The sequence below is a fragment of the Mustela putorius genome, unplaced genomic scaffold (genome assembly GCF_011764305.1).
Source record: "Mustela putorius furo isolate JIRA1106 unplaced genomic scaffold, ASM1176430v1.1 tig00000242_pilon_pilon_pilon, whole genome shotgun sequence".
NCBI classification, from domain to species: domain Eukaryota; kingdom Metazoa; phylum Chordata; class Mammalia; order Carnivora; family Mustelidae; genus Mustela; species Mustela putorius.
In genome coordinates this window covers 12,855,917-13,000,095 of record NW_025421325.1, presented here as the reverse complement: position 1 = coordinate 13,000,095, position 144,179 = coordinate 12,855,917, and the positions used below count along the sequence as shown (strand labels likewise).

Sequence of the window (144,179 nt, the reverse complement as noted above, 5' to 3'; positions counted from 1 at the left end):
GGATACAACGATGAATAAAACACACTTGAATTCTGCCCTCATAGAACTGAGGGTTTAATATAGAAGGCAGTGGGAAGAAGGGGGTAGCTGATACTCCTCTAGACTTGATACAAGCTTCTCCAGCTCCTCACAGCTCACATTGAGCCTGCTTCACTCATTTACCTGCCTGGCTCCTGTCCCATGTATGGTTTTCAGTCCCCACACCAGAGTAAGTGAACGAATAGTGTGGAGTACAGGAGTAGAGGAGAGTAAGTGGCAAAACATAGTTGAAGACTTAGCTGCGGGACAAATGCAGAAATAATAAGTAATTTATTAGATTAATATTTCAAGAGCCCAGCAATAAGTCCAACTCTGAGCAGAGTTGTATCTGCAGATGTTAGTACAGTATTTGCTTGCTTTTCACTCAAATGTTTTGCTCCTTGATTTGTATTCAAGAAAGAACCCATGGAGAAGAAGGGCAACAGCTCTGGGTTCAAACCATGGCTTTATTTAATAGCTGTATTTTTTTGGAAGAGCTACTTTTCTATCCATTGATTAAAGAAATGTTTTTTTAATTTTCCCAAGTCTTTTCCTGTCATACTCCAATTAAGACCCATTTGTTTCTTGCTCTCCCACCCATACTGACTGCCCAGGTCTTGGACTCAACTTGCCTATCGAGGCCCATGGATGGTTGTAGTAATTAAACTTCCCTAAGTCTCATCTTGTAAGTCTTTACAGATATTCTGGATTCTGCCTACTAACCTAAATCTGTGGCATTTACTTTTCCATACAATTTAAGCCAAAGTCTGAATGTTTGGTTTTGATATTTTTCTTCTTATACCTTCAGATCTCCTACTTTTTCTTTTTTCTTTTTTTTTTCTTTTTTTTTTTTTTTATTTTTTCCTCTTCTCTTTCCCCTCCACTACCAGCCATGATTATCTCTCTTTTGACTTCCAGGAACCTCTCTCTCTTGTCCTCAATATTTTTTGTATAGCTCACTCTTTGTGTTTCTATTTCCCTTGGCTCTTATGATAAAGTTCACACTTCCTTACTTGCCCTTTATGGCACTGAAAATGCATGCATTTCACCTATAGAAGTGGTACACATTAGATGTTCCAAAACATTACAATTGTTTCTTAAAAATTTTAAACACTTGAAAAGGATTGGTTTTTAAAGTGTATTTCCTTTCATTATTGCACAAGAAATGTAAAAATATTAGAAATACAAGTAGGTAAAAATAAAAATCATATTAAATTGGAACCAAGCAAAAATCCACAACACCATGAGGAAAAATCACTATTAACTTTTTGGTACATAACCTTTCAGACTTCTACCCAGGCAAACATGTATGTTTGTAAAAATTAAGTTAAATATCACATATTTCCTTATAATATCTGTATTGTTCAATATGCTATGAAAACTCATGAGCATCAATAAGAATAGAGGTATAATATTTTGAATGGCCATATGATACTTCATTGTATGGGTATACCATAATTAACTAATTCTCTACTATTGGACATTTGGATTGCTTTCATATGTTGTTATGGTTAATTTGATGCCTCAACTTGATTGAGCCATGGGGTACCTGGATTAAACCTTATTTCTGGGTGTGTCTATGAGAGTGTATCCAGATGAGATTAGCATTTGAATCAATGGACTCAGTAAAGCAGATTGCTCTCCCTGGCATGGAAGGATGTTGTTCAATTTGTTGGGGGCTGGAATAGAACAAAAGGCAGAAGGAGGAATTTGTCCTTTTTTCCTGTCTGCCTTCCTACTTGGGCTGGGATATCTCATCTTCTGTTTTTCTGCCTTTGCACTAGGATTTACACCATCAGCTCTTGTCCTTAGGCCATTGTATTCTAACTGAATTACATGACCAGCTTTCGTAGACTGCCAAGTCACAGAGGGCTGATTGTGGAACTTCTCAGCCTCTAAAATCACATGAGCCAATTCCTTACAATATATATACATTATATTGCATATATCATATTTATATAATATTTATTTATCTATCCATCTATCTAACATCTCTCCTGTGTCCTATAGTTCTATTTGTTCTGTTTCTCTAGAGCAAACCTAACTAATAGGGTTGATACTGATGTTGATATTACTGTTTTAAAAAGATCAATGGTCTAGTACATATATTTCTTCCTAACTAATCTGCTTGTCTTCTTTGATAATGAATTCCTCAGTCGTAGAATTTCTTGGTTAAGGGATATGAATGTTTTCCAGTCTTCCACATATTTCCTAATTGAACACCAAGACAGTTAAAAAAAAAAAAAAAAAAGAAAAAGAAAGAAACCCCTGGTAAGTGGAGATATAGAGCAGTGACATCTAAACTTCTGGCCAATGATTCTGAAACTGAGCGTCTTATCCAACTATTTAGTTTTCTCCAAAATGTGGTTTCTCAAGATTGACATCTTGCCTGGTCAGGTGGAAACCTGAGAGGTTAATTGGGGAAAAGTTCTCCTCCTGCCATTCTTCCAGCTTTCTGACCAGAGAGCAGTTCTACTTAAAATGTGCCCAGAATCTCATGAATATCTCCAGGATACTCTCTTAATATTCCCGGTTCTGTTTTGATTAGTCAGTGATTTCCTTGAAATGGTATGAAGTCAAAGGAGGGCATTTGGGCTGCCAGCACGGTGACATTAAGAAGTGAAATCGCCAATGCTTAGACCCTAGAGCTGAGAGAGAATCCAAGAAACCATTTGGCCCAATTCTGGCTTCTGGCAGATAAGCGATTCCATTAGCAGAAAAGTTTTAGAAGATCTAGACTGCTTTTGGCAAGGAACGGTGTCCCTCTAGTCATTGTGTCAAGATAAAACAGAAATCACTATGCGAGGAAAACAAATTACAACTGAAATGGAAGTGTTATGCCTGTGAAGGACTGGCCCCTAGATTAGTAACCACAGGCGTACCGGACTTTCCCTATTCAGTGCCTGTTTATAATGTGCCTCCAGTGCCACATTCTTTCCCCATAAACTGGGATATGAATTGCCATCGATTCACTTGGCACAGAGTGTCCTATTACCAAGGTGTTAAAAGCAGTTCTTAAAAAGTCTATTTTCTGTGCAAAGAATGTTTAAAAAAAACAAGGGAAAGCCACAATGAACTCCATCTTCACACATGTATTACCATTTTAAAACAACCACTTTGAGCATATTGGTGCATTATTGTCTTGTGGGGGTACAATTCAAAACATTTGGTTTCAATCATAGTATACTTACATAGTAGTATAGATTAATACACTAATCTTTTTTAACGACTGCAGAATATCATAATTTACCCAACCATAACATAACTTATCCAACCTTTCCTAATTTTTCATTTTAAGTAATGTGGTGGTAAAAAATTTCATACATGGAGCATTCTCTCTATTTTGGGTTATCTTAAAAAAGTAGGTGTTTAGAAATGAACTGTCTTATTCGGTGCATGTGAATAGTTAAATAGTATACAGTAAGGATATCTGTTTCACCCCAAAGGGGCGATTCTTTGCAAATGAATTCATTTTAGGATATTAATGGGTAAAAATGAACTGGGACTATGAAATTATAAAAATAGAGGAATGGGTAAACTTTTTGGTTATTTTAGATTAACTTTCTGAGTAATATTTCTTATTTGTAAGTTGGTCTAGGCACAGATTTTTTTTTTTTAATTGTTATAGCTTTGGGAGCTCACATAGAATCTTTCCAACACAGAACACCTGGGTGGCTCAGTGTGTTAAAGCCTCTGCTTTCGGCTCAGGTCATGATCCCAGAGTCCTGGGATTGGGCCCCAGTCGGCTCTCTGCTTGGCAGGGAGCCTGCTTCTCCCTACCCCTCTGCCTGCCTCTCTGCCTACTTGTGATCTTTCTATTTCAAATAAATAAATAGAATCTTTAAAAAAAGAAAATCTTTCCATCACTGCCTCTTGGTGGGAAGTAGACTTGGGCAGGTACCACCTCCATGCCTTCTTAATCTTTTTTCAGGTTCTGTATCACAGATTATATAACACAACAAAACACACACACGCGCACACACACACACACACACACACTGCTTGGTATTTTGGGAGCGATTAGTAAGGCTCTGTAAAATGGGTGAGTGACGCAATGTGAGTGGGCATTGAACCTGAGCAGACAGGGGTTCAAACCCCATTTTTGCCACTCACTAACTGTAATACTTCTTAAACATATAAATTGATATGAAACACAATAAAAGTTGTGTTCTGGATGAATTCCAGAAGTCAGTGCCAAGTCCTTTTGTAGATTTCTTATGTGAAACTTTATATTAAATTCTTCAGTAGAAAAAGCAATGCCCAAAACATATCTCAACATGAAATCTAAAGGCTACGGTGTGATATAATAAGAGATCTTTTATGGTAGGAAACCACTGTTTGCTCAGATGATTTTTGAGAATCAGCTTTTATTTCCTTTAATTGTTGCCAACGCTTATAACTGCTGAGCTCTTAAATGCCAAATCACTTAATGACCTCATCTACTGAGGGAAGCAGAAGGAATTGTGGAATGGACACCATATTTGGGTTTTGATAAGATGAATTACTTGGGCTGGACAAGTAACTGCTGACCCGTGGCACTTCTTCATTTCTAATGTTTCTATCGTGTTGGCAGTTTTCAGGTGCTCCAAACAAGGGCAACATATTTGCTCCAACTCCATTTCAGTCAGGTGGGCTTTTAGGTGGGGAACAGGTCGGTGTAGGAAAGCACAAAGGACAAGTTAGTTCTGAATTCTGAGGTTATTGTTAATGGGCTGGTGAGATAGAGCTCTGAAAATTCATTCACCTGTTACAGAGGTTTTTTTTTTTTTTTTTTAAAGATTTTATTTATTTATTTGACGGACAGAGATCACAAATAGGCAGAGAGGCAGGCAGAGAGAGAGAGAGGGAAAAGCAGGCTCCCTTCCGAGCAGAGAGCCCGATGTGGGGCTTGATGCGGGGCTTGATCCCAGGACCCTGAGAGGCTTAACCCACTGAACCATTCAGGCGCCCCTGTTATAAAGGTTTTTTTTTTTTTTTTTTTTTTAAGATTTTATTTATTTGACAGAGAGAGATCACAAGTAGGCAGAGAGGCAGGCAGAGAGAGGAGGAAGCAGGCTCCCCGCTAAGCAGAGAGCCCGATGTGGGACTCGATCCCAGGACCCTGAGATCATGACCTGAGCCGAAGGCAGCGGCTTAACCCACTGAGCCACCCAGGCGCCCCAATATAAAGGTTTTTAAAGGGAAGAAACTTTATAGATGTTTTTTGACCTTCAACCAGGAAAACTTCAATTTTGTTTTTGTTTTGTTTAAAAAAGTTGATTTAGTAACAAATAGGAGAGTGGGGTCAGAGTGGAGGAGAGAGCAGAGAGACCAACCACCTCAGGTCCAAACAGTGAAGTCTAGCCTAACGGTCCTTTGGGGGCTGCTCCCCTCATCCTTCCTCCCACTGTTCTGCAGAGGAAGGTGGGTTTAGAAGCTTGGGCAGAACATGGGAAGGGCACTGAAATCAGGGCCGGATGGCATCTCTGGGAGGCCTGTCAGAAATAAAAATGGTCTATTTGCCCTTCAACCCAAGAACCCTTGTCATTGCACGAGGGCAGGGAACTCACTGTGTCTTCATTCCTGCCCTACTTCCCAAAGGCAGGAACATGGGGCTATGCATGTGCCATTCTGCTCCCTCATGAGCAACACCTCCACCCACTAACTCTTTCTAACTCTTGTTTGTTAAGACAGGAAGAGAGGAGTTTGTAAGATGCTGTATGCCTCAGGGTTCTCCAGAGAAAAAAACACATTAGGAAATGTATGTAATGGTACATATCGCACTTAATATAAAGGAATATTATATACACATATAGTATTCTTTTTTGTAGAGTTATTTTATATAATATAAAATGTGTATATATATATATATATATATAATATTCCTTATTCTAAGGAGTTGGGTTTTTAAAAATATTTTATTTATTTTTCAGACAGAGAAGAAGAGAGGCAGGCAGAGGCAGAAGCAGGCTCCCCACTGAGCAGGGAGCCTGATATGGGGCTCGATCCCAGGACTCCAGGATCATGATCTGAGCCAAAGGCGGATTCTAAACCAACTGAGGCACTCAGGTGTCCTGGAGTCTGGGGTTCTTCAAAGCATCTTCATTCTCTTGTATATATTGAATATATTCACTGAGCTCCTTGAACTCAAATCAGTTTCTTCAGGCTACTCCTTAGTGAACTTTTTCTCAGATTTCAGTATGCCAGAAGAATGACCTTGAAAGATATTACTACAGGATCCATTCCTAGACACTTTGGATCAACAAATTTGGGAATCTTTATTTTTAAGAAAAATCCACCTTGGGCAACTCATTGTTTGAGAAACACTGTTCTAGAGAAAGATGAAGATATTCCTTTGAGATCTAGCTAAAGAAAGCAATCTCAGGTCCCAGCTCTACTGAGAATCTCCCTAAGGAACCATGATGAGATAAAAGTAACAACTCACTCTTCCCTCCAGCAGTGTCTGGGACTCTGGGAAGGGTGAGAAGAGTAGGCTTGAAGTTGAACTATAAAGGTAAAAGCCAGATAGATTGTCTAATTAATTTCTTCCAACAGCAATGTTTGCTTTGCTTAGCAGTAGGTCATAGCCTAGATAATGGAGGTCACTTGTTTCATTCACTTTTAGGCAATGTGATGGCAAAAGAAACTGAAGAACTACTATAGTTTCTGTATTTTTTACCCACAAATGGCCAGAGATTATTAGGCCTTTGTAAGATGCCTGTGTTTCCTTTCTATATCCTGTCCCTACACTATTGTTGATTCCAGCCATCCCCACAGGTTACATTGTGGCACTTGTTTATGCAAAGAACTGACTTAGTAGACACGTGACCTCTATTTTTGGGGTGAGTGGGAGGGCGTATAGAAAGCTTTTTGAGAGTATGAACTGTATCTTATTTACTCTTCTGATCCCAGTGCCCAACACAGTGCCAGGCAAAGAATATAAGCTCAAAAAATACCAATGTCTTTATATTCAGACAAGCAAGACAATGAAGGAGCATCTACTTTCTGCCAGTGTAACATCTGGGAAGACATCTGATAAAACAGCACATATTGATGGCAAATAATCATTATATCACACATCATTGTGTAAGTCAGAAAGAAATTGGCTGGTTACCTTTTTGTTTTTTCCAAGAGCTACAGGAATTTGGGATTAATTATTCCTGGTTAATCCTACTATGTTGAACAGTTGTATTTATTCCAACTTTAAAATGTGAAGAGATTTGCCTTGGAAAAAAGGTATAAATGTGCATTATTTTCAATTATATTCATGAAGAATATATCACCATTTACTTTAAATGATGCCAGTGTTTCATATTTAAATCACAAATATGGAATTTCCAGACAGGGGACTCTAGGAATAAAGACATGTATTTTGGCAACATTTGAGAGAAGAGAATCAACCCTACAGTTGTAAGGAATGGGGTGCTTTTATATTTAGTGAAAGAATTGCCTGAGCAAGTTAGACAATTTCCGTTTTTGGCTAGGAAAGAAAAATCTGATAGAGTATTTCTGAGTTCTTTGATGAAAAGCTGATAGGACACATTTAGAGCATGCCCTCAGTAACAAAAGGGCTCCCAGGACACACAGCTGCTCAAGATAGCATGTGTTCAGGGAACAATGAAAATATTACTATTCTTAATAATAAAAAGTTTTGTTGTTTCTCAGATGCCAAGAAATAGTCAAATGTTTTGGGTGAATTCCAAGTACTTTTGGTAAGCTCTATCTCTCACTTTGTGGATGTCCTTTAGTGGAAAAAATGCAGCAACAACAAAACAAACCCAAAAACCATGTGGACTAGGAGATACCCCTCCCCCCCCCCCCCCCCCCCCCCCGCCACCACCGAAAGAAGAGAGAAAAGGGAGTGAACATACCAACAGTTCCTTGGTTAGGTGTGGAAGCAGCTGTTGAGCCTCAAATACATAAATAAAGGCAAATTCAAAGATCAAGAACACAGATAGCACTGTATCATATTTCCCCCAGCTGCATTTGATATCTCCTACCTTCTTTAACATTATTTCATAGCTTTTTTCTCAGAATGAGTGCAAAATTGTCTTGAGCTTCACATGACTGTTACAGAGCAGGTCCTACTTTCTGTCTTTCAGATTCATGGAGGAAACCATTTCATTCTTTTCCCCCGTCTTCAAGCGTAAAGCTTGAGTCCCTTTTCAGGATTTCCATGATCGAAAGTGCTGGGCTTCAAACACTAAAACAAAGTTAGACAAAGTTTACCTTCAGTGGTCTATCATACGCACAGATATTTTCTACATATCGACAATGTAGTACTGGAAAAAATGTCTTAATAAGCTCCCAACTATAATAAAATATATTTTGAAACAGGGAACAGAAGGATGAATTTTCACAAATAGTGCAAGGTCTTCTGGAAACATTGACAGGAGAGAGTTATTTTATAAAAATGGGAGCTTTTGTAATAGAGAGATCCAAACCAATTTTTCAGGGATATCACAGGAGTGAAATTTCATGCTTGGCCATGTTATTGAGGGCCTCAGGATGCCTGCAGGATATAGGATCAAACCATACAGTGAGGGAATTGGTGGCCCCTCACCTGATGTGATGATTTGAAGAATGTTGTAAACCTGTCTCATCATAAGCTGTCAAAATACCTGGAGTTCCACCTCCGGAGCCATGCTATAGCCTCCAGGAAGACCACATTCAAATGTAAGTATTTCACCCGAGAGGTGTTACCTTATAATATTAATTCTACCTTGACAAAGATAAGATGGGCAAGTTTGTATTGTACCCTAGAGAAATGGTTCAATGCGGAAGGAGATTTGGAAGAGGAGAAAGAAGCTAATCGTGGTTCTGAGTATGGGACCTGCTTGAGTTGTGAGAGGGGTGGAGACTTGGTGAGACAAGGGAGAGGACCCTCAAGCAGGGAAGGTAGAAGTCAGAGAAGGGCGAATTCTCAGGGTCCTGGTTACTCTCTGGACTTTTTTAAAAAAGATTTTTATTTATTTATTTGAGAGACCGAGATTGAGAGAACGAGTGGGAAGAGAGGCAGAGTGAGAAGCAGACTCCCCGTGGAGCAGGGAGCCAAATGTGGGGCTCCATCCCAGAACCCTGAGATCTTGAACTGAGCGGAAGGCAGGCACTTAACAACTGAGCCACCCACGAACCCTGGATATTTTTATTTTAATAATTATATAATTATATATGTTTAATATCTATTAGAAAGACATAAGTACCTTATCAAACCTGTGACTTCATAAGTATTACAATTTAAGAAGAAGCTAAAGACAAAAGAAAGGGAGTTAATTTAATGGGAAACAATACATAGATTTTTTTTTAAGATTTTATTTATTTATCAGAGAGAGAGAGGGGGAGAGAGCGAGCACAGGCAGACAGAATGGCAGGCAGAGGCAGAGGGAGAAGTAGGCTCCCTGCCAAGCAAGGAGCCCGATGTGGGACTCGATCCCAGGATGCTGGGATCATGACCTGAGCCGAAGGCAGCTGCTTAACCAACTGAGCCACCCAGGCATCCCACAATACATAGATTTTTTAAAAAATCATGAAAACATATGAATGAATGAAGTGTGGAAAACATGGTATCAGAAATTACCTAAGAGTTAGGGTATATTTCTGAGCTATTAATGGTGCCATCTATCCTAAATGCAAATGGCTGTGTGTGGTGGTGTCGGGGGGAAATGAGGCTGGATCTTCAAACAATAGCATTCTGATTTTCATAACATTTTTAAAAAAGTAATCAGTACGCAGCACTTCAAAGTCAGTATGGCAGGGTGGTTAAACACAGAGAGGTCTTTGAAGTCAGGGTTTGAATTTGGACTTTACCAATTACTAGGTGTGTGACCTTGGATAAGACACTGCATTTCCCTGAGTGTTAGTTTACAGTCACCTGTGAAATGGAAAGAATCTCTCTCTGTAACGATTATTATCAGGGTTAAAATAGATGGTGACTATAAAGTACTTTGCATACCTGGAAGAGAGTAAGATCTCAAAAATCTCAAAAATGGTTGTTTTAATATCCTTCTTATCCCTTTCTCACTTGGGCTTTTTTTCAACTTTTTAAAAAATACCTCTAACTGACCTTCATCACATCTCTATAGACATGATACTTACTACTGCATACTTTGGTTTCCTATGTTATATTAGTGGAAAAGCTCAAGGAAAAGTAGAGGTTACTTCCAAAGGAACTCCTGATTGCCACCCTGGGTAATCCAACCACGACTGTTCTGTTTTTTATGCATTTTTTAGCTGTTCTGGTTCTATTCGTGGAGGATCCCACATAATCCATCCCCTACTGCCAAAATTCCGGGAAGGCTTCGTGATGATCCTTTATCCACTTGATACTTTCATAACAGCGAATCAACCTTGTAACTATGTGACACATTCTTTCATTTGTGGGTCATCCACCTCTTTTGGAAAGACATTTGAAATGGAGTCTTCTGTTTTTTTAATCTAGATATAGTGTGCCGATTGCTGAGGCCACCTAATACCAGGAGAGGATCAAAAGGAGACATTCCTGAAACAGTTCTTTCTAGTGCCAAATTGACTGGCCTTAGCTTTCTAGAGCTGAATCCTAACTCTCGTTTGTCCAATGTACTAGGCTAACCTAATAGTAGCCTAAACTGTCAGGTAACTGAAGCAAAGCTATTCTGTGTTGTTTTGATACAGCCCTTTAAACTCCCTTCAATGTTTTTATAATATACTTTCAATATCAAAGACCTATATCATCACCGGTTGCTCATCACCATTGTCAACGGGTTTGAGCAGCAGAATACTGTCTTTGTTGCAAGTATGGATTTTGCTATGAATCCCTGCTCTATTCCTCACTGTCTGAACTTTAGCCATTTTCTGTTTCTCAGTTTCTCCAGCTGTAAAATGGGAAGCACATGTATGATGCTTAGAAGAGTGACTGTGTGGGGCCACCCCCCAGGAGTGGTATGAACTCCCATGCAAAAATCTGCTAGAAATGTCAAGACTGATGATACCACACACATACCAAAGGGATGTGAAAGGGTTTATTATGAGGAAGGCTTTTGGAGGAAGGTACAGCAGGCCTCCCAAGCTGGTCCAAAAAAGGTCTTGAGAAAGCAGGGAAAGGAGACTGGCTTGGGGTTTTTATTGTGGGTAGGAGATGGGGTGGCTGAGGGCCAGACCTTTTGTGGTTTGAATCTCCTACTGATGCCAGAGAAGGGATCACTAGCTTTCTTATCATCTTGCCCAGATGTGGGGGATACAGAGGGTTGAGACTTAAAAGTTGTCAGCAGTAAAACATCAAAAAATGGAGATTCTTTAATACAGTATGTGTCAGAACACATGGTCCATAAGTGATGTCCATGACTGTATTTACCTTGCACCCAACCCTAAAGCTCGCTAAAGCATGATACGCTAGGAGTTTTGACTCAGTAATGAGACAAATCATGTAGACTTACTGTATAGACTTGCCATATAGACCTGCTCAATACTAAAAAGTTCTTTCCCCTAAACCTCACCTACACCAGATTTTCAGGTCTTTGGGTGCCATCTTTTTCCAGATAGAGCATCACTATGAATGTATTCATGTTACACCCCAAAGATCTAATCAATGTACCTCTTTGAGCATTTAACAATAGCATAGGCTTAAGAGTAGTCTCTCTGTCTCCCTATCTTTCCATATTTTTGAGTGTGTATGTGTATATATGTTTGATAGCGTGTCTGTGCGCACATGATAATAAATACAGAATTATTGATTGTACCATTAGTATCAGTACTTTGTAATAATTTCATATATTATTATCAGTGTCTTTAAGATGGCCAAGAATGTACCCAACCTCAGGAATATAGGAATATGAAGTGATAAGTATGCTAATATTAGCTTTCAGTTTTAAGAATTTCGCATCAAAATAGCCATGACGAGTCAAAAGGCAAGGAGAACTTTAATGTTATTTTTTTGTGCATCAGTTTTGTTCAAGCATGATTTACATAAAACAAAATGCAATACTTTAAAGTATACAAAATAAATTTTGGTAAATATACACAGTCGTTTAACCACTATAGCAATCATATTTCCATCACCCCAAAAAGTTCTCTTGTGACACTTGGCAGTCAGTCCCTTACCCGGACTGTCTATGATCAACCACTGATCTGATTTCTATTATAGTTTTACCTCTTCTAGAATTTCATATGAATGGAATCCTACAGTACAGGGTCATTTGTGTCCTGTTCCTTATATTTGTTTTCTCTTGCTGCTGTAACAACATATCATAAACAGTGGCTTAAAGCAACATAACACGTAATAGCTCATAGCTCTGGGGGTCTCAAGTATAGGTATGGCACAACTCAACTGGGTAGATTTTTGATTTTTGAAAATTAAATCATAAGGCCTCACTGTGCTCCTAACCAGAGGCTCTGGAGAACAATCCAGTTCCAAGCTCATTCAGGTTGTTGGCAGAATTGTCTTCCTTGCCGCTGAAGCACTGAGGTTCTGTCTCCTTGCTGACTGTCAGTGGGGGGCAATCCTTAGCTCCTGGAGGTCTTTCTCCAGTCATTCCATGTAGACCCTATCTCTTAGGATCAGCACATCAAATCCTTCTTACACTGGGAATCTTAGGGACTCCCCTTTCTTCTGTATCTCTATGACTCCAGTTGGAGAAAATTCTGTGCTTTTTGAGAATTGTGACCATTATTTTTTTCAAATAATTTTTCTGTTCTACTGATCTACTTTCTTTTTTTTGGTATTGAAATTACAACTGTAGGCTGTTTCACCTTGTTCTGCAGCTTACCGATGCCCTGCTAACTTTTTTTCAGGTCTTCAAGGTCACTATGTTTTTTTCTATAGTATATAATCTGCTATTAACTTCATCCACTGTGTTTTGTGGTGTTGTTTTTTTTTTTAAATCAGGCATTGTATATATATTTTTAAAGATTTTATTTATTTATTTATTTGACAGAGAGAAATCACAAGTAGATGGAGAGGCAGGCAGAGAGAGAGAGAGGGAAGCAGGCTCCCTGCTGAGCAGAGAGCCCGATGCGGGACTCGATCTCAGGACCCCGAGATCATGACCTGAGCCAAAGGCAGCGGCTTAAACCACTGAGCCACCCAGGTGCCCCCAGGCATTGTATATTTTATCTCTAAAAGTTGTATTTGGGTTTTTAAAATGTCTTCTGTTTTTGTCCTCATTATGCTTCTGTTTTCCTCTATCTTCTTGAATATATGTAGTATTTTAATAAATGGCTTAATGTCCTTTTCTACTAATTCTATCATTGGTATAATTATTTTGTGTAATTACATTTAGTCCAGCTTTATATTCATTTAAATTGGGGAAGTAAAGCTGATTATTTTTTCTATTTTGTTTAGAAGCAGAAGTCCTTAATATTGATGGGACAAATGTTGAAGAGAGTTATTTGCTTTATGTCCTCAGGGTACGGACAAAAATCAGCCAACTAAGAAGATGTTAAAACTTATCAATGAGTTAATTCCAACTTGGTGAAAGCTGATGTTTGATCTAATTGGGTGAAAGTTATGATTATATAATTAGAAAGCAGAAATTGGCTATGTCTTGAGAGTTCCAAATTTTTCTCTTGAATACTGTAAAACTTTTAAAAAACATTTATTTACTTGATAGAAAAAGTGCATGAGAGAGAGCAAGCATGAGAAGGGGAGGAACAGAGGGAAAGGGAGCAGACTCTCCTCTGAGCAGGGAGCCCTATGTCCATTGGGGGGTCCAGGATCATGACCTGAGCTGAAGGCAGGTGCTTAACTGACTGAGCCATCCCGGCGCCCCCAGTAAAACATTTTTATATCACCATTTCCCTCTCATTCTCCACATCACCATAACCCACTAAATTTCCACAAGGTTGATAGTATTTCCTGTATTTGTACTTGTGCATGTCTCAGAAATATGCTTATACTATTGGGAGAAGTTTTAATGTTAGCTGGTAGGTGTTCAGATCTTCATTTGCAAATGCCTAGCATAGTTTCCCTAGTGAAATCCCACAGATACAGTTTCCTGACTGGCTAGTATCTAGTAAATGCTTAACACCTCTGGGCATACCCTCAAATTAGTAAATGAAAAGAGCTGTAAAAATTTTCCCCTTTTGCACAAAGCCCCATTATTTGATATGAGAGTACTTCCTTATTTGCTATATGATAACTTTTTTGGGAAAAGGAGGATGTCTTCTACGTAACTATAAATACAGAGACCATTCTGGGCACATAATAAAAGGCACATGAATGATTGTAGAAATAAGAGAATTGACTGCTGTTTATATTTAGAGATGACAAGAAGTACCCTGGTTTATTTGCCAATATCTCTGAGAGTACACACACCTGTTAATTCCTGCATTTGTAGGTGAATATCAAAAAACTGAAAGGCGATAAAAAATGACAAAGTACAAACTGAGGTGTTGAAGATTATAGCCAAAATGTGTTGGTCAGGAGCTCATCTGCAGTGGCCTATTAAAGTCTAGAGACAAAATCTAAAAAGCATCAGATTGAATTCTCAGAGGTGAATTCATACCTTAGAGATAAACTTGATTACGGCAGCGTGGATTTTCACTGCATCACTAATAGATACCCCACCTTAATTAGTGTTATATTCCATAATTAAGAGTCTTTCTTATGTACTTTCTGAATGTGTATTTCACAGTTAAATTTTAAAGAGGAAGAGGCAGTAAACATTTTGGCAAGATCTTAAAATGTTTGGTGAACTTGGCTTGTTAGCAGCTGGTTGTTACTGTGTACTTTGTGTCCTTTTAACCAAGCCCATATTTGAAAGAAAATAACAGATGTTCAGTTAATTATTTTTCCGTGTGAATGTGTGTGTGTGTGGCTGTCTTTCAAAGACATCAAACATAACTTTTGCTTTCTGATGGTGGTCTTATTTGGTTCCGGTCTAATCAGCTGGATTAGAAAATAGGATACATTTAGAAAATAATTTACAGCAAAGAATTTCAATACAATGTTTATCAGGAGTTGGCCCATACCTTGCATTGTGGTCTTTGGGAATAAGCAATGAAGCTATGTAGCTATGTGAAGTAAATAATTAGCACTATTGTGCTGGAAGACTTGGGAAGTTGGCCGATTGGTCTTTCACTTTTGAAAGCTTGGTTCTACTAGGTACTCTAGTTCATAGGTGTACATGAACAGAATGATTTCTGCAGAATGATTTATCACAAATTGTCTATAATATATATGACTCAGTTTTATACAGGAAACCTTATAGTTAATAAAGTTGTGTATTTACTTAAAGTATATAGCATCTTTATCCCAGCAGGATAAATATCTTTATAAATGTCAAGGCTATCTGTGCAAATTATTTAATCACACCTTTTTTGATGGCATTCACTTGATTAATGCCAAGGTAACATTTATATATATATATTCCTTATTTCCTTATTTCAAATACTGGCCCTTGCCATCAAGATATTGAATTACTTTCTTATAGTTTCAGTGAAAATTGAGCTTAAAACGAAAAAAAAAAGCAGTTTAAACTAGCAGTCTATCATCCAACACTGAGGTGTTACCATTAACAAGTTATGGAATATATCACTTAATTTTTTAAAATGAGAGGAAAGATAGATCAAAGGGAATGACTCTTTGTCCAATGTCACACAGTAGCTCCAACTGGAAATAAAACTGGCATCTTGACACCCAGCCTCTTTCTTGTCAATTGCAATAAATCTGTGAATTATAATTAACTTATAATTAACTTATTATAATTATATAATTATAATAGAATTATAATTAACTTATAATTAACTTATTTTATAAATCCAGATTCTCTGCTTTAATCAGTTGGAATAACAATGTAACAAAGAGTTATTTCTCCTTTTCCAGTGTTAGGGAGTTGCATTAGTGAAAAATCTGCAACATCCAAACATAAGTAGTACCTATATAACAGATTTTCAAATTAGTATTCAAAGGTAACTACCAGCTAATAACTCAATGATACACTTCATTATGATATTTACATAGGCAAATCTAGCTGACAAGAAGCTTAAATGATTCACCCTTGAGTCTCTCCCTCAGAGGCAGGATCAAGGCCAAATGAGATACCATGGTGATCGGTTTGATTTTAGTGAGTTAGTGCTTGTCACTTTAAAGTGGGCACCATAAAAAGCTACATACTTAGCTTAATTGATACTGCCATTATCTGATAAACATTTGGCACTCCTGCTTTGAAGCTCTTTCAAAACTACAAAAACAAACAAACAAACCAACAAACAAAAAGCAGAATGAGTATAACCTAATTACCCAGATTAACCATTCACATGGGTGTATTTAATGTGTTCAGTTATTTTCCGACAGTATGAGTAACCATCTTCTATAGGGAATATCCCTCCACACACCACTTTGGATATTTATGTTATAATACCTTTTAAAGTCATATCTTTAATACCAATCAATCAGCAAATGTTTATTAACTATGCTACAAAAGTTATATGGCATGGTGAAAAGAATTTGGCCTTTTGAGTCAGATTAAACTACTCTACCACCTATTCTGTTCTCTTGATAAATTATTTGACTTCTGGGGCACCTTGATGGTTCAGTCAGTTAAGCGTCCTAGTCCTGATTTCAGCTCAGGTCATGATCTCAGGAATGTGAGACTGAGGCCCATGTCAGGCTCCACACTCAGTGGGGAATTTGCTGGAAGGTTCTCCCCCTCTCCCTTCCTCTCTGCCCCTACCCACCCTACCCCCTCTCAAATAAATAAACCTTTTTTTTTATTTTAAGATTTTATGTATTTATTTGACAGAGAGAGATCACAAGTAGGCAGAGAGACAGGCAGAGAGAGAGGAGGAAACAGGCTCCCTACTGAGCAGAGCCTGATGTGGGACTTGATCCCAGGACCTTGAGATCATGACCTGAGCCGAAGGCAGCAGCTTAACCTACTGAGCCACCCAGGCTCCCTAAATAAATCTTTAAAAAACATTAACTTTTGAGTTTCAGTTTCTTAAATTATAAGATGAGGGTGGTGACGTCCATTTTGCAAGGTGTCATGAAGATTAATGAAGCTTAATTACTTGAAAACATCTAGAGCTCAAATGTATTATAGGATAGTAGATTTAAAAAGGCATCTCATTTAGTCTCAAAACAACCATTCCTATGCAAGTACTATTATCTCCATTTTACAGATAATGAAACTGGGTGCCGGAGAGATTAAGTAACTTGTTCCAGTTTCACAGCCATCAATCAAACAAATGGATTGTGTTTTATCACTAACCCCTCCTCACCTGCTACAGGCTAAGTTTGTGGGCATCACAGAAGTAGAAGACACTGGTCTTCCTTATAATGCTCAGAATCTTTCAAACACGATTCCTGATACAGAAGCAGCATTTATGGCACAAAACCAGATTGGAAATCCCCTAATTATTCAAAGCCATATTATCCAATTGTCCCTTGATTTTTCCCTTTCCATCTGGACTATTTTTTCCTTTTGTTTTTGATGCCGTTTAGCGCCTCTATGTGCTATAGCAGAGATGAAGTTTAGTTTTGTTTCTTGTGCGAGAAGCTGGGTATAAGAGGAGGAAGTTTGGGATGAAATGGACTTAGCTTTTTAAGCAAAAAGATTAAGTCATTGTTGTCATGCTGGAATAGGTACCTGGATAGGACTTCACATTCAAGCAGTCCCTCTGGAAGACCTTGCCACTGGCCAGGTTAATGATACCGACTTGGAGTGAGTTCTTCTTGTTCCAACACTGCGTAATGTAGCCCCTTGAATAGTATACAGGATAGACATGATTTTTTTTTTTTGGTTTTTCATTTTTTCTTTTTGAAAACAGCTTTTCGAGATATAATTGATATATACAAAACTGCATCCATTTAAAGTGTAACGTTTATAAGTTTTGACAAATGTATATAAACCTATAGAGCCATTTTCACAGTCAAGATTAATGAACATATATCCATCCACATCAATATTTTTAATTGTTTTTAATTTTAATTCCAGTAGAGTTCACATACAGTGTTCTATTAGTTTCAGATGTATAAGGTAGTGATTAACAATTCTACACATTACTCCATGCTCATCACAGTTAAGTGTACTCTTAGTCCCCAACACCATCAACAGTTTCTTCTTATGCCTTTTCCTCCCTGCCCTTCCCCTTGCCACAAGCAAACACTGATTTCCCTTCTGTCACTATACATTAATTTGCATCTTTTGGAATTGTCTGCATATGGAATATGTATGTTGTATATATTCCTTTTGGAGGAGGATACAGATGTATTCACATTGTTGCATGTATTAATCATGTATTCTTCTTTGTTGCAGAGTAGTGTTCCAATGCTGGACTCTACCTTGATTTGTTCACCCATTTCCCTTTTGATGGACATCGTGATCTCTTCAATTTTGGGTTATTACATGTAAAGCTTCGATGAACATTTCCCTACAAGTGGTCAGAATGCTTTCACTTCAGAATGTTGACTCATTTTAGAATGGGATTAGATAAACACTCAGGAGTAGAAGAAGGGACTCATATCACAGGTACATGTTTCATTTTTAAACTCCCTAAAATAGTTGTACAATTTTACATCCCCACCAAAAGGGTGTGAAAGTTCCAGTTATTCCATATTCCCACCAATAGTTGACATGATCAAACTTCTTAGTTTTAGCCATTCTAATAGCTGTAAGACGAATAATGAACAGCATTGTTCCATGTAATTGTTATTGTTTGGATATCTTTTTTGGTTAAGAGTATCTGGTTTAAGTCTGTTCAAATCTTTTGCCCAATTTTTGATTGTTTTATTATTGAGTCTTGATAGTCCTTTACATTTTCTGGATACAAGTCATTTATTAGATATGCTAGGCTGAATAACGGCCCCATGTAGATGTCTTTGTCCTACCTTGGATGGCAAAAGACACTTTGCAGATCTGATTAAAGGTGAGGACCTTGAGATGGGGAGCTTACCTGGATTCTCTGGGGGGATCTTACAGTAATCACAGGAGTTCTTATCAGGGGGAGGCAAGAGGGTCAGTAGGAGAGAAGGCAGGGCTGTGACCACAGCAGCAGAGGTTGGTACGATGTGGTCAGGAGAAAGATGCTGACAGTCTTTAAAAGCTAGAGGAGGCACGGGAACAATTTCTCCCTTGCACCCTCCAGAAATGTAAAAGAATAATTTGTGTTGGGATGTGAGAGGCTCAGTTGGTTAAGCATCTGCCTTTGGCTCAGGTCATAATCTCAGGGTCCTGGGATTGAGCCCTGCATCAGGCTCCCTGCTCAGTGCAGAGTCAGCTTCTCCCCCTGTCTCTCTGCCTGCCATACCCCCTGCTTGTGCTCTCTCTTTCTCTCTGTCCCTCTCTCTCAAATAAATAAATAAAATCTTTAGAAAAGAAGAATAATTTGTGTTGTTTTAAACTACTAAGTTTTTGGTAATTTGCTATAGCAGAAACAGGAGCTAATAAAACAAGTATCTGCTTTTCAAATATTTTCTCCAGTTTGTAACTTGTCTTTTCATTCTTAATGGTATCTTTTAAAACAGGAATGTTTAATTTTTTCCCAGTTTTATTGAGAAATAATCAACAAATATCACCATATAAGTTACAGGTGTACAACATGATGGTTTGATTTGCATATATTATGAAATGATTACCATGATGGGTGTAGTTAATATCTACCATCTCATAGATACAATAAAAAGAAGAGGGAAAAAATTTCTCCGTGTGTTGAGAATTCTTGGGATCTACTCTCTTAACAACTTTCTCACACACCATATGCAGCAATGTTAGCTACAGCCATGCTGTTGTACATTACATCCCCAGTATTTACCTTGTAACTGGAAGTTTATGCCTTTTGACCACCGTCCTCCAGTTCCCCCACCCTACACCCCCCCACCTCTGATAACCACAAATATGATCTCTTTTTCTCTGAGTTTGGTGTTTTATTATTGTTATTGTTATTTCTGTAGGTTCCACATATAAGTGAGATCTTACAGTGCTTGTCTTTCTCTGTCTGACTTATTTCACTTAGCATAATGCTTATGTTTATCCATGTTGTCACAAGTGGTAGGATTTCCTTTTTTTTTATGGCTGAATAATATTTCATTGTATATATGTACCACATCTTCTTTGTTCATTCATCCATTGATAGACCAAGGATGTTTCCATGTCTTGGCTGTTGTAAATAATGCTGCTATGAACATGAGATGCAGACATCTTTCCAAGTTTCATTTCCTTTGGATGAATTCCTATGGAAGTTCTATTTTTTACTTTTTTGAGGAAGCTCCATACTGTTTTCTACTGTGACCAAACCAATTCACAGTCTCACCAGCAGTGAGCAAAAGATCCATTTCCTCCACATCCACACCAACATTTGTTGTGTCCTGTCTTTGTCATGATGGCCGTTCTAACAGGCATGAGGGAACACCTTACCACAGTTTGGATTCGCATTTCCCTAATGACTAGTGATGTTGAACATCTGGTCATGTACCTATTGGACATTCATATGTCTTCTTCAGAAAAACATCTACTGAGGTCCTTTGCCCATTTCTAATTGGATTATTTTGGTTTTTGCTATCAAGTTGTATGAGTTCTTTATATGTTTTGGATATTAAACCATTATCAGATATATAGTTTATAAATATTTTTTTCCCATCTCATGGGTGTCTTTTCACTTGTTGATGCTTTCTTTTGCTGTGCAGAACCTTTTCAGTTAGATGTAGTCCCCCTTCTTTATGTTTAATTTTGTTGCTGTGCTTTGGGTATGATTTCCAAAAATTCATTACCAAGATCCTTGTCAAGGAGATTTTTCCCTGCTTTTCTTTTAGAAGTTTGATGGTTTCAGGTCTTATGTTTAATTCTTTAATCCATTTTGAGTTAGTCTTTGTGAATGGTGTAAGTTAGGGATCTCGTTTCATTCTTTTATATGTGAATATCCAATCTTTCCAGCACCATTTAGCAGACTCTCTTTTCTCCAGTGAGTATTCTTGGCTCCCTTGTCAAATATTAGTTGAGTGTATGTGGCTGAGTTTATTTCTGGGCTCCCAATACTGTTCCGTTGGTCTTTTCATCAGTTTTAATGCCAGCACCATACTTTTAAAGTTACTATAGCTTTCTAGTGTGTCTTAAAATTAGGAAGTCATTTTGATTTTAATTTTAATTAATTTGTTCCTTCTCAGCATTTCTTTGGCCATTCAGGATCTCTTGTGGTTCCATATAAATTTTAGGAGTATTTTTTTTTCTACTTCTGTAAAAAACACCACTGGAATCTTGATAGAGGTTGCATTGAATCTCTTGGTTTTTTAAATGAAGCCCAATTTATCAAATTTTAAAGTAGTGTTTTGATATCTAAGAAATATTTATCTAACCAAGGTCACAGAATTTTTTTCTATATGTTTCTCTGAAGTTTTATAGCTTTATGTTTTACATTTGTCTATTACACTTAATTTTTTTCTTAATTTGAGTGTAGTTAACACACAATGTTACACTAGTTTCAGGTGCACAACATAGTGATTCAGCAAGTTTCTGCATTACGCTATGCTTACTGCCAGCATAGTTACCATCTGCCACCATACAACGCTATTATGATATCATTGATTGTATTCCTTGCGCTGTATGTTATCCCTATCATGTTTTCCTTCCATAACTGGCAGCCTGTATCTCCCACTCCCCTTTGCCCAGCTTGCCCATACTTCCAACACTCCCCCTCCCCAACAGCCATCAATTTGTTCTAATATTTATAGGCCTGAGTCTGCTTTTTTGTTTGTTTATTCATTTGTGGTTTTTAAATTCTCCATATGAGTGAAATTATATGGCATTTGTCTTTCTCAGTCTTACTTCACTTAGTATAACCCCCTCCAGGTCCATGCATTAATGTTGCAAATGGCATGATGCCATTTTTTAGGGCTGCATAGTATATATACCACATCTTCCTTATCCATTCATCTATGGATGGACATTTAGGTGGCTTTCAAATCTTGGCTATTGTAAATAATGAACATAGGGTTACATGTAAATTCTCAATACTTGAATTATTGGATCATATGATATTTCTATTTTTAATTTTTTGAGGAACCCTCCATATTGTTTTCCACTGTGGTTGAACCACTTTATATTCCCACCAACAGTGTACAAGGGTTCCTTTTTCTTCACATCCTTGCCAACGGGTGTTATTTCTTGTCAGTCTATTATACTTTTGAACTTCTATTTGTATATGGTATAAGGTATGGAAAAAGTACATTTTTTGGCACGTGGGTATCTAATTTTATCAGTACCTTTTGTTGAAAGACCATCTTTTCCACTGAATTCCCTCTGCATATTGACAAAAAATAGTTGTCTACATATATATGTAGGTCTATATCTGAAATCTATATTCTCTTGCACTAATCTATACATCTATCTTTATGGCAATAATACTTTGTCTTAATTACTCTAGCTTTTTGATAAGTTTTGAGGTCCAATGTTAGTCTTCCAACTTTGTTCTTTTTTTCAAATTGGTTTTGGCTTTTCTAAAACCTTTACATTTTCATAAGAATTTTAGAACCAACCTATCAATTTGTACAAAAAAAAACCTTCTGTGATTTTGATTGGAATTGCAATGAATTTATAGATAAATTTCAAGAGAACTGACATTTTAGTAATATTAATTCTTTTGATTCCTAAATATGGTATGTCTTCACATTTTTTAGGTTATATTTATTTTTTTCCAGCAATGTTTTGTAATTTATAGTGTATAAAACTTTTATATCTCTTGTCAAATTTAAACCTAAGTATTTCATAATTTTTATGCTATTATAAATAGTGTTTAAATATATTTCAATTGTTAATTGTTCATTGCTATAGATAGAAATAGAAGTGATTTATGATATTGATCTTCTATCTTGCAACCTTGGTAAACTCACTAGTTCTATATAAACAATGATGTCTTTTCCAAATGAGGACAGATTAACTTCTTCTCTTACAATCTGGATGTCTTTTTATGGCCATATTGCACTGGCTAGCACCTCCAATACCGTGTTGAATAGAAATGGTAAGAGCGAGTATCCTTGACTTGTTTCTGGCTAAGAAAAAAGCATTCAGTCTTTTACAATTAAGAATGATATTAGGGAAAAGCTTTTTATCTTGATGAAGTCCCAATAGTTCACTTTTGCCCTTGCTTCCCTTGCCTTTGGTGATGTTTCTAGGAAGATGTTACTGCAGCTGAGGTTGAAGAGGTTGCTGTCTGTGTTCTCCTCAAGGATTTTGATGGATTTCTATCTCACATTTAGGTCTTTCATCCATTTTAAGTCTATTTTTGTGTGTAGTGTAAGGAAATAGTTCAGTTTCATTCTTCTGTATGTGGTTGTCCAATTTTCCCAACACCATTTGTTGAAGAGACTGCTTTTGCACAGCAAAGGAAATAGTCAATAAAATCAAAAGACAACCAACAGAATGGGAGAAGATATTTGCAAATGACATATCAGATAAAGGGCTAGTATCCAAAATCTATAAAGAACTTATCAAACTCAACAACCAAAGAATGAATAATCCATTCAAGAAATGAGCAGAAGACATGAACAGACATTTCTGCAAAGAAGACATCCAAATGGCCAACAGACACAGGAAAAAGTGTTCAACATCACTCAGCATCAGGGAAATACAAATTAAAACCTCAATGAGATACCACCTCTCACCAGGCAGAATGGCTAAAATTAACAAGTCAGGAAATGACGGATGTTGACTAGTATGTGGAAAAAGGGGAACCCTCCTATGCTGTTGGTGGGAATGCAAGCTGGTGCAGCCACTCTGGAAAACAATATGGAAGTTCCTCAAAAGGTTGAAAATAGAGTTATCTTATGATCCAGCAATTGCACTACTGGGTATTTACCCCAAAGATATAAATGTAGTGATCTGAAGGGGAGCATGTATGCCAATGTTTATAGCAGCAATGTCCACAATAGCCAAACTATGGTAAGAGTCCAGATGTCCATCAGCAGATGCATGGATAGAGAAGATGTTTTATATACATATACATATACATATACATATACACACACAAACAAATACATACACACAATGGAATATTATGTAGCCATCAAAAAATGAAATCTTGCCATCTGCAATGATATGGATGGAACTAAATGGTATTATGCTAAATGAAATAAGTCAAGCAGAGAAAGACAATTATCATATGATCTCACTGATATGAGGAATTTCAGAAACAAGACAGAGGATCATAGGGTAAGGGAGGGAAAAAAGAAACAAAACCAAACCAGAGAGGGACAAACCATAAAAGACTCTTAATCTCAGGAAACAAACTGAGGGTTGCTGGAGTGGAGGGTGGGTGGAAGGGAAGGGATGGCTGACTGATAGACATTGGGGAGGTTATTGCTATAGTGAGCACTGTGAATTGTGTAAGACTGATGAATCACAGATCTGTATCCCTGAAACAATATATTACATGTTAATTTTTTTAAAAAGGAATTATATTAGGGAGCGCTTAGTGGCTCAGTCGGTTAAGCATCTAACACTTGATTTTGCTCAGGTCACAATCTCAGGGGTGTGGGATTGAGCCCTGTGTCAGGTTCTGCACTGTATGTGGAGCATGCTTAAGAGTCTCTCTCTCCCACTGCCCCTCCCCCCACACTTGCACACTCTCTCTCTAAAAAAAAATATATTAGTTGTAAGCTTTTCCTAAGTGTTCCTATCAGATTAAGAAAATTCATTTCCATTTCTAGTTTGCTAAGAGCTTTTATCAGAAATAGAGTTTGGATTTGTCAAATGTTTTTTTATGTGCTTATTGAGATGATCACATGTTTTTATCTTTAGTTTCTTTAATGTGGTAAATTAATTTGATTGATTAATATTAAACCAACTTGCATTTTTTTTTTAAGATTTTACTTATTTATTTGAGAGAGAGGTGAGAGATCACAAGCATGGGGAAGGGGTAGAGGGCAAAGCAAACTCTTCACCAAGCAGGGAACCTGAATGCAAGACTCAATCCCAGAACCCTGGGATTATGACCTGAGCAGAGGGCAGATGCTTAACCTACTGAGCCACCCTGGTGCCCAAACCAACTTACATTATTGAGACAACTTTATTTTGTCATGATGCATTATCCTTTTTATATACTGTTGGATTCAATTTAATAACATTTTGTTTAGAATTCTTGCATTTAGGTTCAGGAGGGGTATAGATCTATAATTTTCTTTTCTTGCTGGTCTTTGGTTTTGGTGTCAGGATAAAACTGGCTTCCTACAGTGAGTTGGAAAGTGTTCTCTTTTGTTCAATTTCCTGGAAAAGTATGTGTAGAATAAGTATTCTCAGTGAAGCTTGGAGTTTTCTTTAGCAGGGGAGGGAATTAAAAACAAATTCAATTTCTTCACTAGTTATAGGGCTGTTTGGATCGTCTATGCCTTTTTAAAAGAATCTGTGCCTTCTTAAATGTGCTTTGGTAGATTGTATCTTTTAAGGAATTTGTCTACTCCTTGGACTTGTCAATTTATTGGTTTAACTTTGCTCATAATATTCTCTTATTATCCTTTTAATATCTATAGAATCTGAAGGGATATTACTCTTGTTCCTGATATGGGTAATTTGTGCCTTCTCTCCATCTGATATGCCTTGGTGTTCTCTTCTTCATGTTTCTTGTGCTTGGGATTTTTTTTTTAAAGATTTTATTTATTTATTTGACAGAGAGAGATCACAAGTAGACAGAGAGGCAGGCAGAGAGAGAGAGAGAGAGGGAAGCTGGCTCCCTGCTGAGCAGAGAGCCCGATGCGGGCCTTGATCCCAGGACCCTGAGATCATGACCTGAGCCGAAGGCAGTGGCTTAACCCACTGAGCCACCCAGGTGCCCGGGATTTTTTTGTTGTTGTTGTTAGATCTGTGGCTTTATAGTTTTCAGTAAATTTGGAAAGTTTTCAGTTATTATTTCTTCAAATACTTTTTCTGCCCCTCCTTTTTCAGGAACTCTGGTTATCCCTGCATTAGGTCATTTGAAGTTGTCCCATAGGCACTGGTGCTGTTTATTTTCTTGTTATTCTTTGTGCTTTTTCATTTTAGATAGTTCCTATTGTTATATCTTCAAGTTGACTATTCTTTTCTTCTGTAATATCCAGTTGGTAATTAATCCTATTTTCATTTCAAACATTGTAGTTTTCATCTCTGGAAGTTCAACTTAAAAAAAAAATCTTGTCTCTCGTCCAATTTTTTAAATTATGGGATACAGTTAGAATAGCTATTTTAATGTGTTTGTTGATCCTAACATTTATGTCAGTCCTGGATTGGTTTTAATTGGTTAACTTTTCTCCTCATTGTGGGTCATATTTTGCACTTCTTTGCTAGTCTGGTAATTTTTGGTTGAATGCCAGGCAATGGAACTTTAACCTTGTTGGGTGCTGGATATTTTAAATTTTTCTATAGGTATACTTGATCTTTTTTCTGGCATGCAGTGACATTAGTTTGTTTTGCAGGGGAGAGGTTTTGCTTTTAAGATTTATCAGACATGTCCAAAGCAGTGTTCTGTCCAGGGGTAATTACTCCTCACCTTTCAGCTGAGCCCTTTTCAGCCCATGAATTTTGAAATTTTCCAGCCTGGCTGGTGAGAACAGGCACTTTCCCAGTCTCATGTGACCCCCAGGCCATGTTGCCTCTCAGCTTGTCAAGTGGTTCTTTTTCCAGCCTTATATGATTTCCTCATATGTATTCAGGCAGGTTTTTGGAGTTTTCTTTCTGTAGTGTTCTCTCTTCTCTGGTTCTCTAGAATGCTAACCATCTCGATCTGTCTGAATTCTCAACTTCCATCTCCTCAACTCTGAGTCTGGGGCTCCACATGGGTTTGCCCTCCCTGAACTTCAGCCCAGAATTTCTCTCAGATCAGTAAACTGTGGCAATTATAGAGCTTACCTTTTTGTGTCCCATGTCTTAAGGATCATCTCCGGTGTTTTGAAAATCATTATTTCATGTATCCTATTTATTGTTTGTTGTCGTTTCCAAAGGGAAGTTAAATTTGATCCCTGTTTCTTCATTGTGGCTGAGAAGAGAGACCCAGTTTCATTGTGTTTTGTTACTTTGGAATAATAAAGCCAATATATACACTTTAGGGAGCAACCTGCTATAACAAAGTACCTTTATTTTTTTTTTTAAGACTTATTATTTATTTTAGAGAGTGAGCATGCGAGGTGGGGGGAGGAGCAGAGGGAGATCATCCAAGGAGACTCTGGTTGAGCATGGAGCCCAGTGAGGGCTGCATCTCACGAGCCATGAGCTTAGGACCTGAGCTGAACCAAGAGCTGGATGCTCAACCGACTGAGCCACCCGGTGCTCCTAACGCTGTACCTTTAAAACACAATGGAACTGGTGTAGTGTTAGGGCAGGACTGCACAATGCCCCCCCAAAAGTGTATATATTTGCTTTATTATTCCAAAGTAGCAAAAGTGTACTGAAAATGGATATGTAAACAGTTGCAATTATGCCTACTCACCTTTGCATACTTAAGTATCCATCACACAGTACATAACTGCTTAACAAGCAGTGGATCCTGAGCAAAGTAAAATGCACAAGACATTGGAAGGACATATTTAGTTGTTGCCTGACTAACTTCTGGATTCTCTCTGTGTATGTATGCTTGATCTTTAGTCTTCTTTATATAGCCAGGCTTTCTCCATGTATCAGGGATGTTTCCAAGCAGCTACCTTTTCACATCTTTTCAGCTATGTGGCCCTAGAGATAAGATCCCCTTCTGCTCTAGTTCCAACTGGAAAATTTCTAAAGGTGCTAATCAGCCCAGACTGGGTCATATGCCCACCCATGTGCCCAGGGAGAGCTGGTTACCGTGTTATTTTTTTTTTTAACAAAGCATTTATTCCATTAAAATATGTCATTTATAAAAATCATGGAAATTTTAGACAGTGAATACAAGAATGTAAGTGTTTTGCTATCCAAGAGAGCCAGTATTAACCTTTTGCGAATAATTTCTCTTAGCAAATGGGGGGGAGGGGTCACAGAAATAGCACGTTGTTTAGCATGTTATTGTAGTTTCTGTTTGTGAATGCTTGGTTTCACTCTTTCTATGAAAGGTGGGATGGAATTGGAAACCAATTAGACCCTATAATTTGCCTGTAAATGTGATAAGTCTATGTTTTAGTTAAGCACTAGGAAAGAAAAAAAGGACTCTACTTCTTTGCCTTTAATGAGTACTGCCCCTTTAAGAAATTCAGAAACTATTTTGTTCCCATTGCCAGGCTTGACTCACCGGTGTTAAGAAACACCTGTATACCTTCAGGGTAGTCTCTTTTGAACACTTGTATAAATTAAAATATGCCTTTAGGGTTCCAAAGTTCTGTGTCAAAAGTTACATTAAAGGGGAACATCTTAGCAAATCAGCTCTGGTAGTTCTCAAATGGCATAGACCTAACAATACAGATTTTTAAAACAAACTCCCTATTTGTATGAACCATTCACCAAAGTTTACTGAATATCTACTTTGGGCATAACACTATACATGCCATTTGGGAGATCATAAAGGAAGTAGACACCTGATTCCCATCCTTAAAAAGCCAACTACCCGTCTAGTTGGGTAGGCAGGTAAAATGGATTTATCAGCTTTATTGTGAGGTAGATGCTCTTGGAGGTAGATGCCAGCATTTTAAAGCCACAAATCCCAGTTTGACAAACATTCCGTTCAACAGACTTGTATTTTATTGCCGATCACCATGTCATTCACTGCACCTGTCACTGAAGGTTAAAATATGAATGGCACAGTGTCCCTCCCCAAGGAGCTGTGGCTAGAACATAAAGTGCCTTTTAAAAACAGACGAGATGGAAATCTCATCCAAATCCCTCTGAGTGGGGCTCTACAAAAATGAGTCCCCTTTTGTCTGACCCATTAGAAAAAGGTGCTGCTTGGGTTAGACTAATTAGAAAAATGTGCCCTTTCTCTTACAGCCATGGGCTGAGCAGAAGGGAGGCTGAAATTGGATTCCATTGGTACCCCAGTGGCACAATCTACACAAGGAAGCTGTGGTTTATTCTCCTTCTTTGCCCCTTACATTTTCTAATAATAAGTTGTCCTACTTCTTTGAGATGGTAGGAAAGGGATACTCTTGTAGATGTGAAACCCTCCTGCCTCAAGTTGTTGCTCTGACTTCTTATGAACCTCTTGGATTTCCTTCAGATTCCCCAGGCCTGGTGCTATGCGTAGTATTTCAGTAGATAGAAGTATCTCTGGGTTTTTTCCATGTATTGTTAGATATGATGGCAGAAGATCTGAAAGGCTTGTCATAAGCAGCCCTGGGCAGCTGGAGTAGTTTTTGCCAATACACACATTTTAGTGCTATGACTTAGAGGCAAAGACAAGAGGGTTAGAGTACCTTTGAGCAAATGCACAATCCTCCAGTGACCCCTCTGGCAATACATCAGAGGTTCTGCAATATAGCTCAGGGCAACAAATTGAGACCAGCCAGAATTGATGGGGGAAGCCTCTGCTGTGCTCAGCTTTTAAAAATACTTGCACTGCAGTGGATGGCAACTGGCTTCTGCTAGAGTGCCCTTGATGACTCCAAACTGGGCCTGCTTGACAGTCAAGGTAGACTATCCTCAGAAGTGTTTCGGGGAGACCACTCTTGTTTACAAAACTTTCTTTTGAGTTGAGGTTATTTCAAGAATATAACCAGCGTGTTCCCATAATTCACTCCAAATAAATGGAAGCTTAATGCTAAGAACCTTCAGCCTTTTTACAAGCATTGTTATAAATCACCCAGGATTTGTTGGGACTACCGATTTTACTAAAGTCTGTATCCTGAAAAAAAAAATATTGTGTTGTAGTGTTACCATCCTTGGTTAAAAAATAATTGGATTTCTAGCCTTCCTTCAGGGCTAGAGTCCAACAGCTATTTGGAAAGCACGAGATTTCCCCCTCTTCCTTCTGTACTTGTTTATTCAACCTTCACTAAATAAATAATAAGCTCACCAAGTGAGTAAGATAATTTAGGATTCCAGGAAGAGAATTGGGTTGTCAGTTGTGGGGGTATTTGTAGCAGTGGGGATAGGGAGGTAACCCGAGATTTACTGCTGGGTGGAGAATTTACTCCAAGAAGTATTGGGCAGGGGTGAGAGACAGTAACTTAAATGTATACATAGCAACATTGATGGACCCACATCATATTTCATGGGAAAAAAACCATATCATAATGTAAGAATACATACAAACAAAGAGGTAAAACACCACAAATGTTAAAACAGAGGCAGGAGAGGAAGGGAAATGCGGTATGTGCATAAGGATAAATAGCAAGAGTGGGACCTTGCCTAGACCAGAGATTAGCTGAAACTTCTGTTCCCAAAGGTCAACCACAACATCATAACAAGATTCCTACTTTTCTCTTCTGGAGAGTTTCAGAAAATATGTTGGGGTTCCAAGGATCTGTATTTAACAAGCTTCCTCATTAAGTCTTCCGATCAGAAAAGTGTGAGAAACATTCCTTCAAAGTCTAGAGCAATTACTGGAATCCTTGATAACAGGCTCTCATGGGCTGTGGAGATTGGGGGCACGGAAAAAGTAAGATCTGGTTGTTGCCCTCAATGAGCTAAGACCAACACACTCAAGAAAAATATATAGAATGAGTAAGTAGAAAGAAGCTCATACTAACTGTGAAGGCAGTTTGGAGAAAGGAAGTAGATTCTGGTGTGCCCTAAAACATCGGGGGGAAGCCTCAATCAAGGGCTGGGAGGTCTCATGTTCTTTACAGGATAGATTGTATGAAAAGTTAGAAGAGGGAAATGTTGACATTCCAGGAAACAGAATGTTGAGCCAAGTTTCCGAAGTGGGAATTGGCACAGTGTGGGCAGTCTGGACCGAGACATTCAATGTGAAGGGTGCATTTGGGGTTGACATGAGAAATGCAGTGGAACAGAAAGGCAGAGGAAGATTTGGAAGGATTTTGAAACCCAGGGGAGGTTTAGTCTGAGCTCAGATGAACAATACATAGAGGTCATGCAGAAGAAAGAAATTCAAGGAAGGAATTTGAGAAAGCATGGCCTGAGATAGGAAGAAAGCCCAAAGGAAGAGATTTTAAGAAGGCAGGTCAACTCATTGAAATAGCTGAAATAAGAAGGAGGTGGACTCAAAGGTCTCTATCAGGGTGGAGAGCATGAAGGTCACTGGGGACCTTGGTAAGAGCATTTGCAGTGAGCTAGTCAAGACAATCCAGCCTGGAGTGGGCGGAAATTAATGAGGCTTTGTGCTTAGCAGAATTCTGGGGAAATTTCCAGTGCAGAACCACTGTCCTCCATGGCACATTTTCTCTGAAGCATCACTGGTTTCAGAGTTCACCCTCAAAAAGAGAGAAGTGAATTGAGGTAGAGCTTCAGGGACTGGGGCTGGAGAGAGGCTGGCTTGCATAGAGGACACGTGATGACGGCGGCATGGCTATGGTGATCCTGAGCCTAATGGCCACCAACAAGGTAGGAGGGTGGGCAGGGCCACTAGGGAGGAAATGTCTTTAGTTTAAACCCTGAGGCAGAGACTACTAGGTATGCTGTTAAAATCCATCCCATCCTTTCTTCCTGGACATACAACTAAACTACATCTCTCAGCATCTTTCAGTGAGTTGTGACTATGCGACAAAGCTCTTGTCCATGTGAATGGGTGCCCCCTGGGCAACTTTCACCCATTTACTTAGGAGAAAACCCCTGGTCCAGGGTACCCACTTTAATGCCTTTTGTACTGCCTGAACTGGCAATGACTAGATTGACTTAGGAAGCCAGATGTTAAAGACGACAGAGCCAGTGTCAGCCGAGGCCTCTAAATAATTGGGTAGAACAATGATGCCCACGAGCTCTAATGCTTCACCTTGAAATTGGTACAGAGAAGAGAAATAAACTTCTTTGTTCTTTAAGGCACGTTGTCAAATCTCTTGTCACAGCAGCTTAGCCTGTTCTTATAGAAAATTGGTACCCAGAGTATGGGGAGTGTTGTGCCACCAAAGACGAAAAACTAAAATTATGTTGCATTGGCTTCACAGGGAGGTTGTGAGGGGTCAGAACATAGATATTTCAGTCTGGAAAGCTGGTGACCTCTTTCATATCGTGACAAAACATTTTGTAGAATTTTGCCTGCTGTAACTTGGAAGGTGGTATACCCCCCTGAGCGAAACACTCTAGGTACAGAGTGGTGGTAAAGAGCCAGAAGAGGAATTTTCTATTGCCTGCTTCTCAGAGGTGGGTTGAGGCTATGAAGGTATTGAAACTTAAGTTTCAGGGTCCCTCACTGGTAGGTTCCCCTTACACGGACCCGGGAACAATGTATTCACATAGGCAAATGTTTTTGTAAATGTTTCAAAATGAAGATATTTTATCTGTAATCAGACCATTCTCTCTTTCTGTGCTAACTTCTCTATCACATGTCTCCTGTCTTTAGGTGATGATGGAGTAGCTGCCTTTTAGGATCTGGTAAGGGGAAGTTGAGTTGATGATACTTTCATTTTGGGTGGAATGAGACATATTTATATGGCTTGTTGTTACTTTCACGGATGGGCAGGTTATTACTATCCATCCCAGTGTAAGAATGGCTTTCAGGAATTTTATTACTGTTGGATGGGCCATTTCACTGAGAACCATGGCAGGAAGACTTGGCATTACTTTACACTCAGCATCATTTGTATTAGATACTGGAGAAGAAACAAGTATGAATTGTGTAAAACCAGGAGCTCGTCTGAAAAATTCTTCCAGTAGTCAAACATTTAAAGTTATAAATATAATCTAGCTATGTTTGGTATGGAAAATGTAGTATACTTAAAATATATGCATTCTTCTTTATATATATTTTATGTAATTTAAAAGTTTAAATATTTTAAGCAGGAGATTTATGTCTAATCAATGCCTAGTCAAAACCGAAGTTCCCTTCTGTTAGTGATGCACTTACCAATATAACTTACACAACTTAAAACAGTGGTAGCCTCATGTCACCCTGCATCAATGGAGGCTGTCATTCCTCTTACTAACCTCTCACTTCTGCGTTTGCCCCAGAAAGAAAGGTCTGGAGATAGTAAGCAATATTATAATGGTATATAATATAGTAAACAATTATTTCATTATGGTGATATAGTAAGCAATAATTGTATTCACTATTGATCAATGAGAAGGTTGTTCTGGTGTTTTGTTTTTTTTTTTTAAATCAAGATCCCCCCAGATTTACAGACAATCAAATAGAACACACAATGAACAAAAGGGGTGCTTTCTCAAGTGGTATTTGAAAAATTTTGGAAGTGGAAAAACTGTCTTGAGAAGCTGGCTTACTCTAAGGCTGGAAGTTACTTGTTTTGTTTGCAAACTTTTTTCAATGAAGTGGATGAACTTATAGCAGGTGTATTTTCTGACTGAATGTCATATTCAGAACCCCCTCAAAAGCCATTTGGGTCCCACAGAGCAAAAGCAACCGAGTTTATTTGAATTATACACAAATCTAATAAAGATGCACTGGACAGATGAGTAGACCAGGAGGATATCCAGTTTGTTTGTTTTGTTTTGTTTTTTAAGTAAAAAGAGTAGTCATGGTTATTTAATTTTAAATGAAAGAAATTTGTCTTTCAAAGATCACAATATAATATGGTGCACTTCAAACAATGGAAATTTCTTGGACAATATCAAACCAATTGCTGAATCTGACCTCTTTTTTTCCCTACAGGTACATGGATATATGTCAAAATAAGAAACTCAATGTGACTTATTTATCCAAAACAGTTCATGAAAAATTAATAAAAATAATAGGAAAATAATCACACTGTGAAACAGTATGTTTAACCAGACAGCAGATACTATTCTGTTCCTGTTGATGCTGCACCAGATGTAACGAGTACTAATCAGTTGGTAATTATTCTGTGACATAGGAAATCCCAAGAGCTATTTTAAAAAATTTTTTCCAACCCCAAATCATCTTTCATCTTTCTGTTACTTGATTCAGCAAAGTGAAGCTCTGGATGGTTATAAGCTGCCAGTGAATAACAGCTGTGGTCAGTCTTGGGACAACGGTTCTGTGTGATCGTGAGGAAAAAGGAGTGCATGCATGACTGAAAACAGGAATGAGTTTGCCCATGTGCTGTGTAAGGGCCACTCCTTCCACCTTATCTGAGTTTTACAAAGTTATGTGTCTTTCCAGTTTGCCCATGGATGGATTGTTTTAAGTATGTAGACTGTTGTGGGCTGCTCTGTGGGCCCCCAAAATTCATGTGCTAAAACCCTAACCCCCAGGACCTCAAAATGGGACTTTGAAGTCCCATTTAGAGATTGGGCCTGTAAGGAGGTGATGAAGTCAAAATGAGGCTGTTAGTTAGGATGGGCCTTAATCCAACTGCCTGGTGTCCTACAAGAAGAGATTAGCATGTGAAGAGAGATCAGAGGGTATGCACAGGTGGGAGATCATGCAAGGACACAGAGAGAAGGCAGCCATATGCAAGTCCAAGAGGCAGGGCTTGGAAGAAACCAACATGCCAACACCCTGCTGTTGGACTCTAGAATGGCGAGGAAACAAACGTCTGTTGCTTAAGCTACCTGGTCTGTGGTATTTTGTAATGGCAGCCCTAGCAAACTAACACATGGTCTAACTTGGTTTTTTCTTTGAAGAAAGTAAATGTAGCCACAGGTTCTGCCTTGTATTTTAAGGATAATCTGTGTTTTCAAAAATTTGAAAGAAGGACCCAAATCCAAATCCATTTTCATTTCTGAAAGATGTTTCTTCAAAAAACAGATACAACAAATTATGCCGTTTTGTTTTATTTATTTATTTTTTTAAATAGCGCTTTTTTTTTAAAAAAGCTTTTATTTATTTATTTGAGAGAGAGAGAGGGACAGCGAGAGAGGGAATACAAGCAGGGGGAGTGGGCAGAGGGAGAAGCAGGCTTCCTGCGGAGCAGGGAGCCCGACACAGGGCTCAATCCCAGACCCTTGGGATCATGACCTGAGTCGAAGGCAGCAGCTTAATGACTGAGCCACCCAGGCGCGCCAAATTACGCCATTTTAATTGCAATTTGTACAGATATTTGGAACATTAATGATGCCCATTCTGAACATACATAAAAGGGTATTTTCTTTTGTCATCTTTAACTTTATATATTCAACAGCAGAAGGAAAACTCAATTAAAATTACTAGAATGTGAATGTGATAACAATGATTGATGAAATCAATAGGAATTATTTTGATGTAAAGCAAATTATAACAAAAAGCCCCCCAAAACCCCCCTTTCAGGTCCTACCAAAAACCTTAAGTCATTAAGGAAAATAAATCCATTTCAAACAGAAATAATGAATAGTTTCTTTGCTTAGTAGTGCTTTTAATGGAGAGAGTGATGCATTCAAATACATAAGAAAAATATAAATCCTTGCTGATTAAACAAAATTTTGATGTCATCCAAGGTAACATAAATTTATAATGTTCTGCTAAACAAGTACATCAGTCTTCCGCTACAAACTATTGAGTGTTGTCAGTTCAAAGACCATTTAAAATTAGTCCTGCACTAGAAAATCTAAAATGTTCTGAAATCTTAGAACCCATACGCAAAAGAAACTGGACTGAGGTTTTTTCCAAGTTAGGCAACAATTCTAAAACTGTGAGACAGCATCAATAATGAAAAAAAATCCACATAAATTTAGAAATTAAAAATAGACTACTAACTCATGATTCAAAAAAAAAGTCACATACAAAAACACTGAGAAATTGGGGTACCTGGGTGGCTCAGTCAGGCGTCCGACTTTTGATTTCGGCTCAGGTCATGATCTCAGGGTCGTGAGATCTCTGGCTCTGTGCTGGGCATGGAGCCTGCTTAAGATCCTCTCTCTCCCTCCCTCTCTACTCCTCCCTACCCTCCATGTACATCCCTCCCATGAAATACAAAAATAAAAACAGCGAGGAATGAAACCTGAATATACCAAGACTTGTGGAATGAGGTGTAAATGGCACATTGAAAGAGTGTTGTAGAAAAGAATAGGGATTGGTTGGGTGATGGACATTGGGGAGGGTATGTGCTATGGTGAGTGCTGTGAAATGTGTAAGAATGACAAATCACAGACCTGTACCCCTGGGGCAAATAATACATTATATGTTAATAAAAATAATTAGAAAGAGAAGAATAGGGATTGAAAATTAATGTGTTAAGTATCCAACTAAGAAGTGTAATCCTGTAGGAAAGAGAATAAAGTTTGAAGCAAAACTTAATGAATTAGAAAGCCAATTACAAAAGAGAAAAGCAATAAAACCAAAGTAGGTTCTTGAAAATACTTATCGAAAAGTCAACCTCTTTCTTGTAAGATTGATCAAGGAAGAGAAAGGGAGTGCAAGGGATCAATCCTAGAACTGAAAAGGGAGGTAAAACCTCTATTGTTTCTGTAGTTTTAATATTGAAACTATTATGGACAACGTAAACTTGAAAATAAAGACAGAATGCACAAATTCTTAGGAAGATCTACCCCAAAATGGACTCAAAAGAAATATGTACCGATTGTATATATGTAATGGGCAAAGTTTACCAACCATTATGAAATGAGTAATTCCAGCCTCATATAAACTTTCATAAAAATGTAAAAAGAGGAAAAACTCAGGAATGCATTTTCTGAGGCATTTTAACTCTGATTCTAAAACTAGAAAAGAATGGTACAGAAAAGAAAATTTAGGCCAATCTGATTTAAGAGCGTAACGCAAAAATGTTCAATAAAATATTAGCAAACGGATCTAGCATGTACAGAAAAGCAAATCACACCATAACTAAATTGTGTTTATCCCAAGAATTTAAGGGTGGTTTAATATTAGAAAATCTGTATATATCAGTTATCACATATAGTAAAGGAGAAAAATCAGGGGATCATTGCAGCAGATGTAGAATTAAAATGATATAAATACAGCAACCGGTTTTAATAAAAAAAAAAAAAAACACCTGTCAAATTGAAAAAATCCCTACCAAATTAGAAACAGAAGAGAATTTTCTCATCCTGATGAAGAATAACTACCAACCAGTTATATAAACTATCATTTTTGATGGGGAACATCAAAAATTCTCCCTTTTAAATCAGGAACCATACCAAAAGATCTGCTGCTATTGAACATCGCATGAGAGGTCCTACGCCTGCGCAGTAAGTCTAGGGAACGAGATAAGAAATACAAGGCATGTGAAGGAGGCGGGAAAAACAGCCATTTCCCACAGATGAAACATACATAAAATATCCGAATGATACTACACGCAAGTTATCGCAGTTTGTTAGGGTGGTTGGCCAAAAGATCAATACACAAAAATCAGTTGCTTTTATATGGATAAGCCACAGAGAGCAAACAGACTCCACAATTTTCACTTGTAACAGCAACAATAGCAACAAAATACTTAGGAACAAATCTCACCAAAAAATGTGCAAGACCCTTATGGATAAGCAACAAAAACTATGTTGAAGGCATTAAAGTATGGAATAAATAAGAAAGATCTTCTATTCATGAATAAGAACAGTCGATACTCTAAATATATTAGTAGTCCCCAAGCTGATAGACAGTTCTAAAGCAGCACAATTGGAATCCCTACATTGCTTTTGGTGGAACATGCCAAAATGATTCTAAAATGTGTATGTGCTGGGAATCACTGGTACTCCTGACGAAGAGAAATAAGGTGGGTGTCCTTGCTTGTCAGAAATTAAAATAATTTGAAACTCTAAGAGTTAAGACAGTATTGTGTTGGTGCAAGGACAGACAAGTTGGCAAGTAGTTAGGGTAGAGGGTTCAGAAGGAAGAAGACTTATGTGTTGTATGGCAGAGGCTGGCCACAGTTCGGCGGGGAAAGGATGAGATCCCCAGTAGATGCGTCAGCAGAACAGGCCATCTTCTACTGGATTGGTCTGCCAGGCCAACCATAAAAAAATACCACAAACTAGGTGGCTTAAGCAAAAGAGTTCCCTTCCTTACGGTTCTGGAAGTTCAAGATCAAGGTGTTGGCAGAGTGGGTTTCTATTTTGTTTTAAAAGATTATTTATTTATTTATTTATTTATTTGAGAGAGCGTGAACAACAGGGAGGAGCAGAGGGAGAGCGAGAAGCAGACTCCCCACTGAGCAGGGAGCCTGATGTGGGACTCGATCCCAGGACCCTGAAATCCTGACCTGAGTCGAAGGCGGACACTTAACCAACTAAGCCATCCAGGGGCTCCAGCACAGTGGGTTTCTGATAAGAGCACCCTCCTTGGCTTGCAGATGGTGCCTCCTCCCTGGGTTCTCATATGGCCCTTCTGTGCGTGCATGCTTTCCTATGCACCTTTTTCTTACAAGGGCTTTAATTCTAATGGACTAGGGTTCCACCTTATGACTTCATTTAACCTTAATTACTTCCCTCAAGGCTCTATCTCCAAGTACAGTCACATTGAGGGGTTAGGACTTTAACCTATGAATTTGAAGGGGACTGAACTTAGTCCGGAACACTAAAAATATGCCATTATAAAAAAAAAATCTATTCCAGATTGATCAAGGACTTAAATGCGAAGGACAAAATTTTGAAACTTACTGAAAGTGAACATAAGACACAGAGCAATAGTTTTCAGACACTGGACACCAAGAAGCACAGGACAGCAATCCCTGAGAGAATGGAACTAAATACTAGAAAGATTGCTACAAAGAAAGCAAAGACCCATATAAAGAGAGGTCTAAAAATTTGCAGAGGTTTCCCTTGAATCTTCAGCTGATTATTGATTCACTCATGCTTATGCTGAGAGTCAGGGAAAGAATCACCAAAAAGGAGTAGTTGGAATAACCCCCAGAGATCACACAAGGGTAATGCAGCCAGAGTGGAAAAACCTCGGACTACACAGACCAACGGAATACTCGGAAAGGTATTGCTTCAGGAATGGAGCCGAATTAGCCCAAGACTAAAAGCTGCTCTGGTCCCACGTAAATAAGCCTAAAAGCATGCTTTGAAAAAAACCAAACTGTTTCCAAGTAGCTTAACTGCATCCCAGAACAAAGTTCAAGACTTCTTAAAGGAATAAAGACATCTAGCCTGCACAATATGAAATTCACAATATCTGGCATCCAGTTGAAATTTCCAGGCATTCAGAGAAGAAAAATAATATGTCAAAGAAGAAGGAAAATATGATCTATGATGAGGGGAAAAATCAATGAACCAAAAAAACAAACCCAATGAAATGACTTATAGAATTCTTGGATAAGGATGTTAAAATAACTATCATAAATATACTCCATACATTCCAGAAGGTAGAGGAAAACATGAGCGTGTTAAGAAGAGACATGAAAGAGATTTTTTTAAAAGACCAAATAAAACTACTAGAGATAAAAATACAGTGTCTGAGATGAAAAATTCACTAGCTGGGATTAACAGAGTAGACACTGTTTTAGGAAAAGACTGGCAAATTTGAAGATCTTTGAAGACAGAGCAATAGAAACTATTCAAAATGAAACAAAGAAAAGGAAGGGGGAAAAAAAAAAACAACAGAGAGAGGACAAAACATTATGGGTGTGTGACAATGTATAATTGAAGTCCCTACAAGAGAGGAGAGGCAGAAAAGGGAACATAAAAAGGAAGAAATAATGACTGCAGTTGTTCCAGATTTTATGAAATATATTGGAAATTTTTTCCAAATTTAATTAAAACTACCAGCCATTCAAGACACTCACTAAATATCCATCAGTGGATGAATGGATAAAGAAAATATAGCACACACACACATACACTATTTTATTCAGCCATAAAAAAGAAGGAAATCATGTCATTTGTGACAACATGAATGAAACTTAAGGGTATCATGCTAAGTGAATGAAATAAGTTAGACAAAGAAAGACAAGCACTGTATGATACCACTTATATACGGAATCTAAAAAAAAAGACAAATAAAACACAAGCTCATAGATACATAGAGCAGATCGGGGGTTGCCAGGGCCTGGCGGGCAGCAGAGGGCACAAAAAGGGTTTCAAGAAGTATAAACTTCCAGGGATACCTGGGGGGCTCCATGGGTTAAACGATTGCCTTCAGCTCAGGTCATGAGCCCAGGGTCCTGGGATCGAGCCCCTCGTTGGGCTCCCTGCTCAGTGTGGAGTCTGCTTCTCCCTCTCCCTCTGCTCCTCCTCCTGCTCATGCTCTCTCTCAAATAAATACAATTTAAAAAAAAAGTATAAACTTCCAGTTACAAAATAAACGAGTGCCGGGGATGGAATTTACAGCATGATGACTATAGTTAATAATGTACTGTGTATTCAAAAATTGCTAAGAGAGTACATCTTAAAAGTTCTCCTCACAGGAAAGAAAATCATAACTCTGTGTGGTGGTAGATGTTAACCAGACTTCTTGTGCGATTATTTGCAATATATACAAATATTAAATCATTATGTTATACCCTTGAAACTAATATAATGTCACATGTCAACTATATCTCAATTAAAAAAAAAATAAAGCTTCCAAGGGGTTCTTTCTTGAAAACTTTCCAGTCATTAGAAACCGCAAACACAGAGAACCAGATTTTTTAATGTACTCACAGTAAGACAACAACTTGTAGCTGAGAGCAAAAGAGGGAGAAGTACATGAGATATTGGAAGTGGTCGGTGTTTCCTACTTTCTCAGAATAGACTTAAGGTAACTTAATTCCAAATGACAGATGAGTCAAGAACTGGAACAATTCCCACAGTTCATCTTATCTATTTCTTGTCTATAAATGCAAGAACTGAGAACCACGAAGTTAGCAGAGTTAAAGGACTTGTCCAAGGTGACATAAAATATTAGTTACAGAATTGTCACTAGCACGTAAGTTCCTTGATTCTTAATCTGGAGTGCTTTCCAGTAAATCAGATGAAAGATCCCTTGAGATTTTTCTCACTAAATCCCTGTGCCCTGGGAACCATTCAATACTCCCAACAAACACATTGTTTAATCATATTTCAGAGAATAACCATGGAAATGGGACTGTGTTTAGGGGATAAAGAATAGTCTGGTTTAATGGGAACGTGAGTTTAGTTGAAGAGCAATGAGAGAGAGAAGCACGACGCAATGTTTCTCAGAGAACAATCTGGGGACCTGGGACCCTTTCAAAGGGTCTGTGAGGTCAAAGCTATTTCCCCATTCGTACTGAGATGTTATTTGCCTTTTCACTCTCCTAGGTATACAATGGAATTTTCCAGAGGCTACATGACCTGTGATATCACAACAGACTGACTGTAAAAGTAGAGAGAATACAGCTGTCTTCTATTAAGTCAGACATTTGAGAGATTTACCAAAATGTGAAACAATGTCACTCTCTAATTTTTGTCTTCTAAAAAACAGTTATTTTTCACAAAATGTAGTATTTATATTAACCTATTAAGAGCTTCTTGTTGCCATTTAAAAATTAGGAATATTTTAAAATTTCATTAGTCTTAATTTAAGTAAATAGTGATATAGCCCATATAATGACAGCTCTTTGGGGTCTTCAATAATTTTTAAGAATGGGAAGGAATCCTAAAACAAAAATGTTTGAAAATCATTGTTACGGAGGGTTTCTGAAACTTCATTGAAGAATTTGTCTTTCAGTCACATGTAGTGGCTTGTCCCTGAGGAATTCTGAGCCAAGAAGCACAGGATTCAAGTCAGACTTTGGGAAAGACTTCGCCTGGCAACTGGTGGGAAGAAAGAGAGCAAAGAGGTGGGGGTTGGGGGAGGCGTGGGGGTTGGGAGGGTCGGAAGGGATTGTTCTAAAACAATCAGAAGGCTGTGCAAGTGCAGTTGAGAAGCCATGAGATGGTAGGACCAGAAAGGGAGAAGCAAGTTTAAAGATTCAGCAGTAGGGGTGCCTGGGTGACTTTGTTGGTTGTGCCTGACTCTTGGTTTTGGCCAGGTGAGGATCTCAGGGGCATGACATCAAGCCCAGAGTGGGCTCTGCACTCCACACTGGGGGTTGGGGAAACTCTGCTTGAGATTTTTCCCTCTGCCTCTCCCCCTTCCCTAACCCCTCCCTCTCCCCGCCCCTACCCCATGTTTGCCCTTGTGCATGTGCATGTGCCTGCTCTCTCTCCTTCTCTTTCTAAAATAAATAAATGAATTTTTTTTATTTTTTATTTTTTTTAAGATTCAATAGTAGAATTTGTGGGAGAAGCAAATGAGGGGACTCCAAGGCAGGAAAGAGGAAAATGACCAAGATGTTCCCTAAGTGAGTGGTCATAGGTACCATTAAACAGAAATAAGTGAGGAAGAGGACTTTTTTTTAAGGTGGTATGACTTTACGCTCTTACATGTTAACCTTGAAGTCAAACTGCATAAGGCCACCAGAACTGGTAAGAAAAGGGGGGTTATTGGGGACCCCCAATTTTAGAAGGAAAAACCAAATGATGATGGAAAGGAGGCACTAAGGGTGGACCACACATCTGAAACCATTGTTGAGACAAAAAGCACTTTATAGCGAAGTGGTTAGGGACGTGTGCTCCGGTGCCGGAATGCTTAGGTGTGAGTCCTGCTCTCTTTCACGTTGTGTAGTCTTAGGCAAATCACTCAACCTTAAATGTTAGGGATAACTATCGTATTCGCCAGGTAAAGTTTCATGGGGATTAACAACCATGCCCCACATCAAGTATTTAACAGGAAGCCAGGTATATGGTTGGCACTCTATAAATAGTATTGTTATTATTATCCATCAAGATACATTTCTATCTATTATACTATAAAATATGAATGTAGTAACCTTGGGCCGCTGAGAATTCAATTACTATTCACAGTCTACTCCCAAATATGCATGCTAATAGTAACACAGCATGAATATACAAATTCATCACTAATAAATGTTCATTGAAAACACAATGCCTACACATGTGCCAGGGATAAGGAGATGAACGAGATAGGATCCTTTCCTTAAATGCTGATTTTGGCAAATAAAATATAAAAAAACTACACATCAAGACAGGTCAGCAGTCTCCATGTTCTAAATATGGGGTTCTGGAGTCTGAAGGTTAGGGGAGTCACTGGGGATAGAAACAGGAAGGAATGGACAAATTCTCTGGGCGTGAAGGTATTTGGAGAAAGAACAGAAATCCCAGATAAATGCCCTGTTAGAGTCAAAAAGAGGGACAGGAGTAGGTGGTGTCTAAAAAATGAGATTGGCTGGAGTGGGAAAAGAAGAATGGGTAACAAGGTCAAAGACAGAAGTCTAGTAACACCTGAACTGGGGGAGGTCAGGGTCACAGTGCAGTGTACCAGGAAACCATTCAAAAACAAAACCAAAACACAAAAAGCTTCTAGGCTTAGAAACCTTTCTGGAGGTGTTAAAATATTAAACTTTCAAGAGCAGTTTAGTCCGAAAAGGGGGACTTAGGGAGATTTTATTTTCTTATTTATTCTGCCGTATAATTGGAGAGTTTTCAGTTTTTAAGATCATGGGCCTGTATCTCTTTTATAATTAAAAATGCTCGTAATTTTTAAGAATCTGTGCCACAGTCACAATTTTAAACTATCTGTCCCTGGAGAATAGGGGAAAAAAAAAAAGCAAGTATCTCTCGCTGGTCACTCTATATATTTCTACTTTAGAATTTCTTAGTGTGCCTAAACTTTTAAAAAAAATAATTTAAAGAATTTAAGACTTTCCAAATACTGTCACAAGGAGGAAAGACAAATATTTGGTGTTGTGTCCTACGGTGTTCAAAGTTTAGTACAGAGCCCGAGGAGACAAAGTCCCTGTCCTTGGAGAGTAAAGAGATAGGCCATAACACGAAGTAACTTCTGAGTCCCAAGTCCCAACCTGTTCTGGGGATGAAGAAGAGTCCAGTTTAATGGGAATATGAGGTTTGGTTGAGGAGCAGTGAGAGAGAAGGGCTTAGCGGTGGGGCTCAATGTGCCATCTGGGGCCCTGGGACCCTCTCAGGAGCCATCATCCTAGAAGCAGACTTCTTTATGAAAAGTTAGTGTTGTAATGGGGTGCCCCTTCTGCTGTATGGCCAAGAACAGTACCCCGGAGGATATTGCTTCATGGTAACGAATGCTTCACAAGACCCTCCAAGTTATGGAAATTTAAGGCAAACAGGCAATCCTTGCCTGTGAGAGTTGGTGTATAAAATGCACGTGTTTTTGTTGTTTAACACACCTGTCTCTCTCTTTTGTGAGCAACGGGGAGAGCCCTTGCTGGGATGTGCTGCAAGGGTCCCATGGCAGGGAAGATGGCACAGAAGACTGAACAAGGCTTCTTGGGGAAGATTTTTTTCCAGTGTGACAGCAGGCTGAGGCTACCCAACCACAGCCCACATGGTACTGTGCTAAGTCAGCATTGGGGGAAATGGCTGAGTTTGTGTGATCTAAGAGACGTGGCCTCGGAGCTCAGGCAGGGGCACTGCTGGGTGATGGAAAGAGAGGAGCTGAATCAATAGGCATATCGTAGCAACCGTGAACAAGTTTCCTGACGTGGGAATGTGCAGGACTCACCTGTGACCTCCCGTGGCAGAGACCCAAGCCCTGGCATGAGTAGACGAGTCGCACTTTCCGGTTTTCTCCTTCCTGGCTTTTCACAGCGGGGGCCGTCTCCTTTGAACTGAGCAAGTCCTTCGTGTTCCTGCCTAAGTAAGGTGCTGGGGGGAGGCCTTGGGAAAGAAATGAACTTCCTGTCACAGAGGGCAGGTGGGTCCTCTGGCAATAAATTGAATAAATAAAAGTGAGGCAGTTGTGTTTGAACTCCCAGCTAATAAAAAGGATCATTCCAGATACACTACCTGACATGGGTTTCTGCAAAATGAGTCATTTCCCTCCGGGTCTTTCTTAAAATTTCTTAAATGTATTCCCACAACACCTGCAGTTAAGCCCAGTGTTTCTGGGAATATAAGAAGTAAAGCATGCAGCTTATCTATGAGAAAAATGGCCCCACAGGGTACTGATGAGAGCTTTGAGAACAGGAAATCCGCATGCGCTGGTCTGCTGGTCTGATACGTTATGCCTTTTCTTACGCACCAACATGCTGCCAACGTGAAGCCAACTCACAGGACATTTGCAGCATCTGTGAGGATGACCCCTCCATGACACCAAGAGTTCTGTATTGCTCATTGACCTGTGAGAGGGCCTGGTAGATTCTCAGGGAGTACTCATTGAACAAACATGAACGAGTAAGCTGAACGTGAAAATATCCAAGCACTACAACACAAGGTTAAAGATTGACGAGGATTCATTTTTGTCCATTGAAAACACTACTCGGAACGGAGACGTTTTCTAGGAGAGGACTGGAGAGAGGAAGGAAAACATTAATACAAGTACACAAGGGAGAAACCTGTGTGATGGAGGGCTTCAGTCTAGGTCCCTTTAAGGCAAACGGAGCCAAAGCACATTTGCTTACTGAACAGGGTCCCTACCTAGGGGAAACAGCTTCAGAGAAGTGGAAGTAAATCCTGCCTTTCTGGGCTTGATGCCAGATATTCTAACCCAGAAGAGATGACAAACAAAAGGGACAACACCTTAAGACCTATCCCAAACTGTGTATTTCCCTCCCTCTGAGGGTTAGCCAGCGTTGAATCATGTGTGTCCGGGAAGTAATAGAGGATATGGGGAAAGAAGTTTCTTTCTCTATAATTTGAGGAGCCACAGGGTCAAGGAGGCTTGAGGTCTAAGGCTGACTGCAGTGCCCAGACTCAGTGAGAAGAACTGAGAAGACGATAAGACATACCTTACCCAAGAATTCTTGTGGCCGAGCATATACTCATAATAGTTGATTTCCCCGAGGAGTCATGGAAAGGGTCAGGGTAGCCTCTACTTCCCGGGAAAGAAGAATGTTTTATCTTTGATGAAAATCTGGTTACACTGTCAGAAAACTCCATTGCTGCATTTTTTCTGGGACTTCGTACAATATTTTTTTCCTTTATGCTAATATTGAGAATGACCTAGAAAATCAACCGTATCTTGCTGCTTTTGGTCTGGGAAGAGTTTCGCAAGGTAGAATATTGCAAAGGCACAGGATCTCTCTGGCCTGAAAAGCTTATATCTCATTCAGATCTGCAGAATTGGGAATGGCAAAGCATAGGACTTGGAAAGACTGGAAGAACAACAGGCTTCAGAAAACTTGAGCAGGGAAAACAAACACATTTAGGGCTTATTCAGGCTGGATTCCCACTACTGTGAAAGTAGTGGTAAAACTCAGCAGCCAATAATCTTTTATCATTTATACACATTTCCTTGTTAGGAAAAGGACCACTTAAATGTGTGAAAGCAATTTGGTCAAAAGAATAAAATGGTAGCGAGATTGTTCCACACAATTAGCATTATTGACATTTTAAAAACCTATATGGAGTAAAGTCGAGTAAATTATAACATTTATTTGTCATACTTTTCAGATTTAATTCAGTGTACTCTCTATTAATAAATGTTTCACCATAAACAAAATAATGATCACTTAACAACAGAGACTGAAACAGAACCCACTCATTGAATCTTCTAACTGAATTGAAATGAACATCTGGGAAATTAACTTATTTACAAATATGTGTTAAGCACCTGTTTTGTGGCAGAGCCTATGCTAGGTGTTTTGAACACATCGCTGAATAACACCCAGGCACTTGCCCTCAAGCAGTTCATAATCTAGTGAGGAGATGCACGCACAAAGATAAATCATGGGGCCCCTGGGGTGGCTCAATCGGTTAAGCAACTGACTCTTGATTTTGCACAGGTCATGATCTCATCAGGGTCGTGGGATCGAGCCCCACATAGGGCTCCACACTCAGCACGAGTCTGCTTGGTAGTCTCTCTCCTTCTCCCTCTGCCCATCCCCCCACTCATCTATGCTGCCTCTCTGTCAAAATAAATAAATAAAATCTTTAAATCTTAAAAAAAAAAGAATTTAAAGGTAATTTATTAAAATAGGTAACACAGAGCTCTTACCAAGTGCCAGCCAGCACTATACACAATTCTCACAATCTTAAGATTTAGGGCCTATTAATCCATTTTGTAGATGGAGAAGTGAAGACCATGAGTTTCTTGCCCAAACTCACACTACTTATCTGGTTCCAGAGCCCTGGACACATTCTTCTGCTTATATGTGCTATATAAAATGATGACCAAAGATGCAGGATTATAAACACACACAAGTAAAGCTTTTGACTGGGTGGGAGATAACAACGAGGGAAATCTTAGAGGAAGTCAGGCCAGAATTATGCCCAAAGAGAAGACGGTGTGTTCGGTTGATGGTTGAGATGGGGCAGGCTGGAGCCAATCATGAAGAGCCCTGTGTATCTTTCCACGGAGTTTGGGCTCTTTCCTGCATTCAGCACAATTCTTTTGCAAGGTCTTAAATGGGAGACAGCATGGTCAGACTTGCATTCTAGACAAATCTCTCCGATGGTTTTGTAGGAAGAGTGGATTTCAAATGTTAGCATGTGTGTCAGGATCACCCTAAGGGCCTTTAAAACAGATTTCTGGGCCCCACTCCCTGAGTGTCTCACTCAGGAGGCCTGGTATGAGACCTGAGGATTTGCATTCCTAGCAAGTTCCAGGAGATCTTCTGTGGCTGCAGAAACCACATTTTGAGAACCACGATTGTGTAGGATGTTCCTGAAGGAGCCTAGGCTGGACACTACTTAGGAGGCTGTATCACTAATTTAGGAAAGAGAAAAGGAACATCTAAAGTCAAATCTAGAACTAAAATATAAACTCTGTGAGAGCAGAGATTTTGTCTGTTTTGTTTAATTTTATATTTCCAACACCTAGACTAGTGCCTGGCATGGGATAGGGCTCAATAAACCCTCACTGAATAAACAAATGAGTAATAGACTCAGGAAATATACAGGAGAGAAAATCAACAGTGCCTGATGATATGGGAGATGAGATAGAAAGCACAAGAACAGAAGCCCAGATTTCGAGTTTGGGTGACTCTGAGTGGTGCCATTGACAGCTGCAGATACTCTAGAGTCAAGGGCATATTTGGGGTGAGGATGGTGATCAGTTTGGGATTATGTAGCAAGTAAAAGATATGCGAGATTTCTGGGAGAGTATAAGCATTAGATGGATGGATGTGGGAATTGGAAGATCAGAGAGAGCTCTGGGCCAGAGACAGAGGGTCTGGAACCCCTCTCGTAACTTGATAGGTAGTAGTCAAAGCCATGAGATTCCTGAATGAAATCGCTCAAGGGGAGTAGATAGGGCTAGAAGAGCAACGAGCTGAAAATGAAACACCAAATTTTATGGGACGGGCAAAGAAGGAGCATGCAAAAAGAGGGAAAAGGAAATGGTCAGAGAGGTAGAAGAGAACTGGTGAGTTCAGTGCTTCAGGAGCCAAGGATTTTTATTCACTTGTTTTGCTTTTTATTATGTAAAACTTAAAACACAAGGAGTAGAAAGAATAGTATAATGATTTCCCATAGAGCCATCAGCAATGGTCAACTCATGACCAGTCTTATTTTACTTTTTTTTTTTCAATACTATTATACTTATATCTCTGCCCACTCCCTCCTGCCAACTAAACTGTATTATTTTGGAAACAAAGTAGGTCTCATACTGATTCATTAGCAAATATTTCAGTAGACATCTCCAGAAGATAAGAGCTCTTTTGAAAAAATATCATTAACAATATCATTATCTCAGCAAAAAAGGTAACAATTCCATAATATCATTAAAATTTTAGTATCCAAATTTTCCTAATTATCTCATAATTTTTTGGGTTTTACAATTTTTTTTTTTTTTTTTTTTGGTTGAAGAAGGAGCCAGAGAAGATCTGCACAATGCAGTTAGTTAATGTGTTTCTTAGATCTCTTTTAACCGACAGTCCCCCACCCCACCCCAGCCTTTTACTTTTGTTGGCTAGTTATTTATTGAAGAAACTGGGCCTTTAGAATTTCCCACATTCTGGACTTTGCCGAACATCTCCATGTGTCATTGAATATATTCTTGTATATCTACTGCACTTCCTGTATATTGGTAATTTAGATCTAGAGGCAGGGCTTGACCAATTTAGGTTCCATTTTTTGGCAAGAATACCTTCACAGGAGGTACTGTGCACTTCCGGTATCTTTGTTTGGGTGATAGAGCAGCCATTGATGATTCTCATCTAGCTCCATTATTTGATTGGAAATTACAATATAATAGTATTAGAATCCCATCATTCTTTTCATGCATCCCATTTTCATTTGTTAATGGGATTACTTTTATAAAGAGAAACTTTCCCATATCATCTATTTGGTTATCTGGAGGAATAGTCATATAAGAAAGGCAGGATAAATGCATCACTCTTTCTTTTTATTTAGCAGATTTCAATATAAGTTGGTTCCCTAGCATCTAATGTGATCAAATAAGGAATGTTTTCAAAGTATTGTCATAAAGTCATTAATTTAAGTATTTTTGTGTATTTCAATGTATTGCAAGTATTTTGTTGATATACAAATTATCCCATCTTTGGCCTATAGGAGCTTCTTTAAATTCATCCTTGAGCTTTCTGAAATAATTCCAGGAGCAATTGCTAGCTTCCTTGCTTTCTGGTATGACAAGATGACTCACAATCTATCTTACACATTTCTTACTCCAGATCTGGAATCAGTTATTTCTCAAAAATGTTTGAGTTTCTTTAATGGGACATGGTAACCAGAGACTGCAGTTTGGGAGCCAAAGGTGCTCATTGCTATTACAGTGCTAATTATTTCTAGAATTTTTTCCTCCAAAGAGCCAAGCAATATGTATTTTTAGACAAAATATTTCATAAGTTCATACCAATGTTCCCAATTCAAAAATAAGATCAGGGGCACCTGGGTGGCTCAGTGGGTTAAAGCCTCTGTCCTCAGCTCAAGTCATGATCTCGGGGTCCTGGGACGGAGCCCCGCATCGGGATCTCTGTTCAGCAGGGAGTCTGCTTCCCCCCACTCCCCGCCTGCCTCTCTGCCTACTTGTGATCTCTCTGTCAAATAAATAAATAAAAATCCTTTAAAAAAAAAAATCAAAGCACTTGTAGTTAAGTCATTTGAATATGTATTTGTATTGATTTTGCCTTATGCTGAAAGTCTTGGTTTGCAACAGTGTTAAAATAATTATTTTTATTATATATATTTATTATAATTTCAAAATAAAAATGCCAAATATCATCACTAACAATTATGACTTCTGAAAATAGTTCTGTTTTTTTTTCTTTAGTTCTTTTTGTCTTTAGATTATATCTCACTAAGTATTTATACCAGATTACTGTATTTGTTGTCATTTGAAATATTCCTTCTCTTTATGCCACTGGATTGATTCACAGTTAGGCTCATTTGTTCATTTTGAGTTTAGGTTTTTTTTTTTACTGTTTCTTTTTAAAAATTATCTTTGCTTTATAATTAGGCAAAACACTTCCATGGTTCCAAAGTCAAATCTAAAAACATGGTATATTCAGTGAAATCTAGTTTCTCCTCATTTTCTTCACTTTATTCTCTCTCCCCAATGTATAACTTTTTTTTGAAGTTTTGGTTTGTCTTTTCATTTTTGTTTTGTTATTAGCAAACATATAGAGATATACATTCATATCCCTCCATTTTCTTTTCTTTTTTTTTTTTTACTTTAAAAAAATTAACATATAATGTATTATTAGCCCAAAGGGTACAGGTCTGTGAATCATCAGGCTTACACACTTCACAGCACTCACCGTAGCACATACCTTCCCCAATGTCCATAACCCAATGTCCATTACTTCTCCATTTTCTTAAAGCAAATGATAACATACCACATAGATGAAAACGATATATACTTTACTCCCCCTTACTTTGGTCACTTAAAATATACCCTGCAGATACATTCATGGAGCATATAGAAAATAACCCTAATTCCTTATTACAGTTCCAAAGTACTCCAGAATGTTAATTCAACTAGTTTTCTAGGAATGGATATCAGCATGGTGGCCAGCTTTCACAAAGCCAGAGCTTTTGAGAGGGAACAAATGATGAATAGTGTCCAGTGAATCTGAAGCATCCAGCAGAAGACAGATGAACATTCATTGGATTTGGCAGTATGAAGGTCAAGGAACTCTTAACCAGGGCTAGGTTGTGTATACACAACTTACCAGCAGTATGCAGTGGCTTTAGCTTAGCAAGAATAGTTTCAATGCCCTGGTACAACCTGAAATCAGGTTATAGAGGGTCAAAGGGTGAACGGAATCTAAAAAAACAGAAATGGCAGGAAGTATACACCGCTCTCTCAGAAAGTTTGGATGAGAAGAGACACAGAATATATAGAGAAATAAATTTTAAAATATTTGGGGATAAGAGGGGTTTTATTTTAGTGGCTCTTTTTTGTATGTTTGTGAATGTTTGTATAGATATATAGCATTTCTAGGAGGGAAGATATGAGAGCACATTTATTGTTTGGAGGAAGGAGCCATAAAGAGGAAAAGTTAACACAAGAGGGGGATAAAAAGGAGTTGCTGGTGGAGAAATTCTATAATTCTTTATTTTTGACGAGAAGACGTGAGGTTGTTTAGAGTATGGTTGGAAAATAAAAATGTGTGACATGCAATAACCATATCTATCTATATCTATAATTTATATCTATGTATCTCTAGCTAGCAGCTAGCTAGCTATATATCCTGAAACTTACAGGAACTCAAGTCATCATGAAAGGATAACTCTCCTTGCCCCAATCTTTGGTCTCTTGAAGTTTATAGTAAAAGAAGTGTTTATCTTCACTTACAGCATTCTCCCCTCTTTGGTCCCTCACCATCATTAATCCCCAGTACAACCTACCACTTTCTCTTGTGACCACGGCAGTAGCTTCCTTCCTGGTCTACCTGATTTCACTTTTGATTTTTCTGTTGTTTGCACTTTTCTTCAAAGAAGTCAGGAAAATGTAACCCAAATCCTGTGTCTTTCCTGCTTAAAACTATTCAACAACTTCCCGTTGCACTTGGTATAAAACCCAGAGAGCCCCTTATGAGGGGCTCCGAAGAACCTATAACTTCTTCAGCTTCCTTCTTGTTGTCCACGCCTCAGCTCAAAGTTCTCCCCTCATGTAGGCCCTCTCTGGCCACCCCATCTAAAGTAGAACCCTGGGACGCCTGGGTGGCTCAGTCAGTTAAGCGTTTGCCTTCATCTCAGGTCATGATCCCAAAGTCCTGGAATCTTGTCCCAAAACAGGGTCCTTGCTCAGCGGGGAGCCTGTTTCTCCCTCTGCCTGCCGCTCCCCGTGCTTTTGTTCTCTCTCTCTTTCTCTGTCTCTCTCTGACAATAAATAAATAAAATCTCAAAATTAAAAAAAAAAAAAAAAAGGTAGAATCCTGCCCACTTCGCGAAGCCACTGTCATGTTGCCCTGTTTTAGGTCCTCACAGCTTAAATGACCACATCTTAATTTATCTAGTCTTCCCTGTTCATCATGTGTCTCCCCAATTAAAATATGTGCCAAACAAGAATAAAAGCTGCTGTTCTCCAGAGGAACTCTAATGTCTGAAACTGTACTGAATAAACATTGCCCAACTGAATTAGTAGCATTCTTTGGCTTTGGCCAGGACCCTCTAGAGTCCTCTTCCCATGTTTTACCTATTATTTTCTCTCCCTAGGTTGTGCACAAGGCATTTTAACTCAGCAGTTATAGCTTTGGAGGTCCATCCAACTGCGAAAACTTTAAAATGAATAAAATCTGAGTTCGAACTCCTTAAAAATAAAATGTACACTTTAGGGGACTTTGTTTCTGCAGAGTGGAGCGTTTCTGTTAACTGAAAAAAAAGAAAAAGAAAACAAAGAAATAGGGAAAAAAAATCCTGATCACCTTGTCTCAGGTGGAAAAGGGCAACATTTGGCTTTCTTTGAAGGATGAGCTATCTGGGTATAAAGAATCCTCTAAGAGTCTAGAAGAAGAGCATTCTGTGAGGGAATGACCTTTCTGATCCACAGCTGTGCAAGTAAATTGCAGCCCGTGGGCTGTTCCACTCTGCGAATGCCTGAGGCTTTCCAATTTGGAGGTAGAATATTAGCAAGCCAATTTGGCTACAGATCCCTGGCTAAATGTTGCAATACACTTTATAATTAATAAAGATCATATTTCGAGTTCCATCTGTCTGACTTCTGGGTTTGGTTCTGGTTTGTCTCCATACTCAGGACAGGAAGCAGGTGTTATTTATTGAGCGACCTCCAAAAAATCCTGGACGGAGCTCAAATGTGGTTGGTTCAGTTGGCTACCCGAGCCTTCTAGATTGATCATTATTGATCAGTGTTTCTTTTTTCCAATAAGGATCTTCCTCGCAACTGCGGCAGTTGGATAATGTTAGCTATAACAAATCCTACAAAGCAAGATTTTTGAGGAAAAACCTTTTAAACAACAACAACAACAAAAACCCCCTTACTACCTTCAATTATATAACAGACTTTAAAGGTGACGAAACAACGTTAAAAATTTTTGGCCTAAAATATAGTATCCAAAGAAATCAAAATTTAAGGGAAACTTCAATGCAAAATCTCAAAGGCTTCTTCTCGTCCATTTATCACAGTAATAGAAAAAGAAAAATCTAATGTACCTTTTGCAACTCTAATTCGTATGTGACTTTGTTACTGGTGCTTATTTCTAAATAACCTAAATTCTATTTTAGAGGCAAGACCCCTAGGGCAAGGTCATGTTCACAAGCCCTTGAGATTCTCCGCTCCTTTTTGGCTCCACTCCGGAAACCATTCTTCTTATTGCCTCCTTCAAACCGAAGGGAAGGCAGTCTTTGTCCCTATCAGTGCTGTGTTTTTAAGTGCCTGTGTGTGTTCAAAAGAAAAGCAAAAAAGACCTACCTGGGGAGTTTCCTCCTTAAGAGTGAGAAACTACAGATTCCTCCTCATAACCAGCAGGAGAAAATGTTCCACTTTACTCTTTCCTCAGGAACACATTGTAGAAGAAGAAATTATTTTAAAGGATTTTTTTATACCTCAGTGAAGTTATACCTTAGCTTAGCAAAGCTGCTCTGTCTTAGGCAGGCCCTAATAGAAAAATTGCTTCAAATACAGAGAGGCTGTTTTAGTTACCAGAACACGCTATTTTTTTTTTCAAGATTTTTATTTATTTATTTGATATATAGAGAGACAGCAAGAGAGGGAACACAGGCAGGGGAAGTGGGAGAAACAGGCTTTCCAGCAGAGCAGGGAGCCCGATGTGGGGCTCGATCCCAAGATGCTGGGATCATGACCTGAGCCAAAGGCAGATGCTTAACAACTGAGCCACCCAGGTGCCCCAAGAACAGACTATTTTTAACACAAAACCTTTTCAAGTTCCTGAATAGACATTTACAATATTTTCATGACATCCCTGACTGACTACCAAAGAATAACTTGTATGTTCTCTGAGGAAATACTAAGACACAATGTCAGTGCCTATGCCTAACATTTCTATGGAATAAAGAGTGGGCGATTATTAATATACCAAGAACTTCAAAAGATTGCCTGCCTTAGTGTACACGAGTCTTAGCCATTCTAGTCAGAAGTAAATGACAAATATAATAAGGCAAAATAAAAAACTTTCTGGGACTCCTAATCACCTATCCAATATTTAGTGGCATGCTGGTAAATGTTTGACAACTGGCTTTTTTTTTTTTTTTTTTGAAGGCCTTAATTTGTGGTGTTCACCAATTTTTGTGGTGTAAAGACTCCCACTGTGACCAATTTCAGGCTACTGAGGTGTTGTAAAAAAGGCTACTGGTTGTAAAAAAATCTGAAAATTTAACCACTGGCTCTCATAAGCCAGTATGAACCATGTGGAGCACATCACTGCATTCATCCTTCTCCTTCTTCATCACTAGCAGAAATACCATCTGTTGTGGCAGTTTTCTAGGATTAAACAAAAAATGACATTTCCCAGTCTTCTTTGCAAGTAGAGGAGGTCGTATGACAATATTTACTAATGAGAAGTAGGCAGATGTCACGGTAGTAGTGACAGCTTACCCCAGGTGGTGGTGGTAGCACGTGTTCCTTAAACAGGCTCCAGACTCAGTTTACCCCTTTTGTCCTTGTCCTTTTTTTTTTTTTTTCCCCAGCCTGGAATGCAGACATGATGACTAGAGCTACAGAGCCGCTTAATAATCAACAACGAGGGTGGGGACAAGGAAATCACAGCGATCTCAGCCCTGACATCTTTGTGTTCCTCACCACCCCCGGAATTCTTATTTCTGATCTCCTTTTTGGAAGAGATAACGTCAATGTCTTTATTGCTTAAGCTACTGTCATTTAGTTTTTGTGTTAAAGGCAGCCAAAACTCGTCTTTGAACTTGGGCAAACTTGCCAGCAGTTGTAGGTTTAGAGAAGAAAAATTGCTACCAGAGACAAAGTTATTTAGATTTTTTTTTTTTTTTTTTTTTACATCAGGTAGTCGTTAAAACCTAAAAAACTGACCAGTCTACTAAATATTTTGCTGGTACGAGGCTAACTAAAACACTTGACTTCAGAGGCAGAAATTGTGTCCAGCACACGGTAGGGGCTAAGAACATTCAGTGAAAAGAGAACTGACTACTTTAATTGAACAGGTATAATATATGAGATACCCATTAAATGCCCATTAAATGCTGTGTGACCTTAGGCAAGTCGCTTCACATCCCGGTGCTTCATTTTCTTCATCTGTAAAAAGGAGACGATGCTATAACTATATCATCAGGTTGTTTTGAAGGATAAGGGACTTAATAACATATATGTAAGGTGCTCGAAACAATTGTAGAAAATTGTAAACACAAAGCCAGTATTAGTTATTATCTTTATCACTAGTGTTCCCCACACACCGTCTTCAGTAGGCGCTGAGACTACCAGCGGATGAGGAGGGTGTTATCTATCTCATAGGGGGGTTCTCAGACTGTAAGATGATGCCTCTCAGGTGTTTACATTGTTCCAGGTAAATGCCCAGTAAACTCGAGCTATTACGAATTTGATATATAACAGCAATGGAATGTGACCCTTTCCATGAGATTTGTGTCAAAATATTGTGTCAGTGAAGGAAAAAAACCTAGCTCTTTGTGGGAGAAAAGGCTAGTCATTATTCATCCATCTCTACAATGTACCTGTGGGGCCTCATGATACGTAGTTAATGAGTCAAAGGATGAGTGATATATGACATGCGACACAGCGACAGAGAACCTGGGGCACAGCACGGGGAAGTGAGCAGAGGAGGCCTTAGGGATGAGGCTTTGGTAAGGAGAAGAGATTACTTTGGATTAAGAGGCTGAGAATTGGACCTGATTCTGCCATTTACTAGTTGTCTGACCTTGGGCAAATTATAGAACTTCATTAGACTTCATCTCCTTCATTGGTTAAAATGAGGATTTTGATTTTGATCTCAATAAACCCATCCATCCCAGGTTTAGGAAGTATTTTTGTTTGTTTGTTTAATGGCAGGAGATGATATTGGACCTTAAAGAACAGGTAGAATTTTGAAAACTGGAGACCCTGGGATCATATGGAAGTATGAACAAAAAATATCATATTTAAGTGCTTTGGAGTGCATTGTCAATTTGCCCATGTTTGTGTGGGAGGATGAAGGAGACTAGGCAGGGAAAAGTGGGTCCAGGTCATACTTCAAGGGACCTTGGGTACCTTGGGTACCAGGCCTCAGAGTTGGAAGTCTATTGGGAGGTACTGCTGACCCATTGAACTTTTGGGTCAGGGGAATGACTTGGACAAACAACTCCTTGTGGGGGATTATTCAGCAATTAGAATGATACAAGGGTCACTGGAAACAAGGAGGACAGCCCAAGGGCCACCACAGAGGTCTAGGCACGAGATCCAGGCACCCGGGGGCAATGGGAAAGGAAGGACGTGAGAGCGTTTGGAGAAAGACGTGAACATCTTAGGAAAGGAACCCATGGAAACTTCTCCCCATATGATTTAACTGGCAGGGAGTAGATGTGACAAGTCAGCAGTTTAGTGTGGGGGCACGTACGTAGGTCTGAACATTTGTTAGAAACAACAGTTTGAACAACAGGTAGTAAATTCATAAATTTGTTAATAATCAAATTAATAAAGGAACAGATAAGCAGCAATGCGGTTGCTGTATTATATTTTAGGAGTTCAGTAGCATTAACATTCACTGGGAGGCTTTGGGGAATAACAACATTCAAGTTGTGTGTGGCAGGAAGATGCAGGAAGAAATAGCCTTCCAAGGCCTGCGTCTAGATGCTGTAAACAATCTCCTGCCTGACCCCTGCCTGGAAATGAGGTCCCAGAGAACAATTTTGCTAAGCAAAGATTATAGAGTGCCCCACAAACTTCAGAAACTGGGGGAATTCCTATAAAATTCTGTCATGATGATAATTACTGTAAAATGTTCACACAGAACTTGTAGTGCTATAGACTGTTAAGAAATCCTTAGAAAGGGGGCTAACAACTTTTTGGGCAAATTCCTAGCATTTGTAATTAGAAATGTTAAATTAGGGGTTTAAATACATTTTAATAAATGATAAATTAGAAATTCAGACTTCAGAGTGAAAGCAATCATGAGAAAGAATTCTTCCTGTGAAGTATGCCCCAGTTTAAGAAAGACACCGATTGGAGTTTTCACTGCAGTTCAATTAGATATTTATTCCTTCAGCAAATATTTGAGGGTTTCCTGTGATGGGTCTGTGTAAACGTTGGGCATGCAGCAGGGAAACAACTAGACACAGCTCCCACCCTCATATTCCTTAGAAGGTCGGTAGGGTCTTCCCATGGAGATACAAAACAGCATGCCTAAACACATTCCTGATCACAAGCAGCCAAAGACTCTCTGGAGGAAAAGGTGCGATGAGAGAACAGAGGCATTTCAGCATCAAAAATTCATAATTTGCTCTTTTCCCCCAACTTTACTTATCACTGGAACATTCCTGTTTAATGGGTAGAATACCACACCAGTGATCCTTAGTGGGCTCATTCCAGGGTAATTGATTCATTTAAATTCACTTAAGAAGCTGCTACACAAATCCTACATTACATATATTTTTTCTGTTGAATAGAGCCATCTCTTAAAGAAATGTCTGCGTTCATATTTTGCATATTTAATATTTGCAGCCACTTTTAAGGGCTCACCTTATTATACATTAGTGGTTATGTTTTGTTTTTGAGCAAGCTAGCTCAATCACATAATTAGTTTGCCTTCCGTTCCTTGATACCTCCTCCTCTTTGAGGAGCTTGCCCTTCTCCCTGCCTTAGCCACCCACTTTCTCTAGTCACACCGCTAGATTTTGGCATCCCCCCCCCCCCAGCTCCACAATTCCAAGCATCCCATTCTCAGACTGTTCCCAGCATTTGGGAGTGGGTCCCAACTGCAGCAATTATTAGACTCCGCTAGGACCTTCAATCCATGGATCCTACACCTTTCCTTTGTCTTCTACTCCTTTACCTCCTCCCTCCCCTCTCCCACGGCCCGCCACAGTTACTCCGCTGCCCACACCCTCTGCTCTCTGACCCTCTTTCCCTCCACCACATCCACCTGCAAAACCCTAGCGCCATCCCCTTAGTCCCACAGGGCTGGAGAAAACTCCACAGCCCTGCTGACTGGTCTTGCTTTAAATTCATGACCACTAACCTCAAATGGGCACTTAGTAGCACTGCCCGGCAATCCAACCACATTTGCGTAGTTCCTTTGCTCTCAAACTCTCCCAGAAGATAACTCTTTCATATCTGCTTCTCTCCTTCCCAACCTCCATCGCCTCTCCCACCCTCACCACTCTCAAGAAGTAGGGTCTGTGGCTATTTCACTAAGAGAAGAGAAGCAGTGGACGAGAACTTCCCTATGTTCCTGCCCTGCAGCCACCAGCCAGGTGCATCTGGGCCCATGCACTGTCTTCCCTCCTGTGTCTAGCTTCTCTTTGCATCAATGCTCTGGCCTCCTAGCTCTTCCCTGAATGCGCCAAGTAGTTGCAGGTTGAGGGGCTTTGCACTTGCTCTTTACTCTGCTTGGGAGTTTGGAGACCTTCCCCCTAGATCAATGGCATGCCCCTCTCTTCCTCCAAGACTTCTTATTAGGAAGCTTTACCCTAACCCTATAGAAATAGCAACCTCCCCCATTCCCAGTCCCTTCTACCTGGCCTCTTCCATCCCATGTACCACCCACCACCTAGCATATTTGTGTATTTATTCTTCTTTGATGAGAGCAGGGATTTTTATTGGTGAAGTTTGCTGTTATATGCCTCCCAGTAATTAGAACAGTCCTTCCTTCCTTCCTTCCTTCTTTCCTTCCTTCCTTCAACAGGTGTTTAATAAGCTCCCACATAGTGCTGGATACTACCCTAGGCTCTGAGGGAATAGCAATGAACAGAACAGAACAGAACCAAAGTCCTGCTCTTCTGGCCAAGTAAGTAGTTAGGTAGTGATAGGCAAAGAGGATTACAAGATACGTTCGTTTGGGAGGGGTGGGAAGAATTTTAGGTAGAGTGGCCAGGGTTGGCCTCACTGAGAGGGGAACACTTGGATGAAGACCTGATCAGGGAGAGGGGGAGGACACAGCTAGTGTGAAGACCCTGAGGTGGGACTGTGCCCAGGTTGCCCCAGGACTTGTTGAAAGGCCAGGACGACTTGAGGAAGTAGGCTAGGAAGAGAGGAGGAGACCAGGCGAGAATGGGAAAGGAAGAGTCAGGAGGGCATGTGAGAGTTTTGTGCATTGTAAGAACTCTTATTTTGAATGAAATGGGGAGCCAAGGAAAGATTTTTTTTCATATAATGATATTAATACACATGCCACATTCAAGCTTTGACAATTATCCCAATACTGTCATTTTAAAAAAAGTAGCCATGATTTTTTTTTTTTTAAGATTTTGACAGAGAGAGAGAGTAAAAGAGGCCCAGAGAGGAAATACAAGCAGACGAAGTGGAGAGGGAAAAGCCGGCTTTCAGCCGAGCAGGAAGCCTGATGCGGGGCTTGATCCCAGGACCCTGAGATCATGACCTAAGCCAAAGGCAGACACTTAATGACTGAGCCACCCAGGCGCCCCAAAAAGTATCCAAGTTTTTATTACCATTTAAAGAAATAACTTGCACAAAGGGCAAAATAAAATTGCAAAGCATATGTAGTGTTCATAATTATCATTTGTGGCTACTAGGATTGCACTCAGAAAGGTCATGTGTAGGTTAAAATGTAATAATTTTGTAATTTTTATAACATAAAAAGTAAAGGCTATCATGTCATTTTATAGCTTCCCCTGCAATCCTGGATTCAATCAAGGATCACACACTGGGTTTAGTTGTCATGTCTTTTTAAACAGCTTTATTGAAACAAAATTCACAGACTATATAATTTACCATTTAAAGTATACGATTCAATGGCTTTTAGGATATCCACAGAGTTACGTAAATACCATCAGAGACTAACTTTAGAACACTATTTTTTTAACCCCCCAAAAGCAACTCTGTAACCCTTAGCTACCACTCCTCCCCAACTTTCCTACTCTCCCAAACATAGATAACCACCATTTTACTTTCTGGCTCTAAAGACAGGTCTATTCTGGAAATTTGTAGAAATGGAAGCATCCAATATGTGGTCTTTGTTCAAGGTTCATTCATGCAGCCTGTGCCAGTATTTCATTCTTTTTAATGACTGAATAATGTTCCATTGTGCATATAGCACATTCTAGTTACCAGGGAAGGGTTTTGAGCAGAGGAGTGACCTGATCTAAGTGGCATTTCACAATTCCATTGTGCATATAGCACATTCTAGTCACCAGGGAAGGGTTTTGAGCAGAGGAGTGACCTGATCTAAGTGGCATTTCACAAGGCTCACTCCAGCTGTTATTCCAAGGAGCAGAGAATGACGAATTGTGTCAAATGCTGCTTTTAGGGAAAATAAGATGAGGTCCAGGATTTGACCAGGAAGTGCTCAAATAGTTTAACAGAGAAACTGAAATACTCCAGTCTATAATTTACAAATGGTATTTTCTGTGTTTTATGGGACTTGTATTTCCTTTGAATCATTAAACATGGAATGCAGAAATATTAAGAAATAAGAATTGGGGCACCTGGGTGGCTCAGTGGGTTAAAGCCTCTACCTTCGGCTCAGGCCATGAACTCAGGGTCATGATCCCAGGCTCCTGGGATCCAGCCTCATATTTGGCTCTCTGCTCAATGGAGAGCCTGCTTCCTCCTCTCTCTCTCTGCCTACTTGTGATCTCTGTCAAATATATAAAGTCTTAAAAAAAAAAAAAAGGAAATAAAAATTTAAAATAGAATGTGGACATGTAAAGGTCCATGAACAATTGGAGAGTACTATTAACTTACCTCAGTGTTTGATATTTTCTTTATACGGATGGTAATGATTCTTTGAGAAATTTATTCCTCAGAGTAATTATTCCTCTCTAAACATAACTCACCATTATGGTAATTATCCAAGATTTCATGCCAGCTTCCAGATAGCTAGCCAAGGGAAAAATTAATTCTTACCAAAAGATATTTTCAATGTCTATGCAGATTAGCTTAGATGAGAGCCAGTTTGTTTTTATTTTCAGGGGTTGGTGTCATATAAAAGATTGTAGAAATGGGATCAAAAATTGAGTTCCGTTGTGGCATCTGTCATTATTTGGAACAACTAGGTTACCTACTTGAATCATTAGATACTGAACTGACACAAAACACATAATATTGATTCGGGTTTTGGTATAAGCACATGCAATAGTACTAAACTCCCCAATTCTGGGTCCGTGCAACTTCTGGGGCTCGCAAAACATCAGAAAGTTAGTGAAGAGCAACGGAGACTAGGTATAGAAAGGAGAACCTCGAAAAATAATTGTCAAAAAACGCACTCCGCGTTTAACGATCCGGAGGGCGCGGTAGACGGGTGATGAGCTGTTCGGAAAATAGATACTGCACCCCGAACTTCATTTGAGGATAATGCACCAAGCCCGCTCCAGCCGGACTAAAGGAAGCAGGGGAGGAAATCTGTTTTTTTCTCCCCGGAATAAACGGGGCGTGGGGCCGAGGGGGGGGGGGGGGGGGCCGGGGGAGGTGGCTGGCTCGGGCCCCGCGCTCGCTCGCGCTAGCCGGCCGGGAATTTGGAGAGGATCCCTGGTCGCGCGGCGGCGGCGGCGGCGGCGCGCGGGTGCGCGTGTGTGCGAGCGAGTGAGCGTGCGGGCGGGCGAGTGCGCCGGGTATTGGCAGCCGAGCAGTGGAGGCTGGGCGGCTCCGACTCCCTGACGCCAGCGCGACCAGATCAATCCAGGCTCCGGGAGCGAGCGGGCGGGCGGGAGGAGGAAGGAGAGGCCGAGCGGCTCAGCCCGGGCCGAGGCGCGGGGAGGCACTCTGCGAGCGCAGCGCCCCGCCGGCCGGACCGGGGCCGCGGGACCCCGCTCGTCCGGCCACTCGTGCGCCGGCGCGGACGGGCGCGCCGCCAACCCGGTAAAACGAAACAGACCCGAACCCAACTTTCTCCTTTGCCGCGTCCCCGCCCTCCCTCGGCGCCTAGGGCTTCCTAGCGCCGCCGCCGCCTCCTGTGGTGCAAGCGCGGGCCCGCGGGGCTGCCGCGGTGGTGCGGGGCCGGTGACGCGGGCCGCGGTGGGGAGGGAGCTCTTCCCCGCGTGGGGCGGACCGGGGGACCCCCCCCCCCCATGATGGCGCCTCCCTGCCGCTCCGAGGAGCGAACCTGCCACCTCCTCCTGCTGTGGCGCCCAGCCGGCCCGGCAGGTTTCGGCCGGGGTTCCCCTTGCGTCTTTGTTGGGTCTGCGGCGGGGAAGCCGCGCTCCTCGGCCCCGAGCCTCGCCCCCCGCCCTGGCTGCGGCGGGACCTCCCCTCCCTCTGTCCCTCCCCCTCCGCCCGTTCCCCGTTTCTCTTTCCCTTTCCGCAGCCGGGCCGAGGCCCGTCCGCGCTGCTCGCCGGCCCATTGTGTCCAGCGCCGGCCCGGGCGACCCTTGCGGGATTTGGGAGGACAGCGGCGGGCGCTGCCCTCTCCGCGGTCGGCGCCTCGCGGTGCGGGTCCGGCACGAGGCGGACACCGGTGCCCTGCGCCCCGCCGCATCCCAGACGGGATTCTTTCTCGGCCCCCACGAGCCCCTTGGGGGTCGAGGTCAAGGAAAGTTCGGCACCGAAATTCCCTCTAATTTATTCAAAGGCTTGGCGGCGGCGGCGCGTGATTTTTTTTCTCTCTCTTCCGCCTACACCCCGTGCGTCTCCCAAGTGTCGTCTCATTCCTTTCCCTTTACCGGATTCGATTGCCTCACTGCATGTGTATTTGTGAGTTCGCTGTTGAACAACTGTTCATTTACTCCGCTGTCTTTGTTAGTGCTTCTCGGGGTGGCCGCCGCGGGAAGGTGGGGGGAGTGGGTGTGAGAGAGACAAACGTGGGCTTGTTTTTCTAGTTGCTTAATATACATGTAGGCTGGAAGGGAGGACGTTTCCTTGATGTACTTGGGAAGGGAGGAGGAACGAATGCCTGCCGGATCTCGCAGCTACAGTAGCTGCGGCTTTTGTTTATTCCGAGGCGCTTAGGATTTTCCAGTCTGCGGTGCAAGATAGTGAGACGCTTCCCTTCTGGACACCGAAGCGCGTCTCAGCACCATCTCCTTGAGAAAGCATCGTTTTCGTGAGTGCTGGGGCAAGCCGGCCTTTTCCTCTTCTCCTCCTGGTCTCTTCTTTCCAGTGCATCTCAAGTTCCAAAGTATGTGCAGTGGTACAGAAGTTGCATGATTTCGGTATGTCATCCTGTTGCTGGAACTCTAGGCACCTAAACCACAGAATGCCTTCCTTTCAGAACATTTCTTGCTCTAATAGCCGGTGGTGGATAGCATGCCTACTTTCAGTGACACAATGAGAAAACTGTTCTCTGCCCATGTTGACTTTTCATCTCGTTTATAATGACCACTTTACGTTTTATGGGAGGTAGCTGAGCTGTATTGGAACCACTATTTAAAAAAAAAAAAAAAATCAAGGCAGGACCCATGTCCAGGACCCCAGCATTTTCAAGTAGTAGAAATATTTTGCATCATTGTTATTCTGATGTAGGTGCCAGGCCTGAGTACACTAGACTGCTTAAGGAGTTTGTGCTCCTCTCTCCCTCCCTCTTTCCCATTTGCAGTTATTTGATATTTCCCTGCAGGTGGTGTACATTTGTGTGATACTGCAGTTCTTAAGAAACTGTAACCAGGGTCATGAGAGATGATTTTCTAGAGGTGGGTGATGCGCGAGCCTCTGGAGAATACAGGCAGGATCGTGTTTCTTCTGAGGGTAGGGATTTGTCCTTGATTTAGTTTTGACCCCTCCAACCATAGGTGTGTAACTAAATACATTTTTCCTTTTTGCAGCATCCATTGGTTTTATACCCTTGAAGAACTGATGACCTTTGCATTTTAGAGAAATGACCATTTTTAGGCAATTAAAAATGTTAACCTCTTAACCAATTTAAGTAATTTTTTCCTACTAAGTTCATTAAAGCATTAAGTTAATCATTTAACAATAAATGTTAAAAACTAAATTTCAGATTGTGATTTTGATTTATAGTAATTCTGGGTTAGAGATAAAATTTAATGTCTCGGTTAGATAGGAAAAAGAAGAAACTGAGGTGTAATTAGATGACTATATTTAAGCTGTAGTCGCCTACATAATCAAGGCCAAGTTGTGTGTGTATAAGAGATCTCATTTGTGTAGTCTTACAAGGCTAATGGAGGCATCATTGAGGCTTTATAAATAATGTAAGTTGTGTATAATGTAGAGTCTCCAGAGACAGCAGAGAAAGCATCATTACCAGCCTTTTCAACCTGCTTGAGATCTTAAATTGATTTACAGCACTGAACTGGTGCAAAATGATACATCAGGATGACATGGGGTCAGCCTGTAAAAGTCTATGATGTCAGCCTATTAGTTCAGTCATCATAATTAAACCATATTACTGGGGCAGCTAAGCAGGAGTCTGGCGTTATACTTCAGATATGGGTGGTACATGGATTTTGTTTATAGTGGAAAGGCTGAGCTGCCCAGGAACGCTAGTGTTTCTAAAGAGGGAAAGGCTTACAGAACTCTGAATTTTTGAAGAAACTGAAGATAAACAAAAGGATGTTCAGTCTGCATTGTCTAAGGAACTATCTATTTGGCAGTAGACAGACAGATGCAATGGGGGTCTGATAAGGACCTTTACAGCTCTGATCCAGTGTACTGAATCAGGCTGCATGTGAGCTTGAAATTAACGTGGCCTTAGGGACCTTCTAGAATATCAGAAGACCACATGCTTCTTATCTCTGATCCTTTCATTAGCACTGAGTTGCACTGTATTGATGGATCAGCTGGCATTTTATTTCTTTAACAAGTCACGGTTACCAGGTCTCCACTGAAAGCAAAGAAATTTGAATTGAATATATGATAAGCTTTGGAAAAGAAGACTCTTGTTTCTTGCTGAAATTTCTGCAATCTTTATTCAGTTTATGGGTCATCTCGGGAAGTACTGTCCAATAAGGTAGCAATAGCTACATAGGGGGATTTTAATGTGAGTGAAACTGACTTTCATCTTCTCAGTAGCACTAGCCACATGTGGCTAGGGGCTACCATGTTGGACAGTGTGTATTTCCATCATCACAGAAGGATGTGCTGGGCAGTGCTACTCTAGGACCTTTACTTCTGCTTTTCATTTCTACTCCTCTTTCAGCTACGTCTCTGCTTACCACTTCTAATGACTTTGTGGGGTCAGGAAAAGAAAGGGGTGTTTCATTATTTTTTTCCCCCACCTACTAGTTGCTCTTGATAAAATAAAAAACAGTTTGGAAGTGATAATTGGAAGTACTAGATCAAATGAGATTGATTCTTCTCTGGATCATATTTATCATAGACCCTAATTTGATTTAGAATGTCGTTAATATTTTTCTGTGTTTTTCTTATATGCTTATTTTAAATAGTCATACCTTATTTATGCCCCAAAACTTACCTAAGTACTATTGTTACCACATTTTACAGGCAAAGAAACTTGAGTTCAGAGTGATTCAGTGTCTTGCCTCAGGCTACATAACTAGTAAGTGATTATGATTTATAATCTTAGCTGGGATATGAACAGGCAATCTGACTCTAGCACCTTTTAACTATATATATATATATATATATATATATATATATATGTAAACATACATAACTATGTATATGTAGGTTAATTTATATATAAACTTTTTCTGTTGAGAATATTCAAATAAGCATTGTTCTGCTGAGTTTTACTATTCCAGTGTGGACATGACGACTTACTTTTTAGACTTTTAGACAGATTTGCCCTCTGTTGTGCTCTTCTGGGCTGTTTTCTGGTGCTGTCTTCTTTTGAGTGCTTTAGAAGAAACATAATGTTTACATTATACATATTTAAGCAGAATATGATTAGAAGAGTAAATCTGACAAAAAAATAATGCATTTCAGTGCTGAATTATTTTCCTCTCTGCTTTTCTGGACAATCCCTGCTCTTTTCACCTTGTGTTTTTCTTGTACTATCACAGGCTGGTGGTAGCAAAGAGCAAAGTTCTAGCAGTTCAGTTTATCTCATCAATATTAGTCTTCTCTTAGTTGTTAGATACTGTGCTTTGAGATGAAAATAGTTCAGGGCAAATCTTGGAAATTTTTTTCCACATTTAATATCTACTTTTGTATAGTCTTGCAGTTATCCTAAACCCCTTTTTAAACATTAATTAATTTATTTATTTATTGGGTCGGGCTGTTGAAGAATCTGAAGGAACCATGGATCCAATATCAGCTCATTCCCATCCTCCAATCCAAAGATGCTCCAATCCAAAAACGTTTATATGCCCTGGTGAGCTTGTATACACAAGTACCCAAATTGCATGATATTTCAGGTGAAGGACATCCATGGGACAGCCTTGCCAAGTACGTTCATAAACATTAAGATGTGTAATTTCCTTCGTAGAGAATAGAGATATTTAGTGTTAAAAGCTGTTTTGAAGATTTTCTGATCCTATTGGTTCATTTCAAACTGTGTGGTCTGAGGCCCAGAGAAGATAGCCAACTTGCCTAGAGCCACCCACCAAAGAGACTAGAAGAGGGAAAGCCAGAACCTGGAGCACTCTTAGAGCTGTTGAGTTCTCATTTGTTTATCCTCTCCTGCTACTTTCGTTGTGTTCCTAAGGTTTTGCTCTGAGCATATCCAGTGTAATTTCGTGAGGGGAGGAAAGGAGAATTTTTGGCATGGCATCAACTTCTTTGTACCTAACATTTAGCTGAATAGGAATCAAGTCTGATAACCTCAGAGAGATGTTTTTTTACAGATTGAAATTGATTTTTTTTTTTTTTTTAAATCTTAGAGATGGAAAAGAAAAAGCTCTGTGTCTCATTTAATCAATGGGACCTTGGTAGAAAATGGGAGATCCAAGATTGTATCAAGATCAAATTAAATCAGGCAATTCTGCTATACAGATTTTCTCTCCTCTCAAAAGCAAATCATATTCTTAACTGAAAGCTAAAGTTTGGAGTATTTAAGGAAGGAGCTGGGGGTATTAAGGAGAGAATTGGAAAGGTCTGAGGACAAGAAGGATAATTTTCCTACAAAGAGGTAGAGGAATTTGATATTAAGTCACAAAATGAGGTTGATGAGGTGCTCTCTGTAATGCTACTTCTATATGTGGTTTTACTGTTCATTCTTTCTTTCTATTCTCCTCTCTTTCTATACCAGACTGCCGGTTTCTTATAAAGGATTCAGCTCAGGAATAGCAGAAAGCAGAAGTGCATAGGGGAAGGAGTGCCGAGCTTCCACTTCCTTTTCAGGTTTGCCACTCTCCTAGCACATCGATGTGTTCTAACAACTTGGAAGCTCTGGTTTTACTTTTTGTGCCAAGATTAGCAGGGATACTTTGATAACAAATAAGGGTATTGCCTTTTCCTTCCAAACTGAAATCTCTTGGCTCTTTATATTCCTTTTCTGCTATTACTTGGTAGTGCAAATAGTGGTGATCTGTCCTCTGACTGGCAGCAAAAATACCTGAAGAATTTTTAACACTTACTCTGGAGTAACTTCCAAAAAAAAAAAAAAAAAAAGGCAGAGCCAGTAGCATGAATGTAATTACTTAAAATCTAAGTTAAAATCTTTATTTTGGTATGCATTATTAAGATGGAGTCAATTTTAGAGATGTACAACAAGTCCTATCACGTAAAAAAGTAACATTTTACAACTATTGCTGCCCGATTTGCAGAAAGGAACAGGCTCTGTAGAACATTCATTTATGTAAGAGAGGCTGTTTTTCAGAACAAATCCAAGACTTTCATAAATAGTTCAACTCCAGTGATCACATCAGAGTTTTAGGAAGATACTAGGAACTGCAGTGTTTGAGTGGTTTTATGTCTTTGTAGTTTTTGTTATAAGCTCCATTCAGAACTCAAATCAAGACTCCCTCTTGGAAATAAAACATCCAGCTTTTGAAGGTTTGAGGGAATCCATACCTGGCCATTTCCCCCAAATCTCTGCTTAGTTCTATGTTCCTTCATTAAGAACCCAGATCTGGGTGCCTGGGTGGCTCAGTGGGTTAAGCCGCTGCCTTCAGCTCAGGTCATGATCTCAAGGTCCTGGGATCGAGTCCCACATCGGTCTCTGCTCAGCAGAGAGCCTGCTTCCCTCCTCTCCCTCTGCCTGCTTCTCGGCTTACTTGTGATCTCTGTCAAATAAATAAATAAAATCTTTAAAAAAAAAAAACAAAAACCCAGATCTAAGGTGTGGTGAATTGGTTTCTTAACTAATTTTCTTGAGACATGCCCTTGAATTTAAAGAAAGAATACATACACACATGGCAGTTACTTATGCATCTAGATGCTGTTGAGCTCAGAATATAAATAAATATTTACTATGTCGTATTTGCAAAGAGGAGGATAGAGGGGTCTAGCTATTGATTCAAAAATATATTTATATACATAATTTTTAAATGCTTTACTTGTAGTTTCTCCTTAATTTTAGGGTAGCTGTACTATAGATATTTTTTTGCTATAATCTCAGATGGTTAGGGTATGGTTACTCAAACTGTTCATTCATTTTCCTTTCCTTGTCTATCTTTTGTGGTTTCTTTGCGGTGTGCTTATGCAAAGTGGAAGTATTTCAGACCTTTAAGGTTTTTTTTTTCTTTCAGTTACAAACACCACAAGAAAAAAAAAAGGGGGAACTAATTATCTTTCAAGTATTATAATTAGGTCGTTTAGTTAGGTAAATGCGTGATCTTCTGTTTGTTTAGATTGAAAGAAAACATGTCTTTTTAATGGAAGAGGGATATTACATATACCATTAATTTGATAATTTTGATGCGCCCCAAGAAGAGGCATATTTAAAGTGGATGGAAGAAGAAATTGGAAGAATGTGGGGTCAGAGGAGAAGTGAAACCAGAAATCATGGGCAAGAGAGATTGTAGAAGTAGGTTCAGAGTGGGAAAATGTTGGATGATGAAGGAGAATAATCAGGTGAATACAGATATGAAGAGACACAGAGCATATTAAGAAATGAGAAGTAGAGGGGCTGCCTGGGTGGCTCAGTGGGTTAAGCCTCTGCCTTCAGCTCAGGTCATGATCTTAGGGTCCTGGGATCCAGTACTGCATCAGGCTCTCTGCTAGGCAGGGAGCCTGCTTCCTTCTCCCTCTCTTTCTCTCTCTCTGCTTGCCCCTCTGCCTACTTGTGATTTCTCTCTGTCAAATAAATAAAATCTTAAAAAAAAAAAAGAAGAAGAAATGAGAACTAGATTCTCATGTCCTTGAGTGACTTATATTTCAAAGGTAGATGCGATCTCTTTGATTCCAAAGGTTGAAGGAAAGAAGTTAATGGACAGAGCAATTCAAGATGATGGAATTAGTGACCTAGAGCACAGGTGACAAAACATTAACCTTGAAAAGGAGGGAGAGTTGTCCGAGAGAGAAGCAGAATGGGGTCCATTAGAAGAAAGGAGATGGCAGAACTTGTGCCAGCTTGCGCTGCCTTTCCCATTAGTGTGGGAGATGAGTCCCTTACTGGGATGGTGATGTGGGTGACTCGGCAAATGGTAGGAAGTTTAAGAACAGTGAAGAAGTTTTGAAAGAACCATTGTTGGTAGTGTGCCAGGGAGTCTACGGAGAATTCAGAGTCTAACCAGCAAGGACAAAGCCTGGTGGGAAATTTGATGTGGCTGTGGATTAGGTAATTGTTACTTTCTGGGATAGCTTCATGGCCTGATAGTAAAATTGGAGAGAAATGTTGTTGGTAATGATGATTCTGGCCTAGGCATAGAAATCAGTTAAGAGATGAGGCTCTAGAGTCAGATTGCTTGGGTTGAAGTCTAAGCCCCACCACTTACTTGCTTTTTATAACTTTGGGGGAAGCTACCATTGGCTTTGGTATCTCGCTTTTCTTTGTCTGAAAAATAGAGATAATAGTATTAGCCTCAGGACTGATAGTAAGATGAAATGGGTTTTACTTTTATATTTCATCTAGTTAAGATGCTGATGATTATTTCAGTGCACTATTTCATGTGCTACTTGAGGGGAAACAAACAAACAAACATCAATTAGATAGGACTTACCACCGATTGTAAAGTTCCTGGTTTCAGAGGTGTTCAAGTCCGGGAGAGGGTAGGTGCATTTTATGCTCAGTATAGGATTTGGTGCATAGTAAACATGCAGAAAATGCTAGCTGTTTATAAAAATCAATGTGCTGTAGAGTCTAGAATGTTAATGAGAGCAGTATGAAATCTAATCTAGATAAAGGGTCGTAGGTTATAAGAAGTCTAATGGACTTAAATGAATTGAGAACAGTTAAGCAATGGGAATCCTGGTAATGAAATTGTGAAATATCAAGTTTGGGAATTTGTAGATGGAGCATTTCCCTGACAATTGTAGATAAAGGTTTTTGAGAAAAATACAGTAATTGAGCTAAGAAGGATGCCCTTTAATGATTTAAAGAAGTTGCTTAAATTGTCCAGAGCTTTTAACGATAAGTATTCAAATTTATCTGAGGCTTTTTTTATAGTATTCATTAGTGTTACTTTTTTTTTTCCTCCAGTGGAGTAATACACACTCAGTGTAGAAAGATTCTGGCATGGATCCTTGTCATAGTGTCAGAAGGAAAGGGGGAGATTGATTTGTGCCATTTCATCAAGAGACAGGAGGGGTAATTAATAGCCAGCTGTAGAGCTCTTTTAAATGTGGAAGGCAGAAACCGTAAAGGAAAATTTTATATATTTGACAGCATTTATGTGGCCAAATGCACGCAGATAGCTAAACATGGACTTAAAAGTAACGACCTTTTAGGTAACATCTTTGCAGCAAGTTATTTTTCTATGTAAGAAACTTCTAAAATCAATAGGAAAATAACACCCCAGAAAAACAAGATTGGTAAAGGACATGAACAGACAATTTAAAATACATGAAATGCTAGCTACTAATAAAAAATGTTCTCCTGTGTCCTGGTCAGATTCCTCACTGGAATAGGGATGATGTCTTTTACTTTATTGTGTTAAGTTAGGTTTTTGTCACTGAAGCTAGAATTTCCCAGCTGTGCCTAAGCAAAGCCGAAGTTACTGGGAGGTACATGGTATATATAAGCCACAGTCACAAGAGACAGGGCTTCTCCATCTTATTTCCTTGATCATACTCTGCTCTCCATGACATGATTTGGGGGTCAGAGTCTGGGAAGAAGGTGAGGTGTTCCCAGCCTGTTAGGGATTATCATTTATATGCAGTTTCTCAGTCAACTGAAGTGATTGATGAACCCGAGAGGCACCAGTACTTCATAGAGTATGACAAAATGGGCCTCTTTATCTCCTGCCTGGGTTGCAGCATTAGACTCTGTTTACAGTGGCATTTTCTTATTCATAGACACGGTGGTGGTTTTGGAATATGGTTTTGATTATTGAAATGGAATAGTTTGTAAGGTGTCAAAGTGAGAAAAGTCCTCTTGTGTAGTAGAAATTCTTAGACAATGAAAATAATTTAAAAAGGCATTAGCATTTACTTTCCCAGATTTTCTCTTAAGGATAACAGTGATCATGGGTGTAAAAAAAGGCTTCTCATGCACTGTCCATAAGGGAGGCATCTGCTGCTTGTGGCTGAGGTCCATACCTGACTGAAGCATACTCAGTCTTACCTCGGCATTAAGGGAGTTTTTACTGAGCTGCTAGACAGAGTAAAATTATTTGTCACCATTTTCTGCTTCACCATCTCCTTTCTTTTCGATTTTTTATTTTTTTTTAAGTCATCTCTACACCCATTGTGGGGCTCGAACTCACAATCCCAATATTAAGAATCTCATGCTCTATGACTGAGCTGGCCAGGCACCCCTTAGGTGATCTGCGAACATTTCAGAGTTGGTGGGGGAAAACTTTTTGAAATGTCACTTACAGATACCACTTGGCCCGGTACCCATTCCCTCGTTTTTCTGAGTGAGTATGAGTAGGAACCCTGAGCTGATATGCCTTGGTCAGCCTCAGACTCTAAAAGCTGAACAGGAGAGGGAAGGTGACTGCTCCCCGCTGGAAAATGGGTCTTAATTTTATCAGAGACTAGATTTTTGTGAAGGGGAATAATAAGGCAGCACATGTTGCGTTAGCATTTAGCCCCTGCTGGAACCCAGGGTGGCAGATTGTATATGGCCTGCCGTCTCATCTGTTACAGCTTCCTGTTTTGCTTCTTGTCCATTGCTGGCTTTGCAGTCTGGCATGATTAATAACACTGTCTTTATTTTCCTTGTGTTCTTGTTTGTGTGCTCAGGATTTCCATTTAGTCTGTTCAGGCTTGAGGGAATGTTTGATTGGTTTTAAATGTTTTCCTGTTAACTGTGAACAAAATTAACTTGATTAACATCCACACAAACTGTATTTGTAGCATTTATTTGCATTTAAACACTGAAGAGTTTTGTCAAATTGGGCAGGCTGAGTTGATTGTATTTTGGGAAGGGCTCCTTTAAGAAGGTACATCCTCACTGTGGGGTTCTGCTTTGTGTTAAGCCCGAATGAATCATTTCAGCTAGTGACTTGTACACCTCGCTGGGTGTCTGCTCTATCTGGGGGAGGGACAGAGAAATGTATACTTCAGTTTCTGCCTCCAAGAAGCAATCTTATCAGTAAAAGGAGACCACAATAAGAAAAGTTAAATAACAAGCAGCATTACTAATGTTATATATTCCTAGTTTGAAGGTGTTTCTTTTATAACTGGGATAGACTTTAAAATCGAGGGATTGAGAAAGAAAGCTGATGCAGTTGATAGAGCTCTTGCTTCCTGCCCTTCTGTGGTTTTGACGTGTGTTTACTTCATAAGGCATGTCCTCTACAGTTGACAAGGTTGAACCAGTGGCCGTAAATGTTAGACTTGCACTAAAAATCTTGTAACTTTGATGATCAGTACAAATCAGCTTGTCTAGTCTAGCTTTTGTTTTAATAGCCTTTATTATGGTTATCTTATTACCCCTTTAGACTGAGTTATTTGGGGTTAAGCGGCAGTGTCTTTATGATTGCACGATTGTCCTCCCTGGCCTGTCCATCAAAATCCCTTGAACAATCACTGCAGAAATCCATGGGCCTGCCGCTAGGGGATTCTATTCAAGGGTTATGGTGGAGAGCTTTTATACAATTATTACAAGCAAGTTTAATGTCCACCAGCATTAAGAACTTCTGGCCTGACACACAGTAGGTACTTGATGAGTGAATTTTTTCATTTTGATTAAAGTTCATTGTGGGTATGAACTATGTCTTTTATACCTAGCAGCACTTGGCCATGTATGATACCTGTCGTAGGTGCTCAAGCCATACTGGTTAATTCTGATAATTGATTGTTTTGTTCCTGCCCTTTTTTTTTTTTTTAAAGATTTATTTATTTATATTAGAGTGTGCATGCACAAGTCGGGACAGGGGCAGAGGGAGAGAGAGAATCTCAAGGAGACTCCCTGCTGAACACGGCCATGGCTCAATCCCAGGACCCTGAGATTATAACCCAGGCTGAAATCAAGGATCAGACACTCCACCAACTGAGCCGCCCAGGCTCTCCTGTTTCTGCTTTTTTTTGGTTGAGGAGAAGAAGAGAGAAGAAAAAAGGATATGTGTGCTTGACCTCATTTCTTGCCCGTCCTTGAAGAGATCAGTAATTCCTTGTTTCCTAGTGTCTAGAAGTGGAGCTAAAAAGAGGGGTTGAGGCCTGAAGCACTTAGTCTACAAGGAGAAAAGGGGAGGAAAGTGTAGAGGAGTAGAGCAGCAGTTTATCTGCCAAGGTCTGGAGAAATTTTGGGTTGTCACAAGAAGGGGAGGCAGGACAAGAGTGATTCTACCAGCCTCCAGTAGGTAGAGGGCATCGATCCCATTGACAGTCCATGATGCTGAGACTGAGAGACCCTGCCGAAGAGCATGAAGAGGGGGTTTAGAAGGCAGGTAAAATTTGAAGCCATGGTACCCCCAGCCGATGTTTCTGCCCTACCAGTACACGGTTGGCTTTATCTTCTCCCTGCTGCTCATTCCCTCACCCACTGAGCCCAGAGTTCAGACTATTACTTTTTGTCGTTATGTGTAGATAACATTGTGACTGTCAGCTGTGTATTAACCATTAGAAGGAATATTTTAATATTTTACGGATACTTAAAATATTCTCCACCTCTACATTTGCTTGAGTGGAAAAGTATTACCTTAAAAAAATAAGCCAGTAATTTTGTTTTGATCTGTTTATGTTTTTGGTGAAGAACCCTAAGAATAATCCGTGGAAATACAAAGAAAAGGCATTTCTTAAAAGGAGCTTAATTTTAATGTTCCACTGACTTAAAAGAATATTAAGAGTTGAACACATATATGGTCTGTTGGTGTGAAGCCATGGTACAATTTCCTTATGTCTTGTTATAGCTTATGACTTCTTGTCCTTATTTTGGCCTCTTTAGGTTAAAATGAACTTAATTTTGTCATTGCTGCCCTGATAAAATTCTTGGTTTTCCCCATATTCTAGGAAAGTGGAAAGTTATCAAGAAGGAAAGAACATGAAAATAAAAATAAGTTGGGAAGGGAAGGATTGGAGGGATTAAAATAAAATTATGAACAAATCCCTGCTTACCTGTCTTTCTGCTTTTATGCATGAGACACAGGAGGAGGTTATTTAGGAGGGGCAGGGTGGTGGACTGGTTGCCTTGGCAAACTCCTTAGCCTTTCTATACCTCTGCTTCATCATCTCTGAAATAGTCCTTTCAGGATTCTTGTAAGGATTACAGGAGTCAATAGGTATAAGGTGTCAGAGCAGCAGTTGGTGTTTCACTGCGAGTGGTGGTGGTGATGGTGGTATATCATGAGGATGATTTTTGATTCTTTTTGAATACCTGAGCTCTGCTGAAAATTGGTGGAGACCATAGATGTGCTCCTATGATGGCACCCATTGACCCACGTGTGTGACAACTCCCTGTCTTTGAAGTTGGTCGTGATGGTGATGAGAGTTTGTTGAGTCTTCAAATTGGTGTGTTTCGGATGTTCAATGAAGGCTGTTTTTCGTTTACAGTAAGAATTTCAAGAGGAGGAGAGATTTATATGATAAAATTTGTTTGCTTTTGTGTTTATAATATAATAAAACCATTCTAGATAACTGACTGTATCAACTACTTAGAGATCTTTCCACAGCAGTATTTGAATCTTGAACAGGCATGTCAGGGTATAAAATACTAGTGTAAACAATATCAGTATTTAATATTGTAAACAAACTGATACGGACTTAAAATCTTTCTTTGAAAGAACATCATACATTCCAAAAACAGGTTAATTTTTTAAAAATTCATTGCGATATAATTGATGTACAATATTATGTTAGCTTCATGTATACGATATAGTGATTTGACATTTGTATACATTGTGAATGATCACCACAATAAGCCTGGTTATCATCTGTCACCTTACAAAGTTAATACTATATTATTGACTGATTTATTTGTTTTATAAGTGGAAGTCTGGACTTCTTAGAGCCTTTCATCCATTTTGCTCCCTTCCCCCAACCTTTCTCCCTTTTGGCAATTACCAGTCTATTCTGTATGTCTGTGAGTCTGGGTTTTGTTTTGTTTGTTTGTTTGTTTGTTTTTAGAATTCTGCACATAAGTGACATCTTGTGGTATTTGTCTTTCTCCAGCTGGCTTATTTCACTTGGGATAATATCCTGAAGGGCTGTCTGTGTGTCACAAATGGCAAGATTTCATTCTTTTCTTATGGCTGTGTAGTATTTCTGTGTGTGTTTGCATGTGTGTGTGCATGTGTGTATGTGTGTACCACATCCTCTTTCCATTCATCTGTAATTGGACACCGGTTGCTTCCATATCTCGGCTATTGTAAATAATGCTTCAGTGCACGTAGGGATGCATATATCTTTTTGAATTAGTGTCTTCATTTTCTTCAGGTAGGTACTCCGTAATAGAATTGCTGGAAGACATGGTATTTTTATTTTTAATTTTTTGAGGAAACTCCATGCTCTTTTCCATAGGGGCTACACCAGTTTACATTCCCATCAATTGTGGACAAGCGTTCCTTTTTCTCCATGTCCTCACCAAAAATTGTTGTTTCTTGCCGTCTTGACAATTTGATAAAAGCCATTCTAACTGGTGTTAGGTGATACCTCATTGTGGTTCGATTTGCATTTCCTTGATGCTTAGTGATGTTGAGCATCTTTTCATGTGCCCGTTGGCCATCTGTATGTCTTCTTTGGAAAAATGTCTACAGAGGTTAATTTCTATTAAGGCTGCTTTGGATTATCCATTTTATTGTTCCTACTGATGTGACTGCTTGACAGTCAGTTGAACTCAATTTGTATTTTTATTGCATAGTAGGTAACAAAGCTCAGGATGCATGCGAGATGTAGTCGTAGCAAAAAAAAAAAAAAAAAAGCATACATTTGTTGGCCATTCTCCCTGTATGTGTATTGCCCCTTAGATAAACGTTATGTGACTCTTATCGCAGTCGTCCTTGTAGGATGATTCTCCCTTCTCTCTCTGACATACTTCCTAACTCTAAGCTTGGTGGTGGTGGGAAATGTACCATACTCATTTTCTCATTTTCTTTCTACTGCAGGTCTCTGTTGGTGGTAAGCACTTAAAGAATTTATTCAATTACGTTGTGAATTCGTGAAAACTAAAATTCTCTTAGTAGTTGAATGTCTAAAGGAGGAGAATTTGGGTTCTGAAGCCTTCTGAGAGCTTGACTAGGTGTTTCCATTCTGACTAGTAACTAAGTTCCTGTGGAAAAGTTCACGATAGGACCGGACTGAACATGTGACTGAGGCAGAGAAAGCGGCACTTATTGTACAGCGCTCATCAATTTCTGTAGGTTATGCTTGCTTATATCTAAAGCATTTTCCCTCTAACGCAGTGGGAGATGTTGCATTTGCTTCTTTTAGCTCTTAGCAGGAGGGAGCTTGTCCTATTCTGGAAGAGGGCTGCTACTGTTTTGTTCAGTTTTTTCTCCAAGGTGACCAAGCAGACTTTGTAAGTCCAATCTAGTTTTTGGCAGGTCGAAAACAGGCTGTCTTTGATTGTCATGTGGAGGAGACTGAAATCTGGTTAATGTCAATGTTTGTTTCAGTGATTGTGTAAACTTTGATTTTTATAAATTATTTCATCCTTCCAAGTAATAGATTTATGTACTGGAAAAGTGACAGGACCAAATTGCTTTTGAAGATATTTGAGTAATACAAAATTTTTTGGGGGGCTAAGAAATTCATGCATTAAAAAGTTTGAAGGATATTTGAATTATTAATGGAAAGGGGACTAAGGGACTAGAATGGGAGAAAAATTATTTTTTGTTATAATATGCATTTTGTAAAATTGAAGTTTTTGATCATATGGCTGAATTGCTTAATAAGAAAGCGCATTCCCATCCATATCCTGTTCACCTGGACTTAAGTCATATATTCCAACTCTGTACACAGGAATAGATTTCTCTTAAAAATCCCAGTGCAATGATATTTCCACTCTGTGCAGAAACACTTTCAATTATGTTTTCCTTTATTAAAAGATATATGTTGCCACCTCTTGGTCATAATACTGTCTTACAGAGCAATGTAGAATAATGTTACCCTCTTTAGTTTTTATTTATTTTTATTATTGGGGTTTTAAAATTGAAAACATTATAATTAGTTTTAAGTAACAATCTTCTGCACTCCCCTCCTTCCAGCTCAGCTCTAGAGGGAACCACTTACTTGGTTTTGTGCATTTCCTTCCAGCCTTTCAAAATATACCCATGTTATACCTGTACAGTTTTTGTTTCTATTTGTATTTTTGAAATGGAACCATACTGTATATATTGGTCTGCAACTTTTTTCTAACTGAACAGTTAACGGTATGGTTTTTCTTTCTGGAACTGTTAGACATGGAAGTCTATCTTTTTTTCTTTTTTAACAGTTATATCATTGCCAGATGTATCATAATTTATTTAATTATTCCATTATTGTTAGACATCTGGGTTATTTAGAACAGGAATATGTTTGTGTATGTTCTTCTGAGGATGTTGCTTCCCTTGCAGCTGTCTCAAGGCGTGGCTGTTCTCTCTCCCAGCCTTCGTACCATGGTGCCTGGAAGGGCCCTGTTCATTGCCACCACCACACTCTTCTTCAGTCCTCCATAGAAACACCCAGCTTTGGGGAGCCTGGGTGGCACAGTGGGTTGGGCCTCTGCCTTCGGCTCGGGTCATGATCTCAGGGTACTGGGATTGAGCCCCGCATTGGGCTCTCTGCTTGGCAGGAGCCTGCTTCCCCCTCTGTCCCTGCCTGCTGCTCTGCCTACTTGTGACCTCTATCTGTGTCAAATGAATAAATAAAATCTTTTAAAAAAGAAAAAAAAAAAAGAAAGAAACACCCAGCTTTGAATATCATGTCACTTTGCACCTCTCACTTTCCTTCCTTATCAGTGCTTTACTGCCCCGGTCCCCATCATCTATCTACCTTCATTTCCTAGAGATTTTAGTTTCCAGTCGTTACTCATTCCCTGCTGTTCCTGTGATAGTTCTTGGACTGCTTCTCCAGTGACCTTTCATTCCACCTCACCTCAGACACTTCCCCTCAGAATTCTATAACATGGGATTTTGCATGTCTAAAAATTAAACCGATTTCTACAATTTTATGGTTGTTTTCTTTGTTTACTTTAGCAATAAAGTGTATTTGTTCATGGCCATACCTTCAGAATATATCCAGGATCTATTCTGCCCCACTGATCCAAACCTTTGACCCTCTCAAACCGCAATTGCCGTAGCTTCCTAATTGGTCCCCCTTGTTCTGGCTGGTGCCACTACTACAACTATCACCACTCCCGCTACTTCCAGGTTCCATTCTTTCAGGGGGTGACCCATAGTCATCCTGTCAAGCTCTGCTCACATCTCCCCTGTGGTCCCCAGCTCTGTTCACAGTGCAGGCTGGGACGTCCCTGGGTTGGCTCCCCGTGTGGGCTCTCCGTGTGTCTGCTCCCGTTACCTGGTCCACTTCCGCTCTCACACTTGCCCCTTGCCTCCGTCCCCTTGCGCAGTGAGCTGCCTCACTTGTCCCTATGGCTCAGCCTTTCTAGGCCTCTCTTCAAATGTCACCCTCTTCGTATGGCCTTCTCTGACCGCTGGAATGTAGGTCTCATGAAGGTACAGACTTTTAAAAATCTGCCTTTTGTCTCTCTTGTTCAGTGCCATGTCCCTAGTGCTTTTCTGTCCCTGCTCCCACCTCCCCCCCTCTCTCTTTCTTATAAAGTTAGAACTTGATGGAACAGACAAAACTAGGGCAGAAACTTCCGATTTTTTTGTATGTACATAGTATTCAAATTAAGTTCCTTATTTGTGAAACTGTTGTATTAATAAAATATATTACATTTTTCAGCATGTTGTAATTTTCAGATCAGTTTTGCATGTTCATATGTGCGCCTTGTAACACCCGGGCAGAATAGGTGGTGGAATCAGAATTTTGTGGAAAAGTACACTGAAGCTCAGAGAGGTGTTTTTTTCAGAGTACGGCTTCTAAGCGCGAGCTGCCTTTCCAGCCTACCTCTCTTCACTCCAAGTGAAGGGCTCTTGTTTTCTCATTTAGAAACCTCTTACGGTGACAGAAAAATTGTAGGGGTTTTATTTAAAAGTGTGGGACATGTGCCCTGATTTCTTATTTTGGACTTAGTCTGCCTTTTGTTTCTATTTTGAAAGTACATAGAATAAATAGTTAACTTTAAAATTCCTGACAATGACAGATCAACAAGTTTTATTTCTCTCACCTGTGGAGGAAGTGGCCTCCACCCAGTTTTACTGAATTAGGAGGGAAGTGATTTTTTCAAGTGATAAAAAGAAATAAAATTCCATGCTCTTCCCAGAGGAGGAGTTCAACAATTGGGAGAATGGCGTGAGACCATATGTTGGTTTGTAAAAGGATATAACTTGTAAAGATGTTTCCTTTGATGCCTGTGATGAATATGGATGTGTTTCCCTTCTAGAGGGTCCTGATTAAATTATTCAATTAAGAGCTGAGCAGAAGGATCTAAATATAGGGAGAGGGTTCAGGCTGTCCTACTTGTGTATGTCAGTTCACCCCTACAGATGTGTGTGTTGTCATAAACAGCACCTGTGAGATCAGTGGGGAAGGAGAAATATGTTCCAAAAAATGAAATACAGCAGGATTTTTTTTTTTTTAAAACAGGGAAGTTTTTTTTTTTCCCTCCTCTCTAGCCTTCTCCATTTTTATCTGTAAATTTGGCACTTGAATTACTTTTTTTTAAAACCTGAATTAATGGACTCTAGCACCTGTTCTGCATAGTTATCTGTTTAAAATATAGATCTACCACTTACTAGAATATGGTGTCGAGAAAGTTACTTCTGATTCTCAGGCTTATTAATAAAATTGAGGTAATGCTATATAGCTTAAAGGATTGCTGTAGAAATCAAGATTTTTGTAAAAAAAAAAAAAAAAAAAACTCAGTATAGTGCTTCCATAAGGTAATAATACAATTAGAATAATTTTGCTCATTTGTTAGTGATGAATCATGCATAACTGACCACTTGTGGGAATTTACCACATTTAGCATTCTTTGCAAGCCGTGAAATTGCTGTTCTGTGTTAACAGTGACTCAAAGAGAGTATTTTTCTTTTTTCCAAGAGACGACTATGGTAGAGTTTTTCTTCTGGTTTTTAGTCTCCTGTGTTTAAGGGGTGAGCCCTTGCAGGCCAAGTGACTGTCCAGCCTTTGAGCTGAGTGGATGCAGATGAAATTTATCAGGGTGGGGGTAATTAGGATCTGGGTATCCTGAAAGACAACCATGAACCGAAGAACAGTCTTCCGTTACAAGCATGAATTTGACAACAGGGACTCCGTGGGATTAAATAAGTGACAAGGAGAGGTACAAACAAGCCAAATTTGTTTGTTGAAGTTGAGGACAGTCAGAAAACTTCTAAGTGCCTTCAGCCTACTTAACAAGTAATGATCTGATGAAACGAAACAGAGCCAACACTTGTTATCCTCTGGAGAGTCTCTGTTACTAAGGATAATTGACCAGTTGTCCTATAAGCAGCCCAGGTTTGTCAGGAGGGAAGGACTTGTGTATGCAGAACAGAACCAGAGAGCATTCTTACCTTCAAGAATTTTCTAACACAGTGGAGATGTACTGAATAGTATACTTGGCACACCTGAGTATGTAAACTAGAGCCCTGTCCTCTTCAGAGTCTCATGTCATTGTGACATCTGTAAATACTTTGCTTCATTTTCATCAAGGGGATGCTACTTTTGAAATTACCTGGCCGAAATCGCAGCTTGCAATGAACTTACCAGTGGGAAGTGGGAAGCTGCTATTCAAAGTCTATGTGTTACTACCTTCCTTTTTGATTGCAGAGTTTCCACTCAGTTAACACTGTGGAGATACCACATGGCAGCTCTTGCTGGCAGGTCTGTTAAGTCACACCTGAGAGACCGGGAAACTGGCTTGTTAGCGCATGTGTTTTTAAGGTGGTGTAGTACCTGCATAATTGCATTACTACTAAAAATAGGCTTTCAAGAGCTTATCCTCCCTGCCGTCTTCACTCCTCCTCCTGATCTGGAAATTAATCTCTGAAAAAATGGCAAACTAGTCCATGTCATTAATTACACGTTTAGAAAGTCGGGAAATGTTTACAAGTAACCAAAGCAAGGCTTAATAATAAGAGGCTGGGGAACGTGAAATTTGACTTCTGGGTGTTTGTACTGGCGGGACTTTGCTGCTGCTTTGATCTAAGACCGGCAGATTTCTTCTGTGATCTGCAGTGGCTCTTCATATCACTTTCTTGTGCAGGAATTTAGGTACATTTTCTTTTTCTGAGGACCCATTTGCAGTAGAGTTCCTTTTAGCCGGACTTCCCAGCAGTGAAAGCGGTGGCTTAAAAAGTGCTTTTGAATCTGTGGAAGTTGGAGAGAGTTATTCAACCTCATTTTCTTCTTCTAGGATTTTTCCCCCCTTGTTTTGGTTAGTGGTTTTATTTAGCTACATTTGACTGTTTGAAGTTGAAAGTCGAGGGCTAACTGCTATTTTAAAACAGGAAAAAGAAATGCAGAGACGCTTCACCTGTTTTCTCCTACAGTTCAAATATCTCAAAATGAAGTTAGTTCCTAGTTGGAGAAGCTGGAGAAATGAAACATTTGAACAGACTATTTGTTGAAACCAGATCACAGAGCATTATAACTTTGAGGTATTTGTCTGAGACTAATATTGCTAGAGAAAACCCCTCTTCTGATACTCATTGTAATGGCAAATTTAAACATTTTTTTTTCCTGTCTGCCTTAAGAGTGGATAAAGCTGTATTATTTTCCTTAAGGAACTGTCTGATAGTCTTTCATGCTTTTGTTAGGAACTGTTTAGAGTTGATCCCCCTTAGGGCTGTGTTTTGCTTGTTCCAGAATACTCTCTTCACTTGTGTTTATTACTGTTTTTCACAGGTACTGTTCATAGGATTGTGTTCCATCCAGAAATATGAGTGTATTTCAGCGCTCCTAAGCCAGTATGTGGGTTGTCTGCTGTTCCACTTCGAAGTAATTTAGTTTTATCAAAAGTTTAGAAGATCCCTGTTCTTCAGGACTTTTGACCCCATAGCCTAATTTTACTAGGTCTAATGAGTATGGTTATGATACCCTCCCTTTACTCCCCTTTCTCCTGCCATTTTGTGAATTCTCCATCTTGCTTAACCAGCAAAGCTCATTGTAATTCCTGGCTTAATGATGGATTGCTCTTTATGTTTTAGAATATTTATTGGCATTGAATCTCTGGGATATTTTTCTTTGCAACCTTCATCTTTTTAAGCATTTTTAACCTTAATCTGTAATGTCTGCTCTTCTTTTCATTCTCTGGTTTCTCTGAGTGTCAGGAATTTTTAGGTTATCTTTGTTTTATTCTTCTTGAGAATCATGATCTGTTTTGGCCTTTGGTAAAAGTATACAGTTGACTTGGGTACCCAGATGAAATCAAGTAGGCTAAAAAACAAAATGAAGTAATGCAAAGTTACATTACAGATCCACAGTCACATTCACTTTTTGGCCCTTTTTGATATTTTAATTTAGCCAGGCATCTCAGTTGAGGCAAGAGTTCTTACCAGGCATTGAATCCTATTTAAAATGGAATAGATGACAGATACCTTTACATAGTACTAATACTGCCACCAGTTACTTTATACAACACATCCCTGTGGTATTTTACATCTCCATGGTATATGTTGGTATATGTTGAAACATTTTAGATACAAAAACGATTGCACTGCAAAAATCATATAGTTGGCTTAAGATTTCTTTGAAGTATTTGAAGCCCCAGTATAGCTCTACCTTTGGGAGCTCAAGTCTTAACTTTTCCTGCTTATTCACAAAGATCATCTGTTGAAGAAGAAAGCTGGTGGCATATGTTAGGAAATATGCACAGTTTATTTTGTTACTTTGGAAATACTTAATTCCTAAAAAATGGTTCAAACATTTTTATGGGAAGATTAATTTTTGTAGAATTGTCTTTTTTCTTAACTTAACCAACTGTTAAACAGTTCCAAAGTGAAGTTAATCAATACCCTGTGCTTTTAGTTCCTTAAATCTTTTGATCTTTATGCCATGCTGTTTTACTGTTAGAGTTAAGACAGAGTAATGAACCAAAGAACAAGTGAAAAAAAAAGCGACTTGCTTGCTTCATTGAGAATAGACCATTTATCTTCTGTCAGTTACTTTTTTAAGGTACCAGGAGTCTTTGATTTTTTTTTCCCCCAGTCACTTTTTGGAGCCTATATTTTATATTTATTTTATTGAATAATTTAATTATTCCCTCAATATTTAATGGAGTCATTTATTTTCTCTACTTCATTGAATTTCATGCCAGTGCAACAATTACAAGCCTTACTGGTCTGAAGCTACAGAGGGCATTTAATTTGGTCCTGATCTGTCTCCTTTCTCTTTCATACATTTATAAAGGTACTTGGTTTGTACTACTTGGCAGCTACCCTCTCTCTGCCCTTTTTTAAAATGTATTTTCAGATAGAAATTAGAATAATTCTTTTATAAAATTCTCTGTGGGAATCTGGGATCTAAAAGGTATTGAACACCAGATAGTGTATTTTGTTTTTATTCACACAGTTGGATAATTACAGGTTTCTTTACTAGATGAGGCCAGGATGAAGAAAATGTCCATTGTTATGCAATTGACTAATTACGTTTCCTTTAAATATAAAGCAAGTTCACAGCAGTTAAAGGTATTTTAAATTTTTTTGCTTTTTTCCTTTTAACATTAAGGAATAGCACATAGGTTGCAAAATTAAATAGCTCAGTCAAATGGAATATTATAAGAGTATTTTTCTCACTTGGCCTCTGGCAATGCTAATGGAAATCCTTCCCATAGGGAAGGATTTTCCCATAGGAAAAAGTTTCGAATTTAGAACCCTGCTTTAAACTGTATTTTTATTACTTCCAAAATCAGATCATGCTCTAAGTGTTTAGAATTAGAGATTGTATAGCTTGACCTCATGAAATTGATTTTTGTTTTTTGTAATTTGCAAATATTTGCATATAGAGGCTTTTTTAAAATTCAGAAGTTAAAGTTTTTCCATTATGTTTGAAAAGTTTAGAAAAGTGTGTGTGTGTGGGGGGGGGGGATAGACAGTACTAACCTTCCAAACCCAGCCACTGTTGGTATTTGGGTATATTTACGTTGTTGTTCATGCTGTGTATACCATTTTGTGTTGTGCTTAAGGTTTTTTACAAGTTATTACAAAGCTTTTATGAACATAATTTTGTAAGGGCTACATAATAAATCTATTGAGTGGATTGTATCATGGCTCACCTGTTTTCCAGTTACTGGATATTTCTCTCTTCCCCCTAAAATAGATAATGCTTTGATGAAAATCTTTGTGCAAAAATCTTTTACCATTCTAGTTCAGAATCTTAGAATAAGTTTATAAAAGTGAAGTTGTTGGAAAAAGATAGTATTTTTAAGGCTTCTGGAGGGTTACTAGATGAATGCTGTTTGTGTGTTTGTGTCTGTGTGTGTCAGTGTGAAATGTTTGTATTTGGAGAAGAGGGAAGGAAATCTCTGTTTGCTGACTCATGTTTTTATTTTGCACTTTAAACTGATAAGGCCACTTAGCTTTTGACATAAACTAAAGCAGGAAGTACAAAAAGGGGCAGCAGAAAATGAGTTGTCTTGCCAAGGCCATAGTATCATGGACTCATTTGAGTTCCTGATGGGGAGGTAGGTGGCTTGTTTGACTTGTATATTTAAAAAATTGCTTAACTCAAGTAGGCAGAAATTAGTCATCGGTCCTCATTTTGTTTGATCTACGCACATTTATACGTAAAGGTTTGTGATCTCGCCACTGATTTTTGTGAGTGGCATCAGGACATGCATCCTCCAGCTGGCTCATACAGTGTTTAGTGTTTTTGTTCTCTTGTTGGAACCTCTTGTATTGAGGCTGTCACCGTAACTGTTTCTGAATCATAGAGCTAACTGCAGCAGTGCTCTGATGCTAAACCTTCTGCTTGTCTGCAGGATAAGATGCGTCACAGGCCCTTCATGGTTTTGCCCCTGCCCTTCTTAGCAGCCTTGTGTCATCACAGCCACCTCGAACCCCTGCATTTTTGTCTTGTGTCTGGGAGAACTAACAATTGAAACAAGTGGTTGAAAAATGGAGGCTCTAGAGCCAGACAACGTGGGTTCCAGCCCTGACTCTGACACACGGCTGTGTATGTCAGCTTTGGACAGACGATTGAACTTTTCCATATTCCGCTTTCCTGACCTGTAGAGTGAGGGAAATGATAGTGTTTATTCAGAGAGTTTGTTGCAAAGGTTAAACTAGTTAGGAGACAGAAGGCGCTTGGAGCAGTGTCTGTCATGTGGTGATACTTCAAAATGTTAGGTCCATTGTTTCATACAATTCTGATCATCCTGTAAAACCTGTCCAATATTACCTTTTTGGGAAAACTTCCTGAAATCTGTGGAATTCGTTGTTCTCTTTTCCTCTCCCTTGTATATATTATTGTTTATACTTGCTTTAGAGCTTTTATCATACAGTGTTGTTGTTAGTTCGTGGTGGGCAAATGCACAGTACATGGACCTCTTCTTCTATTCCTGTGCTCGTGGTCGACCTTGGTACAGTCACACATTCCTTCTGGACAAGGCCCTGGAGATGGCCTAACACTTCTCAGCCCGCCCCAGCCTTTAGCGGTAGCATGCAGGAACACCAGCTTGCCCCAGTGAGAGTTACTTGTTTGCTCACGGGCTCTTCCCTTAGCTTGTCCTTCAGGATATAGACATTTTTGCCCTTGTCTCCTGTGTACAGCAACTAAGCACTTAGCAAGCACTCACTACAGCTTTGTTGAGTGAATGTCGATTTGAACAGTGAAAACGAGGGTCTGAAATGGTGGTTCTTAATCTCCCCCCACGGCCGTCCCCCTCCCCTCAGCATATTTGCCTTGTACAACTAACCCATCTCTGACAGAGATTGAAAGAGCCCCGGGTGATTTTGATAGACACTCATTCCCTACTATTTGAAAATCATTGGCTAAAATATAAAAAAGTAGTTATTAGAAGAAAAGGCCATATAGAATACAAAGAAATGGATTCCCTTTGTAATTTGGTACTAGAGGACTAGAAAGAAGTCATCGTCTTGTTCTTTTGCAAAGTTAACCTAAAAGTAAATGATTACTTCAAAAGGTACACTCTGACCAAGTGTGACTTTTATAGTGGCATGGGTTTATTTTCTCTTTCCTTTTCTGTTAAATGAAAGTAATGCCAGCTTTGAAAGGACTGGTAAATTTGGGTAAAACTCTTTAAGCAAGGAAACAATGAACTCCTTACAGCGCATTGAATGATATGTATATTTAGTAATTTTTTTATTCATATTTTATTGAATAAAGTTGAAGTTCCACCCTTGACCTTCTGATTTCTTCAGGGAGCTAAATTATACAAACATTTATTGAGGATCTGCTGTGTGCCAGGTATAATGCTGAGCTCTAAAGATAGGAAGAGAAGTAAGATGGAATTCCTCAGCCACTTTCCTGTAGTGGGAAACACAGATATGCGGACTTAGCACAGAGTCACTGCAGCGATGCACATTTTGCTGTGACATTTATTCATAATCCGTTCCTTTTTAACTTCTGAGGATCAGTGATGATTTTCCTCTTTTATTCCTGTTGTTGGTAATTTGTGCCTTCTGCTTTATTGACCAGTTTTGCTAGAGGGTTAGCCAATTTTATTAGTATTTTCAGAGAAGCAAATTTGATATTGTAGGTTTTCTGTTTATGTTTCCCCCCCAAGCCGGGCCCCCCAGTTTCTGCTCTCATTTCTTCCCACTTTCTTCGGCTTTAATTTACTGGGGGCTTTTTGTTTATTTGTTCATTCCTTTGTTTGTTCGTGAAACAGAGAACATTAGTTTTCATCTCTTTCTTTCTTTCCTAATATATGCATTTAAGACTATAACTTTTCCTCTAAGCATGGCTTAAGCCACATCCCGCAAGTTTTGATGTATTGTATTTTTATAATCATTAAGTTAAAAGTGTTTTTTAATTTTCACTGTAGTTTCTTCTTTGACCTGTGAGATATTTAAGTACAGTTATTTTCAAGGGCAATATTTTTGTTATTGATTTCTATACTGTAATCAAAAGACATATTCTGTATGGTTTTGATATATGTAGAGATTTGCTTTATGGATCTTTATATGGTCAGTTTGGGTAAGTCTTCTGCATGTACTTGAAAGTATTATGTATTCTGTAGTCATTGGGTACAGTGATCTATGTACATGAATTGGATCAAATTTCTTTAAAATATGTTGTTAATCTTCTATATCTCTTGATTCTTGTTGACTTGTACCAGTTACTATTTTAATCTCCCACTAAGATTGTGGGTTTATCTGTTTGCCATTTTACTTGTCAGTTTCTGCTTTATATATTTTGACACTTTTACCTGAAAATTTGGGATTATGCTGTATTCATGGTGGATCAACTCTTAAAATTATAAAATGTCCCTTTTTTAATCTCTGGTGATACTTCTTTTGAAGTCTGTTTTGTTTGATTAGATAGTTATGGCAGCTTTTTTGGTTAGAGTATGCATAGTATCTCTTTTTCTTTCAGACTTTCTCTGGCCTCTGTATTTAATATGTGTCTCTCTTAAGTACAGTACAGTTAAGTGGTACTCTGCATCCATCCCTACCCATCTTTTACTTGCATATTTAATGTTTATATTTAAATAATTAATGATACTTTTGGGATTAGATCTAAATCTTACTGTATCCTATTTGTCCCAGCTATTTTCTCTCTTCTTACATTCTTTGGATTAATCATATTCAAAAAAATAATTCCATGTTTTTTAGCTTCTCTATTGCCTTTTTATTATTTTTTTTAAAGGTTTATCTATTTTAGAATGCACACATGTGAGTGGGGGGAGGGGCAGAGGGAAAAAAAGAGAGAGAGAAGCAGATTTCCTGCTGAGCTCAGAGCCTGACTGCTGCAGGGCTTGATCTCATCATCTTGAGATCATGACCTAAGCCAAATCAAGAGTCAGAAGCTTAACCGACTGAGCCACCCAGGCACCCCTCTTTCAGTATTTTTTTTTTATTATGATAAGACTTTATTAATAATTTAGTGCTTTATCACAGCCTGGGTAATACAGGGAACTTAGAACACTAATTTCATTTGCCTCTTTCTGCTTTTTTTTTTTTGGTCCTGGATTTTAATTCTTCTTTTTAAAATAACCGTTAGAGATTCCTGTTATTATTTTGTAAAATCAGTATTCATTTAGATTTACCTTTATTTACCCTTCTAGAGCTCTTCATTCTTTTCTGCCACTCCTTGCTTCATTCTGGGATCTTTTTCTTTTAGCCTTACAAATGCCTACTGAATCAGTTCTCTCAGATTCCATATGTCGGAAAACACATTTATTTTACGATCAGTTTTGCATGATTTTTCCACTAATTCTGAGTTACCAGTTATTTGTTTACATTTTGTACACTGAGGATTGTCTTCTTGTTTCCATTGTTTCTGTTGGAATGTCAGCTGTCAGCCTTATTGTACTTATTTGAGAATAATATGTCTTTTTAAAGATTTTTCTCATAGGTTTTCAGCAGCTTTAGTGTAAGAGGACACATCAAACCTTGTGGATTTCTTTGTATTTTTCCTTCTTGGGATTTGTAGAGCTTCCTGGATCTGTGTCTAGATGTTTATTGTTAGTTTTGGAAAATCCTTGACCAGTATCTACAAATATTGCCTGTGCAACAGTTTTTTTTCCTCCTCTTCTCCCATCACCTTGATCCAGTCTAGTATTAAGATGATTAAAAAAAAAAAGGATATCAGGCTGTGTTTCAATATAAAAACTGGTTCATTTCATTTTTGCCCTTAAACTAGAGCATACCCCTTGAGGGTCCCAACTGAAAGCCTCGTGTATTCACCAGGGCCTCTTTCTTTGTGGGCCCTCCACTATAGTTTGTTTGTTTTGTCTTCACCCCATGAGGCCACTGGAATCTCTCCTGTCTTCCTGAGCTTCCTTCAGCTTGGCTACCAATCTTTTGCTACTTATAGCACAAGCTTTGGTAAGTGCCTTGAGAAGAGGAGCAGGAACGAATGTTCAGCTCACTTCATTGCTTTTCTGTCGTCAGCATCTTTGCCTCTCCCGTCCTGAGGACCTTGGTTGCTCTTTGATGTCTTTAAAATTAAAGTAGGGCTTTTTGGTTTGTTTTTATTTCATTAGCTTTTATAGTGATTTTGTGGAAGAGGTTGATGGGAGACATGCTCTACTGCATCTTAGCTGGAGTTTGTGCAGTTATCCCCTCTTAAAGGTCTCTCATCACCCCTGTTTTTGTCAGGGGAGGAGTAAGTGGAAGGTTGAAAGGAGACAACCGGACTAAAGAATTTGGTGTAGTATGTGTTCATGTGCTTCATTCCTTTCATATTCATGAAAATTGATAAATTTCTTATCTTACTTGTCCTCTATCCCATAGGCACAGGCTTGTTTACTGAATAAATACCCTAAAATGTTGTAATGTTTACATAATAGAACTATAACTACTTTTCTTTTAGCATAAGAGATACTTGAGGAAGAAACCAAAAACAGATGCTAAGACTATTATATATTTTTTCCTGTTGTTTTCAGTTTTTTTTTTGACTGAGGTGTGTTTTGAAATACATTTTTAGAGCCTATAAATAATCTGTTGAGAACTTGGACTTCTGTGCACTGAGGTGTCTACGGTTTCTATCTCAGAACAGTTAACATACTACTTTTTAAACTGTGCCTCAGTTTATTCTTCTGTAAAAGGTGAATAATTGTATTACTTCACAAAAAAAAACTTTAAGTAAACTAAATACTACATGTTAGCTTGGGCTGTCACAACAAAATAACTCAGACTGGGTGGCTTAAACAACAGAAATTTATTTTCACAGTTCTGAAGGCTGGAAGTCCAAGATCGGTATTCCCGCTGGTTTGGTTTCTGGTGAGAGCTCTGTCCCAGGCTTGTAGGCTGCCTTCTCTCTGTGTCCTCACCTAGCCCTTCCTCAGTATGTGTGCATGATGGGGGCCCTTCCTCTTATAGCACCACCAGTCTTACCAGATTATGGCCCCACTTGCATAACCTCATCTCCAAATACAGTCACATGGTCGGTTACGGCTTCAATGTGAGTTTTAAGGTAGACATAATTCAGTCCATAGAATATCATCATACAGAAAATTACTTAAAATAGTATATGGGGCATAGAAGTTGTTTAATGAATGGTAGTTTTGCTGTAGGGATTATTTTAAACATTTTTCCCCCTTTTTTCTTCTCTAGGTGCTGACTTTGGATTACTTCTGAAATACTAGGAATGGTAATTTCTACTTTTCGGGACCTCAGAACCAAGAAGCTAAAGAGAATCCCTATGTAAATAAAGTGAAAGCTCTTCTGTTGTCCTTTTGCATTTGAAGACTTCTTTATTTCACCATACTCAAGGAGTCTATAACTAGTGCAGTCATTATGAATGTGACAAGTTTATTTTCCTTCACAAGTCCAGCTGTGAAGAGACTCCTTGGGTGGAAACAAGGTGATGAAGAAGAAAAATGGGCAGAGAAAGCTGTTGACGCTTTGGTGAAAAAACTGAAAAAAAAGAAAGGTGCCATGGAGGAACTGGAAAAGGCCTTGAGCTGCCCGGGGCAGCCAAGTAACTGTGTCACCATTCCCCGCTCTCTGGATGGCAGGCTGCAAGTTTCCCACCGGAAGGGACTGCCTCATGTCATTTATTGCCGCGTGTGGCGCTGGCCCGATCTCCAGAGCCACCATGAACTAAAACCACTGGAATGCTGTGAGTTTCCTTTTGGTTCCAAGCAGAAGGAGGTGTGCATCAATCCCTACCACTATAAGCGAGTAGAAAGCCCTGGTAAGTGTGGTTTTTTTGTTTGTTTATGTTCAGTTAGCCAACATACAGTACAGCATTATTTTGTGATGTAGTGTTCAGTGATTCATAAATTGCATGTAACACCCAGTAAGCATTACCGAACGTGCCCTCCTTCACACCCACCACCTGGTTATTCCATCCCCCCACCCCCCTCCCCTCTGTAACCCTCAGTTTGTTTCCCCGGAGTCCAGAGTCTCTCATGGTTTGTCTCCCTCTCTGATTTCTTCCCATTCAGTTTTCCTTCCCTTCCTCTGTGGTCCTCTGTGCTATTGCTTATGGTCCACATATGCAGGAGCCCTTTTATATTGATGTGCTTAGCAGATTTGTGTTGTTTAAAATTTTAAAAAATCATCTCTTTCTGTATTTTTAGTTGTGATTTTTAAGTATCAGGGGAAAATATGTCAGCCCTTGAAGGTTTTGTACATTCTAATAACTCAGTTCTCTGTAGTTCATTTTATTTCTTAAGAGCAGGGCAAAATTGTCGTAGCAGTACTAACACCTCTAAATATAAATAGACAGCTTTCTTTCTAAATTTATTTTTTGTTTCTCATTGGCTCTGTGCATTTCTCTAGAAAAACTTAGCTGTGATTTTATTACAATGGAAGAAAATTAAGAAAAGAAACAAACATGGGGTTGCCATCTACATACTTGAGGGAAATACATCTTTAGTGCAATTGCCAATGACTTATACCACTTTATTTTTAAGGGGAGCATCTTTTTATCACCTCTGGTGGAATTTTGCTCCCTGCAGAGGATATGAAGGAATTTTGTTCTGCTGTGGACTCATTGACTATTATTATATTATTATTATTGTGGACTCAGTGGATGCTTTTACCTTATAGAATATTCATAGTTTTTACCTGTGTGACCTTTTGGTCATATATAGTAAAGGATGTACATTAAAATTTGTATGGTTCTGCCCTCAAATTAGAGTCCACATTCTAGACCATTGTATCAAGTGGAAAGTGATTAGGCAATCTTAAGCACTGAAATATCTGATTGTCAGATTGGAACCCATTTTGTTGATGGATTAATTATTAATAGATTGTGGTTACCAAGGGTTCCCAAATGAGGCTGTGCGTTAGAATCACATGGCTCGCCTCCCAGAAATTTTGATTCTGGCACAGGCTGATGGCCTGTGTTTTTAACAAATACTTCAGATGGTGTCTAGTAGCTGTTGGGCTGGTGTTAGGAAACTCCTGTGCCAGATCATGTGCTAATGTGGTTCTCAAATAAAAGGCATTCTGTTTTTTTTGTTTTTTTTTTTTTATGGAATATTTAAGACCTACAAAAAATTTAAAGACGAGGGAATAATATAATAAACATCTATGTATATAGTCAATTTAAGACATAAACGATTACAAATAAAACTGAAACTCTAGTTTATGCCTCTCTGGTTCTGTTTTTTTTTTTCCCTTCAGTAACTATTCTGGATTTTTGGGGTAGAATTTGATGTCATTCCCATGCATGTTTTATACTGCTGTTTTGTATGTATACATACATACTTGCTTGTACGAATCCATGACAACATGTAATAATATGTTTAGAAGTATTGATACTGGAACATCCTTCTACACTTGTATTCATTCAACATTATTTTTTTGTGATTTCTGTATTTTTTTTTTTAGTAAACATATAATGTATTATTTGTTTCAGGGGAACAGGTCTGTGATTCATCAGTCTTACACAATTCACAGTGCTCACCATAGCACATTCTGTATTCTATTCTTTAAGATTACCTTGTCAAATTCTGTGAAATATCCTCTGGAAATTTTTTTGGAATTTTATTGTTTTTTTCTGGGAAGGATTGACTTAATTGTGTTTTTTTCAGAATTTATTTAGGACTTTTTCTTTAAGTTTCCTCCATAAAGTTCTTATAGACCTTTTCTTAGATTTATATCTCAATAACTGGTTGGTTTTTATTGAAAAAGTTACATTTTGTTAGACTTGATCTTGGCTAGGAAGGCACTTGCTTTTTTCCAGCAACTTTGTTGAATTCTCTTTATTCTAATGGAGACATTCTTTTCTGCCTGTCATACATGTTGTGATGTAAATTAAAAAGCAAAAACTCAACTCAGAGATAGATGATTTTTTAGCCAGAATCAAGATGGAGAAGTTTGGGAGAAGAAAAAAGTAGTGTATAAGTAATAGGTACAAACAAGATTATTTTGGTGTGTGATTTTTTTATCACCGTAGTAACTTTAAGAGATACACAGGGAAGATTCTAACCCTACTTCGTAAGTGGTGTAACCTGTGAATTAAGTGCCCTGTGTGTCAGACAGCTAGGATTCCCTCCATTTCCTCTGCCCACCCTCTGCCATTGCCATCCTGGCAATACTGCCTCTTACGCCTCCTGACCCATCACCCTCTTCAGGCCAATATTAGAGAGAGTTCTTTTAAGATGGATGTTATGAACATGTTACCTTCCTGCTTCCCATGGCTTGTACACAGAGCTCTGCACGTTCTGGTCCTGCCTACCCTACCAGCTTCCTTTCCCACTTTTCCATGTTTTGTGTGTTTGAGTCGTATGCGAACACTGAATGTTCTTTTTCTTCCATTAGCAACTCATTTCTTCTCCCTTTTTGCCTAGCTCACTCTTACTTATACTTCAGCTTTAAGCTTGGTAGAATTTAGCTTTGCTGAGGAGCCTCTCTTAATACCTCCTTATTCACCCCCCACGTAGGCTAGTCTCTGTTTCCCATAGCAATCTGAATTTCTTCATAATGTTTTTCACATTTGCAATTATCTGTTAGTCTTCCTGGTAAGTTGGAAATAAAGCTCCATGAGGGCAACGACCACATATATTATTAGCATTTTTACTTCAGCAACTAGCACAATTCAATCAATTTTGCTATTAAATGAGAATACTTGTTTTTATTTCTCTGTATGGTCATTTGTCCATTTTTTTGGAGAGGAGTTTTCAGCTTGCCTGTCTGTACCCTTTGAACATCATCTTCCCTTATTCATTTATTTCATTGGTAATGGGGAAATAACACCTAACATTACTACTAAAGTCTCTTGACACACAATGGAAAGTTGTTTTTTTTTTAAGTTACAAGTTAATACTGAGATGATTTTGTTACTCTTAATAGCTTATATGCGAATGGTTTGATGGGGGGAGGGTAGAAAACCAGATAAAATAAGACATTTGAGACTCCACAAATGTCATTCATCCCCACCAGCACACGCCTCATAGCCAAGAATCTTGTGAGGCTTACATAGAACAGTTTTAGAAAACTTTGAGGCTGAGGCCAGGATATGTTGAATTTAAACATATTGGGATTTTTCATGTTGTAAAGTGGCTGATGTGGGAATAAGAACAAATGGACTTTTTCCAGAGACCACTATGAAGCAGCCCCTACACATCTCAGGGAGAAGCCCCACTGGAAGTATAAGGGAGCCTAAGCCCTTTACTCTCCCAGAGTTCAGTAGGCATTTTGGAGTACACCTGGTTATAATTTCTGTGAACTAGGGAAAAAGGAATCTGGAATTCTAAGCTGCAGATACACAGCTCAGTAATGAATTTCTTTGGATTATGTAACTACTAATTTGAGATGAATTATTTGGAAGAGCAATTTAGCAGTTGAAGCATAAGATAGTTGAATCTTCCAACCTTGGTGTTTTCTCCAAAGACCTCTGTTTTAAGACCTCATAAGCAAAATTCTACAAAAATTGGGTGTCTCTGGCTTTAAAGTAGTGGTTTTCAAAATATGTGCTCCTCAGACCAGCAGCGTTGGCATCACTTGGGATCTTTTGAGAAATACAAAATTTTGGACCCTTCCACAGGCCTATTGAATTGAACTCAGGGGATGGAGCCAGCAGTTGGTGTTTTGGCAAGCTCTTTGGGAGATTCTAATGCAGGCTACACTTTGAGAACCACTGGTTTAAGGTATCCAGGCAAGTCTTCAAGTTCAATTGATTAGATGAAGTTGTCTCTGTTATCAAAAAGAGATGCTAAATGGGTTTGTCTTCGAAGTCACTCATCATTTTGAACTTTGCATGTTTTGTTACAGATATAAAATTGACCTCCTTCCAGAATTTTCATTCTCTCTGACAGTCCTAAGATCAGCACTCTGATAAAATAACAGAAGGTGTCTCTAAGGTGATGGAGGAGACAGGGAGAGAGGAATGCTTTGTGATTTGGCCCAGCGCAGGTTTTATTATTGTTCCTTTGGCTATCTGATACAGTTTGTTTGACCAAAAATATTTTAATGGGTTTAAGAAGTTCTCGTTTTTCTTTACCCCTTGTCATTTATTTTGTTAAAATAAAAAAGTCTGAAAATTGTAGTGGGGGGCGGGGGGACCCGAATTTGCAGAAGCACTTTGTGGCAACTTGCGTCCATCATAATTAACAGTGGTAAAGAGGGTGAAAGGGGAACTACCTTCCTTTTGGTGAGAGGTGCTACTTTGACCATTACTGAAAATGTATCTGTGGGAAAGTAAAAAGTGTTCAGGATTTTTTCCTAAAAATGCATGGACAGTTGCAGGAAAGAAAGTTCGTGCAGCTTCTGACTGTGACCCTGTTGATGATGTAACAGGTTACTGTTTCCCCGGACTTTTAGTAGCCTTTAGAATCAAGGCTGCTTATTAGTGGTTGTGTTAAGTATAGGTTTTCTTTTTCTTTACCAAAGTAAATGCTGACAGTGGTAAAGTAAGTCATCTAACTGTGGTGCCTAGACCATTCAGTTGCTAGCTGTTGATATTAACGTGCTTTTATGGAGACTTCCTGTCATTTGGCCTTATATATTTTTTATGTTTTCACATGGCTCTTGAAAACTATCTTCTGTACTTTAAACGTAAACTTAATCAACTTGAAAGGCCGTAACAAACCTGAGCTTGAAATTCTGAGATTTCAATTTTAATCTTTAAAGTAACACCCTAGAATTAGTTTCCTGTGCTTTTATTTTCAGCGTAATGGCTCCCAGCTGTTAAAATTCAAATACACCTAAAATCCTCTTCACCTGTTGGCCGAGAGTTTTGACTCTTTGGCTGCCTCAGTCACCATGAAATTCGTGGCTTGCAAAATGTTATCTTAGAAAGTCTTTTTTGTGTCTTGACTATATCAATGTTGATACTCTGATTGTGATGTCCTGTAGTTTTGCAGGATGTCACCATTCGAGGAAACTAGGTAAAGGGTCAACAGGATTTCTCTATTATTTCTTATAGCTGCATGTGAACGAATCTACAGTTACCTTAATTTAAAAAATAGGGATCTGCACAAAAGCCCCTTCTTCAGCTCATGACTCAAATCATGCTAGAGGTTTTCCTTAAGAAAACCATTGTATTTCAGTGAATGCAGGAGAGGTGCTCTATGCACATGGGTTATTTTCTACACAGGTTACTAAAAAGACATATACTTGGGGACTGAGATTTAATAAAATTGATATTTTAAAAAACCAGAAATGAAAGTCTTTTTTTAAAAAATGTTTCTTCATACTGCAAATGTGTTTTCACATGAGCCAATGATAACAAAAACTTAGTTCCAAGTAAAGTTTTTTTTTTAGGCTGTGTTAGTATACTCATTTGGAGGAATGGAGGAGAAGTACTGACTTTTCCTTCAGGTTTATCTGAGTGGTGATTCATAGGAGTCTGATAACTGAAGTTGTAAGCTACATAAACACATCTTAATTAGTGTTCTGAAGATTTGGAATTAATTAGTTAACAATATTAACTATAAAAATTTAAATAATGCATTTTGACTTGTGTATTAGGGTTCTCCAGAGAAACAGAACAAATTGGATTTTTATATATATATATCTACCTAGATATATATTTAGATAGATATAGATAGAAGAGATTTATTATAGGAATTGACTAACACCAGTATAGAGACCAGAAAGTCACATGATCTGCTGTTGAAAAGCTGGAGAATCAAGAAGCTGGTGGCCTAAGTCCCAGTTCTAGTCCAAAGGCCCGAGAACTGGGAGCATTGATCTCTGAGGGCAGATGGGTGTCCCGGCTGAAGTGAACAAAAAAAAGCACATCTGCCCCTCCCCTACCTCTTTGTTCTTCAGGTATTGAGCAGATTGGATGATGCCCACCTTGCTTTAATGAGAGTAATCATCTTTACTCTGTCTGCTGATTGAATTGCTAATCTCCTCTGGGGACATCCTCACAGACACAGCTGGAAAAAAAAAGATGTCTTACCAGCTATCTGGGCATCCTGTAGCCCAGGCAAGCTGACATATAAAATTAACCATCATACCTCATAATTTCTGCATCTAAATTTCTCTTCATTTAAACATTTACGACACATACACACCTCCTCGAGAACCGTGTTTTGCCCAAGAAGCGCTGGTGTATGATTACAGCACAATTCGCTAAATCCAACAGTAGAAGTCTGGACAGGGGTTGCAGCTGACTCTTAAAAGCCTGAGAGTGGCCACAAAAAGGCTCAGTGGACTCTAACACACCTGGACGTAGTGTTCCAGTCTATGTGATGGTATGGATATATATGTATATTTCATTGTACACAGGATTTAAATCCATTTGTAAGGACACACACAGAAGGTAGAAAGTATTCTGAATAAAGTAGACCAGGGAAAACAAATTAAAATGGAAGGTCAAGACTAAGAGGAAAATCAGCACATAATGCATTCATTCCATGAGGGTTACTATGATAGATACACAGCTATATATAGTTACTCTATGTTCCTGTTATAGTCTGGGTGGTTCTCTAATTCTTCCGGAGGGAGAGAGATGTGAACAATATTTAGATGGAGGAAGAATGCTTTGAAAGCTGTAAGAGGTACTTTCTAACCTGTGAAGGGTGGGTGGTGGGGAGAAACTTTGAGGCCCTTTGCAGAGGTCAGCTGCAGCTGGGATACCCTGGGGCAAGAATGTCCCTGCCATTGTTGCTGCCCTTCCAGAGTCTGCCCAGGGCTCCATTCTGTTTGATCACTAATCCTCCTTCTCTACAAGTTCAACACACACCAAGTGGACATGGAGTTTGGATGCTGAGTTTTTTTCCAACCAACTGTCGTTGGCCTTTGGCTTGTGTTTGATAATTTCATCATTGTCATCTACCATATTACTAGAAATAGATGAAGTAATAGAATTGTGAGTAGGATTTCATACTCAAATCATTTAGCAGATTCCGTATTCTTAAAGTTCAAATGTGAAGTTAATTCTGATTTTTTTTCTTTTTCCTGAGCAACTGTTTTTAGTGCATTATTTGGGGCATTGGTTTTGTGCTGTTTATTATTTGATGAACATATGATGAAAAGTTATAATAGTTACTATATGTTGCTTTTACAGAAGTTGTAAAAGACATAAATTGAGGCAAATATCTGGAAAATTATGTGATTTGTTTCTGGATGGGATTTTTCTGTTGGTAGATATACTCCAATTTGAAATATTAAGAATATACAGATTATACAAAGTATTTTTTTCATCATTTTGCTTCCCTGACCATTATCTTCCATTTCATTCTTTACCTACCTCTGCAACCATTAGGTGGGCAAGAGAAGGTATTTTCAGGTCTTTCTGATTCATTCAAAATTCGACACTCTTCCCTCCACCACTTCTAGTTTATTAGGGCCGAAGGACCACTGGCCAGCAGTTGTCATAAACAAAACACAAACAACCATGGCTGATGAAGAAAAACAGTTTCAAAAACCATAAAAAAGTTCTTCATAATAAATGAAAGAAATAGTGTATATAATGATTGCAATTGTATAAAAATAATAAATTAAAAGGAAAAACTTGGCTTCCAAGACTAGAGTTGGATGAAATAATGAGACCTGTGAGTTGTGCTTTTTGGCTTATTGTCCCCGCATGTAGAACATCCTCATACAATGATTTTTTTTTTTTTTTTTGTAGGTTTGGGAATGTTTTATGTGGTTGGGGGAGGGGAATGACCTGTGATTGCCCACATGTTGAAGTGCCTTGTGCTCTTAATGGATACTTGCAGAAGTGAGAGAAACAGAAGGGAAGGTTGGCTTATGTAATGCTCTTAGGCTGAGTAAGTATCTCAGTGTGTAGCCTCCTTGGTACTAGATATCAAAAGGCTTAAACCAGACTGGAGATTTCTTTCCCCAAAATGTATATCTCATTCCTTTGTCTTTTTCTACTTCAAAATACAAATGTTCTGAAAAACTCAGCACCATGCCTTATAATCTTGAATTAGCCAAATGATCAGATCTCTGTCGATTGTTGGAAAAATATTTCTTTGGGGAAGAGATGAGGAAGGAAAGAGAGGATGTTTATTTCAAAGAGCAGAGCTTAGGTACTTTGGGTAGCCGTAGGGTGCCACGAGCACTACATTAAAAATCTCAGAGGCCCTGAAAAATAGGAGAGCTAAGAAAGAAAAAAAAAAAAAAAAACCGATTTTGTTAATTTGCCAGCATGGCTGGGGATTAGTGTCATTTTTAGATATTGGTGTTAGGACCGATTTGAAAGGCTGCAGACTTCTGTTTCCCCCTGAGTTTAGTCTGGCATGGGTTTCCACTGTGTCAACAGCGATTCTTCCCCATGTGTGGGAGGTGGGCAGATAAACACTTAGCATGCTGCTTACCCTTTCCACTTTCCTCATTATCAGTGCCCTCGACAGGATTTCTCCATTCCTGTGCCCTTAGCACCAAAGCCCTTGATACTCTCTTCCGGGTCTGCTCTTCATAAATCTGCTGTGAGTGACAGGAGCTATATAACTGGAAGTAATTGTAAATTCCTTGAAAAAAGATCTAGAGTTTAGAAAACATGGGCCATGTTTAAATAAGAAGATTCAGGGCAACCAAGGACTGTTGGGCAGATTTTCCTCCAGTTCTTTGTATCATCAGCTTTATGCTCTGGAATCTCCAGCAGACCTTACCAGGGAAGATTGGGTTTACATCCTCCATCACTACTACCTCAGTTCTAGCACGGCTCCCCAAGATACACTGCTGTTCTTAGTTCTGAACCTTTTTGCGCGAAGGAAGCAATTCTTATCCAAGTAGTGGTTTGACGTCTAGAGTCACATCACCTTCCCCCGACCACCTGCCTGCTTGCCTTTATGGGATATTCAGTCACAGTAAGGCAAAAGGAGAGCCTGTGATTTCTGTAAGTGGTTTTGGGGCAGCTTTTTGTAAAGTAAAAGGAAACATATATAAGACAACAGGGCGGAATTGTCTTGGGTGTTTTTTCCTTCATGTTTCTCTGTCATTTCCCTTACAGTTATGTCTAGCTAGCTCTGTAGCAGATATAGCAATATTTTTTTTCTGTGACAATGTCTTTCCTTGAGTATGGAAAAAGTTTAGCACATGGTAGTGTGCCAGACAGTTAAGTATGGTGATCAAGGTAGGAAACAGTTTTGGGTAAGTGCTTTTGAAACAATACAACCTATAGCTTTTAAATAGGAAAAGGAAACGCTAATTTTAAAATGAGCTATGTAGAAAAAAAAATTGATGGGAGCGTGTCACAAGGACACAGGAGTCAGCCTGAAGGGGGCTGCCCGTGGCTTCATCAGAGAAAATTTGATCAACAAAATAATTATGGACAGAAAATAATTATAAACCATTTAGGGATAAAAACAGGAATCCTGAAGATAAATAAATGGAGAGAAAGGGGAAGGGCTCTTCTTCACGGTAGGTGCCAGTCGCTGACTGTGGTGAGTGTGGAGTGGAGTTCTTTAGCATATTCAGGACAAATGAGACAATTTAAAGCAGATATTTATATCTCTTTAGGTGTCAGTTTAGAACATGGTTAAGAGGAGTCTTGGATCTGAAGGTCTGGACTAAAATTTGAGCACTTGGTATTTTCAAACTTGGGCCACTTACTCGTCCTCTTTGAATCTGTGTTGGCTAACCTGTGAGACAGGGTGCGATTAAATCTACTTTCCAGGGTAGTGGCAAGGACTGAATCAAGTAATGCATGTGAAAAGGCTCTATATACCTTCTTGAAGCATAACATGGCTGAAGTAAGGAACATAACTTCTGTATACAGCTGCAGAGTAAAATGAAATTCATACTGTAAGTAAACTTCCACTAAAGAAATTTTTGGAAAACTAACGACAATAGTTGCAATGTTAATAATAGTAACAGTGAAGATTAAAATAGTTACTTTTTATGCTTGCTGCATGCCAGGCACTGTGCTTGTCGCATGCCAGGCACTGTGCTTGTCACATCCCATGTATTCTCATTTAATACTGACCACAACTGCAAGAGGTAAAGGGACCAAATGGGCCACGGAGATGCACTTACACAACTTGTAACAGGCCAGCTGGGATTCAAATTGAAGTCTAACTCCAGAATTCATGCTGCTAACCACTACATTGTACTGCTTGCCAAAAGAGGTAGCTTCCCCCCCACCCTTTAATTAGCTTTCTCTTTTTGACGAAGGAGCAGAGCATCACCTGCTCTTCGTAGCAGAGCAAGTGGTCTGAACTGTATGCGGGCTGCCTGAAGTCAGGGTCCGGAGCAGTAGAGTGGGTCCACTCGTGGCTTCAGATGTTTATGGAGGCTTTATTTGTGTTTATTTCCCCCTTTATGTTATCTAATCATCATTAGATAACAAGTATCTGTTTCATGGAATATACTTAATGGGATCAAATTTGAACTCGGAAGGAGAACTAACTACATTCAGCGGCAATTACAAATTAAACCGCATTGCCTGGTGCGAACCCTGGGGATGGTCATTTACATATCAATAGGGTCTAATAGATGATTAGGCACACTAGGCGGCCAGCGCTGCCTGCGCAGTGGTAACTGCCCCTCACAGAGTGCCGTCGTGGCGCAGGAGCCTGCCTGTGCAACAAACGGTGGTTAGGAGCCGAGATTCTGGAGCCAGATGCCTAGGTTTGAATCCTGTCTCCACAGGTTGCGGGTTATATTCGTGCAGGCAAGTTAATCTCCGTACCTCAGTATCTATTTTTATAAAGTAGAGGTAATGACAGTGAAAGGAGTTCTTCGTACAGCACTTTCATAGAGAAGCAGTGTGTAAATGTTAAACATGAAAATCTGGGAGAAGAGCTGTTATTTCCATTTTACTTGTAAGGAAGTGAGGTTCTGATAATTGGCTAGTAAAGAATTGAGCAGGAATTCCAATTTCGGAAGCCAAAAACTAAAACCGGCCTCTAATTGTTGTTCTATTTCATCTATACCTTCTGAAGGATTTTTTTCCTCCTGGTATTTTTAGCTTACACTCTGAAGTTCTTCTTCCTCTCACAAATTCTGAAGCTCTAATAACATAGCACCTTCCTTCTGTGGTAGTTAAGCAAATAAACATTTGGCAGAGGGAAGGAACCTGGGCTGAGTAGGGAGAGAGGAGTCAGGGAGGGAGGCAGCATTTGAGAGTGGGGCTGCACGGAGCTGTTGGGGGCTTGGGTCATTCTCTCTACAGAAACGGGGGAGAACTTATACTGCCCAGTTCAGACAGCTGGCACTCGTGGCAGTCTTGATCCAAAGCTAACGCATGATACCTTGCCACCTGACCAAAGTGTGGACACTTGATAAATTTTCTTGTTAGGTTTGTGTAAGGCCCTGCTGGTCTCTTCTGTATCCTTCTCATTTTAGTCTGTGTACCTGAGAATTAGAACTGGTACTATATAGTATTTTAGGGGTTGGACGAATGATGTGTAGAAATTTGATGTAAGGTGATCAAATTGAAGTTCCAGGTTTCACAGCCACTAGAGACATAGGGTGAGAAAATGCCCACAGCCACTCCTCATTGCCCTGCATCCCAGCTCCCAGGCAGTCTGACTTAATGTCTCTGGGATGAGGCACAATAATCTGCCTTTTTAATGTTTATAAGATTTTTAATTAATCTACTTGAGAGATCACAAGTAGGCAGAGAGGCAGGCAGAGAAAGATGGGGAAGCAGGCTCCCTGCGGGGCTCGATCCCAGGACTCTGAGATCATGACCAGAGCCGAATGCAGAGGCTCAACCCACTGAGCCACCCAGGCGCCCTAGTCTGCCTTTTTAAACAAGTATCTTGCTAATCCAAATGCAGATAGTCTGAGGACTTTGAGAAAGATTGGTCTATATTAATTGCCTTATAATAAATAGTTAAGGAATAGTAATATAATTCACATACATTAATTGAAAAAATAAAAATCTATTATATGCTATACACTGAATGATACAGCAGGAAAAAAAAAAAACAACCTCACATCTGTCCTCTAGGGGCTTAGGGTTTGGGTGAGGTAAAGTCAAATTAGCAATAAAATGTAACAGATGCTATGGTGGAGGTCTCTTTAAACAACAGTGGGGCACAAAGAGGAATTCATTTTTACTGGGGGTGAGTATTAAAAAACAAGAAAGGTAGAATAAAGCAGATAACATTTAGAACTGAGACTTGGAAATAGGGTCAGGTGAGCAAAGGTACAGAACTATGAAACTAGCAGAAAAACTGCAAGAAGCCTGGAATGGCTGGGTGGAGAGAGGGCGGGAGGACACTTACCCCCAAAGATAGGTTGGCATGGGAATCTGAGCTGCGTCATGAAGTCACAGAAGATGTACCATGGGTGCATAATCTCACAGATAAGATGTCTTTCAAGGAAATCAGCTGTAGTATACCAAAAAGAGCCCTGGCTTGGAATTATCTACGAAGTTGAGTTCTCAAAGTTGAGTTAGATATAGGCTACTTTTAAGTAAATTTAACATTTTTTTTCTTTTTAAGCTTGAAGATACTGTTACTGATGATAATTCATTTCTCTGCCTATAGTCAAACTGTGTTCACCTATTTGTTTTGTATTAAGGTATTTGTACTGAAGACTAATTGATACGTTCCTAGAAAATAGGTACTGTGAAGTTACTCACTTTAGGCAGAACTGTCTTAACTTTTAAAAAGATGTTCTCCCAAAAAACTAAACAGAGTACCGGAAAGAGAATTTTAATGATGACTTCCAGAATCTCCTTCTAGTTTTACAGGCTGAGCAGTGCGGTGTGGTGGTGATGAGCAGGCCTTGATTCAAAGCCTGGCTCTCACCACAGCAGCTGTGGTGACCTTGGGTGTGTTACTGACCCAGGCCGAGCCCGCTTCCTTGTCAGTTGGGAAGATTCAGTGGTCTCATGAACTCCGTGTAGGCAGGGATAGTGGCTGTCCCGCTGACTTCCGCACTGGCCGTGCCCTGCACAAGGCCTTGCCTATAGTCGGTATTTGATGGGCGTGTATGTACTGCTTAGTGAACATTCATACTATTTCACCTTATTGTCTTATTGTTGCCTCACCACCACTAAGCAAACAGAGAGAGAAAATGCCAGCACTCAGGGATTTGGGGCTATATGTTTTACTAAAATTTAACCTTGATTAAAGGTTCTGAGAATCTTCAGTATGAAGTTTCCCTGACACCTTCTGAAGTGAGGAATTTCATTTAGTAAATGAACTGTGAACTTTTCAATGGTCTTCCCCTCGCCACTACTCTACTTGAAATGTTTCTGTTTAGAAGGTCACCGAGCCACTGAGCACACACCGTATCTAGGGGCATCTGTCTAGTACAGATACTGTACAGGGGACAGCTGCTCCGGCAGCATCACCGTCCCTTGTTTTCGTGGGGGAAGGGCAGCACTGGCCTGCTTCTTAGGCCATTCTTCGGTTAGCCCTGGGTCACCTTCCTGCTCTTTAGGTGACCTCCCCGAGGCATCCTGAGACCCAACTGAGATGGGGTCTGGTGCTGAATTTTATACACAGGAAGCCCCAGATACACATAGAGCAGCTCTATCATCAGTCAGAAGACCTGTGGAATGTAGGGCAAGAAGGTCCTTTAGAATTCAAGTTCCTTGCTTTTTTGAGTGAAGAAGTTGAGACTCTGAAAAATTAAATGATTTGCCCAAAGTCAGAAAAGTAGTTATTATCCTGGCCAGGGCTGAACTCAGATGTTCTATTGCTTAAATGCCTTTTCCAAGTCATCAGAACTCAAAAGCCTTTATGTACCACTGAGTAGCATCTAGCTTGTTGGTCATCATGTGCATGTGGGCAAATGTAGGCAAGGGTCTGGCCTCTTTGTTACCAAAACTCTCATGCGTGTTTAAAAAACAAAACAAAACTTGTTCACCAGCATCTGATGGGTCACAGTTTAGGTAGAGATTTGTCAGCCTTCGTCTCATTACTAGGCTACCACTGACTTGGGGATAGAATTTCAAGCAGGGCTTCAAAATCTTGAAAAAGCTCACAAACCTAGGGGGTGTGCATGAATGCTTTCCAGAGCTCAGCTCCTCTGTCCAATTTTAGCCGTTTCTTCTTCATGCCTTTTCCTTGTGCCTGGCAACACAGGAAAACAGAGTCCAATAGCAGAATTACAAATGTCTCCTGAAACTCACTTCCTGAAACTTTCTTAGTTTGGTTTTCCTGTAGACTGAGAAAGGGATTTTATTTATTTATTTTTTTTAACTGAAAGAGACGTCTAAAAACTTAGAAAAGCAGAGGTCCATCTCTGGGAGGAGGCAGCCATCTGACTTTTCTCCTCTCTTGCTTCGTTGGGAAGAAAAGGGAAGAGAGCGTCCTCCTTTCAAAGACATACAGCAATTAGCGATTTTTATGTGGGTGGAAGGAAGCATTGTGAAATTGCCTAGGAGTCCTCCCCCCTTCCCCCAAATACACCTCAGGAGGTGGTGTGAAGCCAGTCAGGGTTCTTACCAGGGTTGGGACTCTTAGAATATAGGAATGACCCAACACAGTCTGATTTTTAAATGATTGACATAAAAAAGAAGTTTGTGTGTATAAAGAAATGTGTTTTACCATTGGGCTTCTCTTTCCAAAGAGATTCTTGCAATTCAAATTAACCAGGAGCAGCCCTGGAAAGAGAAGCCACAAACTTGAGTCATTGTTTGAAATTGCCAAGTAGGAGTAAGCTTTTCAGTGCACCAAAGAAAACTTGGTTCCCCAGAAGAGTCTGTGCTTCCATTATCTGTTCTCCATAAAATAGAAGTAGCCTGAAACATGGAAAGAAATATTAGAAGAAAGATGTTTCTCATTCTCTCTGCCTTCCTGTTCCTGACCTGAGTCAGGCCTAGAGTTTGCAAATCCTGTTTTTTTCAGCTAGTTCATCCAACTCTTGCCTAGGAAATAAGAATTGTACGTAGAAGATGCATTTAAACTTGGATTATTCATTTGGATGTTCATTTTTTCCTTTTCCCCCAGTACAAAACAGCTCTCTTAATCATTCCTTAACTGAAATATTATTGAATGAAGGAAACAAGGTCTGGGGGTGGCGAGATGAAGAGATATCTGGGAGGGAGCGGCACCTTTAGGGCCCACACGGGCCAGAGGGGCCTGGGCTGGTCATCTTAGAGCAGCTGTGCTTGTAGAGCACAGCCCTGCCTCACTAAGCCCCATGTCTGTCTGCCACACTAACACTTCTCTCTGGGGCTAGCAGCTGTTCCAGATCCCAGACCCAGATCTTTCCTCTTCTGAATTTAAATAGTTACTGTTTCTAGTTTGGATGCCATATAATTTGTTGTCCACACCAGGACACTTTTGAGAGTAGCATGGGTCACCTACTAATAATCCCACCGGACGGCACCTACAAATTGGGACTGTCCCAGGCAAGCCAGAACATACAGATACCATACTTCTAAGTCTTCAAACAACGCAAATCAGATTTGATAATCATGTATTATGTATCATCAGGGAGTTAGAAGGATCGCATAACTGAACTTGCTAAATTGAACTAGAGTTTTTTCCTTTAAATTGGCTGGCCATAACTTTATTTTTGTCCAGAAAACTTCTGAAATTTATTCTACGTATCCATCCCTTAAACTGTCGAGGATATAATTTAACATTCTTAGAAACTTAGAGTCGCTGAAGCAGTAGAACATCGTGGTTGAGAGTGCTCCATGCCTTCCTAATTCTTGACACTTCTTCTGTGACCTTAGGTCAGTCACCCTGTAAGCGCTCTTCTTTCCAAAGTGATACAACATGCTCAGCGTGGGTCTGGGCTTAGAGCAAACATCTGCGGTGACTGTGGTGTGTTACTATAAATTTTGTGGAATATTGATGATCACCTAAAATTGACTTGATGAGTGTCTCTTTCTACGTAAATGCTCTTAGAGTCTGTTCTGTATTTATTTGTCTCCCTTCTTACCGTCCCTGGTCACTTTTATGCTGTAGTTTTCTGAGATACTAATAACTGGTTAAGAACTGTGACACTGAGTCAGTAGGAAATCCATGCATTCAGACTTTGGGGTACCACCACCCACCCCAGCATAGTGCCATTCCGGGTACTCAGAGCCGTAGGTAACTTGGCATGTCTCCTTGGAGTATCAATTTTACTTGATTACAAGTTATTTAAAATATCACCTTTGTGTTTGATAAGTAATAAGGTGTAGGGCATAAAATATGTATGAATTTGGTTAGGTGAAGAAAAATTTCAGTGTAATTTCACAATTCCAGTGGAGCTGCTGGGATCCCACATGAGTTCACTTTCTGTCACTGGTGTTTACTATGGTGAAAAATGTTGAAAAACACACAGAAACATCTTTCAGATTCTGAGGCTAATGTGAGAACACTGGTGGCAGCCATTTTATTTTTTATTTTTTTAGAAAAGTCCTCTTTCAAGTGGAAGGGCACCTAGGTGGCTGTCAGTTAAGCATCTGACTCTTGATCTCAACTCAGGTCCTGATCTCAGGGTTGTGAGTTCAAGGCCCGTCTTGGGCTCCACACTGAGCATGGAGCCTGCTTGAAAAAAAAAAGGTGCATAGAATATTTACCTTGGAGTTCTGCTTACTAACTTTTAATGGCCCATTCGAGACATTGCATATCTTAAATGTTATTGCTGCTTTAACATGGAGCTTTCTTGCAACTCTTTACTTCTGATAACTTCAGTTGGTTTTCACCCTAGGAGCTGGTATGTCTGATAACCAACTGGAATTCCTTTCATGGTTGGGGATTCTGCATGGGGAGCTACGCATTATATAGTGCCAGAAGTAGATATAGTAGGATAAAGCTGTTTTAGTTGGGTATTAATATACTATTGAGCTCAGAGTAATGGCTCCAAAACTTTGAAGATGGGATTCAAAAAAGGAATCGATAATAAAACATTTTAGGCATGTTTAAAAATTGATAAAAGACTCTCTCTCTCCAGCCCTTACTATCATCCCCAGGCAACTACTGCTCTGAGTTCTGTCACCATACATTGGTTTGCATATTCTAGATTTTATATGCATGGAATTAACAATATACACTCTTTTTCTTTTTTAAGGATTTTATTTATTTGAGAGAGAGCAAGAGCAAGCATGAACCAGGGGAAGGACAGAGGGAGAGGGAGAAGCAGGCTCCCCGAACCTGATATGGGACTCAATCCCAGGACCCTGGGATCATAACATGAGCCAAAGACAGATGCTCAACCCACTGAGCCACCCAGGTGTCCCTATACTCTTTTTCTGTCTGACTTCTCTCAGCATATTTTGAGATTCATCCATGTTGTTGTATGAATCACTATTTCATAACTTTTTATTGCTGAGTAGTAGTTTACTGTAGTGATATACCATAATTTACTCGTTTGGTTTTCAGTGGATATTTGTTTCCAGTTTTTGGCTATCACAGATAAGACACACACATCTATATGGATATGTTTTCATTTTGCATGGGAGGATTTGCATTTCTTCGAAGGAAAATGGCTGGGACATGTGGTAGATACGTTTAATTTTATGAGAAACTGCCAAAATGTTACCCAGAGTGGTTGTGCCACTCTACATTACAGCCAGCAATATATGAGAATCTCTATTGCCAACACTTGGTATGGTCAATCCTAATAATTAAAAATTTATTGTGGTGGGACGCCTGGGTGGCTCAGTTGGTTGGACGACTGCCTTCGGCTCAGGTCATGATCCTGGAGTCCTGGGATCGAGTCCCGCATCGGACTCCCAGCTCCATGGGGAGTCTGCTTCTCTCTCTGACCTTCTCCTCATTCATGCTCTCTCTCACTGTCTCTCTCTCAAGTAAATAAATAAAATCTTTAAAATAAAAAAAAAATTTATTGTGGTAAAATATATGTAACGTAGTACTTATTACTTTGACCATTCGTAAATGTACAATTCCATGGCATTAAATAAATTCAGTGTTGTTTAACTATTATCACTGTCATTATCACTATTATCTTTTAATTTTTTATTTTTTATAAACATATTTTTATCCCCAGGGGTACAGGTCTGTGAATCGCCAGGTTTACACACTTCACAGCACTCACCAAAGCACATACCCTCCCCAATGTCCATAACCCCACCCCCCTTCTCCCAACCCCCCTCCCCCCAGCAACCCTCAGTTTGTTTTGTGAGATTAAGAGTCACTTATGGTTTGTCTCCCTCCCAATCCCATCTTGTTTCATTGATTCTTCTCCTACCCACTTAAGCCCCCATGTTGCATCACCACTTCCTCATATCAGGGAGATCATATGATAGTTGTCTTTCTCCGCTTGACTTATTTTGCTAAGCATAATACACTCTAGTTCCATCCATGTTGTCACAAATGGCAAGATTTCATTTCTTTTGATGGCTGCATAGTATTCCATTGTGTATATATACCACATCTTCTTTATCCATTCATCTGTTGATGGACATCTAGGTTCTTTCCACGGTTTGGCTATTGTGGACATTGCTGCTATAAACATTCGGGTGCACGTGCCCCTTTGGATCACCACGTTTGTATCTTTAGGGTAAATACCCAGTAGTGCAATTGCTGGGTCATAGGGCAGTTCTATGTTCAACATTTTGAAACTTTCTCATCACCCAACAAAAATTCTGTACTCATTAAACAATAACTACTTTTTTCTTCTTTCTTCCAGCCCCTGATAACTAACCTCTGTTCGACTTTTATAGCTATGAATTTGTCTATTCTAAGTCCTTCATATAAATAGAATTAAAATCTTTGTTCATTTGTGTCTGACCTATTTCACTGAATACAATGATTTTAAGGTCCATCTTCTTTAGCATAGAGTCTGCTCATATCTTTTGCCTAATTTTCAATTGTTTTGCTTGTTTTTTATTAATGAGTTTTGAGGTTCTTTATTCAGGATACAATCCTTTATCATCTATGTGATTTGCAAGTATTTTCTTTGAGTCTATGGCTTGAATGTGTCAGTGTAAGACAACACTTCAAAATAAATATCCTCAAACAAACATTTGGGGGAAAAGTCAGAAATTCAGAAATTAAGTACATAAATGGACAGAAATTGGAAGAAAATCAGTGAGAGTGATAGAACTCAGAAAATAAATGTTAAGACGAAGCCACTTCATAAGTAAAGAGTAAATTACAGTGTGCCAATGGGAGAATAGATTCTTAATAAAATATCAGAAGATTTACTGAGGAAGGCAAAGAAAAAAACAACTAAAAATGAGTGGGAGACTTGGAAAGAGGGAAAAAGGGGTCTGAGAGAAAGCAGTTGGAATGGACAACAAAGAAGATCTAACATATGTATAGTTGGAGCTCCTAAGTTCTTAGAGATCGTGGAACAGAAGTTAGAGAAAGCCTAAATCTACATATTGCAAGGACCCACCAACTACGTGGGAAGATTCACCTATAGGGATAAACTTTGAGACAAACCTAGTAAAGCTATATTAGATTTGCAAGACAGAAGTCAGAGATCCTGAAGGCCTCCAGGCAAGAAGAACACATATAGTTTGTACAGGCAAGAACATGCTGAAATCAGACTTTTTGAAAGCATCATACAGAAATTGGCAACAGTGAAAAAGCGTTTCAGGAAGCTTAAGGAAATCAGAGGCAAGGCAAGCTATCTTTCAGTATCAAGACTACAGAACGTTTTAAATATATGTGTGAATACTGTTACACTGAGCTCTTCTTGAGAAATATGGTGGGGTACCTTTATTCTTTATTCATTTAAGAGGTGACTGAGGAAAATTTGGTGGTGAAGTTGTAGAGATAAGGCAAAAGTAAGAATGCTAATATGGGTGGAAAATAAAATGTAAACCCTAGATGTTCTGACAAGAGTAGAAAGAATGCACATTTAAAAATGGAATAGAAGAACAGAAAAAGAGGAAAGTAGAGTAAGATAATTGGTTGTTTAGATAATAGATCAGAGTCAGATGCTACCATTTAAAACTTAGCAACTGGGAAATACAGTTAAGGAATGAACAAAGAAGATGCTAAAAGTACAAATACAAAATAATCATGCAACAGAAATACAAAGCTATCTTCAGAATTTCCTTTAAAATATAGAAAATAAAGAATTACATCCCATAGAGAAATATGATAAATATGTGACAATAATTATACAATAACATGACAGGAGTTGAGACCAAACCCATCATTCATATCCATAAATTAAATGGGCTTAACTCAACAATTAAAGAGATTTTCAAGTTCATAAAGCAAAACTCAGTGCTATAGTCAAGAGACCCATCCTTTCAAGAAAAAAATAAAAAAGCAAAGTGACTTAAAAAGGTTAAAAGTAAAGGAATTAGCAAAGGTCTGTCTGGCAAATAGAAACAAGAAGTATCACAGGCCTGAACCCCTGGGTCAAGTAATACATCATATGTTAATAAAAATAATTTTAAAAATAATAATTAAAAAATAAGAAGTAGGGGTTGTGGGTCTGATATCAGACAAAATAGAATTCAGACCAAAAGTATTGACACAAAGGACACTTTATAGTGAACATAGATGTACTAAATATCACAGCAATCTGTATAAAGCAGAAACTATAGGGTATGACAGCAAAGATAAGTAATGGCACCTGGGTGGCTCAGTTGGTTAAGCATCCGCTTTTGGCTCAGGTCATGATGTCAGGATCCTGGGATTGAGTCCATATCAGGCTCCCTGCTCAGCTCTATGCTCAGTGGCAAGTCTGCTCTCTGCCCCACCCCCTGCTTGTGCTTCTCTTGCTCTCAAATAAAAGCTGTCAAAAGAGGTTTGCAGATTATGCCCACAGGCAAATCCCTTCTGTTACCTGTTCTATAAGTGAAGTTTCCTAACTCAACACATCCGATTTTTTACATATTATCTATGCCTTTCTTGCTAAGACAGGGGAGTTGAATAGTTGTGACAGAGGCCATATAGCCCACCAAACCACAAATACTTACTCTCTGATCCTTTCCAGTAAAAGGTTGCTGACCCCTGATACAGGAGACCTAAGTAATATTATTAATAAGGTAGCTCTTACAGTTCCCTATTAACACCGCACATTGATAACAGAAAATATATGTTCTTTCAAAGTGCAAAGAACACTCACAAAAATGTGTTGCAAAGAAAATAGCAATTTCCACAAATTGGGAATAATGCAATCAGCATTCTTATCATAATACTATAAACCTAGAAATGTAAGGCAAGTGACCCATAGGTGAATGGACATATATAAACAAAAATTACATGGTATTTGGAAAATAATGATCACCAAAAAACCTGCATATCAGAGTCTATGGGATACACTTAAACCATTGATCAGAGGAAAATTCATAGCCTTGAATACCTTTATCAGAAAAATGAAATAATAAAAATAGATTATTTTTAAAGCTTCAGTCAAAAAAGCTAGGAAAAGAACAAAGTAAGTCAAAGAAAGGATGAGGGAAGAGAGAATAAAGATGAAAAAGAGGGTGCCTGAGTGGCTCAGTGGGTTAAGCCTCTGCCTTCGGCTCAGATAATGATCTCAGGGTCCTGATTGAGCCCCGCATTGGGCTCTCTGCTCAGCGGAGAGCCTGCTTCCTCCTCTCTCTCTACCTGCCTCTCTGCTTACTTGTAATCACTCTCTCTATGTGTCAAATAAATAAATAAAATCTTTAAAAAAAAAAAAGATGAAGGAGAATGAAGATGAAATAATAAGAGAATTAAAAAAAAAAGATCAAATTAACAAATCCAAATTCTGGTTTCAAAAAAAGACCAAGGATCAGGTAATTAAGAAGAGAGGATCAGGTGAGGAGAAAGCACAAAGATATAAGAGGGGAAACAGTTATTGATAAAGAGGGTACAAAATTAACTGTAAGATGACTTTGCACACCTTTATGCAAGTAAATTTGAAAACCTAGGTAGAATGGATAATTTTCTGGAAAAAGTATAAATAACCAGAATGAGCCTCAATAATCATAGAAAGTTTAAATTTATTTCTGTGGAATGAATAAAGAAAATTATTAAGGAACTACTCCATAAGAAAGTACCAAGCCCAGATAATTTAACAAGGAAAGTCAACCTAACATTTAGAGACTAGTTAGCAACATGAACTGTTCCTGAGCACAGAAATATTTATGAAGCAAGTACAACATTGATATCAAAACCTGATAACGATCACACACACAAAGAAAATTGGAACAGTATCATGTATGAATATTGGTCTAAAATTCCTAAATATCAGTTGCTAGACTCTACATCACCACCCAAGCAGGTTTTATGCTGGGAATGCAAGAATAATTAATCAAATTAATTAGATCTAAGAAGAAAAATAATAAGTATCTTCAGAAATGCTGAAAGATTCTCTGACAAAAATATAACACCTGGGTGGCTCAGGCAGTTAAGCATCTGACTCTTGGTTTTGACTTAGGTCATGAGATCAAGCCTGGAGTCAGGCTCCCAGCTCAGTGAGAGTCTTGCTGGAGATTCTCCCTCTCCCCACTCACATTTGCTGTCTCTAAATAAATTAATCTTTTATTTTTTTTAAAAAAAAATTTGACACCTGTTCCTAATAACAACACTGAACTATAGGAATGAATGGATATTTTCTTAATGTAATATATATACCAAAGGCCTAAAGTCAGCATCTTAAGGGGAAATACTAGAGGCATTCCCACCAAGGTCAAGAATAAGTCAAGGAAGTTCACTGTCTCCAGTACTTTTATTGGCCCTATTAGCCAGTGCACCTAGATAAGAGGAAACAATTGGAAAGGAAAGGAAAACTAAATCCATTGTCAGTGACATGATCATTTATCTGGAGAATTCTGTAAGAAATCAATGATAAACTAACAGACAACTAAAGAATTCAGCCAGGTAGCAGTATATAAAAGCAAGGAAATATTAATAATCTTCATGTATAAAAATACTTAACCATTCAGAAGATATAATGGAAGAGAAAACTACATTTAATGTAGCAACAGAAAAGATAAAATACTTAGGAGTAAATGTAAATGTGAGAAGGAATTGATGAAACCTAATGCAGTGTTCTAGATTGAATTATTCATCCCCCTCCATGACTAAGCCCTAATCATACCCCTCAGAATACAAATATTTGGAAACAGAGCCTTTAAAAAGTTAAAGTGATCTCTATGAAACTAATGATGTAGTGTAAGTTGACTAATTGAATTTAAATTAAAAAAAAAAAAGTTAAAGTGAGGCCATTGGGATGGACCCTAATCCAATCTGACTGGTGTCCTTTTATGACACCCTGAGAGGCTCCAGGGAAATAAGCTATGTGAGGACTTAAAGGAAGAAAGTAGCCATCTGTAAGTCAAGAAGAGAGGCTTCAGGAGAAATCATCCTGCCGAAACCTTGAGCTTAGACTTCCAGCCACCAGAATGTTGAATAAATAAATGTCCGGTGTATAAGCCACTCAATCTGTGGTGTTCTTTTTTGGCAGCCCAAGCAGAAGAACATGGATAGGAACTGCAGAACATTCCTAAAAGGTGCAAAAGTAGACCTGAAGTAACCTTCCTAGGTTTTGAATAGGACATCTGAACACCATCAAGATATTCTTACATTAATTTATAAATATATTGTGACCCTAGTTCAATGACCAAAATCTCTTTTTTTTCTGGAGGTAGACAAGGTGAAACTAAGGTTGATATTGGAGGAGTAAGCATGCAAGCAGGACGTTGAATAAGAACTGTGAAGGGGCGGACTAGCCCTACCATCTATTAAAACACATTTTAAAGCCTCTATACTTAACACCGTGGTTGTGGGGCACCGACTAGAATAGAATGGAATGGAATGTCTAAACATAGACCCTAACATGTATGGAACCTTATGAAAAAGGTGGTATATCACTGAGGCAGAGATGGGCTTTTTCATAAATGGTGTTGGAGCAACTGGCCAACCATTTGGGAAAATATAAAATTAGACCTATTCCTCATGGTATAAATAAAACTGAGCTACAAATGGATGAGATCTAAGTAAAATAGGAAACTTTATAGGCACTAGGAGAATGATGGGTGAATTCCTCCTTACAATCTGGGTGTAGAAGAAGCCTTTCTGTGACTCAAGATCCATATGCAATAAAAGAAAATGTTGATAAATTTGATTATCAAAAACTTTTTCACATAAAGTCAAAGGACAAGTGACAGGTTGTAATAAAATATTTGTAGCATATAAAATAGCACAGGCTAAGGTCTCTAATATATATTTATATTTTTTAATGAAAAATGAAAATAGCAAAAAATGGGCAAAAGGCACAAGCAGACCATTTGCAAAAGAATATATTAAAATGCCCTCTGAAATACATGAAAAAGTGATCAACTTTTGCCGTGAGAGAAATGTAAATTAAAATTACACTAAAATACCATTTCTCACCTATCAGATCATCCAAAAAAAAAATCAAAATCTTGGGGCACCTGGCTGACTCAGTTCAGCGTCCAACTCTTGGTTCAGCTCAGGTCAGGATCTCAGGGTCATGGCCCACATTGGGCTCTGTGCTCAGCACCAGTCTGCTGGAGACTCTCTCTCTCTCTGCCCTTGCCCATTGCCCTCTCCCCTACCCCCTGCTCTTTCTAAAATAAATAAAATCTTTTTTAAAAAGAGAGAGAAAGAAATTCCTTCAAAAAAAAAAAATCTTGACAAAATATTCTGTCCTACGGGCTGTGGGGGTAAAGTCAGTCTCATATGTGGCAGGTAGCAATGTGAAATGGCACAACCCCTGTGAAGGAGCACTTGAGGATAATGAAGTTATAGTTTCATTTTCACCCAGTGTGGCCACTTGCAGGGATTTACCCGGAAGGTACTCCTTTAACAAACAGCAGTATATGAGCATAGGGTTATTCATTTCAGCGTTACATGTAGGGGTGAAATACTGTCAACTGCCCAGACATGGGAGATTGGTCAAAGAAACTATGGTGCTGAATTACCTGTAAAAGCAAATGAGGAAGATCTCTCTAAACTACTAGGTTAATTGTCGGGTATAGGTGAATAAAGCAAAGTGCAAAAGAGTATATAGAGTAGGCTATTTTCCTGTTTAGTAGTAAAGACAAAATAAGGAACCACAAAAGTTAAGCACATCAGTTTGACTTTTTCACAAAGAAATACAGGAAGGATAAACCAGGGGATAGAAAGAAATTGATCATCCTCTGAGGAAGTTAGGTGGGGGAACTGAGTAAACAAAGCATGATCTATAAAATAAGACGCTACACACAGCATTGGATGAATCCTAAAGACATAGTGTTGAACCGAAGAACCCCAGATACAAGAGTATATATTACTCCATTTGTATGAACACCTGTGCATTTTACTATAGATGTGTGACACCTCAGTACATTTTTTTAAAGTTTATTAAAAGATACTTGTACTGAGGCGCCTGGCTGGCTCAGCCTGTAGGGTGTGGGACTCTTGATCTCAGGGTCCTGAGTTCAAGCCCCATGTTGGGCGTGGAGCCTACTTAAAAAAATAAAAGGTACTTGTTCCTATGTCAGCAGTGCCAAAATTCATCTTATCTTACTAATCAGAGGTGAGAAAAAAGTTATTTTTCTCCTCAAGTTTATCTGTAGGGTGGTGCTTTGCTATAGTCGGTGGCACACTCCCCAGGTCATCTGCAGAAGCTGGTGATGTCATCCGCGCTGTGCACTCAGGATGGCGCTGCGCCCTGGGCCAGACCAGCGCAGCACACAGCAGAGTTACTGCAGGAACACATGTGCCAAACATGAACTCGAGGTGTACATTGCCTCCTGCTGCCACCGTCACATGTGAGGAAGGAGAAGCAGCAAATTCCCAGTTCTAAGATTATAGGCAATATTAGTCGCTGAAATAGGGGCTCTAGTAAGTAGAATGTTTTATGTGGGGGGGGTGTCCTTTGAAGGGTCAAGAAGGAGAATGGATTCAAGGAGCTGTCTGGTGCAGCATTTGGGGGGAAGGGTTTAGAGCCCAGTGTTTACCCCCTTTTAAAGGCACTAATAATCAGACTTGAGACTACCGCTAAATGACCATGAAAGGCAAGTTGGAGAGTGGTAACTCACGCTGCAGCAGCCAATAGAAAAAGAATCGTTGATTGGATAGGTAATTCAAAGGTATTGTGCTATTTTGGAGCCTTTGTTTATTTGAAATATAGATTTCTGTTGACATTGGGAGAGCCTTTAAGACGATTTTTTTCTTCAGCAAAATAATTTATATTTCAGGTGACTCTTGAAAGGTAGAAGGAGGAATTATGCTTTTGATGACTTAATTTGGGTAGATTCCATCACTGTGCAGTAAAGGAAACACATTTATGATACTAAAAAGATTTGTTTTTAAGGGGTCCGTTAGTGGGGAATTTATTTCTACAGAGACCATTTAAGACCTTCAAAGACCTATTTTTACGTAAAAGAAAAAAACAATCTTTAGCTCATGAATAAGTGATAATCTAAGTGTTCACAGGACACATTTTCCTGCAGAAATGGTATAAGTTATAGATAAAGTCTCTGGAAAGCCCTCAGAAATCTACTTAATTCCTAATGCCACTAAATATTGTTTCTTTGGGAGAATATATTCTGAGTTCTGCCTGCCAACAACAGTATCAGATTTTAAATCCTCTCTCCTCTGTGCAGATTTCCAAATGGGTGATTTTTCTAGCCAAGGCCATGAAAGTTGTAGTAGGGGTTCAAGGAGCCCCTACTATGTTCCCAGGAAGGAGCTATCTGAAGACTGTGGTGAGAAGTTGAGGCTCTAAGCCATTTAGGGCTTGCTATCTTCCATTGACATCTTATTTATAGTGGCTTTGCCTCTAGAGGTTTCTGGAGGTTACAGACCATGCTAATTATTAACTCCTTAGCTTCCTGACATACAGAGCTTTTAGGAATGGCTTGAGCTGTTTTCTTTCCTCCTCTAATGGTGTGTGCATTTTGGGGCTTTATACTTTGAGTATCCAATTAGCAGAGTGTGGATTGTATAACCTGTTTCTTCCTTTGCCTGTTAGGTAGTGCTGAGGAGTACTGAGAAGTGGGTTAAATGCATTAATATCCTCAGAGAAAAAATGTTTTTGTGAAGTATGACGACTTGGACACAACGTGAAGTCTGTCCCACAAAACATATCTTGTCTAACTAACGACCTTCGTTGGCATTTGGATTTTATGCGGCTCCCTGTATTTATCCTCTTAGTGTTATTTACCGTGCCTCCTTTTGTTTTAAAATGAGTTGATATGTCAGTTTACAATATTTCTGGTGAATAATTCATACTATTCAATAAGTATTAACTCTTTCAATGGAAGAGCTTATCAACCAGAGGTGTGACCGTGGAACTCTCATTGATGGTATATGTTCTTAATTGTACTTTGGTTTTTAGTGAACAAAAACATTAAGAATTGGGGAACCCTAACGTTTTTAACATAAAAGGTGTTTTGCAGACTTTAATTGGGCAGTTTGTCTGTGCTGCATGTCTCTTAGCCATTCTAAAGAGACTGTTAGCGCATTTATTCCTGAGTGAAAAATGGCTTTGCTCAAGTTGGCAGGCGGGCAGGGCTTATCGTGACCTTACTACAGATTTTCATCATTTTCATGTTTGTCTCTTGCTTTTCTTTCCCTTTTTCCAGTTCTTCCTCCAGTGCTGGTTCCAAGACACAGCGAATATAATCCTCAGCACAGCCTGTTAGCTCAGTTCCGTAACTTAGGACAAAATGAGCCTCACATGCCACTCAACGCCACTTTTCCGGATTCTTTCCAGCAACCCAACAGCCATCCGTTCCCTCACTCCCCCAGTAGCAGCTACCCCAACTCTCCTGGAAGCAGCAGTGGCACCTACCCGCACTCGCCCACCAGCTCAGACCCAGGAAGCCCTTTCCAGATGCCAGGTGGGTTGGAATGTTCCTTGATGTTCGGGTCAGGTGCAAGAGTCGGGGGGGAAGCCCGGTGCACCTGCACTCCGAGAGCGCTTTCCCCTCTGCTCCATGGCGCTCTGCTCTCAGACTTAGGGTGCTGCTGTGGCTGGAGGGAGACCTCATGGTCAAGGAAGCAAATGTCCTCTTTGAGTTGTCAGGCACGGAAGCTTGAATAAGTTTTATTTTGGATTTTGAAGGGTTTGGAACAGCTGCATCCTTCTGGGTGGGGCATAATTGCATAATTGTCTTTGCTCCTGAAAAAAGAGAGAGAAAAATAATGTGTTGCACACATTTGTTGTACATGGTGGGGGGGGACCCTGTTGTAAGTGCAACCTTAGAAAAGCTATTTCCTGAGGGATCACACCTCCCTACTTAATTAAATTCATTTAAGTGGTGATGTAATCCCAAGAAACATATACTTTAGCAACAAAGGAAATGCAGCAGCAGTAGTGGAAACCATCTGCTTGTTTAACTTAGCAAAGACAAAAACAATTATCCTTTGTTAGATTGAACTGATGGTGTAATGTTTATCAAAATAAGTGATTAATTAGGACATATTTTTCAAATTATAGATTATTAAGCAAGCATCTCACAAAAAATGATTAGTGCCAAATTTCTTGCCAGTAGACTTGAAGAAGGATGCTCTATACAAAGACTTACTGAACTTCGATTAGCACGTCAAGGGGGGAAATGGGCGGGCAGGCTTGTTTATTAGGCCACTTGAAATGTTTTTCAGTAAATGCGAATTTGACAATAGTGCTAATATGTCCTCAAAAATTGAAAGTGGTCCATGCTTGATGGTGCTGTCTTTTAGTTCTATATATATTACTTCTTTTGGTCCTGAACCTTTTATTTTGCATGTTTTTTGTTTCTCAGTCCAAAACTGTTCAAGATGAGGCAGGGCAGCAGGGATATAGAGGAGTTTAAAAATCAAACTAAGTATCATCGGTTGATTTCCTGTTCACCCCACTGTCTCCCAGACTTGCTGGGTTTGATGAATAGGTAAGTGGTGAGGAGATAGTCTCAGAAGCTCTTGGCAAAGTCAGGGTGGGCCCAGAGGTGAGAAACTGGAAGATTACTGCTCGAGTTTACACTGTGTCTCCGACTGTGAGGGCTTAAGACCACAGGCCAAGTGAAGGAAATGTGGACAAGAGAGAGCTGCCAGGGGTAGGAGTGGGAACTCGGGGGACTAGTAGAGTATCACCCATTGCTGTCTGGTGGTCTGTCCCAGTGGTGCTGACGCCATTGGTGAAATTTTCACCAGCTCATTGACAGAAATTTACTGCATGTGGTCTGAGAGGATGCTCTGTCTTCATTCCTGCCTGGCAGGAAAGCAGAGTCGGTGTTACAGCTGCAGGGAAGAAGCTGAATTAAAAGAAGCTGGAGAAAGGGTGACAGAGGCATCCAGATAAGGTCCCCATAGTCCTGTCCTTGTGCTGTGAGTCCTTGCTTGTTGGCAGCTGGAGGGTGGGAGTTGCGGGGTTGAGAGTCATCTGGAAGGTCCGTCTTGGAAGTCCCTGACAAGCTGTAAAGGAGCGGCAGTGTGGGCCACCATCAAGCATGGAGCACTTTCAGTTTTTGAGGACATACCAGCACTATTGTCAAATTCGCATTTACTGAAAAACATTTCAAGTGGCTTAATAAACAGGCCTGCCCGCCCATTTCCCCCCCTTGACATGCTAATCAATGTTCAGTAAGTCTTTGTATAGAGCATCCTTCTTCAAGTCTGCTGGCCACCTGTCTTCCACAGTGAGCAGCCCTGAGTGATGTCGGCGCCTCCTCCAGGTTATTCATGGTGCCTGAAGTGAGAGCGTTGTTCCCTGCTCTGTCAGGTGTGCTAGATGGGCTCCCAATAGCTAGTAAGGAGCTAGCTTCTTGATCACAAAGGATTATGTGTGGGCAACCCATAACCCCTTATTTTATTTAAGAAAACACAAGATCCCTGTTAGTGTTCTTTGTTTCAAAAGTCATGTTCTGTGCCTCTTATTGTCAGCTGGCCTTGAGCTTTCTAGAAGAACATATATAAATTCTGAAATAGAAGATAGCTGTGATAAACAGATTATTATTCTGCTACTCGGGGTTTAAAACTAGTAACTGTTAAAGCAGGCAGGAAGAAGGTACTCCTAACGGAGTGCTGAAGTCAGGAGAAATGAACAGTTGAAGTCAATGACTTGGCTGTAATGATGAAGTTGGTAAATTCGTGAGAGCCTGTGGGTTTAATGAAATGTGGGTTTAATGAAAGAGACCCTGAAGCTCTACTTAAGAAATCCTATGTAGTTTTTCCATCCACCAGTGAAACTATGAAATGCAGACCTCCTCTCAAAGTGGATTGTATGAAAGTGTATTTAAGTACTCTTCTGGTTTCCAGAGAGTGTGAGGCTGGGTAGGCAGACAGCTCCTGGAACAGGCAGGTAGTGCTTTTCCTCCCTCTGGACCTCTGCTAGGGTTGTACCAGATCACAAAGTGTTAGTCACTTTCAGAAAGTTCAGTGTCTGTAGCAGCTGTTTTCCGATGGGGAGGTTGAAATGGGCAGTTCAATCTCAAGAATTTCACAAGATATATGTTTTAAGTGTGTATGTTTATTTAAGGAGAAAGAAATCATTTTCTTTACGCTTTGTAGCTGATACGCCCCCGCCTGCTTACCTGCCTCCCGAAGACCCCATGACCCAGGATGGCTCTCAGCCAATGGACACAAATATGATGGCACCTTCCCTGCCCTCAGAAATCAACAGAGGAGGTAAAATGCATTGCTCTTTATTCCCTTTTTCATGTCTAAAGTTTGTCTGTCCATTGTTACTCTCTCTCACAAATTTTATTAGTCTGTAGAAAGATAGCTATTAGAGAAAGAGCCCAGTAAGAGAAGCTAGATAGAATTTTTTGGATTACAGATAAGTCTTTCATATGAGGAACAAACATACCAAGTTAACTAATGAAGGCTTAAGTATAATTGTGCAGGTGTCTGTTGAGAGCACAAGACTTAATAATTTTGAATAATTTTGGTGATAAAGGAGTATTTTTAAGTGAGGGACAGAGGGGTAGTAGTAAAAACAATGAGCATAACATTACCGAAGTGGAGTTGTCACTGGCGATTTCCAAAATTAGAAGTTCATAGAACAAGGCTTCCCAAAGGTTCTTTTGTTGTAAGGATAGATATTCCTAAATGTCATTATTTTCCAGCTCTCCTCCATATACAGCTGCAGCTGGAACAAACTAGTAACATTTGTGTCTTTCTTGCTGTATTTTTTTTGTTTCTAACCTTGTTAGGAAAAGGGGCCAAGGCACATGTTTTTCCTGTTCTCACCTGAAGAGCATAAGCAGAACCTGTGAGCAGGATGGAGCATTTCTTTCCCTTTCTGGGAGTGGGGGGGGGGGGGGGTGCGTTTCCAGCCCTGTCCTGCCACCGGCAGTGACTGAGGGGAGAATGCCATCGCGCTGCACTGGTGAGTGGAGTGGGCCTCGCCGAGCAGAGAACGCGCCTCAGAGAGTGTGGGGAGGATCCCAGAGCACCCTAGGAAGGCATGACCATGTTGTCGAAGAAAACTGTTCCCAAACAACTTCTCATGGAAGAAAGTGCTTCCCTGATGCCCCATGGTGTGGGCCATTTCAATATGTATGCATTTTATGCAAATTGAATTTACAGTGCAATCTGATTACTAGGTGTATGTCTCATTTCATTCTTACTACATTTTTATGAAAATGGGAGATAGCTCAGACATTGTCAGAGTTGCTGACATTTTTTAAGTTCTTAAAATCTGATGGTAAACTCAAAGAACATTTCTTAGATGCGCAGTGTAATAAAATGGAATGTACACCTTTTTTAATCTGTAAAATGTTTTTACCTCTGTTTCATTATTGGCTCTGTATTTTATGGTTCCTCATACTCTCTCACACAATCTCCCAAACATAATTATCAACCAAAAAATAAAAATGCTGGTTTAGGAAAACAAAACAAAACAGAACTCCTCTGTCTCACACATCTTTGGCGTTTGTGTTCCGGGAACACAACAGCACGAGAGAATGGGCACAGCACCGCTGCCGGCGAGGAGCGTGGGGACCCTGCAGCTATTGCAGTTAAGCCAAAAATGTCTGATTTCAGGAAGCAGGCCTTTAAATTGCTATAAAAATTTTCCTTTAAATAGTTTTTATGAAATTTCCCCACTAGAATAAGTTTACATTTAATACCTTCATGAGGCAGGAACGTTGGCCTTTCTGCTAGTGTTTTACCTTGGGTGGTTTTCCTAAAGCAGGAGTTCGCACATTACGACCAGTTCAGCCTGCTGCCTGTTTTTGTAAATAAATTTTTATGGGAGCACAGCTCCGTCCATTACATATTATCTGTGGCAGCTTTAGCACTGCTGGGGCTGTATTCAGCACAGCTGAATAGTTACGGTAGAGACCAGATGGCCCACAAAATCTTTCTGGTCTTCTACAGAAAAAAGTGCGTCATCCTCTGACCTAAATGAATGACATCTTGAACAATCGCGATAGCTTATAAAAGCCTTCTTTAGTGATGTCGCAGCCTTCTTTTAAGCTTTAGCACTAGGTGAATCCTCAAGATCTTGCTCTTTGAAATACAGCACACTGACCGGTGGTAGTTGCTCGGCAGAGAAGAGAGCCTATGCCTGTATTCAGCTCCCTTGCTTAAGCGTATAGAGCAGCTAACGTATGCATGGAGTTTTTTAATGATCATGTTCTTTGTTTTTCTAAAATTAAGGGCATTGTGATGTCTGTGGAGGTTGATGTTAAGAACACAGAAGTACTTCTTCCCGAGCAGTTAGAGCTTACGCTTCTAATGTGGGTGTTCTTTCTCTTTTTACGACTGTACACTCAGGACCTCGTAAACCATTACGTATTGGCATACTGGGCATGCATGGTTTGTGTTCCTGGAATCGCTGAAGCAGTGGCATAAGAGGTTTTACTACAGAAGGAACTTATCTTTAGAACCTTTTAGTTGCAAATGTTTAGAAGCATGTTCTGTTTGGAGATTTGTTAGTCTTAAGAGATTTGACTTAACAAGCTGCATCCTGTCAGTAAAGTTGGGTAATTTCCATTGTTGGCCCATTCTGGGAATGGAGAGACAAAACACACCTGCTCTGCATGACTTAAAGCAAATATAAGGAAGTTAGCATGAAATCTGGATGAGAGAGATATGATTCATTCTGTAAAAATGGCCAGCTGGCAAGATTTCTTCCTGCGTTTGAGGACTGGAGCCGAGCTGTGGCCGTGATAGTTATTGGCAGCTAAATGTGAAGTAAGGGAACTTCTTATCAATAATTAGAAACTGATTTTCATTTGCTCGGCCTACGAAGGCTTTGTTGAAAGTCACCCTTTTTCTGCCAGCACCTTTGGCACGTTTCCTGTACTCGATTGTGCTCTTCCCATTTGTTTGTCACTTGCCACTTGCATTTCTTTAGATGGGGAGCCAGTGTCTGCGGTGGGGGTGACTTCCATTCTGGCATATGGCGGAGCAAGTACCATATTGTGAGTGGTCAGCAAATGCCGTTGGTGTGCTTGCTTAGCTGGCGTTCAGTGATCTGATAGTAGTTGGAGATTATTTTCCAATTAAAGGGGAATGTCACACTTAGCAAGGAGTTAGATGTGTTAGATGTCACAGAGAAACTGTACACATTATAATGGTGCTTGCTTTTCCGCATCTTCATTCCATGATTCTGAACCAGTTTCACAACAGTTTCAGGTTTTGAGAGCCCGAGGCACTAACCGAGGTTGACTCTGAGCTCTTCTTTCTTATAGATGTTCAGGCGGTTGCTTATGAGGAACCCAAACACTGGTGCTCTATTGTCTACTATGAGCTCAACAACCGTGTGGGTGAAGCGTTCCACGCCTCCTCCACAAGTGTGTTGGTGGATGGTTTCACCGATCCTTCCAACAATAAGAACCGTTTCTGCCTCGGGCTGCTGTCCAACGTTAACCGGAATTCCACTATCGAAAATACCAGGCGGCACATTGGAAAAGGTGAGTGTGTGCTTGAACCTCGTTCAGATGTTTATCTGTTGTGTCCCCATTCCCCCAGAACTGACTTAGTCGTTCCTGGGGCAGACTCGGAGAGCAAACACCAGGTAGTAAACACTGGCTCCAGTTTGTAAATATTTTTTCAGTTTCTATTACCAAGAAAATCTGCAGTTTTTGTGTCTGCCACCTCATGGGAGTTGATATTAATTAGCTAAAATAGTGATTTGGGGAGCACAATTCTATCTTACTTTTGCTGCAGAATAAAAGCAGCTGTTAGAAAGTGACTTAAAACCTCAAACTAAAGGCAGGTTAAAACAAGTAAACCTAATGTGTTTCGAATGAGTACCGTAACTCACGGGAAAAAGGAAGAAAGAACCAATCCAGAATAACTTACGAACATAGTGTTTGGCCATGTATCTACAGTCCGGGCCAGGTAGGGTAGAGTGCTTGCAAACGAATCCTGAACCTGTCTTAGTAGACTTGATTATCTAGTAGCAGTATGGGTGAAACAGTTCCAGAACTTTGAGACAGAAAGTGAAGCAAATGATTGAGTGCAGTGTTGCTAAGAGAAAGTCTGGCTTTTCACTGTGGAATGAGAAACATACCGGCGTGGAGAATGGCAACAGATAAACCCTGGGGTGGTATCAGGGTGAAATGACGATTTAATAATATGTGTGCGTATCTGTGTCTGCATGGTTAGGTTCTCGTGGATGTGTGTGTGTGCATATGTAGGTGCGCTCAAATATGTGTATAATCTCTGATCTGTCTGCTGGAAGGGCCAACAGGCAAAGACACCCAGGAAAAGGGAGTACATCTGGTGCTCAGGCCATCATCTCTAACACCATTTCCCACTGAGCGAGGATCCGGGGCTTATCGGGGAAAGGGCTGACTCCGGGTAGACAACGATGAGCCCAGAACATTTTGTTACACCAGACATGAAGAAACACGAAAATGATGGGGGCCTGTCACGGAAGCCAACTTGGAGGGGCTTCCCCTGGCCAATTCTGGGGCAGTTTAAGTACCAAAATAATTAAGTGCAGCTATGGATTTTAAACCACTGAAAGACAACAGTAATTTGTAAGTCCCTGCCGATAATAAATCGCTACAGGAATGAATGAATGGGGAAGGCTGGTTGGGAAATGCAGAGTGAGTGCTAGAGCTAGAAAGTCATCATTTTGCAACCATCAGTCAGGAATCCTCAGTGGATGCTACACAGAGAACTTTTGGCAAGAATCAGGATATTTGCATGGTCTTGCAGTGTCTCCTCACAGCCTGCCTATTAGTTACTAGGGAGAATAAAAATCACTAGTTACGGGCGCCTGGGTGGCTCAGTGGGTTAAGCCACTGCCTTAGGCTCGGGTCATGATCTCAGCGTCCTGGGATCGAGTCCCGCATCGAGCTCTCTGCTCTGCAGGGAGCCTGCATCCCTCTCTCTCTCTCTCTCTCTCTCTCTCTCTGCTTGCCTCTCCATCTACTTGTGATCTCTCTCTGTCAAATGAATAAATAAAATCTTAAAAAAAAAATCACTAGTTACACAGTAGAGACACTGGAGAGCGTCTTGCCTGGGAGATCAAAATTATCATCACCAGTGAAAGAAGATGGATTTCATATGCCACTAGATGTGATGCCCTGAGTACGAGGTAGCATCACCTATGCAGAATTCCAGTTGAGATCCAGTTGAGATGCAAATCTTAATCTCATCAATGGGGAATGTTCACACAAACTGAAAATTCTACTCAAAAGGGAGAGGAGGAACTGCATTCTTCCAAAATAATCAACGTCAGAAGGCAAAGGTATGGAAATGTTCCACATTAAAAGAGATTAAAGAACTGTGACAGCTGTGTAATAAGCTGACCCTGAACACGATCTGTCCCAGAAAGGGGGAAAAATACCACAGAGGACCTTACTGGGGTCAGCAGGCAGAGTTAGAACATGAGTGATAGATTAGATACAACTGACTATTGTACCAATGTTCCATGCACTGGCTTTGCTAACTGTACTGTGGCTATAGAAGAGAATACCCCTAGTCTTAGGAAAAACACACACACGTGTATACATAAAGATATCTATCCATCCAGAACTAACCCTGTGTCACAGTATAGGCAGACAGGTGCATATATACATGTATATATCTCTGGACATGTATATATGAATGTATCTGAGGGTATGTATGAAAGCATAGGAGGGAAGGGGGTGCAAACTATCAGACACCTGGAATAAATTGTCACAATAGTGGCTAGATGAGTGCTCTTTGTTCGTTATTCTTGGCTGTTCTATTTCTGTACATTTAAAACTATTTTCATAGTAAACATTTTTTAAAATGACCTACTATAAAATTTAGAACAGTGGACCAAATCAAGTGGTTATTTAATAAATGTTTAAAAGGCATTTGAGATAAAAGTTCAACACTTGATCCATAAACAAAAACACCTCCTAAAACAGGAATTAGTAGGTAGTTCCTTAATACAATTAAGAGGGGGAAAAAAACAAACCCTAAACTCCACATGTGATGAAGAAATGCTAGAACCTAGGTTCATGACATATAGATATCTATGATCTATAAGCCCTGGAAATTGTGCATAAGCACAATTTTGCATGCATTTGGGATAGAGGACTGTATTTTTCAATAAGTTCTAAAGTTGACCATTACCCCAAAGCACTAAGAAGTCATTGTACTCTGAAACATTTCTATTAAAAATGAGGAAGAGGGGCATTTGGGTGGCTCAGTTGGTTAAAATGTCTGACTCTTGATCTTGATCTAGGGTCGTGAGTTCAAGCCTTGTATTGGGCTCCATGCTTGGCATGGAGCCTACTTAAAGAAAAAAAAAGAAGATTTTAGGAAGAAAATAAGGATTCTAGGAATGCTGTTACTTAAAATTGTTTCAGATACCTTGACTAGTGTATTCAAATGTAGAATTATCAATAATGGAAATAAGCCAAAATTATCATTATTGCAGATGATATGATTAACTAATTGACAGTAGTCTCGGGGTAGATTCTTGAAGTAAAATTAGGTCAAAAGTAGGTCTTGATATATTATGCCAAATTATTTTCCAGGAAGCTTTTATTAATTTCCACTTGTACCATAAGTCTGTTTTGTGAGTGTCTTTCCTCCTTAACCCACATTGGTATTACTGACATAAGTAATACTGACTGTGGTAATAATTTTGGCCACTGTGTGTATTCAAAAGTTATGGTTGTTTATCTAGAAACTTCTAAAGAATTTATTTTTAGAAACTATGTGCCAGTTTTATTCAATCTGGGAATAACCAGTTAGAAAATATAGTGGAGGAGGAAATGAAATTTCCAATAGCAACAGAAAATGTAGTTTTTTTGGAAATAATCTGAATAAGCAATACATGAGAATTATGTAAAGAAAACCAAATTTTATTGAGAGAAAGAAAATTTAGATATATAAATAAGCGGTCAGTGTTCCTTAAAGAGAAGGCTTAAGATTAAGAGAATATTTTAGGGACATCTATTCTTCCTAATTTCAGTTTGTGGTTTAAAACAATCCATGCTAGAATCACAATGTGTTATTTTTTTGAAAGTTGGAAAATGTGTTCTGATATCGCCTGGCAGGATAAACAAGTGAAAATAGCTAAATTTTTTAATGGAAGAGTAAGGAAAAAATTCTTGATGTTAGGTTAATTAAATATTATGAAACTACAGTTAAATCAGGTTTAGACAAAATGGGTAGAATAAACTAAACTCGGACTATATTGTATTTCAAAATTAATATATGTTAAGTGAAGCATAACAAATCGGTAGTCTTCTAGTGGTCCTGCGGTAACAAAGTTAGCTTTTAGGTGAGGCCGTAGAGAGAAACCCTGACCTCATTTCATATATGCAAATAGATTAATGAATTGAGTTTTCTTTAATGGCAAGCTATTAAGAAGCTAGAAGAAAATACATTTGATCAGAGAGGTAGAAATTTTCTAAGCATAAAAAGCAATAGAAAAGATCACAAGAGATTTGACTACTCAAAGCTTTCAAACTTTGTGTATTAAAGAAAAATACAAAGGACTGATGGGGAAACAAATAGGAAATAAATTATTTATATCTTACACGTAGCTCATAAAAAAACAATAAAAATACTAGAACCCCAGTGGAATAAATAGGTAAAAAATAAGAACCCTTATGAACAGTAAGTTCATAAGAGAAACACAGATGGCTAATAAACAAACGAGAGCATATCCAGTCTCACATGTAAATTAAAACAATACTGTTTTTAGGCTGTGATTTATTTTATTTGTTTTTGTCTTAAGCTCACTCCATCCTGGCACAGGCAGAATGAGAAGGGCCCTCCTACACTGCTGGTGGGGTGTAAATTGATACAAGCATTCTGGAAAGTCACTTGGCAAAGCGAATCAAGAGCCTTTGATCCGGCAATTTAACTTCCAGGAATCTCTCCTAAGGATATTAATCAGAAATTATCCAGAGACATTTATCCTGGCATTGTTATAACAGAAAATTAGTATCAGTGCTGTGGTCCCGTGTTGGGAGAATCGCTAAAGTAAATTGTTGTGTCCGTATAGTCATGTAGATTATGTTAAAATGTTTGCAGAGAAAGTTTAGTAATACTCAAAACCTGGAATCCAGTGTGTCCAAATATTAACAGTTACTGCCTCTGTGTCACAAAATAAGTGATACTTTCTGCTTCTTTATATTTGGTTTTACTTTCTAAATGCTCAAAAACGAATGCTGCTCATTTTTATAATCAGCAAAAAAAGTAAACACACACACTCTTAAATTGTTTTCTCTACATCACACAGGAAAATGGGCTTCTGTTCCAGTAGCTATTTAATTGTTACAGAAGTCTTAGCCATTGTGTGTACATGTAAGCACAAAACTCAATTTTTTGGATTGTATTGGAGACAATAGTTTAAGGATTGGCTGAGACCTGCCAGAGTTCCCGAGTTCCCTGCAAGGTAGAGTGTTTAAAGCCACATGGGATGTGACTCTGTTCGCTGCGTGGCCTGTAATAAAGTAATGTCCCTTACTGGCGTAGGGCTTTGTCAGAAAGCGCCCCCCCCCACCGCCACACACACTTTACTTTTTTTTAAAGGCTGAGTAGGATCAATTTCCTACACTCTAAGATGTCACAGGAAGAAGTTTGGAGCAGATGGTAGTTCGGTGAGATCAGATTGCACACAGTATGAATTATTTTTATAATTATTTTCTCCCGGACCTTACATCTGACAGCTCTCAGCAGTACTGCCTCCACCTCAGATTTGCTAGTTCTTTCACTCGTCTTGGCCCTCCTTTCTCTCCTGTCTTTGTTATGTTATTTCCTAGAAACCTCTTAGACATACGTGTTAACAAAAGAACATTTTGTGAACTAATAGGGTTAAATGAGATTTTATCAGTTGTCCAAGATTTGGAGCGGATCTCTCTAATTAGCCAAAGTTTAAATCCATGCAAATTCATATACTGAAGATACACAGAAGCTTTACCGCTGTGAAAAGTGATGATGAAGACATTGCACATGTTGTCTTCCTGCAGGAGTACATCTTTACTACGTGGGAGGGGAAGTGTATGCCGAGTGCCTCAGCGACAGCAGCATCTTTGTGCAGAGTCGGAACTGCAACTACCATCATGGATTTCACCCCACTACTGTCTGCAAGATCCCTAGTGGGTGTAGTTTGAAAATCTTCAATAACCAAGAATTCGCTCAGTTATTGGCACAGTCTGTGAACCATGGCTTCGAGACAGTCTATGAGCTCACTAAAATGTGCACTATCCGCATGAGCTTTGTAAAGGTAAGTGAACTCCGTTGCTCTGGTTAGGGCTTGACTTGCTGCACTTCATCTCGGTGTATAAATCTGGGTCTTCTTGCTATGTGTCCATAGAAGCCCACTTATTACCTAGGCGTTTTTGAACTTGAGTAAGGATGTCAGTTATTAGGAGGATATAATTAGAATTACAGGAGTGTTTGTATTAAATGTCAAGAGTGTAGGAGCCTCGAATAACTTTTTCCTATTCAAATAGGCATGATTTTAACTATTGTAGTACCATAAGAAAATGTTATGCTATGTGTTTAACACTTATAATTTAATCACATGGTTTTCTTAGGAGGTCAGTTGAGTTAAATACATGTCCCTTCCTTTTCATTCTGTTTCAGTACTTAGATGGTGGTAAACACTTGTTGCTTTTGTCTCAGCAATAAACAAGTGATCTTTTTGTAAATATTCATCACACTGGGGTTTACTTTTGACTGGTCAGGGTTTTTAAAAAGTGTTTTCAGTAAAACCTCATCATTTTCTTATAATTCAAAAATTAATAAGACCCTTGCCCACAGATCAGTAGATGCCTTAGTTCTAAGATTATAGTTAGGGTTGAGGATGGAGAAGGTTAAAGACATTGCTCACAATAATTGATCTCTTTTCTGCCTTCGCTTCTGCTTCTGAGAAATAAATTTTAAGATGTTATTGAAATGTAAAAAAAAATTAAATATCTGATTAGATTTCATGAGTTGTAACTTACTGTAGTGATTGACTTGTCTCTGAGTTCTCAAAGATAAATTTTCATCCTCTGTTACCTTGAGAAACAGAACTAATTATATATTTGGGTGAGGCAATCACCTTTTATGTCCTCTCTTCAGAAGCTCACCTAACTTGTTGTTAAACCTGTTCTGTAATGTGTGTGTTACAGAGGGTAATTTTGGAACTTTACTTTGTTAATCATCCTTTAGATCAAAGATACCTTTCTACTATCTTTTTTTCTTACTTCTTTGAATCATATTAGCAGATTTTGACAGCGTTCTTTTAATATTTTCTCGAAACATTATTCAGCAGTTCTTTGTAGCTGAGTCTGGTGCTTTTTTAGTATTAAGAAGGGTTTTTTTACCCTTTAGAGAGGTTAACCAATATGCTGTGTACCCGTGAGACTATGAAGATCTTTCTCATCCACAACTAACATTCACTGTATAATTTTTGACTTTGCATTTTGGCTAAAGTGAATTTTAAAATGGGGACAGTAACTTGCCACCAGTGCTTTTTGTTTGTTGTTTTATGGTATGGAGGAAAGAGTACCTGTTAAGAGTCAAAAGACCTGACTCTGGTTTTATCTGCCATTTTAACTGTGCGATTAAAGCACAGGGATCCTTTGCTGGTCCTCGTGATCATCATCTTTAAAATGGGTGGATGGAGTTGGGAACTGTGGTAACCTTTACCGGGGTTCCTTGAGAGTCTACTATTACTGAAGGACCACTCATGTAGAATTTATGACTCTACTGCTTTAGCTGGCTTTCTCCTCAAGCTCATTTCATATTGATTACCCCCTTTTTTTTAATAATTTTTTATTTTTTATAAACATATATTTTTATCCCCAGGGGTACAGGTCTGTGAATCACCATGTTTACACACTTCACAGCACTCACCAAAGCACATACCCTCCCCAATGTCGTTTTACTTTTATACATTTCAAATTACGTTTACAGAAGAAAGAACAAACTTTACGCTAATAAAGAGTGTTTATGATATAAGGATATGCATTAAAATGTATTAGATTTCATTCATTCAGCAAATATTTTTAGCACTATTCCAGAGAATTAATGCAAAGATGAAAAAGCACCTGGTTCACAATGCTAATGGCCTATTATATGTTTAATTATAAAATAATGTGGTATATACTGGAATGGAGGGTAATACAATAGAATAATATATATATGAGATATATTAATATAATATATAATAATAATATAATGAACATTGCTGGGAGGCTGGATTTGGAGTTGAGGATAAACAAATTCTCTTTTAGAACTCCTGCTGACATGATAAAGGGCATCTGCTTATACATTTGCAACAAAAAAATTGCCTAGTGGGGCACCTGGGTGGCTCAGTTGGTTAAGCAACTGCCTTCGGCTCAGGTCATGGTCCCGGAGTCCTGGGATCAAGTCCCACATCAGGCCCCCAGCTCCATGGGGAGTCTGCTTCTCCCTCTGACCCTCTCGCCTCTCATGCTCTCTCTCAAATAAATAAATAAATAGATAGATAAATAAATAAAGAAAACCTTTAAAAAAAATTGCCTAGTGTTTCTATGGTCTTGTTCTTTGTTATCATAAGGATTGCATACCTTGCCCTTGTCACACTTAGCATCTTAGAGAAATGATACAGAACATTTTACTAATATTAATAGTCAATCATGTGTTATTTTGAAGACTGACATTTTGGACTTTAAAGCACACGTTTTATAAATTATTTGCACAGTAAACTCCCCATATTTCTGAAAAATCCAAGTCATTTCAGCTCAACAAGTATCTCTAGGGCTCTGCTTTATGCCATTCACCTTGCTAGGTGTTTGCAATCAAAGATAAATAAGATCTGGGGTGCCTGGGTGGCTCCGTTGTTAAACATCTGCTTTCAGCTCAGATCATGATCCCAGGGTCCTGGGTTTGAGCCCCACATCTGGCTCCCTGCTCAGTGGGAAGCCTGCTTCTCTCACTCCCCCTGCTTCTGTTCCCTCTCTGTCAAATAAATAAATAAATAATCTTAAAAAAAAAGATAAATAAGATATGATCCCTGCCTTCAAAGAACTTACTATCTAATGGAAGAAACATACACACAAACCTTTAAATTAAGATTAGCGATGTACTGATAGAAGTAGAAATGCATGGATGTATATATGTATGGAGTTCATGTATCACAACTTTTTCCTGAAAGTTCTGATATTTATATGTATTTCTTGAATGTCCTGGAGTAAGTAGGTGTCAGAGATAAATGGTACCCAACCTTCTCTGACATCCCTCAGGAAACAAGGGGTTTATCAGAGCTTTCCCATTGCCCACCACAACAGTAAGTTTTTTTGATCTTCACAATTGCAAGATTACCTTTCTCTTTTTCACTTTAGTGTCCCAATTCAGTAATACTGAAGATGTCAGGCAAGCTGCCTTCTTGTACAAATGTGTAATGGAATCTGTTGATTTGAAACAGTGATTAGGTGTCAGTAATAGCTTTTTGGATATGTGTGTGCTTCTGCCAGCTTGCTTCGAGATTGAAAGATCAAGAGCTCTTGTGTTGCTAGGAGGACTGTCAGTGACTGAGTGGGCAAGAAGCAGAATGTCAGTTTGTCTAACATAACTTTTCCTTATTTTCTTGGTGATAGTGAGTATTTAACATCTGTTACAATACTATCAGTAACACAGTGGGCAATGAATATGAAAGGTAAAAAGTGCCTTTGTTAGAACAGCCTTATAAGGTATTTTGAAACTTCCATTCCCCAAGAGCACTACTTCTTAACCTGGAATGTGTGGAGGGACCTTAGGGAGCCTTGAACACACCCATCCCCTGAAATGGCCTTCCAAATTGTGTGGGTGCGTGTGTGTGTGGGGGGGGGTGTTTGTGCACACAAGCATCTGCCTTACGGAAAGCATCCGTGTCTTTAATCAGCGTTTCTGGTTATGGGAATTCTTCTTACTTAAAAGTTTAACCACCGTGTTAAGCAGGTTAATGACCTCCAATGTGTCTTCTAGGGCTGGGGAGCAGAGTACCACCGCCAGGATGTTACTAGCACCCCCTGCTGGATTGAGATCCACCTGCACGGCCCCCTCCAGTGGCTGGATAAAGTTCTTACTCAGATGGGTTCACCTCACAATCCTATTTCATCTGTGTCTTAAACGGCCTCAGGCTTCTGCCTCTTGAAAACTATTGAGCCTTGCATGTACTTGAAGGATGGATGAGTGAGTCAGACGCGATCAAGAACTGACAAAGGAGCCTTGATAATACTTGACCTCTGTGACCAACTGTTGGATTCAGAAATTTAAAAAACCTTGGTAACATACTGTCGATATCAAGAACCCGTTTAGTTTACATTGTAACATTCTATGGTAAAATCAACTAAAATGCATACTTTTAGCAGGACTTCATGTAGAGTTAAAGGAGAGATGGCCAAGCCAGGGACAAATTATCTATCGGAGAAATGGTCCTAAGAGATTCTTTTGTGTTTGGCACTTTAAGGTCATCGTTTGGCAAAAGTTTAGCATTAATAGTCTCTCTGAAGTGTGTTTTTATCAGGTTTAGAACCCATGTTGAGTCTTCTCTTCATGGGTTTTCATAATATTTTAAAACTATTTGTTTAGTAACGGTTTTTGTTTTTTAAGTAAAGTTTAGTCTTGATGATATACATGGTAATCTTTCTAAAATTGTATGCTGACCATACTGCTGTCAGAATAATGTTAGGCATATGCTCTTTGCTAAATATATATGTACAGAATATTTGGAAGTTAAGAATTGATTAGACTAGTGGATATAGGAGTATTTGAGGGGGGTGGGGGAGAGGGAAATGACAACTGCAAATGTAGAATATACTGTAAAGAGTCAGTTTGTTGCTTTCAAGAAACAAACTGATGTCTGAATTTTGCTGTGTTTCAATTTTTTAGAGATTTTATCCTACTTTTTTTTTTTCATGTCTTCTATCCCTTCCTCTCCATAAAGCAGTTATGCAGCCGTTTCATTCATATAACTGTGAGAGCAAATGAGTAATTCCTGCTACTCTGAAACCGACTGCCTGTATGTTTCAATACCAATTGTATGGAGTGCTTGAATGTAATAATCAGTTTTTATGGAGTTTACAGAAATGGGCTTTAATTTTCAAGTGAATTGTTTGCCAAACCTAGTAACTGTTTAATATTTGGAGGATTTAAAGAACATCCCTGTTTAAATCCATTTCAAACTTTTTAAATTTTTTGTACTATGTTTGGTTTTATTTTTCTTCTGCTAATCTTTTATATTCACTTATGCTCTCGTACATTGAGTACTTTTATTCCAAAACTAGAGGGTTTTCTCTACTGGAAATTTTAAATAAACCTGTCATTATTGCTTACTTTGATTAAAACTTTGTTGTTTCCGTCCTGAGTTCACTCACTAGATTTTAGGACTAGTAAGATTTACTACTCTTCTGAGAGATTTTTCTCAAATATTCCTTGCCAAGCGTAACAAACTAAATTACTAACACAGAGACAGAGGAAACTGAATAGTGAAGAGAGCAGAGTCCCTTTAAATCAGAAAAGGAAGGACATGTGGAACTTTGGAAATTAAGAAAAAAGAACTAGCAAAATTTGGAATTTTAGACCTAGTTGTATGAGCTTCTTTGTGTGAGGAATTCCAGCACCAGCAATTGTTGATGGACAACACTCTGTCAACCAAAAGAATGCAAGTGTAATATTGGGAAGGAATGAGAACTGAAACCACAAGACAGGGGTTCACTTGCCCATATGCTTGCCGTGGGAATGATGCAGCCCCTCTCCCATCCCCTGCCCTGGTCCCAACAGTCTGCCCAGGAAGGACACAGACTTGAGGACACTTAGAGTCTTCCCTGGCCAAAATGATGCAACCCTTTCTCCTTTGTATTTTCAGTTTATTTTAAACATTTTATTTATTTATTTGACAGAGAGACAGCAAGAGAGAGAGCACAAGCAGAGGGGGAGGCAGACTCCCCAACGAGCAGGGAACTGGACATGGGGCTCTATCCTATCTTACCCACAGTTGTTTACTAGCCCCACTGATTGCCCAAACAATGACTATGCAGAAATTTCTACTGCATCTTGCTGGATCCAGAAAACATCATTTGCAAGTGGAGAGAGCCCTGGAGAGAATACCTATAACACATGTTTATATGTGTCTGCTGGGTTACCTAACTTTTAGGAATCCCTATTTCCTTACCTGTAAAAAGAAGATAATGCTGTTGTAGTTTCCTTATCACAAAGTCCAGGTGAAGCTCTGTTGAAAGAAAGAAGTGTGAAAATACCTTGGGAACATAATTGACACATAAGAACAGGTGTCACTCTTTACCTAAACCCTCCTCTGGACTCTGTTTCTCCATTTCCCTGCGAAATCATTCCTTGCACAGGTGACCTGGATTGATGATGGTGATTTGCACAATATCATAAGAGAAGATGAATAAAAGCTATTGAACTTCAACAATGAAGTATCACTGAAAATTATCTAACAATAAAGAGGACAGATCAGGATTTCTCACCCTTCTCCTAGCGGAGACCTCTTTTCCCGCTTTCCCCCAACTTCCTACAGCTCCCTGCTGGTATAGTCATGCAAATCTCATTAACTGACTGTAGCACACTGGAGGCAGCGCGGAGAGACTGACCAGGCCAAACTCCAAAATAATCCAGGAGATTGAAACCTATTGGAATTGGAGGCCCTAGGAGTTTGCAGCATGGTGCATAAATCAGCCCTTCACGCTCAGTGCAGTTATTTGTATTTTTGGTAAAATCTTGGTGAAGATCATTGTTATGACCGGTAGGAGCCTGACGAGTCCCCTGAAAGTTTCTAAATAAAGGAATGAAAAAGTCAGAGCAACTGTTTGGATTCCGCTAACCTGGTTCAAACAAGAAGAAAGCAATGGGAACCGTTTCATACTAGACCTGTTTCTGCCTCTAAGAAACCACTAATGGTGGTGGTGGCTGGCGGGGGAGGGGGAATCATTAGAAGTGGAGGCCCTATAGCTACCGCCTCACTCCATCACTTCATGGTTTTTGAGCTCCAGCAAGTTTCCTAACTTTCCTGCACCCGCTTCATCGTCTGTAAAGTAGAGGCTCCAAAACCCAACTCATGGAGTTACCATGGAAATTAAGCCAGTGCATGCAAAGCATTTAGAACTTCTCTAGAGAGATTAATATGACCAATTAACTCTAGCTGGCAAGCTAATCAGAAGGGAGTTCAACAAACATGGGGTGAAGACTCCTTACCTTTATAATATATAATAAGCCCACTGGGAAATCCTGACTGACCTCAAGGAGCTGAGGAGAGAGAAACCCAAAGGAAGAACACTGGCCATCTGCGAGCCCCTTCCCTGCCAGGCACCATGCAGGGGGTTCCACTGTATCCTCAGATGAACGTAAGAAATGATACTCTAGCCTCAACCCAACATCATTTTTCTTATAGATGAGGAGACTAGCTCAGAAGCTAAGTAACTTGTCCAAAGTCAGCTAGCTAGTTAGCATTCAGGTCTGACTTTAAATTGTAGAGTTAATTCCTTAACAACAACAACAACAAAGTCAAGTATATCCATACTGTATTGTTTAAACCACAAAGACTCAGACTCCATGAAGCCAAAGAGGGGATCAGCCAAAGATGGTCCAGTTCCATCCCTTGCTCTTATTAATTTGCAGACAGGTAAACTTACCATAAAATAAGGCAGAATGAAAAGCACAGAGGAGCACAAAGGAAAGAAGATATAGTCCAAACTTGGGTGAGTAGAGATCAATAAAGGTTTTATGGAGGAAGTGGTATTTAAGGTTGAGCTTCGAAGGAGGGGAAGCATTTTGGTAACTAGAGAAGCTTCTGAGCAAGAGAACCGTCTAAGTAAAAGTGTGTGACAGATTCCTGTTACTTGGGACACCAGCATCTGCCCACCAGTTTCTAAAGACATGCCTCCAACCCACGGGGTTTCTGTGGGATTTACCATACAATCCCTCTGGCCACCGTTTAATGGTCTAGGTTAAGATGTCTCCTTTGGGAATTCTGGGACTGGAAGTAAGGAAGGGTTTTCCTGTGCCTGGCTGAAGCTACGGTAAAGCTTGGGATTGGCCCTATTATTGGCTGTAGGTATGGGCTGGAGAGAGAAGGTAATAGCATCCAGGTTGTGGGGTGTAGGACTTCCCAAGTGCTCCCACATTCCTGCTCTTGGTTTTCCTGGGTCTCCAGAATCTTTATGGATAATCCCCTCTTTGGCTTCATGTAGTCTGAGTTTTTGTCAGCCTGCAAGAGTATGTGGTTTAAGCAATACAGGATGAACGTACTTGACTTTCTGGGGTGTCTGGGTAGATCATTCTGTTATATGTCTGCCTTCAGCTCAGGTCATGATCCCAGGGTCCTGGGATCGAGCCCCACATCAGGCTCCCTGCTCCACGAGGAGCCTGCTTCTCCCTCTACCTGCCACTCTCCCTGCTTGTGCTCTCTCGCTCCCTGTAGTGCCCTGTCTCTCAAAACAAATAAATGAAATTTTTTTTTAAAGATCATTTTTGTAAATAATTTTCTTTTAGCCAAACAATACTTGTTCACTAAAGATTTTAGAAGTATAAAAGAAACAGAAAGAAGAAACAAAGTCACCTGCACTAACCGTTGGTAATTAGTTTATCCTTGAGCAAGCGGTGATGACAGGCTGCCACAGAGATACTCAGCATGCTGTAGGGAATTCAGGTCTAAAGGCTAGTCTGATTAGCACAGAGATGATGATCGGGCCCCATTTGTTAAGCAGTTAACTGGCACCAACCCTGTGCCAACCATTGTGCTGAGGGATAAAAGAGAACACATCCTCAGCCCTGCCTAAGGAGCCTGCACTCTGAAGAGGAAGGGAGACAAGCAGACAGACCGTAACCCTGCGCTGTGCCAGCAAAGGATGCAGAAGGGAACATAAACTGGACCAGAAGAGGCAGGGAAGACTCCTCAGAGGGGATGGTGCCAGATGCCTCACAAAGTATCGTACCAGATTTAGATCTCCTAACTCAGGGTTCACCCAGCATGGGGGATGAGCTGCTGGCTTCAGTGTTCATTGATTTCTTTGTTACAAATACATTGCTTATTTTTCTGGGAGAATCAGGATGGTAGGCCGTTTACTGAAAAATCCCATTTTTTTTTTATTGAGTCTGTTGACTGTGTAATTTTATAATTCTGATAATTCTTTTTTTTTTTTAAGATTTTATTTATTTGACAGGCAGAGAGGCAGGCAGAGAGAGAGAGAGAGGAGGAAGCAGGCTCGCTGCTGAGCAGAGAGGCCGATGTGGGGCTCGATCCCAGGATCCTGAGCTCATGACTTGAGCCGAAGGCAGAGGCTTTAACCCACTGAGCCACCTAGGCGCCCCTATAATTCTGATAATTCTTGAGTGGTTTTTAAGCAGTGGTCCCTAAGGGTGGTGCTGTAGGGAATTCTGAGACCTGCAGTTTCCGAGCACTGGAACAGAAAACCTCTTCACAGCAGATCTGGAAGCTCAGCACTAGCAACTGAAAAGCCATCATACATTCTTACTGAGATACAATATACTATTTAAAAGGCAGGGTCCTATTGGGGCGCCTGGGTGGCTCAGTGGGTTGAGCCGCTGCCTTCAGCTCAGGTCAGGATCTTAGGGTCCAGGGATCGAGCCCTGCATCGGACTCTCTGCTCGGCAGGGAGCCTGCTTCCTCCCCTCTCTCTGCCTGCTTGTGATCTTTCTCTGTCAAATAAATAAATAAAATCTTTTTTTTAAAAAAAATCATAGGGAATGCAAGATATTAAATAAATAAATAAATAAATAAAAGGCAGGGTCCTGTTGTATTTAAAAGCTTGGAAATAACTTCTTTCAGGGAAACTTGGTGAAAAGCTGATAATTTCTAAATTCTCCCCACCATTATCTGAAAAACAAGTAAATCAAAGTAACACAGCCTTTGTCCCTAAACACAGAGTAAGTTCTAAAAAGAAAAAAGAAAAGAAAGGAAGGGGCGTCTGGGTGGCTCTGTTGATTAGGCGTCTGATTCTGGATTTCATCTCAGATCATGATCATAGGGTCCTGTGATGGAGCCCCAAGTCGGACTCTGTACTCAGTGGGGTGTCCGCTGGAAGTTCCTCCTCCTCTCCTTCTGCCTCTCCCCACCAACTCTCTCTCTTAAAAAAAAAAAAAAAAAAAACTGAAATTGAGCTGCCACTATTCTTTAGGACTAGGTACCTTGTGAGAACGAGAGAAATGTTTTTTTCTTCCCTTGGGCTTGGGTCAGATTCAGATTCACCGCCACTGTATTTCAGTTCTCATGGAGATACAACAGTTAAAGAGTCTGGGCTCCTAAGCTATTTTAGACTTATTTTTTTTAACTCTGACTTCATCACTTTCCAGCCGTGTCATCTCAGGCAAGTGAGTGAATGCACGAGCTTCAGTCTCATTATCCGTAAGTGGAAAAATGATAGTCACACTCTCGTAGGTTGTGTGATGATGCAATGTGCACTAAGGACTTGGCACAGAGCCAGGCACACACTAAGCACTTAATAGTGGCTTGGGTGCAGTGGCAATGATGGCCTAGAGGGTTTCATAAATACAGGCCTAATGAACACTTGAGTGTTCTCAGTATCTTTCAGATATGGTAGATGCTTTGAAACCCAGCAAGAATTTCTGAAATCCCCACAACAATAATGAGCATTAGGAAAAAGGAGGGGGAAAAAAAAAAAAAAAGCAGTGCCCAGCATACAGCACAGCTGATGTTAATAAAACATAAATCTTGTCCATTTTTCCCTGCTACTTCCAACGAGAATCCCGCCTATGGATTCTTGACTTTAGAATCTTGATGTGACGATATTGCCAGTTTTATTCTATTTACTAAAGAACTGTGTTTTCAGAGCGCTTACAAATACTGATTTACATTACTCCAGACGCCACCCCTGATTTATAAACTAGCTGCTCGTTAGGCCACCTCTTACACTTACCCTTGTGTTTTCCAATATTAGAATAATTTCTTTATTCCTGGTTCCATCCCGGTGGTTTCTACCTTGAATGTTTGCCAAACGTGGTCACAGAAACCATAACTCCCCCCACCCACCCATCCACCCTAGAGTGTCAACTAACCCCAAAAGATTCAAACTACTCTTCACTTCTTACCCAGAGTCCACTCTGCCTGATGAAAGGACACCCCACTGGAAATTCACATCCAGCGGATGCCTTTCCCACAGCCTTAGCCATTCTTTTTCATGTGTGGTTCCAACATTCCAGATTCTTGTTTATCCCTCCGTAGGCAAGGACTTATTTTGGTAGTGTAATTCTGGCTCCTCTGCTCAGGACATGGAGGCCTCTATTCTCCTTCTGTAAGTGCACGATTCCTAACTGGGTGAATTGGCCGCCACTGAGCCCTGGGTGTCTGCCTAAGTACACAGCAGATTCTACCGGTAACCAGTCATCACATATTCATAACTCACTGGCATCTAGTAAAATCCATTAACTCACGTCCCTACCAATTTTCCTACTCCTCCCCCTCACTCGCCTAAATATATTTAGAAATTGGAATTAGCATAGGGCCTCTTGGGAGGAAGGAGACAGATAAACCAATTTAACCTTTATAGGATATGTAATTCTACTTAAGCATAAGGCATTAACTGTAACGCCACTAGGAAAGGTCTCTAAAGTTAATCCCTCTGTGACAGTAAAACGCTTTAAAATTTGAATCACTGAGACGCCAGTCTCAATGGGTTGTGACACTGATCTACCCTTAGAATGAATGGGTGGAGGTTCCTATATATATTCCAGACTGGAGCTTCTGTCTTCCGGGAGACTGGGCGCATGGGCGGAAGTAAGGGAGAGAGAAAGAGTCCGAGTCAGAGACCTGCATCCAAACCCTGGCCCTGGTGACCTCTGGTGACCTCTGTGAGGTCCTCCAGCTCACTGGGCCTGGATTTCTCTCTGTAAAATGGGAGGCATACCCATCAGCAATGTTGTGAAGAAGAGGGACGGTGACGTGAAGTCTGCTTGTCCTCCTGCTACCTGAGGTTGTGCCCAGGAACCAAGAGATGCCGTTGTTGTGTTTGGTTAGGCTTCCAGGGTGACTCATTTATTAACTTACATATGTCTATTTGAAAGTTCATTGTAACTGCCTTCAAGTTTCAAAAACGAAGTTGTATGGTATGGGGACACTGGGGCGGCTAAGTTGGTTAAGCATCTGCCTTCAGCTCAGGTCATGATCTCAGGGTGATGAGATCGAGCCCCATATCAGACTCCCTCTGCTGTCAGTAGGGAGTCTGTGTGTGTCTCTCTCTCCCCAAAATAAATAAATAAATCTTTTTTTTTTTTTAAAGGTTGTATGGTATGAAAGTTATAGCTTAATAAAGTTCTGAAAAAGATTATTTATTTATTTATTTATTTATTTTTAAGATTTTATTTATTTATTTGACACTGAGAGAGAGATCACAAGTAGGCAGAGAGGCAGACAGAGAGAAAGGGGGAAGCAGGCTTCCTGCTGAGCAGGGAGCCCGATGTGAGGCTCGATCCTAGGACCCTAAGACCATGACCTGAGCTGAAGGCAGAGGCTTAATCCTCTGAGCCACCCAGGTTCCCCAAGGAAAGATTTTTTAAATTTAGAAAATAGAATCTATCAAAATCCCTTAGAAAATATAAAAGTGATTTTTCAGCTGAAAAATCTCAGTGCCTATTCTGTAGGGGACCAATAAATATTGATTAATAGGCTCATCTATAGTTTTTCATGAGAACACAAGCCCAAGTTTTTCCTTATGTAGACTGCCCTTGATTCAAACATTAATTACTACCTTTGTATCATAAGATTTTTAGGATAATCACACTCTCTGCATTGGGAAATAATTTGAAATTCATGAAGAAGTACATCTTTGGGCTTTGATAAATGAGTATAATTAGTTCCAAAATTTTTGTTCATAAGCCAAAGCTGGTATCATTAATCATTAAATAGTCCCATTAAGACTGATGTAAAAACGCCGGTGTTTCTCTTAATGGAATAATTAATAGAGGTCCCATTTAATGGTGTTGGAGGACCCCAAGGCTCTGTCCTGGCTGTATTTCTCTCCTTCATACCCCCACTCTCCCAAGGTGACCTCCTCTACTCTCCAATCCCATGGTTGGGGGTGGCCTTTTATATACCATTGACTCACAGTGTGTCTTCCGCCAGAGCATCCGCCAGGAATTCAGACATCTACCTGCCTGCTTGACATCTGCACATGGTGTCATCTCAGACTTCACACAGCCAAAACTGAGCTCCTGATCCCATGCCGCTCCCCTATGGGCTCTTCCCCTTCTTGGCAAAGACCACCATCATTCCTCCAGTTGCTAAAGCCAAAGATCTTTTCTTATCCCAATCCATTCCATTAGTAGACCCTCAAAACACATTTCTATCCATTTCTTTCCACTTCTATTCCTTCCATCATAGCCTAAGGCATTATCATTTCTCACCTGGATTACAACCATCACTTTCTGGCTCATCTCCTTA

At 39.5% G+C, this 144,179-nt stretch overlaps 1 protein-coding gene across 4 annotated transcripts; it reads left to right on the top strand.

Moving 5' to 3' along the window:
* Positions 1-61,950: 61,950 nt before the first annotated feature.
* On the top strand, positions 61,951-136,080 carry SMAD1 (SMAD family member 1). 4 transcript variants are annotated; one of them, XM_004757998.3, is made up of 9 exons: positions 62,458-62,913; positions 63,169-63,371; positions 65,620-65,674; positions 90,852-91,434; positions 119,005-119,262; positions 121,910-122,026; positions 125,041-125,262; positions 130,765-131,021; positions 134,732-136,080. In XM_004757998.3, the coding sequence occupies exons 4-9, from the start codon at positions 91,035-91,037 to the stop codon at positions 134,873-134,875; spliced, it is 1,398 nt and encodes a 465-aa protein (XP_004758055.1). In that variant the 5' UTR covers positions 62,458-62,913; positions 63,169-63,371; positions 65,620-65,674; positions 90,852-91,034; the 3' UTR covers positions 134,876-136,080. The 4 variants fall into 4 exon arrangements, with proteins under 4 accessions (XP_004758057.1, XP_004758055.1, XP_044934279.1 ...); XM_045078344.1 differs by lacking the exon at positions 65,620-65,674; XM_004758000.3 differs by lacking the exons at positions 62,458-62,913; positions 63,169-63,371; positions 65,620-65,674 and adding an exon at positions 61,951-62,082.
* The last annotated feature ends 8,099 nt before the right edge of the window (positions 136,081-144,179 follow it).

Bases quoted from the DNA above. Each gene is read 5' to 3' on its own strand.
- SMAD1 (XM_004758000.3), top strand. From the start codon at position 91,035: ATGAATGTGACAAGTTTATTTTCCTTCACAAGTCCAGCTGTGAAGAGA. The intron at 122,027-125,040 runs GTAAAATGCATT...TCTTTCTTATAG, and splicing joins CTCAGAAATCAACAGAGGAG to ATGTTCAGGCGGTTGCTTAT. The intron at 131,022-134,731 runs GTAAGTGAACTC...TGTGTCTTCTAG, and splicing joins TCCGCATGAGCTTTGTAAAG to GGCTGGGGAGCAGAGTACCA.